Here is a 144,179-nt window from a genome sequence, read left to right as displayed (position 1 = left end):
TTTCTGTGACATTGCGGTGGACAGATCGAACACTTTTGACACTTTTTTTAGGACCAGCGATCAGTGCTATAAAAAATGCACTGATTACTGTATAAATGTCACTGGCAGCGAAGGGGTTAACACCAGGGGGTGATCAAGGGGTTAAGTGTTCCCTAGGGAGGTGTTTCTAACGGTGGGGGGTGGGGACTGACTGGGAGTAGAGAGAGATCGCTGTTCCTGATCACTAGGAACAGACGATCACTCTCTGGTCGGCAAGTGGTTAAAACAACAAGGGGAGAAGATTTAATAGATGGAAAGATGAAAAAACGACTGAAGGTTTAATTATGGGAAGAAAGTTTGGATAAAAGTGTTTAAACTGTGGACGCCTTCTCCAAATCGTTCCGCAGACTTATTAGGGCCCGACGTTTACTGGATATATGGCGCATTAAACATCCTACTCAGAAACACTATACTTTCTACTCCCACCCCCACAAACTCTTCTCTAGGCTGGATCACTTTTTTATCTCCACACCCCTCTTGACAAATGCTGTATCCTCTGAAATTAATCCTGTCCCATGGTCGGATCATTCCTCTGTCCATTTAGAACTTTCCCTGTCTTCAGCCTTCCCCCGCTCCTGTCATTGGCGGCTAAATGAGACCCTCCTACGCAACCCTGAGACTAAAGCTCAACTGACCACATGCCTTAACGAGTATTTTGAACTCAACATTGGCTCCGTCTCTGAGCCCTCGACACTGTGGGAGGCGCATAAACCTGTATTCAGGGGGCACTGTATTGCCATAAGCTCTCGACTTAAAAAAGACGCTACACATTAGAGGGCTTCGGCTCTTCTCCAACTTCGCAAAGCTGAGGACCGCTTGTTCTCCTCTCCCACGGTGTCAGGGCTTCGGACCGTTGTCTACCTACGCAACCTCCTTAGATCACTTGATATGCAGAAGATAGACAAATCCCTCCTATGGTCAAAACAGAAGTTTTACGAGTACTCTAACAAACCCCACCGGATACTGGTAAACAAACTTAAACCTCGACCTTTCCAAGCCTATCCTGACTCCCTTAAGCAACCCGACGGCTCCTCCACCTACTGTCCTCTCACTATGTCAAAGACGTTTGGCAACTTCTACCATAAGCTGTATAATTGTCTACTCGCTGACGATCAATATACTTTCACCCAGGAGAAGTTTAACTCCTTCGTGGAATCACTGCCCCTCCCCCGGCTTTCCCCTGACCACCTCCCGTCTTTAAACTCTCCCATCTCCCCTGAGGAACTAGCTGCGGTAGTGGAGCATCTTCCCACCCAAAAAGCTCCTGGCCCTGATGGCCTACCTTATTCCTACTACAAGACCTTCCTTCCATTGCTGAGTCCACACCTCCTTTCCCTATTCTCCTCCTTATTGAAAGGCACCATTCCTGACCCCCAGTTCCTCCATGCTCATGTATCTGTGATCCCGAAACCAGATAAAGACCCCTCCCTCCCAGACAATTACAGGCCTATCGCGCTGTTGAATTCCGATTACAAAATCTTCACCAAAATATTGGCAATCAGGCTGTCCCGTTTGCTACCGCAACTTATTCATAAAGACCAAGTTGGTTTTGTACTAGCTAGGCATGCGGGAGACAATACTAGACGTACTATAGATTTGATTGACTTACTAAACAAAACAAACCGCCCAGCTCTTATATTGAGCCTTGATGCTCAGAAAGCATTCGATCGACTCAGCTGGCCGTTTATGTTTGCCACGCTCTCTCACTTTGGTATTGCAGGTCCCTTCGTTGCCGCTTTGAGGGCACTATACTCCAGGCCCTCTTCGCAAGTCCAACTCTCCTCCTACCTATCGCCGTCCTTCTCTCTTAGTAATGGCACTAGGCAGGGCTGTCCACTGTCCCCCTTGCTCTTTGTTCTCTGTTTGGAACCCCTGGCAGCGGCTATCCGTAATCACCCTGATATCCGTGGGGTGCAACTACGCCACGCAGAGTACAAATTGTCTCTATATGCTGACGATATTCTATTAACTTTAACCAGACCCCTTACTTCCCTTCCCTCCCTACATGCTCTCCTACACCAATTTAGCTCAATTTCTGGATATAAAATTAACACTACCAAGACAGAAGCTCTACCTATCCTTATTCCCCTGCGGATCTTGCTTTTTTGCAGCGCGATTTCGCTTACCGTTGGTGTACGGACTCCCTCAAATACCTAGGGGTTAACCTTACCTCTTCCTATTCCAGCCTATATCATGCTAATTTCCCACCACTTTTTCGGGACATCGACCGACTCTTGCGACAATGGGACTTGTATCCCATTTCCCTCTTGGGTCGCATCAATGTCCTGAAGATGTCTATTATGCCACGACTTTTATACCTATTCGAAACACTGCCGATCCCTATTCCCATGTCCCAACTCAAAGGGACTCGGAGGTCCTTCCTTAACTTTATCTGGCACTATAAAGCCCACAGGATAGCTAGTTCCGTAGTGTTTACCCCCAGAGCTAGGGGGGGACTGGGGGCCCCAGACCTCCTTAAATATTATTATGCTACTCATCTAAAACCGGTTATAGTATGGTCCCAAAGAATGTCATCCAGTGTATGGTCTGACATTGAAATGAGCATTACCACCCCGGTCCACCCCTGCTCGTTGATTTGGGCGGAACTGGAAACCTCCATTCATCAACTTAAGAACCTCTCTCTTAACCCCATGCTATTTACACTTTCTATTTGGAAGAAATGTGCCCAACGTTTCTCCCTGGCCTCCCCTTGTTCGCCATTGTTGAACGTATTGTTCAACCCTGACATCCCGGACAGCCTGTCCTACACACGCATGCTCCCTTGGACGCGTGCGGGCGTTTTTCAACTTCGTAATTTGGTACATCCACTTACACATTCGCTCCTATCCTTCGCTGACATTCAACGTAAATTCCAGGTCCCCAAGGGTTTGTTCTATTCATATCTTCAAATCAGACATTACTTTAGCTCCAAAAACCCAACCTTAACCTTGAATAACCCTACCCCTTTTGAACTTCTCTGTTCCCAAGGCCCAAACCAAACGGGACTCATTTCTGAGATCTACAAGTATTTACAAGCCTCTCCCTCTCTCTCTGGCCCGGATCACCTTTACATTCGTAAGTGGTCTCGGCTTCTTGGCCAGTCCATCACCACCCCCCAGTGGCTGAAGATTTGGGAGACTGCCTCTAAATCGTCTCGCTGTGTAGAACAGAAAGAGACAATATATAAAATCCTAATGTTTTGGTACAGAACCCCACAGCTTCTCCATAAATATGATCCTCGGGCTTTCGCTTTCCCACTTTGCTGGAGGTGTAGGAAGACTACTGGATCCCTTTTTCACATTTTTTGGGAATGTTCGCTCATCAAACCTTTCTGGTCCTCGGTCCACGTATATTTGCAGGAACTGTCCGACACCATCCTTCCTCTAACCCCAATCCACTTTTTGTTAGGCTTACCCTTTCCCGATCTGTCTGCCAATGTTCAGAAACTCTTAGGCTATATTTTATTGGCAGCGAGACGGGCCATACCAATCAGATGGCTGTCGCAGTCCCCACCGACGCTCCCACAGATATTGCAAACACTGGAACAGATCCGCAGGATGGAGCACCTTACAGCTATTATTCATGATACTTTGCCTAGGTTTTCCCGGGTTTGGGATTTATGGGATCATTCCCACCTTAACCCGGGACTCCCTACGACCCCCCCTTGAAGTTTATTTGATGTCTTTCTTCACCCCCCCCCCCCCCCCTCGCCAGTATATGTTCTTCCCCCAGGGATGCCTCGGTCTGGTATAGGCTTCTCCCGGACGGAGCATACTCCAGATCCAGTGGTTGGCTATGCTTTCTTGCAGATATGTAGCTATCTGGCCTACCCATCCATTGGACTCTCTCTTACGCCCCCCCCCTCCTGACTCTCCCCCCCCCCCTCCCCCGTTCCCACGCTGCTGGATGCATTACTGCTTTGATTGAGCCTGTGACTTGATATTGTCTGACCAATATACCACTGTGTTTATTTTCTGTTCATTATCTGCTTGTTTTTTTTTGTTTCCTTTTTTTTTGCTCTTTGGCCTACGGCCTGTTACATTGCTGACACTGACAATCATTTGTTGTTGTACTTCCCTGTGTAATTTCTCTCTGAAAAATTTCTATAAAAATACAATTGAGAAAAAAAAAAAAAAAGTGTTTAAACTGCATGGGAATTATGACTTCAAAGTACGCTCTACCAAACGCGGTATAGCTGGGGATAGATGCTCAATCTCCTTTCTATTCCGGCAGCTGCGGCTCCTATGGCTGCTTAAGAATGGCTGCATCTGATAGGAGGCAGTCACTAATAGGACGCCACTGATAGTCACCTGATAGGACGCAGTCACTAATAGGAGGCCACTGATAGTCACCTGATAGGACGCAGTCACTAATAGGACGCCACTGATAGTCACCTGATAGGACGCAGTCACTAATAGGACGCCACTGATAGTCACCTGATAGGATGCAGTCACTAATAGGACGCCACTGATAGTCACCTCATAGGACGCAGTCACTAATAGGACGCCACTGATAGTCACCTGATAGGACGCAGTCACTAATAGGACGCCACTGATAGTCACCTGATAGGATGCAGTCACTAATAGGACGCCACTGATAGTCACCTCATAGGACGCAGTCACTAATAGGACGCCACTGATAGTCACCTGATAGGACGCAGTCACTAATAGGACGCCACTGATAGTCACCTGATAGGACGCAGTCACTAATAGGACGCCACTGATAGTCACCTGATAGGATGTAGTCACTAATAGGACGCCACTGATAGTCACCTGATAGGACGCAGTCACTAATAGGACGCCACTGATAGTCACCTGATAGGACGCAGTCACTAATAGGACGCCACTGATAGTCACCTGATAGGACGCAGTCACTAATAGGACGCCACTGATAGTCACCTGATAGGACGCAGTCACTAATAGGATGCCACTGATAGTCACCTGATAGGATGCAGTCACTAATAGGACGCCACTGATAGTCACCTGATAGGACGCAGTCACTAATAGGACGCCACTGATAGTCACCTGATAGGACGCAGTCACTAATAGGACGCCACTGATAGTCACCTGATAGGACGCAGTCACTAATAGGACGCCACTGATAGTCACCTGATAGGACGCAGTCACTAATAGGGCGCCACTGATAGTCACCTGATAGGATGCAGTCACTAATAGGAGGCCACTGATATTCACCTGATAGGACGCAGTCACTAATAGGACGCCACTGATAGTCACCTGATAGGACGCAGTCACTAATAGGATGCCACTGATAGTCACCTGATAGGACGCAGTCACTAATAGGACGCCACTGATAGTCACCTGATAGGACGCAGTCACTAATAGGAGGCCACTGATAGTCACCTGATAGGACGCAGTCACTAATAGGACGCCACTGATAGTCACCTGATAGGACGCAGTCACTAATAGGACGCCACTGATAGTCACCTGATAGGATGCAGTCACTAATAGGACGCCACTGATAGTCACCTCATAGGACGCAGTCACTAATAGGACGCCACTGATAGTCACCTGATAGGACGCAGTCACTAATAGGACGCCACTGATAGTCACCTGATAGGATGCAGTCACTAATAGGACGCCACTGATAGTCACCTCATAGGACGCAGTCACTAATAGGACGCCACTGATAGTCACCTGATAGGACGCAGTCACTAATAGGACGCCACTGATAGTCACCTGATAGGACGCAGTCACTAATAGGACGCCACTGATAGTCACCTGATAGGATGTAGTCACTAATAGGACGCCACTGATAGTCACCTGATAGGACGCAGTCACTAATAGGACGCCACTGATAGTCACCTGATAGGACGCAGTCACTAATAGGACGCCACTGATAGTCACCTGATAGGACGCAGTCACTAATAGGACGCCACTGATAGTCACCTGATAGGACGCAGTCACTAATAGGATGCCACTGATAGTCACCTGATAGGATGCAGTCACTAATAGGACGCCACTGATAGTCACCTGATAGGACGCAGTCACTAATAGGACGCCACTGATAGTCACCTGATAGGACGCAGTCACTAATAGGACGCCACTGATAGTCACCTGATAGGACGCAGTCACTAATAGGACGCCACTGATAGTCACCTGATAGGACGCAGTCACTAATAGGGCGCCACTGATAGTCACCTGATAGGATGCAGTCACTAATAGGAGGCCACTGATATTCACCTGATAGGACGCAGTCACTAATAGGACGCCACTGATAGTCACCTGATAGGACGCAGTCACTAATAGGATGCCACTGATAGTCACCTGATAGGATGCAGTCACTAATAGGACGCCACTGATAGTCACCTGATAGGACGCAGTCACTAATAGGACGCCACTGATAGTCACCTGATAGGACGCAGTCACTAATAGGACGCCACTGATAGTCACCTGATAGGACGCAGTCACTAATAGGACGCCACTGATAGTCACCTGATAGGACGCAGTCACTAATAGGGCGCCACTGATAGTCACCTGATAGGACGCAGTCACTAATAGGGCGCCACTGATAGTCACCTGATAGGATGCAGTCACTAATAGGAGGCCACTGATATTCACCTGATAGGACGCAGTCACTAATAGGACGCCACTGATAGTCACCTGATAGGACGCAGTCACTGTTTGGCCACTCATTTGCTACCTGGCTCAGAAAATGTTCAACCCTTTTATTTGACCCTTATTTTGTATTTAAATTTTTTATTTTTGTTTGCATATTTTTAAAGGGTAACTCCACTTTAGTAGGAAAAAAATGTAATAATATAGCGTATACAATTGTGACACAAGTCATATTGCAATTGAATGTTACTAAAAATGACTTTTCCTATTCAATCTGCAGCCGCTGTGATTTTCTGCAAAATGCAATCCAATATGGCTACCTGGAGGCGTTCTGTACACAGAAATGTCATTTCCTGCTTGTGTGATTGGCTCACTGATTTTCCCAGAAGTGTGCACTAAGACAAAAGTCATATTTTGGGCATCCCCTGCAACAAAAGTGTCATTTTTGAACAGATACTCCCAAAGGAAATGGCCTATGATGAAAGGTCTACCATTCCTACTGTGAAACACAGAGGTAGATCACTGATGTTTTGGGGATGTGTGAGATACAAAGGCACAGGAAATTTGGTAAAAATGAATGGCAAGATGAATGCAGTGTTTTATCAAAAAATACTGGAGGAACATTTGCATTCATCAGCCAGGAAGCTACGCATGGGACGTACTTGGACATTCCAACATGACAATGACCCAAAACACAAGGTCAAGTCCACTTGTCATTGGCTACAGCAGAATAACGTGAAGGTTCTGGAGTGGCCATCTCAGTCTCCTGAGCTCAATATCATTGAACCACTCTGGGGAGATCTCAAATGTGCAGTTCATGCAAGACGGCCCAAGAATTTACAGGAACTGGAGGCTTTACCATCTGAGAAGATGAAGAGCCTCATCCACAAATACCACAAAAGACTTCAAGCTGTCATTGATGTTAAAGGGGGCAATACATGGTATAAAGAACTGGGGTATGAAAACTTTTGATCAGGGTCATTTGGGTAGTTTCTGTTGTCATTATGATATTAAAAAGAGTAAACTCAGTTGATTGATAATAAATGGCTTCAGCCAAACACTAACCATGAGTGAAAGAAAAGTTTTAGTGTTATTCATATTCTCTGAAAAATGGCTATATATATAGGTATCCTATCAGGTTGACGTCAGGACTCTGTGCAGGCCAGTATATATATAGATATATAAAGTTTTGGGGTTCTGAGTAATTTTCTAGAAAAAAAATGATGATTTTTGCATGTAGGATAGTAATGCCAGAAATGGCCCGGTATGGGAGCGGTTAAAGATGCCCCCTCACCAGTATTCCAACAGTACAAACAAATGACCTCTGCCCTCAACCTATAACTGGCCTTCAAGACAAGGAGCACATGTAGGGTTGCCACCTTTTCTTCAAGCCAAACCCAAACACTTTCACGGCACATGGCAATTTTTTTGTACTACACTCTATAGGATTGTAAAATATCTGGGACACCTTTTTGGTTACCCAAAGAGAGTAGCAATAAGGTGTGCTATGGTGAACAGTGGCTGTGGCCAAATTGCATTAATGGGGGGGAGAAGGGGGCAACTTAAAGGGGCATGGTTACACAAAAGCATTTGTGTACCCAAAAAATATGATTTGATTAATAAAAGAAATGTCACTTAAAGCGGAGGTCCACCCTAAAGTGGACCTTCCGCTCATCGGAACCCTCCCCCCCTCCGGCGCCACAATTGGCACCTTTCAGGGGGGAGGGGGGTGCAGGTACCTGTACAGTACAGGTATCTGCACCCACTTCCGGGATAGCTCTCTGCGGAAAGGGGCGTAGATTACGCCCCTTTCCGAAAGTCCCCCGCTGCCTGCTGGGAAACACACAGATCCCAGAGGCAGCGGGTCCATCCTTATTGGGCAACGCGACTCGCGCATGCGCAGTAGGGAACCGGGAAATGGAGCCGAAAGGCTCCACTTCCTGATTCCCATACCCAAGATGGCGGCGGCAGCACCCGAGAGACGATCGAGAGATCGGCTTCGAGTGCCGACATCGCGGGCGCGCTGGACAGGTAAGTGTCACTATTTTAAAAGTCAGCAGCTGCAGTATTTGTAGCTGCTGGCTTTTAAAAAAAAAAACTTGGAGTCCCGGCGGACTCCTGCTTTAAAATATGAAACTAGCCTACCTTAAAAGTGGACACTGTCAGCCAGTAAGGCAGTGGACGGTGTCAGTAGGGCAGTGGGCGGTGTCAGTAGGGCAGTGGGTGGTGTCAGTAGGTCAGTGGACGGTGTCAGTACAGCAGTGGAAGGTGTCAGTAGGGCAGTAGGCGGTGTCAGTAGAGCAGTGGGCGGTGTCAGTAGGGCAGTGGGCGGTGTCAGTAGGGCAGTGGGCGGCGTCAGTAGCACAGTGGACGGTGTCAGTAGAGCAGAGGACGGTGTCAGTAGAGCAGAGGACGATGTCAGTAGGGCAGAGGATGGTGTCAGTAGGGCAGAGGACGGTGTCAGCAGAGCAATGGGCGGTGTCAGTAGAGCAGTGGACGGTGTCAGTAGGGCAGTGGACGGTGTCAGTAGGGCAGTGGATGGTGTCAGTAGAGCAGTGGACGGTGTCAGTAGGGCAGAGGATGGTGTCAGTAGGGCAGTGGACGGTGTCAGTAGGGCAGTGGATGGTGTCAGTAGAGCAGTGGACGGTGTCAGTAGGGCAGTGGATGGTGTCAGTAGGGCACAGGACGGTGTCAGTAGGGCAGTGGATGGTGTCAGTAGGGCAGTGGACGGTGTCAGTAGGGCAGTGGATGGTGTCAGTAGAGCAGTGGACGGTGTCAGTAGGGCAGTGGATGGTGTCAGTAGAGCAGAGGACGATGTCAGTAGGGCAGAGGATGGTGTCAGTAGGGCAGTGGACGGTGTCAGTAGGGCAGTGGATGGTGTCAGTAGAGCAGTGGACGGTGTCAGTAGGGCAGTGGATGGTGTCAGTAGAGCAGTGGACGGTGTCAGTAGGGCAGTGGATGGTGTCAGTAGGGCACAGGACGGTGTCAGTAGAACAGTGGCTGTGGCCAAATTGCATAAACCATTTGTGTACCCAAAAATTTTTGGATTTCCGCAGTAGCGTCCTGTGAAATCCGCCCCCCAGTGCGCATGCGTTGGATTTCCATTTCGCGCATGCGCAGTAGCGTCCTGCGAAATCCGCCCTCCAGTGCGCATGCGTCGGATTTCCGTTTCGCGCATGCGCAGTAGCGTCCTCGGAAATCCGCCCTCCCGTGCGCATTCGTCAGATTTCCACTTCGCGCATGCGCAGTAGCGTCCTGAGAAATCCGCCCTCCAGTGCGCATGATTTCCGTTTCGCGCATGCGCAGTAGCGTACTGCGAAATCCGCCCTCCAGTGCGCATGCGTCGGATTTCCGTTTCGCGCATGCGCAGTAGCGTCCTACGAAATCCGCCCTCCAGTGCGCATGCGTCGGATTTCCGTTTCGCGCATGCGCAGTAGCGTCCTGCGAAATCCGCCCTCCAGTGCGCATGCGTCGGATTTCCGGTCCGCGTATGCGCAGTAGCGTCCTCGGAAATCCGCCCTCCCGTGTGCTTGCGTTGGATTTCCGTTTCGCGCATGCACAGTAGCGTCCTGGGAAATCTGCCCTCCAGTGCGCAGGATTTCCATTTTGCGCATGCGCAGTAGCGTCCTGCGAAATCCGCCCTCCAGTGCGCATGATTTCCGTTTCGCGCATGCGCAGTAACTTCCTGCGAAATCCGCCCTCCAGTGCGCATGCGTCGGATTTCCGGTCCGCGCATGCGCAGTAGCGTCCTCGGAAATCCGCCCTCTAGTGCGCATGCATCGGATTTCCGTTTCGCGCATGCGCAGTAGCGTCCTGCGAAGTCCGCCCTCCAGTGCGCATGCGTCGGATCTCCAGTCCGCGCATGCGCAGTAGCGTCCTCGGAAATCCGCCCTCCAGTGCGCATGCGTCGGATTTACGTTTCTCGCATGTGCAGTAGCGTCCTGGGAAATCGACAGATTTGATGGCCTCCGACTGCGTGTCCTCCTCGGCACCTCCCCCCTGCTCCCGGCCAAAAACTATTCGCTATTGTCACACAAGTCAGTGGGCTCAGGGCACAGTGCTCTGCGCCATGAGCCCACCCTTTTTTTTTAAAGCCAATTAGAGTCTGAGGCTCTAATCATGTGCTTAAAAAAAAAAGAAAAACCCCATTGAAATCCAATGCCTCTGGAGCCCTGCATGTAGATTAGGGGCCGGTCGCATGGAATAGGGGGGTGGCAACACTTTGATGCGACTTGAGGTCCATAGGCCTCAAGAATACACAGGCATTGCTTCAAGTCACGGCAAAAAAATTGCAGCAAAATTGGGGATGCAATAACCTTAATGTAATTTGTGTACAGCATTGCACGACCGCGCAATTGTCAGTTAAAGTAACGCAGTGTCAAAGTAGAGGTTTCCTGTGGGGGATTGTTGTTTTATATTTGCTTTTTGTTGTTTTAAACCTGCGTGATGAACAATTTAGTTTTTATTTTATTTTATACTTTATGCATTACCAATAAAAAGAAATGTACAAAAAAATTAAAAAAAAAGGACTGCAGTGTCAAAAAGCAGAAAATGACCTGGTCATGAAGGGGGGTAAATCTTTCAGAGGACAAGTGGCAGTAGAATCTTTTATTGTATTATTATGTATTGTTTTATTACTATTTTATTTATTATTATGTATTGTATTATTATGTATTGCTGTATTACTATTTTATTTATTATTATGTATTGTATTATTATGTATTTTGTATTACTATTTTATTTATTATTATGTATTTTGTATTATGTATTGTTTTTTATTACCTTTTTACTTATTATTATTATGTATTGTTTTATTACCTTTTTATTTATTATTATGTATTGTTTTATTACTATTTTATTTATTATTATGTATTGTTGTATTACTATTTTATTTATTATTATGTATTTTATTATTATGTATTGTTGTATTACTATTTTATTTATTATTATGTATTGTATTATTATGTATTGTTTTATTACCTTTTTATTTATTATTATGTATTGTTTTATTACTATTTTATTTATTATTATGTATTTTATTATTATGTATTGTTGTATTACTATTTTATTTATTATTATGTATTGTTGTATTACTATTTTATTTATTATTATGTATTTTATTATTATGTATTGTTGTATTACTATTTTATTTATTATTATGTATTGTATTATTATGTATTGTTTTATTACCTTTTTATTTATTATTATGTATTGTTTTATTACCATTTTATTTATTATTATGTATTGTTTTATTAGTATTTTAATTATTATTATGTATTTTATTATTATGTATTGTTGTATTATTATTTTATTTATTATTATGTATTTTATTATTATGTATTATTGTATTACTATTTTATTTATTATTATGTATTGTATTACTATTTTATTTATTATTATGTATTGTATTATTATGTATTGTTTTATTACCTTTTTATTTATTATTATGTATTGTTTTATTACTATTTTATTTATTATTATGTATTTTATTATTATGTATTGTTGTATTACTATTTTATTTATTATTATGTATTGTTGTATTACTATTTTATTTATTATTATGTATTGTATTATTATGTATTGTTTTATTACCTTTTTATTTATTATTATGTATTGTTTTATTACTATTTTATTTATTATTATGTATTTTATTATTATGTATTGTTGTATTACTATTTTATTTATTATTATGTATTGTATTATTATGTATTGTTTTATTACCTTTTTATTTATTATTATGTATTGTTTTATTACTATATATTATTATGTATTGTATTATTATGTATTGTTGTATTACTATTTTATTATTATGTATTGTTTTATTACTATTTTATTTATTATTATGTATTGTATTATTATGTATTGTTGTATTACTATTTTATTTATTGTTATGTATTGTTTTATTACTACTTTATTTATTATTATGTAATGTATTATTATGTATGCATCTACAATAAAATTGTATTCCCATCCTTGTTCTTGTAGTTACATTGTACATTGCTGTATTTTCGGGTTATGCTGGAATCGGTTTCCATTTCTTCTCTAACAGGTGGATTGGAGATTCTTCTATTTCTTGTTGTACTGGAAGCTGTTAATTGTTGTTTTTTTACGTTTTTTTTTTTTTTTTTTTTAGTGTATGGAATTTAAAAAGTTGAAGAACTTCATTCTTCTTTAACATAGAAAACCTTGATGAAAAAAGAAAGGTCTTTTTCTTTTTTTCCTTTTTGCCATCTGTGTCTTATTATGGAAATTTACCTTCATTCCTGTCTTGAAGATTCAACAGAAAGTGAGAGAAGAAGCTCTGCGATGTGAGGGAAATGCCCATTGGTTCACACCTATGCAGGCTTCAGTTTGCACATTGCAGGTACATTTTGCGTTTTTTTTTTTTTTTCAATACACGTTTTTGATCCATTGAAGTCTATGGAACCAAAAAACTACAAAAAAGTCCCTGGCCCTTTACCGTAAAATGCACCGGTGTGAACGTGGCCCGTAGGACACCATGTTAAATGGACTGTAGTGTTTCTGCAAAACTAAAAATGCTCTAAAAAGAATGCATAGGTGTAAACCGGGCCTCAGCGGGATCATACACATTACAATCTGATTGTACAATCTTCTTTTTAAAGCAGACCCTTGCCCTAAAAGGGGTTGTAAACCCTTGAAGTTTTCTTCACTTTTATGCATTAAGGTGAAAACCTTCTGAACCCGGTCTTTCCAGCGAGGAGAACCAGCAGCAGCTCCAGCCGGTGTCTTGGGTCCTGATTGGATAGATTGATAGCAGCGCAGCCATTGTCTCACACTGCTGTCAATCAAATCCAATGATGCGGGAGCCGGGGGCGGGGCCTAGTCCTGCTGTCTTTTGTCAATGGACGCAGCAGCAGGACACGGGAGCACGCCCACATGAGTGCCCCGAGGGAGAGCGTCTTATAGAATGGGGGGGCACCTGAGAAGAGGAGGAGCCAGGAGCGCCACTGAGGGACCCCAGAAGAGGAGGATCGGGGGCCACTCTGTGCAAAACCAACTGCACAGAGCAGGAAACTATGTAGGGTTGCCACATGTCCGGGATTTACCCAGACAGCTCGGGTTTGGAATCATGCGTTTCGGGTTTCAGACTGTATGAAACCCGGACACATTATTCAGACTGGACTATGGCTTCCCAGCAACATTGCTGGCTGCTGTTGTCTAAGCTGAGAGTGTCTGTTACATTCTCTCTCACACTGCCCAAAGCGTAGCGCTAACAATTACCCCTCCCTCCACACAGACGGGAGAGGAGAGAGGGTTTGATGTGCTCCTCTTCCTCCAACCCCTACAACTCTGTGTCTGCCCACACTCCAGCAGCCTCAGCTACATCTGGATGAGAGATGCTGACTGCCAAGGGGTGAATGTTATATTCTTAATATCTAAATTTTAATTGGCTTATTATACTTTATTCAGAATATAATATTTTTCATACTGTGTGAAAGAACTTTGAGACAATAATTTCTATGTTGTGACTTGCGATAATTGAAGAAGTAAATATTTAAAATCTGTCAGGATTTTGAGGAATAGTGTATATTTTATATAAGCTTTTCTTAAGTGTAAATGAAGGTTTGCATAGAATCTGAAATTCCCTTCCCCCCTTACATCCTGTCATTAGAATGTGGAGCTGTGTTATCCTTAGCCCTCCCACCTCTGTAGAGGAGGAGTTGTCTTTTGTGGCGCGAAATTAGAGCTGTTAATATAATGGTAAAGTTGGGAGGAGGGGGCGCTCTTGAATTTTACACTCAGAAGGACACATGTCTTGCACACAGGCTGCCAGCATACAAAGGGCTGCCATTTTAGGTTTGAAATAACCTTATATCTTCTGTAAGAATCATTGTACTATTTTTGTAAGCATTCTTTTGTATTTAAATGTGTACAAATAAATACACATTTTTGAATTACGCTGACTCAGATCTAATTAAGGAAATTCGTCTCACAAGAATTGATTGATTTCAACATAAGACTTTGAAATATCATTATTTCATAATATTTCATATTTTATATATTACAATTGGCGAATTCCAGCCAGTTCAATCATAAGTCGGAAGTTTTTTTTTCCAAACTTCATCCTTTGATCAGAGGGGAATGAATTGATGAACAGAGATTAAACTTCGCAAAGATTGAAAAAGAACCTAGAAGAAAAATCGATCGATTGATTGTGAAAGACCGGAGAATTTCCAGGAAAAAACTGACGGGTTTTTTATTTGGTGAGTAGAAACGTAATTATGGAATTTGTAGCTGTTTTAGCTGATGAAAGTACATTAGAATTTAAAGGTTTATCGAAACAGGTCTCTGATGCTGTTTTATGGAAATTAATGTATGATCAATGCTTTCAGGCAAATGCTGACATTGAGAAGGATAGATTCTCATTAGTTAAAACAAAGAAAAAAGTACGTAATATAATGAAACTTGTTAAAAGTTATAATGATATGGTGTTTGATATGCCAGGAAAACAAAGTCAAAGTGTAACTGAAAATGTACTTTTTGAATCTAGTTGTTCAAATTGTGAGACTTTTTGTACATATATTGAAAATTTAGAGAATGAAATAGAAATTGCAGCAAAACAGGAGAAGAAATATACTGAACAATTATTGACTGAAAAAATTGAATTGGAACATAGAATTGATGCATTATTGCAATCTCTGAAAGAAAATGAAAATCAAATAGGTTTTTTGGAAAGCTGTGTGCATGGAAATATTTTAAATTTGTTTAAGACCCAGTTATTACAAGCTGAGATTCCTGCACATGTTCAGTGCTCAAGGATGGAGGATGATGAACATATGATGAAGGCAGCCGTCAACGTCATATCCTGTAATGAGTCAAATGTTAATATTTCCTCAGACAATGAGAGTGGGAAGTCAGTTGACTTAAATAATACTGATAGTAAGCAGAAATGTAGATTTTCATCGCCATATGCTCAGAGGAAAGTCTATAAAAAGTTGAATAATAATAATACACAAAAGAGGTTGTATTATCCGAAAATTTTGCCCAGGCGTCAAGAGGTTTATTCTGTACGTTGGCACAGTAATCTGAGGTATAGAGGTCATAATAAGCAAATTCATTTTTCTTCTAAGACCCAAAGACAAAGATTACAAACTGAAAATAGTTCATTAAGACAGGAAAGGTTTAATTATGTAGCATATAACACTCTGAAAACAGTCAGCAGTCCTTAAATTAACTGCAGATATGGTAAGAATTTTCTGGTTGACGTTTAATGGCTATGAATAAGGATTGATATGAGTTTAAAAAGATTTGGTTTTGACGTTTGGAATATTATTGAGGATTTTGATATAATTTTAATATTTTTCAAGGATAATCTATTGGATTATTATTTTTTATCAATGTTTCATTGTCATGAGTATTAAGTTTTTATTTTTGTTTTGTTCTGGCTGAACATTGAAAGGACTTGAAAAAATGGTTTTAAGAATAGTTGTGTATTCAGTAACTGAAGACCTTTCAGCATGGTACTCAATTAGCAATTGAATGAATAGACAACAAGGAGAGACAGAGAAAAGTGATGAGCTTGTATTTGTTGAGTTAAACCGCATTGAGTATTGACAAGGAAGAGAAGTAAGGTTCACTACTGATTTAGAGTGATAATTCATATGTTGTATGTTATCTATGTAGAGGTTTTGTGGATTCATCCAATAAGACTCTTGTGCAGATAGAGACATTAGAAGTAGTTTTTGACCTTGCAGAGAGTAATTCTTTTGCATATGTTATTGTAAAAATTCCATCACATAAAAAGATAGTGAGTTATCTGTAGGTAACAGAACAGCAGAATTCATTGGCAAAGGAAGCAGCTTTTGCATGGAGAGTTAGTAATTCAACCTGGAATGGTATCTATTAATGTTGTGAAAAAATGGACACACAGATTCCTTTAATTTCAGAGGGAAAAAAGGTCACAATCTTTTTTATCCTCATAGGGTGCCACAGAGTTATTATTTGGGTCATTAGACCATAAGTTTGTGTCATGACAAAAAAGGATTTTCGTGTTTTTATATAAATCACAACACCTTCAGGTGGGATTCACTAATGATGATGCTTTAACTATTGTTTAGAGGTTGAATAATCATGTTTTTCTAGTTTGGGATATATCAGCAAACTTCAGTTGTGACAGAGGATGTGTAATATCAGGGAATAAAAACAGAGATTTCATGTATGATAACATTCACAGTTTGTAGGTATTATTGTGAGGATGTATCGGATAATTAAATCTAGGATTGATAAATGTTGTTGGACAAAGGAAATATTTGGGTTGATGTTGTTCCAGTTATTTTTAATGGATGTAAGAAGCACAATTTCTGATGCTACAAAGTATTCTCCTTTTGAGTTTAAAAGAAAAAGTAAAATGGCGTTTGTATCGCCTCGTGGAGTCATAATTGGTTGAAGAAGAGATACAAAATGGTTTCTCTAAAAATTTTCAGTTGAGAAAATAAAATGGAGTTTGTGTTGCCTCGTGGAGTAAGAAGGTATACAAAATGGTTCCTCCTCATATTTCTAAGTTTGAAAAAGAAAGTTAATTCATGATAAAAAGTGTCTTTGTTAGTTAAAAATATAAGTTTTTATATTACAATGTTTCTTGATTAAGAGATTAAGAAATAATTTGTATATATATTGATAAGGTAAAAAGGTTTGTGTATGTTTAAAATGATTTTTTACAAAGGGTTATTCATAGCAACCCTTAGGAATTTAGAATGAGACACCCATTGTTTTAGAAAGGTGGGAGGGAAAATACTCATTCTGTGGAACAATATAGCTCAGCGGAACTTTTAAGCTAGTCTTAAAAAGGAAAAAGGTGGGAGTTGGTGTTTAGGAGTAGAATTTTGTAACAAGAGAGGAGACAGTCAATTACTGGAGGGCATACATTCCAGGGAGATTTTTTCTCCAGCACACACAAGACACATATATATCATGAAGGATTGTTATTAAATCCACGCACATATCGGATTTAATCTTAAGAATAATCTATTTTTTGATATTTTACAATTGATATTGTTTTTTGTAACATTGTGTTATTTTGTTGTTAAACCAAAATTATCTTTTGTATAAGATAAGTGGTCTATTAAGTAGACCAGGAACAGAAAGGTTTATTTAAGATAAAATTAGATATTGTTGACACAAGTCTAACACAGAAAAGATAAAAGATGATTAAAGAATTGTTACATGTGAGGCCACACCCAGAGATGGTGACACATCACAGAGTTTCAGGAGTTGAAACATGGAAAAGTAATTGGGAAAGTCTATGGACATTTTGGGATGTTCAAGGGGTACAAATACTTTCTCAGTTCAGTGATACAAGTATGCAGAAAGAAAAATGTGGGTATAACAAATTTTATATTCCAAGATAATGATGCTGCCTTTATTTTTTCAGGAATTAAAAATAAAAATCGAACCTGAAGAAAATGCGTATTCCAAAAGAAAAAGATGTCAGCACAACAAATGAAAAGTTTTAAAGAGAGAAAGTGTATCATCACTACAGGATGCATCTTTTCCCTAGTGACAATTCTATTTGTGATAAGATATATCAAGAACTGCTCAAGTTATATAAAGACTAACAGGAATGAAGAAGTACACAACAAAGATCATATGTTATTTAGAAATAAGAGAGATGTAGACACAGATCTCTTTACAGATGAACAAAAAGATAATAATGCTGAGATCATTACAAAGGACAAAAATGATATTGATATTAGTGCATATGATAAAAATCATAATTTTAGAGATGTTGATATTAATACAGCAGAAGATTTGTATGGATTTTTATGTATTGGTGATGGATATCATTGTTGTTTACAATTGTATTTCATTCACAGCAATGATATTGACATCAAAGTTAAAATAGAATCCAAAACAAAGTTTGTTAAAATGCAGGGATCTTATAGACTAAATAACAAAACCGGAACTTTTGAGTGTAACATATTGTTGAGGAGTTTCTGGTCTATATTTTTAAAGGGTAATGAGTCAACAATTTGGTCTGGAGATGTTACTAATATTATGACAAGATCTGGGAAAATACTTTATTCCTTTGATCAATTTTATTATCTTTTTCAAAGTTTTGTAAAGATATTAAATCCAAAATATTTAAACATCATTGGAGATGAAAAAGGAGACGTTGTAAGAACATGGGATTTTAAAGTTATAAGAAAATTTACTGAAATAAGGGTCAAAATTGATATCTTTATAGTTGATAAGATTGTTCCAGAAATTAATATTTTCCCACAATCTTTGAAAATTATGGAAGATAAAGATAATTTACATTTGATATGTGATACAAAGATATCTTTACCTCAAAATTCATTGTTGACTTGGAAAAGGAATGATGAGTTTTTGGGTAGTTTTCTTTATAGTTCTACTATCATAATTCATAAAGGAATTTTTGGTAGTGTGAATTGGATCAATGATACATTTGTTTATCAACAAATGAGAGTATCTTTGAATGATACTGGTATATATGAATGTTGCATATCAATAGAAAATTATCCGGTGAAATGTGCAAAGGCAAGTGTTATTGTTATGTCTCCAAGGAAAACTCCATGTGTCAATAAGAAAAGTTTCTCTGCAAGTCCTTTTCAGATTAACCATTTCCAATCCAGAACTCTTTTGAGAGAGGGAAAGTTTGTCATTGTTTTGTGGAACTTTAATGTTTCAGAATGGAAAATTTCTACAAGGTTTCCACAATGTCAAGGACATCTGGTTAATATGGAATTGGGTATTGAGAGATGGTTTGGAATTAATAATAGAAATTATAACAGAAATAAGCGTGGTATTGTTGAAGGTATTTTAGGAGGGATTGGCACAATCGGGAGTATAGCAAATAGTATGGATATTAATACTTTAAAGTCTGATCTAGAAACCGCTGGTTTAGTGGGAAGTAATGGTATTAAAATACAAAGACATTTAAATCAGATTTTAGAAAATATGGTAATTAAAACTGCTAATATAATGGGTCCATCTATTTTACATCTTCAAAATATTACTCTTGATCTGATGAGAAGTGAACAACATTCTCATATAGCCAGAGCATGTTTAGAGATTCAAACGGAATATTCCACTAATTTTAAAATAATTGCGCAAGCATTTCAGAGTGGAATAACTCCTCTTGGCATTTTACAGTATTTGCCCAAAGAATATTTATATGCGATAAATCATACAGATTTATGGGTAAATAAATGGATAGGATGCAAGCAGGACATATGTTATAGTTCTTCTATGATTCCAATAGCCGGAAAAGAACAAATTTTGGTTCCAATCACTGTTTTGGGATTACCTGTCAGTAATACACAATTATTATACTATAAATTACAGTATACAGATTTTGTATTTAACAATGAAAATTCTGAATTAGAACAATTAGATTTGTCATCATGTTTACAATTCCAGTCTAAAATTATATGTTTACCTAATCAAGATAAAAGCATATTTCATTCTTGTTATCATAATCATACATTATGTTCAGCAAGAATTGAAAATAAAATTAATTCTGAATTAGTTACTCGTGTAGATAAAAAGAAGGTTTGTTTTCAAATTATGTCAGATACAGAAAGGGTTAAAACTTTTTTCTCTTCTTGTACAAATACAGAAAACCTAAATCAAGGGTTGTATTGTATAGAAGGAGATATTGTTGCAATAAGTATTAATGGATTGAGAACAAATTTAACAAATATGTTTATGAAAAATATTAGCGCTCTTCCTACACAGTATAATATTTCTCAAATAGATGAATTTCCATGGGAAAAATGGGCAAATATAATTCAAAAGGATCAAGGTTTATTAATAGCTTTGGCTAAGGAATTGCAGAATGCAGAAGTATTGTTTAAACATGAACAAGGTAATTTGCAAGAAATATCGCATCAATGGTCAGAATTTTCAGGAAGTAATTGGTGGAAAAGATTTAGTAATAGTGTATCCATGTGGGGAAAAACTTCGATAACTTCAGCAGCAGGAAATATTTTATCACATCCTATTGTAATTATTTTTATTATTATTATGTTATTCCTTATATTCCAGTTATGTTTAATGTTTAGAATGAAAAAATTATATAATCGAATTAGAAGTGATATTAAGAAAGGAGATGATTTGTTACAAAGTAAATTAAAGAGGAAAATCGGGTTTTGAAGGTATGAATCCAATTGTGCAGGACAAGACATTTGGAGTTATTGAATCAAAGTTTGTTTGAATGTGACATGAATGATGATGGATGAATTTTTAATCTGAAAAATATGATTGGTATTCATATTTCAGAGGGGAATGTTATATTCTTAATATCTAAATTTTAATTGGCTTATTATACTTTATTCAGAATATAATATTTTTCATACTGTGTGAAAGAACTTTGAGACAATAATTTCTATGTTGTGACTTGCGATAATTGAAGAAGTAAATATTTAAAATCTGTCAGGATTTTGAGGAATAGTGTATATTTTATATAAGCTTTTCTTAAGTGTAAATGAAGGTTTGCATAGAATCTGAAATTCCCTTCCCCCCTTACATCCTGTCATTAGAATGTGGAGCTGTGTTATCCTTAGCCCTCCCACCTCTGTAGAGGAGGAGTTGTCTTTTGTGGCGCGAAATTAGAGCTGTTAATATAATGGTAAAGTTGGGAGGAGGGGGCGCTCTTGAATTTTACACTCAGAAGGACACATGTCTTGCACACAGGCTGCCAGCATACAAAGGGCTGCCATTTTAGGTTTGAAATAACCTTATATCTTCTGTAAGAATCATTGTACTATTTTTGTAAGCATTCTTTTGTATTTAAATGTGTACAAATAAATACACATTTTTGAATTACGCTGACTCAGATCTAATTAAGGAAATTCGTCTCACAAGAATTGATTGATTTCAACATAAGACTTTGAAATATCATTATTTCATAATATTTCATATTTTATATATTACAGTGAATGAGCTCACCATCCATCCCGGTCTGTGACTCAGGACCTGCTTCCTGATTGGCTGGGAGGCGCATCAGTGTGACAATAGTGAATATTCATTTGCTATGGTCACACAACTGGGTGGGCTTGGGGCGCAGTGCTCTGTACCCCACAAGCCCACTCTTTTTTTAAGCCAATTAGAGCCTCTAACTCTAATCACGTGCTTAAAAAAAAAAAAAAAACCCCGGTTGGAACCCATGGGTCCGGCGCCCTGCATCTAGATCAAGGGGCCAGACGCATGGATGGGGGACGGTCCACCACTGATGGCCAGTAACACACCTCCTGTATTAGAGTGCCCCCCTCTGGATGAAGGATCACAGGGGACACCTTTGGACAGCAACATTATCAGTCTGGGGAAGGGCTCAACTGTGCAGGTGCTACAATAGTGGCACTGGAGGAGGGGGGGGGGGGCAGAGCAAATTGACAGAGGACTGAAGTTCCTCTTTTACCCCTGGCTGGCGCCGCACCCTGGTCCTAAATTCCGAGAGGTGGAGTCGAGCTTTCTGATTGGGAGAACTGCTCTGATCCATTCTCTATGAACACATCTGTGCTGCACGGCTTTGTGTTAAAGAGGAACTGCACTCTGCTCACATAATTTGTAATAAAAACATCTTTGCCATTCTGAAGCTTCCCTCCAACCACTTTGCATATTATTTTATATATACTGCGATTCTGTACTTGCTAAATATGCTGCAGAAATCACCCTCCACTGAGTCTGGCTGCAACCATTTTAACTGTGGGCAGCTGAAGCTGCTGCCTGTTCACTTCCTGGATTTACATAGACACACAGAGGCACACCTCCAGCTCTGCAGCTCTCATTGTCCCTCTTATGACTCATCCCACCTCCCTTTCGGGCAGACTCTCAGGAGAGTGAGAGCTGTGCATGATGTCATAAGCCTAGGCTAATGACCAGACAAGAAACAGGAAGTGGGCTGTATAAGGTACTTACTTGCAGAAAAAAATAATGTTTTACTATCCAAAGTTAAAACAACAACAAGGGCAGAAGATCTAATAGATGGAAAGTTGAAAAAAATGACTGAAGGTCCACTTTAACCACTCTCGGACTGGTGGTCCGCTTCAAGATAAAAGTGGTCTCTGCGGCGAATTCGCTGCGAGATCACTTTTATCGACGGTGGGAGAGGCCCCCCCCCCGCCACGCTTTGGTGCCCTCCGATGCTTATCTGAGCCGTCGGCAGCGATCGGATGCTGTCACTAGCTGGGCATGGAGACGAGTGAGGGGAAGATGGTCACCAGTCTCCATATCATTGCAGGGTGGAAGCCACGTCAAAATGTCACTTCCACCCATAGCTCTTAAAGTGGTTGTAAACCCTTACAAACCACTTTGACCTACAGGTAAGCCTAGATTAAGGCTTACCTGTAGGTCCAAGAAATATCTCCCAAACCTATATGGTTTAGGAGATATTTGCCCGAAAACGGGCACCGCTGTCTACGGCGCACTGAGCGCTGCATTTCCAAGAATGGAGCTGCCGCGCGTGTCGACTCCCGTGCGCATGCGCAGGAGTGACGTCATTGCGGCTTCGCCGAATGACAGCGGCGGAGCTGCGAGACCCACCAACAAGATGGATGCGGCGGACTACAGGGGACAGCGGCGACTTCGCTGGCTCCTGTGTCAGGTAAGTGACACATAATGGGGTAGTATGCGATGCACAGTAGTCCATTATGCTTTGTCTTTGCAGGGAATGAAAGAGGAAGTAAACTCATCAGGGTTTACTTCCTCTTTAAAGGGCAATTTAAAAAAAAAAAAAGAAAAATTGAATTACAATGTATTTATTTTTTATTGCATTTTAGTATAAATATGAGATGTGAGGTCTTTTTGACCCCCCAGATCTCATATTTAAGAGGACCTGTTATGTTATTTTTCTATTACGAGGGATGTTTACATTCCTTGTAATAGGAATAAAAGTGACAACTTTATTTTATTTTTTAACCTCTTAAATACCGGGAACTTCCCCCCCTTCCTGCCCAGGCCAACTTTCAGCACTGTCGCACTTTTAATGACAATTACGCGGTTATACAACACTGTACCCAAACACATTTTTTATCATTTTGCTCCTACAAATAGAGCTTTCTTTTGGTGGTATTTGATCACCTCTGCGAGTTTTATTTTTTGCGCAACAAATAAAAAATTTTTTTGTAAATAAGTACGTTTTCTTCTTCAATGACGGGCACTGATATAGCTGCACTGACGGGCACTGATAAGGCGGCACTGATAGGTGGCACTGGTATACAGCACTGATGGGCACTTATAGGCAGAACTGATGGGCACTAATAGGCGGCACTGATAGGTGGCACTAGTATACGGCACTGATGGGCACTTATAGGCGGCACTGATAGGCACTCATAGGCAGCACTGATGGGTACTCAAAGGAGGCACTGATGGGTACTTATGGGTGGCACGGATGGGCACTGATAGGTTGCACTGGTATGTGGCACTGATGGGCACCTATAGGCGGTACTGATGGGTACTTATGGGTGGCACTGATGGGCACTGATTACACTGGTGGGTGGCATTGCTGGGCATCACTTATTTTTTATTTCTGTAATGGTGCCAGTCAGTGCCCATTCGTGGGCACTGATTGGCATGTATTGGGCATTTTTTTTATATGTGAATGGCCATGCGGCACTGATGGGTGGCACTGATAGGTGGCACGGATGGGCACTGATGGATGGCACTGATTACACTGGTGGGTGGCATTTCTGGGCATCACTTATTTTTTTATTTCTGTAATGGTGCCAGTCAGTGCCCATTCGTGGGCACTGATTGGCATGTATTGGGCATTTTTTTTATATGTGAATGGCCATGGGGTACATACCTGGCCATCCACATGCTCGGGGCTTCCCTGGTGGTCTAGTGTGGGCATCCAAGGGGGGCTGCATTGATAAACAATCAGCACAGACACTCCCCCCCCCCCTGTCAGGAGAGCCGCCGATTGGCTCTCCTCTACTCGGGTCTGTCAGTCGCGAGTTAGGAAAAGCCAATCAACGGCTCTTCCTATTTACATCGTGATCAGCTGTGATTGGACACGGCTGATCACGTGGAGGCTCTTTACCGAGATCCGTGTAGCGGTGTGTCAGACTGACACACCGCACCACCGATCGCCGCGATGCGCTCCCCCACGGGCGTGCGGCTCCTGTTCTCCTGCAGGATGTAATATGTCGCTCCCAGTCAGGATAACAGAACCACCGCCCGGCCTTCATTCTGCTATAGGCCGGGAGGGAAGTGGTTAAAAAACAGTAATAAAAATTAAAGGTAAAATAAGAAAAAAAAGTTTTTTTTAAACTCGCCCCGTCCCGCTGAGCTGGCGCACAGAAGCCAACGCATACGTGAGCAGTGCCTGCATATGAAAACGGTGTTCAAACCACACATGTGAGGTATCGCCACGATCGGTAGAGCGAGAGCAATAATTCTAGAAACCTGTAGAATATTTTAAACATCGCCTATGGAGATTGTTAAGGGTAAAAGTTTGTCGCCATTCCACGAGCGGGCGCAATTTTGAGGCGTGACATGTTGGGTATCAATTTACTCGGCGTAACATTATCTTTCACAATAAAAAAAAAAATGGGATAACTTTACTGCTGTCTTATTTTTCAATTCAAAAATTATTATTTTTTCCCAAAAAAGTGCGCTTGTAAGACCGCTGCGCAAATACGGTGTGACAGAAAGTATTGCAACGACCGCCATTTTATTCTCTAGGGTGTGAGGAAAAAAAAAAGTATGTTTGGGGGTTCTAAGTAATTTGCTAGCCAAAAAAAAAAAGTTTTTTAACTTGTAAACAACAAATCTCAGAAAGAGGCTCGGTCCTTAAGTGGTTAAAGTAACGCAGTGCCATATATCGCAAAAAATGGCCTGGTCATGAAAGTGGGGGGGGGGGTAAATGTTCCGGAGGTGGCATCACAAGCGCAGTGTGCGTTTTGGTATGTTTTTTGTGCGTTTTCGCAACAGCAAGAGGTGAATTGGGGGCGGGGACACACAGTAATATAAAACCTGACAGAGATTCCAACCCCTTCATCCAAATAAGATTTGCCTTTATATAATATATATATATATAGATATCAGTGATTGTGGTTCTGGGATGTCTGCCCAGCTACAGAAGAAAACATCCTCCTCAGTAGGTGACCCCTCCCTTGTGAATAGAGGAAGAGTCACATCCAGTGGTCACATGACCTCTTTGTGTCCCTATACCCCTCCCCCCTCTATGAACACAGCCTGTTGCCCTTCTATAAGCCCCTTGCCGTGCACCAGACACAACAACACCCCCACATGGCCTCTTTTTTTTTTTTTCTTGGACAAGCGCCCCGTCCGCCCTTCCACACCTGGCCCCAGGTAACATGGCGGCCAGGAGGTGACACAGCACGTCACGTGACGCATCCTTCTTCTCCCCCCCGCCCCTCCGGGCGCGCTCCAATAGGCGTGCGGGAGGAGGGGGTGACGTCTGCTGCCTCATGACCGCTCGTCACTTCCGGTGGGCAGAGAAGGGTTAGCAGGGAAGGAAGCGGAGAGCATCGGAGGGCCCGGCGGACACTGACACCGGCCCCGGGGAACACACCGACACCACAGCTCTACACAGCGCCGGTAAGTGACCCGGGGGAGGGACCTCCGCATCTCTCTGTGTGCGGCTCGCCCTGTCACCGGCCTGCCGTGTAGTGTACACACCGGGGCCGTCACCCCCTCATAGAGGATACAACCCTTCCCCCCCCCCCCCTCACCGCGTCCTTCTATACAGAGAATACATCGTATAGGCCAGGCCTGTCCTCCTCGCCCCTGTCACCCCAATACTGGCCCCTGTCACACGCTCTGTATCCTGGTAACCAATCCTCATCCATAGGCCTGTCCCTGGAGGGGACCCCTCAGTGTGTCCCCATCATCCTCATCCATAGGTCTGTCCCTGGAGGGTACCCCCCAGTGTGTCCCCATCATCCTCATCCATAGGTCTGTCCCTGGAGGGGACCCCTCAGTGTGTCCCCATCATCCTCATCCATAGGTCTGTCCCTGGAGGTACCCCCCTTATGTGTCCCCATCATCCTCATCCATAGGTCTGTCCCTGGAGGTACCCCCTTATGTGTCCCCATCATCCTCCTCCATAGCTCTGTCCCTGGAGGGACCCCCCAGTGTGTCCCCATCATCCTCATCCATAGGTCTGTCCCTGGAGGGACCCCTCAGTGTGTCCCCATCATCCTCATCCATAGGCCTGTCCCTGGAGGGACCCCCCAGTGTCCCCATCCTCATCCATAGGCCTGTCCCCAGGGAGACCCCTTTGTGTCCCCATCATCCTCACCCATAGGCCTGTCCCTGGAGGGACCCCCTCAGTGTGTCCCCATAATCCTCATCCATAGGCCTGTCCCTGGAGGGGACCCCTTTGTATCCTCATCATCCTCATCCATAGGCCTGTCCCTGGGGGCAGCCCTTTTGTGTCCCCATCATCCTCAGGCCTGTCCCTGGAGGGACCGCCCTCCCAAATGTGTCCTTTGTTTCCCCATCCCTGGCCCTTGTCATCCTCATCCCCAACACAGCTCTCCTCTCTGTATCCTAGTAACTGCTCATCATGCCTGGGGCCTGACCCTGGAAGGACCCCCATGTGTCCCTGGCCCTCATTCTCTCCAGCCCACATCATCCTCCTCATCTGGTAACCGCTCACCATAGACATCTGATCAGTGTGTGTATACTGTATACATAATATATCATACAGCTCCATGTATTCAGCCTGTCCCTAGAAAGACCTAGAGGGACATGGCAGCAGGTGAGTGGATGCCCGCTAACAGGCGCTGCCATGATGAATCTGAAATGATGGGTGCTGTTTAAATGTAAGGACTTAAAGTGGAGTTCTGCTTAAAAAAGAAGAAAATATTAAGTCAGCAGCTACAAATACTGCAGCTACCAACTTTAAATAATCGGACACTTGCCTGTCCCAGCGATGCGGGGGAATGAAGCCCCGCTCGTCTCCCCACCTTCTCTCTGCCGCCACCAGCATTGTAACTGTGGGCACCCACTGCGTGAGCCGTGACCAGCTGGGCAATCATTTGAGACCTGTGACCTGTCCCAGATTGCTGAGAGGGAAGGGGGAGAGGTGATCTCCCTTCCGGTGCACCGGGAGGAAGTGAGAGCCTCTAAAAAGAGGGTATCACTCCCCCCCCCCCCTCAAAAAACAATTACCTGCCAAATGTGGCATGTCAGGGTGTCACCTCTCTTAAAGCGGAAGTTCCATTTTTTGGGGTGGAATTTCCTCTTTAATCTTGCTGGTAGTTTGACTTTTTTATATTTGCACACAAAATGAAGGTTTCCTACTTAGAATAAGCTTTCAGGTTAGTAAAACAGCGATATCAGAACTGATTCAATCATACAGTTTGTAGTGTACATAGATTGGCACAACAATGGGGTGGAGGACTATCCCCTTGTTATCTCATGGTTACTGTGAAACTGTGTGAATACATCAATGCAGTGCATGTTATCTCAGCATGCAGAGCTTGGATTCATTGAATGAGTTTACCAAAAATGTAACTATTGCAGAATATACAGCCCCGTGCTACACAACTAAGCTAATTTTTACGCTGAATAATCGAAATTATTAATGTATCTTAAGTAGAAAACTATCTTTAGATAGATGTTTTACTCAAAAAAAGTGTTTTATTAAAGTAAAATTTGATAAATAGAATTTAAATAAAAAAAAAAAATTTTAAGTAAAAAAAAAAAAAAAATCATTGGATTTTTTTTGTCCACCCTGCCCCCGCTGCCCCCCCCCCCTCCCCCTGTATATGTAATACATCATATAGCTTCCGCCATCTATCCCAGTATATATATAACTCATCATGTGGCTTCTCCCATCTTTCCCTCTATATATTATTGCTCCATTCATCTGAGTTGTTTCAGGAAGAACCCCTCACTTTATCCCAATATCTGTATATAACACCTCCTTTAGTCTGACCCATCTGGCCTGTCCCTGGAAGGATCCCTCACTGTATCCTCTATATATATCTATCTATATATATATATATATATATATATATATATATATATATATATATATATATATATATATATATACACACATACATACATCCTATGACCACCTCCATCTGCCCTGTCCCTGGAGGGATCCCTTTCTCTATCCTACTCTTGTTCCATGATAGTATATATAATACATTGTAGCGCTCCATTCATCTGACTTTTCCCTGGAGGGACCCCTCTCTGTATCCCAATATCCCTCTTTGTTGTACATTGTATTACTTCATCCTCCCTGCCTTGTCCTGAGATCCCACTAATCCTCAGTCCTCTATATGATCATACATTGTACATATTCATCCATCTATCCCGTCTGATAGAATGTTTAGTGTTCATAATATACATCCTAAATCTCCATCTGGTCTGTCCCTGGAAAGACACCTCGCTGTATCCTAGTAATCTGTTACGTATTATATTACTTCATCCATCCCACATCATGTTGCCTCATGTAGTCTATATAGAGAAGGAAGGACAAAATTCACTATTATGTAACTTCATCCAATCCTGGTAATTCCCCTCCAAAATGTATTCCAGGAACATATTCTATATTACATGCTTTATCTGTCCTCTTCTACCAGGATCTTATTCAGTAAATGAGATGGCTATAGATGTATTGTATAGTGTGATCAATCCTGAGATTCCCCTCGTTGCATCCCAAACACTATTGATGTTGAGCTACATCTCGGTATTGAGATCTTTGCTGTATTCTAATAAATCTCTGTAATTTGTAGCGAGATCCATTTTCTTTGTCCAGGGACTCTGTACCCTGATAAACCTCCCATATTTATATTAGTTGTATCCAGCCCCCGGACACCCTGCTGTGTTCAATGCCGGCTGCATTGTATCCAAACAATCTTCTGTATTAGGCGTTGTATAACTTCATCCTTCCACCCCGTCCCAGGACACTTCCATGTGTCTTCTGATGACCCGCTCTATTCTTTATATCCCTGATTCTCTGTTCTGTCCTGTCATCTGATGGGTTTTCACCATGTTCTGGGATCCCCTTCACGATATCCTCATAATTCATTATATGATTGATATAGCTAGGAAAAAAAACAAAGCTTGTCCCAAAATCCATTTCACTGAGTTCTAATATTTTATTATATAGCAATTTACCAATTCTTAAATGTGATGGCTGCATTTTTGTTTCCCTTTTTTTATTTTATTTTTTCATTTAGGCTTGCTTTCTGTTTTTAAAAGCACAAGCTCTCCTGCAGAATTTATTGGTGTACATGAATGAGACCAACCACTTAACACTGACGGGAGTGCTTAAAATTCTCCGCTTTTACTTTTTCATGCAAAAGGAAAAAAGTTGTCTATGACATAACCGATTTATGAAGTGTGAGCTGGTGTTTGGCTTCAGTTTGTCAGTTCAGTTCAGTTTTGTTAATCCATATAACACTCCACTCCCTCTAGACCAGTGCTTCTCACCTCCAGTCTTATTTGAAGTATTACCTTGGAGAGATGCAGCCTAGAATACGGCAATCACTGAGCAGCACATTATATCACCTGTGATGTATTTCAGTTATCTCGCAAACCTGGCCTGTTGGTCCTGAGGACAGGAGTTGAGAACCACTGCTCTAGACTGACAATGTTGCAGTCCAATGGTGCCCCCTGTGTGTCTTCATCCAGAGTGGGGGGCGCTCTAATACAGGAGATGTGTTACTGGCCAGATCACCAGGTGAAAACAGGGGGAGGGGGGCTTAAAAAACGAATGCAGCCACCACATCTAATGAGGCGTAAGCTGCAATATATTATTTGTTTGGGTTTTATTCCGCTTTAAGAATTCAGAAGGGCAGTGTGTGCCCGACCATGTCAACATAGCCGTACCTGTGTATATAGGTACATTGTTAGGCTGAGAAATTACACAAGTTCAAGGTAAACCAATAGGAACAGTTTAAAAATAAATACGCTGATGACCCCCCAAATACAGAACCCTAGGGCCACAGTTTAAGAGGAAGTAAACACTGGTGAGTTTTACTTCCTCTTTATTTCCCTGCAAAGGTAAAGCATAATGGGCTACTATGCATCGCATAGTAGCCCATTATGGGTCACTTACCTAAAACCAAAGCCCGCGGTGTCTGTTGTCGTCACTAGCAGGTAGCGTCCATCTTCACCCCTCTTCCTTCCGGGACAGTGATCTCCAGCTCTGACTAGCCGGAGTGGCGTCACGTCACTCCTACGCATGCACCCGAGAGCCGCCAGCCACAGCATGACCCATATTAGGAACGGCATGATGGACCCTTTTCTAAAAGGCACATGCGCCGATGACATTGGTGCTCGTCTTTTTAGTAAATATCTCCCAAACTGGAGGTTTGGGAGATATTTTGAGCACCCACAGGTAAGCCTTCATATAGGTAAAAGTGGTTGTACAGGGTGCAACCATTTTAATCTAGTGCCGGTGTCTCCAGACTTTTGAAACAAAGGGCCAGTTTGCTGCCCTTTTAAATTTTAGTTGGGGGGGGGGGGGGGGGTGCAGACCATGGCCATTGAGAGTAGAAAATGCCCTCGAAAGGAGTAAACCATGCCATGGGCTTGGTGGTCAGTGGGAGTAAAACCTGGTTTACACCATTGGTGTCCGTGGGAGGAAGAGTGCCCTATAATTGGTGTCAGTGGGAGCATTGGCTCCCCATTTCTGATATCACTGGGAGGAATAGTGCCTCAAGGGTCGGATAAAGGCAAGCAAAGGGCTACATTGGCCTGCGGGCCAGTGTATGGAGACCCATGATCTACAGCAGGGATATGCAATTAGCGGACCTCCAGCTGTTGCAAAACTACAAGTCCCATCATGCCTATGCCTCTGGGTGTCATGCTTGTGGCTGTCAGTCTAGCTATGCCTCAGGGGACTTGTAGTTCTGCAACAGCTGGAGGTCCACTAATTGCATATCCCTGATCTACAGCATTGGTCTCAAAACTTTCCGAGCAAAGGGACAGTTTACTGACCTTCAGGCAGGCTGGATTGTGACCATTGGGATTGGTTTTAATGGGATAAATAGTGCGCCATTCTCGCTATCGGTGATGAGAATAGTACCCCGTTGATGGTGTCAGTAGGGGGAATGGTGTCCCATCATCGGTGTCAGTTGGTGGAATAGTGCCCCAAGGGCCAAATCTGGCCCCTGGGCCGCAGTTTGGAGACCACTGATCTAGCGGAAGGCAAAGAAAACCCTGAAAGCGTGAAAAAATTCCTTCCCAATTTCTAAGGCAATTGGATATTTCTGGATCTACAATCTCTGATGTTATTAATTATAAATGTTAATATCTAGTAATATTCTGTGCTTCTAGGAATCCATCCAGCTTTCTTTAATCAAATCTGTTCTATTTACGCTCCGTTCTGTGTAATTCTCCTCCTTTCTTTGTGCCCAAAATTTGCTGAGCTGATATTTCTTTATCTTTCAGTTCTTTCCATTGTTCTGTTGCGGTGTAATCATTTATCGATAAACTAGCAACTTCTCTTACATACTGTGTCCTTCTCATTCACCAAACTTGTATTTCCCCCGGACTCGCCCACATATGAAATGTTACTTTCAATTTCTATTCTCTTGTTATGTTGGGGGAGATTTGTTATTTTATTATATTTTTTTTGGTATACATTGTTGCTGTATGATGGGTCTACACTGCAGCACACAATGTTTTTTGTTTTGTTTTGTTTTTCTCCTGGATAATGGTGTGTGAATATTTGTAAATGTGTAGTTGACACAGGGTGGCCTGTCACAGCTAATTGAATTTGTATTACAAGGACAATGCTTCTGTCATGTCTCCCCTCCCCCCATTCAGCACTATGGTCCTTGCTAACCCCCCCTCCTCCCCCCCAATATGTGCTTTTACTGTGTTGCTTTGGTTGCACCTCCCTAACATCTGTGTATTCTGTTCCCAGAGAAAAAAACTTCATCTGCAAGTTACAGTCCTGTTTTTATTTTTATTTTTTTTAAAGATTATACTTTTATAGTGCAACTTTCATTTTCCTTTTTGGGCTGTGTTCTTTTATCAGCTGTAAGGGTGGGGTTCAGCTAAATTCCAGCTGATTAGTAAAGTACACAGATCACACAAGACGTGGAATTATGTTGCATCTGAGAACTCGGTGACGGCGCTCCGTTTAAGAAATGTCTTTCATCTAAAAATTCCTCCGATGGGTCTGCGCATGCTCAGTGCACAACGTCACTCCAGCTGATATGTTGATCGGCTGGCGTGATGTCAACACAGCGCAGATAGTCGGAGGCAGTATCTGATGATCTGCAAAGCGGTGATAAAGATATGAATTGTCAGATTCTGCTCCGCTGTTGCGGGGTGGGTTTTGGCTGCGTATAAGGGTGGTTTAAAACGCACACGCAAAACTCACAACCTGCCCTGACGATCTGTGCATGTGCTGTGTTGATGTCATCACGCCAGCTGATTAAGATCGGATGGAGTGGCGTTGCGTACCGCACATGCGCAGACCCATCAGAAGCATTTTTTGACAGAGGGCAAGTCTCTATAGAACACTGGGACAAGGTCATCTAGAGCCCAGGGCGAACATGCAAAACTGTGCCCCCCCCCAGGATGTATAAGCATTGAGTCCACAAGATTCCCTTTTTCTTTTTGTTTCTGTACTTTTAGGCTTCACAAAAGCGCCTCTCCAAAGTCGCATGATTTCCAGTGTAACTTTGGAGAGCGACTTTGAGCCGACTTTACACTCAATAGCGCTAAGTCTCACCAAAGTAGTGCAGGCACCTTTTTTATTAAGTCGCTGCGACTTGAAGTTTAAGTCAAACCAATAAGAATGGGTGCCATTAAAGAATGGGTTGCGACTTTGATCAGTCGCATGACAAATTGCACAAGTGTGAATGGAGCCTTAAAGTGATTGTAAAGTTTCTTTATTATAATAATAAAAGTACTTGTCTGCTTCGTGCAAATGTTTTGCACAGAGTGCCCCTGATCCTCTTCTGGGGTCCCCTGGCTCCTCCTCTGCATAGAGTGCCCCCACAGAGAGCTGCTTTCCTTGGGGGCACCTGTGTGGAAGCTGAGTCCTGCTACGTCCATTGACAGACAGCAGGACCCGGGTCACTGAATTTGACAGCAGTGGGAGACAAAGTTTCCTGCTGCTATCAATCTATCTAATGAAGACCCGAGACAGCGGCTGGAATGATTGGGTTTAGGTAACTAAAGGGTGGGGATGCACCACAAAAGGTTTATCACCTTAATGCATTAAGATGAATAACCTCGAGACTTTACAACTCCTTTTTAAAGAGGGATTCCACCAAAAAAAAAAATATTAAAAGCCAGCAGCTATAAATACTACAGCTGCTGACTTTTAATAAATGGACACTCACCTGTCCCGGGGTCCAGCGATGCCGAGGCCGATCGATCTCTCGGCTGCTGCAGTCACCATTCTAGGTGAGGGAATCAGGAAGTGAAGCGAATCGGCTTCACTTCCCGGTTCCCTACTGCGCATGCGCGAGCCACGCCGCGCAATAGGAAATCTCTGCGCTGTCACTGGGACCCGTGTGTGTCCCAGCAGACAGCGCGGCAGGACAGGAAATGGCGTAGACTCCCACGGGAGTCTATGCCCGGAAGTGGGTGAAAATGCCTGTCTTTGACGGGTATCTCCACCCCCCTCCCCCCGAAAGGTGTCAATTGTGACACTGGAGGGGGGGAGGGATCCGATCAGCGGAGGTTCCACTTTAGGGTGGAATCCCGCTTTAAGCAAAATAAATGTTTGCATCAAATGTACATATTGCATTCCTGCTCCTTACTACTCTAGAAGCCACCACTGGGTGCATGAAGGAACCAGATCTTTCTGCCTACCCATAATTCAGTGCCGGGTTCTTTGGTAACATGTGATTCTACTTCTGCCTTCCGATAATTCAGTCTCTGGTGCATAAATGGCCTAGAGCTGTATGGAGATGAACGTGCTGAGTTATATGCAGGTTGATGATCAGAAAATCAACTTTTTCTTCATCGTGTCTGAAATTAAGCTTATAAGGCCTCAATCACACAGTTGTAGCTAAGCGTCCGTCCATGTGATGTCCCTGTTTGTCTACATCAGTGACCTGCACATCCTTGTGTGTGTGCGCGCGCACTGTTTCATGTCAATTGGGACACAGGAGTTGCATGGCTCCAGACGTAGGCAATGTTCACCAGACGTAGGCAATGTTCATTAAGGCCATGTACAGTATTTCACAAGTGAGTACATCTCTAAGTGAAAATGTCCAAATTGTGCTCAATTGCCATTTTCCCTCCTTGGTGTCGTGTGACTCGTTAGTGTTACAAGGTCTCAGGTGTGAATGGGGAACAGGTGTGTTAAATTTGGTGTTTATCACTCTCGCTAATACTGGTCACTGGAAGTTCAATATGGCACCTCATGGCAAAGAACTGAGGATCTATAAAAAAAAGTTGCTCTACATCAGTGTTTCTCAATTCCAGTCCTCATGGCCCAGTAACAGGTCATGTTTTCAGGATTTCCCTCAGATGAAACAGCTGGGGTAGTTACTAAGGCAGTGAAACTGATCAAATCACCTGTGCAAAATAATGGAAAGCCTGAAAACATGACCTGTTAGTGGGCCATGAGGACTGGAATTGAGAAACACTGCTCTACATAAAGATGGCTTAGGCCAGTGATGGTGAACCTTGACACCCCAGATGTTTTGGAACTACATTTCCCATGGTGCTCAATTACATTGCAGGGTAGTTGAACATCTTGAGAAATGTAGTTCCAAAACATCTGGGGTGGCGAGGTTCGCCATCACTGGCCTAGGCTATAAGATTGTCAAGACCCTGAAACTGAGCTGCAGCACAGTGGCCAAGACAATAGTGATTTAACGGGATGGGTTCCACTCGGAACAGGCCTCGCCATGGTCCACCAAAGAAGTTGAGTGCACATGTTCAGCGTCCTATCCAGAGGTTGTCTTTGGGAAATAGATGTATGAGTTCTGCCAGCATTGCTGCAGAGGTTGAAGGGGTGGGGGGTCAGCCTGTCGGTGCTCAGACCATATTCCGCACACTGCATCAAATTGGTCTGCATGGCTGTCGTCCCAGAAGGAATCCTCTTCCAAAGATGATGCACAAGAAAGCCTGCAAACAGTTTGCTGAAGACAAGCAGACTAAGGAGTTACGGAGGATTACTGGAACCATGTCCTGTGGTCTGAGACCAAAATAAACTTATTTGGGTCAGATGGTGTGAAGCGTGTGTGGCGGCAACCAGGTGGAGGAGTACAAAGACAAGTGTGTCTTCCTTCAGTCAAGCATGGTGGTGGGAGTGTCATGGTCTGGGGCTGCATGAGTGCTGCCGGCACTGGGGAGCTACAGATCATTGAGGGAACCATGAATGCCAACATGTACTGTGACATACTGAAGCAGAGCATGATCCCCTCCCTTCAGAGACTGGGCCGCAGGGCAGTATTCCAACATAACGACCCCAAACACGCCTCCAAGACGACCACTGCCTTGCTAAAGAAGCCAAGAGTAAAGGTGATGGACTGGCCAAGCATGTCTCCAGACCTAAACCCTATTGAGCCTCTGGGACATCCTCAAGTGGAAGGTGGAGGAGCGCAAGGTCTACAACATCCACCAGCTCCGTGATGTCGTCATGGAGGAGGGGAAGAGGACTCCAGTGGAAACCTGTGAAGCTCTGGTGACCTCCATACCCAAGAGGGTTAAAGCAGTGCTGGAAAATAGTGGCGGCCACACAAAATATTGACACTGTGGGCCCAATTTGGACATTTTTACTTAGGGGTGTACTCACTTTTGTTGCCAGTGGTTTAGACATTAATAGCTGTGTGTTGAGTTATTTTGAGGGGACAGGAAATTTACAGTGTTATACAAGCTGTACACTCACTACTTTACATTGTAGACAAGTGTCATTTCTTCAGTGTTGTCACATGAAAAGATAGAATAAAATATTTACAAAAATGTGAGGGGTGTACTCACTTTTGTGAAAAACTGTACAGCTGTCAAATTGGAAGCTGCAGCTGTGTGTGAATGTGACTGGTTCTGATTGCACAGAATGCCTGTGTCCCTGTGTGGGCAGACACGGCCCTCGCTCAGGTGTAGTGCGGCCTGTGTGAATGACGTCTAATCTGTTTTTATCTCTACATTCTGCATGTTTTCTACCCTTCCTCTTCCATTCTTCCTCTTTCTGGAACTTGTAGCAATGGGATGTAGGGGAAGGGCTGACTTTGCAGAGTTTGCTTAGAATAGGAAACCAAGGCCTGAAATTTCTACCAGTGGCCCCCAGACTCCACCTTCCTCATACTTTGCCGGAAGAATGTTGAACTACAAGACTCATCTCCTGTAATGTTTACTAAACTGCTTTTACTCTGAGGCCGGATTCTCTCCTTTCTGGTAAAATACAAAAAAGCCATACGATTACATTGGCAGCTCATTTTGACTGGGTTGTCTGTGTACTTTAATAGACTAAAAGCATCGTTCACCTATTATCAAGGAACTGTCTATGCAAGTAAAGGGCTGTAACCTGTAGATCAAAACAAGCTGTGCGGCTTTGGCAAAAGTTAAATAATGCCCTTGCTATATATGTAGGTCATTTACTACCTTATGAAGCCTGGCCAGTGGTTCTGAGCACAGCAGAAGAGATGGGGGGGACCATGCATGTTGGGGGTTTGAGAGCTCACTCCTGTGATGGGGCGAGCAGTAATGGCTGGGAGTGTCTTAACAGGGCATGATGGGGTGATGCCATCTCTGGGAGTTCTTCAGCCAGACTTCGGGAGGTACATAAATCTCCTGCACCTATTGCAAGGACATTATCCAACTTTAAAAGCTGCAGTTTGTTTCTATCTACAAGCGCCTCATACCTGCACTGGCAGTTTTTTTTGGTAAAGGTGAACAAAACCTTTTTAAGTGATTGTAAAGGATACATTTATATAAGTAACACATGTTATACTTTTCCTGTTCTGTGTAATGGTTTTTGACAGAGCAGCTCCAGTCCTCCTCTCCTTATGTCCCCCACTGGTTCTCCTGGCCACTCACCACTCTGCATACTTATTTATCTTCTACTTTAATGAACAGTCACTTTGACATTTCAATAAAGTAGAATTTCACTTTCTTAATCAAAATTGACTATTTTTAATCTTTATACTTTTACCCCCCCACGCTACTTTTATTTATTTTTTTCATGACTTCAGTTACTTCCTGGTTTCCAAGACTTATGATGCCATACATCCCTGGAGGGTGGGAGGAGTTTTCTCAACTAAGCACACCCTCCTGCCTGCATGCCTGAGCTGGAGAGGGTAGAAATCAAGTGATTTTACTTTGTCAAATTCTGCCCCACTCTCTTCCGCCAATCGGATTCTCCCTTCACGCTTTGATCGTTGGCTAATGCCTCTGACAATCTGCGCATGTGCAGTGTTTTGACGTCACGGCAGCAGATCGGCTGGTGTGACGTCACCTACAGCACATGCGCAGATCGTCTGAAGCAGTATCCGGCCTGTGTATATATATATATATTTCGACAGGTGTGAGCAGGGAACTGCTCTGCTTTTGTTGCATGAATCGTGTAAATTCTGGATTAAGATCATTTGGGGGGGGGGGGGGGGGGTTGAATTGCGATCACGATTAATTGTGCAGCTCTATTTAAAAAAAAAAAGAAGCAATCCTGCATGTAGTAACTTATTGTTTCAGCGCACAAAGCAGTGGTGTGAATTGACACCATAGGAGATGTGGCAGATGGTGTGAATGGGCCCTAAAGCTGAAATCCAGACCTAATTTTAATACTTTTTAAATTTATTTTTACCAGAATAAGAAAAGAGTACCAGAATGTGCCTTGGTATTTTCTTTCAGTCGCTCTATATATCAACAATTAGGAGCCATCAGATCTCTTCTACAAGCAGCATGATGGTAGGAGGAGAGAGCAGAGCAACAGATCAGCCTGTTGGGGTGTGTGCCCCCCCCCCCCTTTTTTTTTTTTTTTTTTTTTTTTTTTTCCTCTGCCACCTAGTTAGGTGGCAGTGGGGAGGAGACGTGAAAGTGAAACTACAGCAGGGTAAAATCAGCTGACCTCTTCTGCAAGGTAGGGCCATGCTGTGTGGCGAAGCGTATAAATATCAGGACTGAAAGCATAGAAACCCAGTAGGTCATCTGTCATAAGTGTATTTTTTTTATTTTTATTTTTTTATTCAGCCGTGTGCTTGGAAATTCCAAGGAGGTTAGTTTGTGTAACTAAGACCCAAACCACACCTATGAGTTTTGGAGCTACAAAACAATCGGAGAAAAATCAATCATTCTCTATGGAGAAGGTTCACCTCTCCAAATAGCCCAAACGTTTGACGCTACTTTTTTTTTTTTGTATATTTGATTTGGACAGATTGGTGCGGTTTTGTGTGTGTGCGATTGGATTGCGAGCATAGTTTGTTCCAGAAATGTGCTTGTAATCCAAAGCACTCGTATATCAAAGCAAATTTCCCATAAGAAATAATGGAAGCTCAGATGATTCGTTCCACAACCGTTTAGTCATATAAAAGTGATTACGGCAATACAAAATACAGTGTAAAGTGTACTCTTTAAAAAAAATAAAAAAATAAACTTAACCTGCACTTCAAAATGCACTACTGTAGCTCATATCAATGGTAGGAATACTGTATAGTACCTATGTGGTGAAATAAAAAGGTTCACAGTTTTAAAGGAAAAAGACACTTGCATTGTTAAAGTGGTTGTATACCCACATTTTTAACTTTTACCTACAGGAAAGCCTATAATAAGGCTTACCTGTAGGTAAAAAAAATATCTCCTAAACCTGTACGGTTTAGGAGATATTCCCCTCGGTATGCGCCGCTGACTGCAGCGGCGCATGCGCACAAGGGGTTTCTCGCCGTCAAAATCCGGCAGCAGCCGAGTGGCCGGACTGAAATCTCCCACGCGCATGCGCGGGAGTGACGATATCGTGGCGCCGGAGCCGCGATACCCGGAAGAAACGCAGAGGGAGCATGTCAGCTCCCTCGGTGTGGATCGGGCCAGATGTCGGGGCCTCGTTCTAAGGTAAGTATTTCATAATGAGCTAGTATGCGGTGCATACTAGCTCATTATGCCTTTTGCTTTGCAGGTTTAAAAAAAAAAAAAAAAAAAAAATTTGCGGGTTTACTACTGCTTTAAGGAGTCTGGTGTTGATTCATGTAAAGTGTGTATATCTACAGTAAAGCCGCTGGCTACAATTACTGTATGGCCAGAGGTTTGGTGCTGGCGGCTTCCTGGAGAACTGACATCCAAACGGTTGACATTTCTGGCTGCGCCGAATGCACATTGCGCCTGCCCCGCCCAGAGGGAGTGTCTGAGTTCTCCAGGAAGTGCTGGGAGCCACCTCTGGCCACATACAGTACTGCATACCAGCAGCTTTCCTGTACATATACACAGCGACTTTACATGGATTAATACCAGACTCCTTGACATCGATTGTAATTCTTTTTTTTTTTTTTTTTTTTGTTAAAACTGCTTCTTGCATTTAAAGTCCAAAGTATAAAAAAAAAAGTTGCTCGTCTTGCAAAACGCTTATATACCGCATTACTCGCAAACCAAGGTATTCTTGTATTTTCTTGGTGTATGGCCAGAACTTAAGTTCACCCTGATGGATCGCTGTGATCTGGAACCACTACATGTATGTCGTCTTCTGCAGTTGTGGATAAGCTGCTGAAATTCTTTGAGTGCAGAGATTGGCTGACAGTCACCTCCTGAAATAAAAGCAGCAATTTACTAAGAGTAGAAGAATGTACGATCACCCCCGCCTAGTCTAGCTCTTCTTTCTAGGATGACTTCTAAACCCTTCATGGCCAGATGTAGCTCTTCTATCTAACCTGTGGGAAATCCCTACTTTATTCTCTCATACTCTTCTGGAGACTGGCAGAAGATCTTTTTCTTGTAGGCAGAAGTCACACTAGCTGTGGCCACAGTTCACATTGTGGGGTCCGCTGTGTCCCTCTTCTGCATTTTGCCTGCAAATCCAGTCCGAATTTTTACCTGAATTTGAACCTGAAACGGAGACACTTACAGGACCCTTTTCCTGTGTGGATTGCGGCCGCCCCGGAGGTTTGTGAACCGGCTCCATTGAGAGCTGGTCACTCTCCTGTTATGCGAATTGGATGTGAGAAAACCCTCATTCAATTCGCATCAGTGTGATCCCAGCCTAAAAGTTCCTCATCTGACTCGTTGTTACAAAGCAAACCCTTAATGTTTCTCTTCCTTGTATTGATTCCAGTGAACTTGATTGGGTTTGATGTGTATTAACAAGCTGTGGTCTGAGCTAAGCATGGACAACCCAATAGGGCCAGCAAATCCAATCAGGGAACAAGCAGGCACTCCTCGGTCTATAGGTAATCAATAGGCTTTTAAGTTGTCTAGATATAAATGTGACTATGCTTTTATCCAAATAATATAAACTTGCTGAAAGGGGAAAAAAAAAAAAAAAAAAACTTGTTATATGGAGGAATTCGTCATACAGTTTGGAAAAGATTCGTCAAACGTTAGTCATAGTATTTTGGGTACAAAGACAATCTGCCAAGACTTGAAGTAGAACTATATGCAAAACTTTTTTATTTTTTTATTTGGATAGAGTAAGGAAAGTAACACCTGTCCTTTTTTTTTTTTTTTTTTTTTTTTATTTATATTTTTTTTTTCCACCATCTGTGTCCCATTGGGGAGCTTTCCCTTCACTTCCTGTCCCTTTTTCTGACATTTGTTGGTTTCAAGTTAAAATCCTCTTTTTATTTGTATTTTTTTTGCTAGAAAATTACTTAGAACCCCCAAATATATATATATTTTAGTAGACCGTAGAGAATAAAATGGTGGTTGTTGCAATATTTTATGTCACAATGTATTTGCGTGTGTTCTTTCAAATGCAATTTTTTTTTTTTAAGTTACTTTAGTTTAAAAAAAAAAAAATAACCAGTAAAGTTAACCCCCCCCCCCCCCCCTCCACTTTTTTTTTTTTCCTTATAATGTGAAAGATTCTAGGTTGCGAGAACTGTCCTCCCCTTTTTTTTTTTTTTTTTCTAAGCAAAAAAAAAAACGTGATTCTCATTTTGCCCAGTATAGCGCAGCTCTAATATCGGATGAACTGCTGTGATTGGCTCAAAGCTCTGTACTAATGATCAGATTATCATACGGTCGTGTCGAAATCGGTATTTATGGGCTGTAAGGCTTACCCATCACCCCTGCTGGGTGCACCCCAGCTGGAGTAATTTTTATTAAGCAAAGATGCACACAAAATGTTAAGATTCCTTAAATGATAACTTGTACCAAAGCTTTTTTATTTTTATTTTTTTCCCAACCATTTGCCTTATTTTCCATTATCTGTAAGCCAGGAATTTTTCCTTCCTGTTGTAAAATCAGGCTGCTCAATATTGGACAGTGTCGATCATATGAATACATTTAAACAAATTTGTTGAATATTTGTCAGATTTAAAACAAAAAAGAAAAAAAAAAAATCCTACATTGGCCCGATTTTTAAATAGCCAGTGTCCCTAAAGCTGTACCTTCAAATTCCAGAATGCCTATTCACTATTGATACTAATTTATTTCTTTTTTTCTTTTTTAAGCTGCTCATATACTGATTGTAAGCTCTAAAAAGAGGGCCCTCTGAATCGTCCTGTATTGAATTGTAGGGCTGCAACTAACTATTATTTTCATAATCGATTAGTCGGCCGATTAATCGGTTAATAACCTTTAGGGCCGGTTCACACTGGGGGGCGATGCGAGGCGACACGACTTGCCTCGCCGCGACCTCAGCGGCGACTTGCAAATGACTTCTGTATAGAAGTCAATGCAAGTCGCCCAAAAGTAGTACAGGAACCTTTTTTCTAAGAAGGAGCGACTCGAGTCGCTCCTCTTAGAACGGTTCCATTGTACAGAACGGGGGCGACTTGTCAGGTCGCGGCACGGCAAGTCGTGTCGCCTCGTGTCGCCCCCTGTGTGAACCGGCCCTAAAAGTGTATAATTTTAGTTAATATGTAAACAAGGCAATTTATTCTTAAATATCTCTATATGCATTGGTAAATATAAACAACTCTGTGGTTAGGAAGTAAAATCTTTAGTCCACTCTGAGAATAACAGAAGAGATATACTGTGTGTATATATGTATGTGTGTGTGTGTATATATGTATGTGTGTGTGTATATATATATATATATATATATATATATATATATATATATATATATATATATATATATATATATATATATATATATATATATATATATATATATGAGGTTGAATCTGGTAAATATCATCAGACTCAAAGATCACATTTTTATTTAAAAGAAAAAAACTTGCTTTGTTTTGCAGATTTTCAAACAGAACTGTACTATATTATATGCTGTCCATACAAAAACGATGTCTTCCATCAATTTTTTTTTTTTTAATTTTAATAACGTTTGTTCAATTTTCTAATCCGTTAGTGGGGTCAAATCAATTGTTTGTTTTTTAACCACAGTGATGGGAAAATTTAGAAATTATAGAAAACTTCTTGGTCAAAGAAATTTTCAGACAGTGTATATGGTTTTCATTCAGAAATGACATTCATTTTAAAACGGAACGTTAAAAGCAAGTGAAAATTTCAAGATTTTTTTTCGTCTTATATTCTGGACTGAAAATCTGATCTGTGTGGCCAGCATAAGGCTCGGTACATACTTATGCTGTTAGCTTTTGATCTGTTTCTGCGGTGCTTTTTGCTGTGCGGGTTATTTTATTTTTATTAATTTTTTTGGGCAGATAACACTTTTGCAGCAATTTGTGTTTTTTTTTTTTTTTTTTTTTTTTATAATGTGCTTTTCTGCAGCTTCTCCATTGAAATATATTGAACCAAAAAAGCACTGTTTTTGCGTTGGGGAAAAAAAGTCCCTGACCCTTTCCAAATACACAGCAGCTGAAAAAAAAAAAAAAGCATAGATGTGAACGTTAAATGAACTGTAGTGCGTTTCTGCAGAAAGTACCAAAAACACATAGATGTGAACCAGGTCTAAGATGTTTAGTAACAATGGGGTTTAAAAAAATAAAAAAAGATTGGCCCTTTATAGTACAAAAAGAGAAAATAATCGCTACTGTGACTTTTTTTTTTTACTGTACAACAGTGCAAGTAATATTTACACTAGCGATTATTTGCTCTTGAACTCTAAAGGGCTAATTTTTTTTTTTTAACCCCATTTTGTTACTGGCTGATCGATTATGAAAATAGTAATCGATGAATTTAATAATCGATTCGTCGTCTCGGCACTATTGTATTGTAACTGTACTGTCTGCCCTCATGTTGTAAAGAGCTGCACAAACTGTTCTATATAAATCCTGAATAATACTGAGAGATTTTATTTTATTCGGCCTGAACAGACTCTACCATCCATGTTAAACGGCACAGATGGACCAATCTGCAGTTCCGGCTATTGTATTTTGACAGCCAATGCCTGCGGCTGACAGAATACCCAAACGATGGCTGCATCTAATTGGACACAGTTGCTGTTTGGCTGACAATTTTCAGGTTGTCTTATCTCCCCCCCCCCCCCTCTCTCCGAGGGAGGTGCCAACCAAGTCACTCACTTAGCAAATTTCACCCAGTTCATCTGCAACCAAACACAATTCGCAGAATAAGGACAGCCTCAGGGTTTAGCTGCTGATCATAAAATCCATTCTCTGTGGGGAAGCTGTAACCTTCAGTTGAGGCGGTTGGTAAATGTGTATCCTGCAAGGCTGGCATTGTGCAATGTTGTCCTATCACATGCTGATTAGTATGGCTCTTTTTTTGTCCTGGATAGTTGTGTAGTGATTCAGCACCTAATGACCCGGCGGGTGAGTGTTTCTACAATTTGATATGTTAAACAATTTTTTTATCTAGAGTTGCTTTGTGTTACCAACTGCAGAGTTAATGAAGGCACCCATTTACAGTCTGATATCTGCCAGTAGTGTGACCTATGGGCATCGCATGTGACAGCGGAGGAGTTGTCGGAGATGACTGTGATGATGAACATTTGGGAAATGCCATACAAGTGTCTTATTATCACACGGAGAGATTTCCCAACAACTTGTAGAAGGGAATGTAAACCCTAACAATACATTTCTCTTATCTTCTCCATTTTGGTCTGTTAAATATACTATTGCCGTGCCCTCATCTGCTTTTTCCTGGTGCCACAACTTTCAGTCTTGGCATGTTTGGGTCTGATGTGAATGCACAATATACACTATATGTAAATTGACTGTGTGTGTGTGTGTGTGTGTGTGTATATATATATATATATATATATATATATTTCTTTTTTTTTTTTTTGTGCATTAATTTATAAAAAAAATTTCCCCCTTGAAAATTGGCATTTGATTAATGGCTCCACAAATGTGACAAAAAAAATGTGGATTTCAGCTTTCATAAAAAAAAGCCATGTATGTATTTTGTAGGTGGGGTTCGAAGTAATTCAAACTTGTGCATTTTGTCATGCGACTTTAGACATGTGGGGTTTATTTACTAAAGCTTGAGAGTGCAAAATCGGGATCACTAGTGCATAGAAACCAATCCACTTCTAACCTCAGCTTGTTTTAAGGGGTTGTAAAAGTAATTTTTATTTTAATGAATTAAAGCAGAGTTCTGCCTGCAAAATAAAAAGTAAAAGACAAGCAGCTATGAATATTGCAGCTGCTGACTTTTTAAATAAGGACTCTTGACTGTCCAGTGCGCCCACGATGTCCTCACCCGAAGCCGACCCATGCCTCAGTGCCGGCATATTTGGTAAGGAAAACAGGAAGTGAAGCCTTGTGGAAGACAGCAGGGGGAATGGAGGAGGGGCCGGACATGCACTCTTTCGCCGGTAGAGGGAGCAAATACTTGGATTAGACAGCTGTGCTTACCTGAGCGCCCCCCCCCCAGAGATGTCCAGGAGTTCCTCGGCCGTCTAGGACTCTCCTCCTGATTGGACAAGGAGCTGTGACTCGGCTCGGGTGCCCCCATAGCAAGCTGCTTGCTGTGAAGACACTCAACAGGAGGGAGGGGCCAGGTCACACTTGTGAGACCTGAAAGTTGCACAATTTTGCTGTGACTTTTGCCAAGATATTGATGTGACTAAGCAATGCCTGTGTAATGAGGTTTACGGGCCTCAAATCGCATCAGTCAGACCAAAGTAGTGCAGGCACTACTTTGAAGTTGCACAGTTGTGAATGGTATTTATTGGAAATCATAGGGTACGTCTTGCCATGTCACTTTGCAGTCCACATGTGTGAAAGGGGCCTAAGCGTTGGCAATAAAACCTGGAAGCTGATTGGCTTATATCCAGTAGTGAGCCTGATTTTTGCACTCCAGCTTTAGTAAATCCCATAAAGTTGCAGGACAAGGTGCAGCCCATGTATTTCAGACTTTGCAGGGACCTTAAAATTTCGTGTGACTTAAGTGCCATAGACTGCGATGTAATCTCTTAGAAGTTGCATGAAAGTCGCATCTTAGAGTTATTCAAAGGAAGGGACACCAACCTCTGATCCCTATATCTTCTCCTTTCCCTGTCTTTACATAGGCCCTGCTGATTGTTCCTTCTCACTGCATGCAAAGGAAGGGAAGCAAACTATCGGTTTGACCTCTACAGCTCCTCTCCCTGCCTTTACATTGCTCCTGTTCACTGCATGCAATTGGAGGGGCCGATGTAAAGGCAGGGAGCTTGTTTTTCTCTCCCTGTCTTTTTACGTTGGCCCCACCGATTTTTTTTTTTTTTTTTTTTTTTTTTTGTTTCTGTTCACTGTATTCATAGGGGCTAATGTAAAGGCATGGAGAAGAGAGACCTGTAGGGGTCAAATCCACGGTTTTTATTATTCCTGATTTTTATAGCGCCAACAGTTTGCGCAGGGCTTTACAATGTATAGGGGGGACAACACAATTACAGTACAGTTCAATACAAGATATACAGGAGGGCCCGGCTCGTAGAGCTTACATTTTAAAGGGGAGGGGGTGGTGGTACAAAAGGTAATGGTGGCAAAGAATTATTTGATGGGTGTGGGATAGGCTTCCCTGAATAAATGAGTTTTCAGGGATCTCCTAAACGTGGGCAGGGTAGGGGCTGATCGGATATACCGGGGCAGGGAGTTCCAGAGGATGGGAGAGGCTCTGGAGAAGTATCTTGGACACAAACCATGGATTTGACCCTACAGCTTTTTCTCCTCTCTGGCTTTTCCTTTAGCCTTTCTTGATCGTTCTCACTCACTACATGCAAAGGAATGGACTCTATCAAGATGGGCTAATGTAAAGGCAGAGAAAGAAAGGAGCTGTAGCGTAAAATCCATGGTTTGTGTCCATTCCTTTGCATGCAGTGAGTGGGGAGCAAACAAAGGGCCTGATGTAAAGGAAGGGGGGAGAGAAGGAGCTGTAGGAACCGGTCCAAATGCATGTATGATGGACGCAACTCCCCAACATGCCCATCGTGAGAAAGGGGAAGCTGACATTGAGCCATTCTCTGTATGGCTTTGTTGCCCAAATGCTGACGATTGCCTCCTGGGGTTACCCCTGCCCTGCCCTGCCCATGATTAAATACTAGAATTGTTATTTTTGAATCTAACCAAAAATTTTTTTTGTTCACTTTTCTGGTGCAGTCAGAATGAAAGTCAACTTTTCCCTCATTTCCCCGTATTCTGTATTATAAATGGAAGGGGGTTTTAGGTTTGCTCGGTGGCGGGTTAGCATGGTGCAGTCAGAAGTAAAGTGAGTGTTGTCCGTGTTGCAGGGAGATCAAAGCTTTAGATGGCGGAGTGTATTCTCAGGGGTACTTATTTCAGAAGTGCCCAGTACTATATTTGCATATTTTTGTGTAAAGCGAACTACAGTTTTTTTTTTTTAGATCTACATATGAAAAACATCTGCGTATATAAAGTATACCCTGAAGGCAAAACTTTTTTTTTTTTGTTTTTTTCTTCCAGTTTTGGGTTTGAGGGGAGGGGGATTGGAACACTGTGTGGGGTTTTTTTTATTTTATTTTTTATTTTTTTGCTGGTTTACCATTATCAGTGAAAGAGAAAAAAAATCTTGCAATGGGGACACTAGCTCTGATGCCTTGGGGGGGTGGGCCGGGTTGGGCGGCTAGAAATTTGTAATTTGCAGGCATTTTTTTAGCTATAGGACAGGAAGTTAAGGCGAATCTCCCCAATGGGGCAGAGGGCTAAAATAAACCTTTTACAGGAGTTGTAACCCTCCCTTACTCTTACAAAGAGCTTTGGCTGTACTTTCTTTGTATGTCTCCTTTTGGATCTTTGGAGTGCAGATAGTTCTGTGCTCCTGTGACCTGTTTTCAGCAGACAGCGGTCTGACGTCTGTGTCAGTCCAGGAAAGATCGTGACCATATTGTTGTTCACCCACATAAATGGACAGACACCTGGCTCAGCTAGTTTATCAGTGCAGCCCCCCTCAGATGCCCACACTAGACCACCAGGGAAGGGGGCAACATGTGGATGGCCAGATACATCCCTCATGGCCATCCACATGTGAAAATCCATGCCCAACATATGCAAATCGGTGCCCACAAATGGGCACTGACAGACACCACCTATTTGCACAATAAAAATTAGTGATGCCCATCAGTGCCGCCATATCAGTGTCTGTCCATTGAAGAAAACATACTTATTTACAAAAAATGTTAACAGGAACAAACTTTTTTTTCCCATTTATTTATTTTTTTTTTTTTTTATTATTGCTCAAAAAATAAATGAACAAAATGATAAATTTGGGTACAGTGTAGCATGACTGTGCAATTGTCAAAGTGCGACAGAGCTGAAAATTGTCTTTTGCAGGAAGGTGTATAAGTGCCTGGTATTGAAGTCCTTACAATGTACCTCAACTTGAGAACAAAATTGTGTGTGTGTGTGTGTGTGTGTGTGTATTAGGGCTGAAACAACTAATCGATTATGGAATTAATCGATTACTATTTTCATAATCGATTAATCGGCCAGTAACAACATGGGGTTAAAGTTAATGAGTCTGATGATATTTACTAGATTGACCCTTTAATAGTATATCTCTTCTCTAATAGTATATACACTATATCATTCCTCAAATAGTTTATACAGTATATCTCCGCTAATAGTATATACAGTATATAGCCTCTAATAGTATATACAGTATATCTCTTCTAATAGTACCGGTATATACAGTATCTCTCTCCTATAATAGTATATACAGTATATCTCCTCTAATAGTGTGTATGTGTGTGTATACACACACACACACACACACACACACACACACACACACACACACACACACACACACACACACACACACACACACACACACACACACACACACACACACACACACACACACACACACACACACACACACACATACACACACACATACACATACACACACACATACACACACACATACACACACACATACACACACACATACACACACACATACACACACACATACACACACACATATACACACATACATATATACATATATATATATATACACACACATACATACATATATATATATATACACACATACATACATATACATATATATACACACATATATATATATATATACACACACACATATATATATATATACACACACACACACATACAATATATCTTTTCTGTCTGTTCTCAGAGTGGATTCGATATTTTGCTCCCTAACCATATAGTTGGTTATTTATATTTCTGCATAGAGATATTTAAGAATAAATAGCCTTTTTTTTTAAACTTTACATATTAACTAAATTAACACCACGCTTTATTTTATTTTATTTTTTTTTAAGGTTATTAACCGATTCATCGAAAAACAATAATCGGCCAACTAATCGATTATGAAAATAATTGTTAGTTGCAGCCCTAGTGTGTATGTATGCGCACACGCACACACATACACACACACACATACACACATATATACGCACGCATATATGTATGTGTGTGTATCCTCCCGGTAACACACTTCCTGTCCTAGGGAGAATACATTGTACCCATGGAGAAGCATTGTTGTCGCCCAAGACAGGAAGTGTGTTGGGACTACTGAAGTACTCCCCTGTGTTGCCCAGTTTTCTTCTGCGGACAATGCGAACACTGCTTTAAGTGAAGTATTGTCAAGAACCCAACATGTGCGCGTGCAGCTGCGTTAATATCGGCATTTTTGCCCTGGTGCAAATATCAGCGCCAATAATCTGTTGATATCCTACTACTGTTTTTAACACCTATGAGCGGCTAGCTGCAGCTGCAGAGCCTGTACACTTTAATGACAGGTTGCTGGGGGGCCGAAGCTATTTGTGACTGTTTGCACGGTCAGCGATGCTGTGATTGCAGTTGGACACGCAATGCACCCTGCAGATAATTGGTGACTGCACAAACAACCATGATTAGCTGTTCACAGGCATCAAAAACATCAACAAGAATCCGCAGCTTCCTGCCGCTGCCATTCACACCAGAGGCAACATGCCGGTGTGAATGTAGCCCAATACCAAACCTAGATTCACATCAGTGGTGTTGACTTTCTGATGTAAAGTAAACCTGTGGTTTGTCCGTGGTCTGTCCCCCAGTATCACTCGCCTTTTCCCTCACTCCCCACTGTGCTCTGGTACTGGGAACAAAATATACAGTATGCATTAATGCTGAGCATGGAGGCGCATGCGACTGACTCCATACTTGTGATTAGCCCAGCACAGTCACATAGGTGGGGAGACAGTCCTGTGTAAGCCGACTGGGAATCTGACTCGACTTCACACTGTCTTTTCGGGCCCCTGGCAGCTAAATGCTATTATGTTGCAGTTTACCAATCCTTAGATGTGATGGCTGCATTTTTTTTTTTTTTTGTTTTTTTCAAGTGTTACTAAACCCAGGAGCCTGCATTCACTGTATCTGGTCTCCCACAGAACACAGACATGCAATTATTATTATATTAAATATAAATGGCTAAATAACTTTTCTCATCAGCAGTATATACAGTGGATATAAAGTCTACGCACCCCTGTTAAAGCGGGAGTCCCCTGTCTGTTTTTATTTTTTTATTTTTTTTAAAAGCCAGCAGCTACAAATACTGCAGCTGCTGACTTTTAAAATAGTGACACTTACCTGTCCAGCGCGCCCGCGATGTCGGCACCCGAAGCCAATCTCTAGATCGTCACTCGGGTGCTGCGCTATAAGGATGGTCCCCGCTGTCTTTGGGATCCATGTGTTTCCCAGCAGGCAGCGGGGGACTTTCAGAAAGGGGCGTACCTTCTGCAGAATCTATGCTGGAAGTGGGTGCAGATACCTGTACTGTACAGGTACCTGCACCCCCCTCCCCCCTGAAAGGTGCCAATTGTGGCGCCAGAGGGGGGGGGGGGATTCCAATGAGCGGAAGGTCCACTTTAGGGTGGACCTCCGCTTTAAAATGTCAGGTTTCTGTGATGTAAAAAAAGAAAAAAGCTAAATCATTTCAGAACTTCAACTTTTCTTAAAGCGGTTGTATACTTTTTTTTTTTTTTTTTTTCTTTTAAGCCTACAATAACACTTACCTGTAGGTAAAATTAATATCTCCTAAACCTGTGCAGGAGATATTGACTTTGCATGCAGCCACTAACATCAGTGGCAGATGTGCTGTGAAGGCCCGACAGACTCTTCCGGACCTTGCGTGAAAGTATACTCCTGCGCACATGTGTGGTAGTGACCTCGTCGGGGAACATGAGAAAAAAAAAATATTAAATATTATCTTATTATGAAATGCCTTAGAATGAGGTCCCCCGTATCGCATTCCGGTCCACGCCAAGGGAGCTGACCTTTTTGCCCTCTGCTTTTCTTCCGGGTTCGCGGCTCCTGCAATGAGTGGCCAGAGCTGCGAACCCGGAAGAAACGCAGAGGGCAAAATGTCAGCTCCCTCAACGTGGACCGGGATGCGATACGGGGGACCTCATTCTAAGGTATTTCATAATGAGCTAGTATATAAAATAATTTTTTTTTCCGTGTTCCCCATGTGCGGGGATACAACCTCCTTTTTAATGTGACCTATAAACTCCACAACTCAATAAAACAACAAGCGGAAATCTTTTAGGTGGTGGAAAGTAAAAAAAAATAAAAAAATTGTAGTGCTAAAAATGGCACCCGAAAAACGCCCCTCAAGCCACCCCAGTGTAAAAGCTCAAGTGCTATCCCACTGGGCCAGTGAGCTTACAGGATGGGGGGGGCGGGGGGAGTCCTACAAGCAGCATCTTTGGTGCGGTGTATACACCACTCCCAAAACACCCGGCCTATTGAAATGGGCAGCGTTCCCGAAAAATCTGCAAAGTGCTTCACCACAAAACGGGGGCACTTTTAACCCTTTATTCAGCTGCCAGCGGGGGTTAAAAGTGCGACTAAAACTAGCAGTGCTTTAACGCTCGCTCGCTGCTGCCGCCCCAGTGTGAAAGTAGCCCAAGTGTGCACAAAACAAGTAATTTTTATAATTCACCTTCTAGGGCTGCAACGAACAATTATTTTTATAATCGATTAGTTGGCCGATTATTGTTTCGCTGAATCGATTAATAACCTTAAAAAAAATAATAATAATTTTGCTGCGATTTGCATTTTTACATATTTTTTTGGCCAATTTGTTGTTGGGCAGATTAAAAAAAAACACAAACACGCATTATTACATTGCTTTTCTGCAGCTTCTCCATTGAAGTATATTGAACCAAAAAAACTAAATGGCACCGTTTTGTCTTAAAAAAAAAAAAAGAAAAAAAAAGTATTTTCCAAATACGCAGCAGCTGAAAAAAATCATGGATGCGAACGTGTCCCATAGGAAACCATGTAAATGGACTGTAGTGTTTCTGCAAAAAGCACCAAAAAACACAGGTGTGACCCAGGCCTGAGATGTTTAGTAACATAATGGGGTAAAAAAAAAACTAAAATGAGTACAAAAAGAGCAAATCGCTACTGTAAGGCTGCATTCACACCTGAGCGTAGCGTTTTTTGCGGTGTTTTTTTTTTTTTTTTACCGCCATTTGCCACGATTTTGTGCAGGGCAAAAGGTCACTTTTAAAAGAAGAAAAACGCCCAAATCTGCTCAATTCGAGCGACAAAAAAGGGTCCGGAACTTGTTTCGAGCTTCAGGCGTTCGGCTTCAGGTGACATGTAGTGGAGATGTGAACCATCTCCATTGAGAATAATAGAATTTTTTCCCTCTAGCGTTTTGTAGCTTCAAGCTTCAAAACGCTCAGGTGTGAATGGGGTCTAAGGGGTTCATTTTTTACTATGGGACAGTGAACGGAAAATATTTACAGTAGCGATTTGCTCTTTTTGTACTAAAAAGGGCTAATTATTTTTTTTTAACCCCATTATGTTAGTGGCCGATTAATAGATTATGAAAATGGTAATCGATTTAATTTCATAATCGATTAATTGATCGATTAGTTTCGGCCCTACTACCTTCCCGTTCCTACCTTTTTTACTAATGCTAGCAGCGTAAGGATTAAAAGCGGTTAATGTTGATTGAGTGAAGTTCCGCTTTTAAGTTTAGGTGTTTTCCAGGACCTCGTTTTGTTTGAGGGCCATAAAAAAAAAAAAGATTTTGAAAGGTGTAGCCGACTAGCCGTTAGCTGATCTAACGAGGCTTGCACCATTTATTTCTGTTAGGCATGCTTTGATGCTTGCTGGGAAAAAAGGATATAATAGGTGGTGTTGGCTGCCGTCTAGAGAATATGTATTTCTGCATGCTCATTGTTTTTTCTGCAAAGGTTTCCTGATGTTTTGTAGAATACAGGAAGGTAATGGTATATTCTGAGGTGTGGTTAGCTTGCTTGCTGTGCTGCCCTTGAGGCACTACATGGCCCAGCATGTCATTGTCAACCTTTGTGCGTTAGGTTTCATGGGTGGGTCGCACTTTCTGTAGCTTAATGACACTACATGTAACTTTATTGGTACATTGGGGGGGATTGCACGCTGGATACAGTCTTCAGAATGGTGTAATTAGAAATTCAGGTTCATGAGACTGCTGAAATGCTTGAGATGGCAATCTTCCAGTTCAGCAATTTTCAGCCAATTTGAAGCTGCCCCATAATTTAAATAATCCCCCAGACGATCTTTTTGTATCTGGAATAGGAGGTAAGTTGCTATACAGGTTAGATTGCCATTAGCCACTTGACCTCTGGAAGATGTAACCCCCCTTTTATTACCAGGCCATTTTCTGTGATGAGGCACTACATTAACTGACAATTGTGCTATCATGCGACACTCTACCCAAATGAAATGTATGTCCTTTTCCACAAATAGAGCTTTCTTTTGGTATATGTATATGTGTGTATGTAAAATTATTTTTTAGGCCAGTTCACACCACATGCAGTCCAGTGCATTTTTTTCTTTTTTTTTTTTCTGCATCAAAAACGCATAGAAAGTAGATTATATGGTTCTTCAATACCATAGTTCACACCAGTGCTTTGCAGTTCCAGTGCGTTCCAGAAAAAAGTAGAATATGCTGCATCAAAACGCGCATGCAAAAAAAAGCATCCGGACTGTGTTTTTCAATGGCGTCAACCGGCCCTAAAATGCAACCAATGGGGGGAAAAAAATCGAAGTTCTTCATCAATTAAGCCTATATGTATTCTGATCCTTTTATTTTTGGTAAAATCCCAATAAGCGTATATTGATTGGTTTGTGCAAAAGTTATACATGGCGGACACATCGGACATTTTTGGGACCATTGACATTTATACAGCCATCGGTGCTATACAAATGCACTGATTCCTATGTAAATGACACTGGCAGTGAAGGGGTTAGGTCTGCCCTGGGGAGTGTTTCTAATTGTGGGCGGGGCGTGGCTGTGTGACACACATCGCTGATCAGTGTCACTAGGCAGAACGGGGAGATGCTTGTTTACATTAGCATCTCCCTGTTCTTCCTCCCTGTGAGGCGATTGTGGGTATCCCTGCAGCGATCGAGTCCACTGGACACGCGACCCGACTTGCGGAGCTTGCCACAGATGCACGTGCCCGCTGGCCGCCTCTTGAAGGGCCACGTACAGGTACGTTGGTTTGTACGAGCCCTTCTGCTGACGTATTGGCATGAGGCGGTCGGTAAGAGATAAACCTCCCCTGGCGGTATGATTATGTCATATTTTTGAATCACAAAGTGGTACATTGTTTTGCATAGAATTTTGGTGTTTTATATTGTAGGCCTGTAATTCTTAGTAATGCATGTAAATCTGTCCAAACAAGTGTCTAGTAGACATCCCGAGTATGACGTCTGAAACACAAAATCATAAATTATAACTATAAAAAATATAATTCCCCACGATTCACTATCGCTCAATTCTGCAAGTGTTCCTATTTACCATCTGTTTTCTAGCTGGCCTAAAACCACTTTTGAGGTAAAGGGACACTTTTTTTTTTAAATTTTTTTATTTTTTTTTGGTTGCTATTGACAATCAAGTTTCCAGGCAGAAAGAACTATATATATATATATATATATATATATATATATATATATATATATATATATATATATATATATATATATATATATATATATATATATATATATATATATATATATATATATATATATATATATATATATATTATAGAACTGCAGGGCAGTGGAAAAAGCATTAGGGACTAAAGGGTTGTGAAATGATTTGATACAGTAATGTAAGATTACAGTGTACTGTATGTTTTTTGTACTTTGAATTTGCCGCCAGGCTCCGCCCCCATGCGGCGCACCTTTCACGGGGAACGGAGCACGGCATCGGGTGGATGATCTGGGGGAGGACATGGTGGAGGGACATCACAGGATCCTGGTGACAAGGATTCTGCAACGCAACCCCGAGTGTGGCTTGGGGTTACCGCTAATTGTACTGACATTTAACCTCCGAGCCACACTCGCACATACTGCCTGGAGGGTTAAAACCCATCTCATTTGTGTCCCCTGACCTGAGCTAACCCATGTTTCTGCTTCAAGGAGACTAATGAATGTGGTTCTGCTTTTTCCGGTACTGCAAGTCCTGAATGTCCTGGCTGTTCCTATGTAGCTTTCTAAAACTGTCTGTTTCCAGCCTCATGACACAGCTGGAAGTCTATGGGACAAACTGGGACACGCAGAAATCTGTTTACAGAGGGGTGGGTAGAAATCGGCAGCATCAGCCAGGTTTCTTAGGTGTTACAGGGGGCCAAATGACACAGGAAGCCCCCCCCCCCCCCCCCCCCCCAGTTTTACTTACCCTGAGCCCTGGAATTCCCACGGTGGAGACGTGTTCTTCCTCTGCCCGGGGTTCTCACCTCTTGATCGGATAGATTGATAGCAGAGCAGCTATTGGCTCCCCCTGCTGTCAATCAAATGATGGCTCTGCCTGATTACACACTGGGGATTGAGAGGTATGCCTGCCCTCCCCTCTGGTTCCCATTCAGAGAAGCCTTTGTATTTTGTGCAGGAGTTCACATAATACAAAGTTTTCTGTGATTGGCAGGAGGGTAGAGGCAGGCATAGCAGCTGCATGAACTCTAAAGTTGAAAATGCTTAGACCTGAAGCATTAGCGTAGGATTAGAACAGGGGTCTCCAGACTTTCTAAACAAAGGGCCTGTTTACTGTCCTTCAGGCAGACCTGGCGATGGGGGTAGAACATGCGCCATCATCCGTAGAAGTAACCCCATCATTGGTGGTGTGTGTCCCCCCCCCCCCCCCCCCCCTACTTTTTCTATTCATTATTGGTTTTAATAGGAGGAATGGTGCCCCATCGGTGTCAGTGGGAGAAATGATGCCCCAAGGGTCCGATGAGAAGAGAGCTGCAGTTTGGAGGCTACTGGGATAGGGAGTTCAGTACCTGTCAGAGGTAAATAAGCCCAGGAGATGTCATGCAGCTTCTTGGACTTGACTCATAGCACACCTTCCATTTTATTTTTTTCAATTGGAGCTCAATTCCTGGAATTCTGATTTAAAGCAGAATTAAATCTGTTTCTAATAGGTTGGGCTCTTGCTATAATTTGCATTGTATGTACAACATATTTGAACACTGCTCCCAATTTGACAGCTGTGTCCACGCCCCGACAATTGGCCGAGCAGTGGCTGCCTCCTTTTCAGACATAGTCACTGTTAAGCAGCGCAATTGTATTCAGTTGGGGAATAAATTGTTTGAAGCTCAAGCCATGTATGGCTACCTATACTGGTTTCTGTACATTGACTCATTGACCCTTTCCAAGCATTCAGATCAGCATGACCTTCAGACAACCAACAGAATGAGTGTCAGTAATGGCCGCTTCTCGCTCTCGTAATGGGTTTCCATTAAATTCAGATTTCCAAGTCAGATGGTCCTCCAATAGGAATAGTCATTGTTGTCTTTATTGGAATATTACTGGTATGTGTGATTTGCTGGTAGACAACGGGCACAGTGTGCGTCTCCTGCATGCAGATGGTAAGTTGGCAGCTGGTAGAGAATGAGCAGATGGAGCCGAGCCGCTGTTTCTGCAGAGATTTCCCATCTCGCTCACACCGCTGGTTTATTAATAAATCACCGCCGCCGTTCTGCAATTCTATTGACAGGCCGGCTCTTTTCATCCTGCCATAACCTGTTCTGCGAGAGGCGGCACTGCAGGGTTCCCCTACCCGGCTGCTGAGGCTTTTACGCCGCATCTTTCAGGCTCTTTGTTCGCACGTGCCGTCCCTCCCTTGTGACTCGAGCAGCTGATTAACCACATGATTCTTCGTACAATTAAGTCTTGGGGTTTTTTTGGCGGTTGAAGCTTAGCTACATAAAGTTAACCCCTTTTTGATTTTTGGATCATCCACCATTAAACACTGACAAGGACATTTGTGATTCCTTTGTGTGATTGGGCGAGTCTTGGATGAGTTTTGTGGCAACGTGCGCAGAGATCAGCAGATTCATTGGTCTGGTTACCATGTTCAGTCCTTTCTCTTATAATGGTGCTGTAGACTGAACACTTCACTTGTTGTTAGCATGTTGTCTTTAGGTTTTTTATTTTATTCCCCTCTTATGGTCTAGATCAGTGGTCTCCAAATTGTGGCACTTTGCTCACCTTTATTCGACCCTTGGGGTACTTTTTCTTCCACTGACACCAATAGGACGTTCCTGGTGGGACATAAACAATGAGGGACTATTGACATCAATGATGGAGTAACCTTTCGGGGCTGAAGTGGTCAAACGAAATTTTCGCTCATTGAGTTTAATTCAACGCTGAATTAAAACGAATTTCTCATTTAAATCTGCTTCAAACCGGGTGGCTTTGCCATGAGTGTAATATGGATGGTGCTATATGGCAGAGCTCTCCTGTGGAAAAATGCCCAGCTGCCTGGCTGTCTTTCAGATTCATGGATTTCAGTACGTTGAACCCTCCCCCCCCCCCCCAAACAAGTGCAAATAAAGTTTAAAACTTGAATTTACTGCACGCTTTTTCCAGATCTATGGTTTAAAAGCTGGGCAGCCAGGGAACTGGCATTTTCAGGAGACTATCAGTAATGACAACTTCTGTATGTTTCTAAGACCGCTGTGCTTTCAGCTCTGATTATTAGAAATGAGTAATTTCGGTGTGATTGCAGCCTGACCTGGTCGGAAACTGAGGTTTTTTTTTTTTTTTTTTTTTATCGCAGAGCTTTTGGCAGACCAAGACGCTGGCTGTGCGGTGGATTGTCTCCTCAATCAGAGGGAATCCTTTGGTTAAGTCTGGGCTTTTTTTTTTTTTTGTCATGTGATTTCAGTGAGTCAGCTGCACTGTTGGCTCTAAGTGGGGTGACTCAGAGGGGCTGGGCCTCTGCTGGAGTCTCCGCCCACATTCCATTTCCTTTTATGCCAGTCACATGACCACCTGTTTCCTCCTTCGGTACTTTGAAGCACCTTGCTTGTGGGGGTCTGTCTGATCAGGTCATGTTTTGTAAGCAAAGTTGCCATCAGACGCACATCATTGAGGCATTTAGGGCAGATTAGGACATCTTGCAGGCAGCGTGTGCGGTTCTCCCATTATAGACGCAGATATTAGACACATTTCTCCTCCTCCATCTAATTGGTGACCGGCCAATTGTTAGAAAGCCAAGTTTTTATTTTTATTTTGTGTAATCTCCTACAGATTCCAAAATCACTCGTATATTAGGATTCTGGTTATTTTCATGTAATCTCATTTTGCATTCTGTGCATTTCAGGCCGTGTTTCTTCTTCTTGCTGGCTAGACATTTTTCAAATCCATCATCAGGGTTTTATTACAGGTGTTGGTTTACACAGCACTTTATATTATTGGACTTTCACATCAGTCCTGCCCTTGGCTAACAATTTAAAATATTAAAGGCTTGCTCTTTAATTTTGAAAGAAACAAACCTGTTATACTTATGTGCTCTGTGTAATGGTTTTGCACTGAGCAGCCCCGATCCTCTTCTTTTAGTCCCCTGCCTGTTTCTGGCCCGTCTTTCTGCCGATTGCCCCTAGAGCAAGCAGCTTGCTATGGGGGCACCCATGCAGACCCCTTCTTGAGCCGCAGCTCTGTGTCCAATCAGAGCTGTGGCTCGTCTCCCTCTCCTCCCTCTCCCTCCCCTCTTTGGGTTAGTGGTTCTGATTGGCAGGAGCCATTGGCTCCCACTGATGTTTTAGCCAATGGGGAGGGAGAGTCCCTGGAGAGCTGAGGCTCTTGTGCACATAGATGGAGGAAGATCGGGCTCAAGTAAGAAGGGGGGTGGGGGGGGGGGAATTGCTGCACACAGGGTCCCCCCCCCCCCCCCTTTCTGAATAAGAATGCATCAAGGTAAAAAAAACATTGAGCCTTTACAATTACGTTAAGATCCCTGTGGGCCCTGTACGCATGTGCGGCAGGGGCAGCCGCTCCACAATCTGCTTTTTAGAGGTGTTTGACAGGCATTGAGGAGATGTTATGTCGCCACCTCATGATTTTACCCTTTTAAATGCCGCATTAAAACACTGCAGTCACATGCATTGCAGGGTGGCCCTAAAGAACTGCAGTAGTCCCTTTTGGCGGTGGCACCACTGGCTACTTGCTGAAGCACCGCGTCACAGCCATGAACAGCTGGTAATGTGCAGGCAGTTTGAGGTGGTTACACGTTTTTTTTTCCTTGTACGAACCCAATCTCATATGCATATTCTAGGGCTTGATCACACAGGAGCCAGTTATATTAGCATTTTGAAGGAAACCCACGCAAGCACAGGGAGAACATTTGCACACTCAATGCAGGTAGTGTCTGGGTTGGAATTCAAATCGATGAGGCCTTGTGCCCCATACACAATCAGATTTTACGACAACAAATGTTGGATGTGAGCTTGTTGGCGGAAAGTCCGTCCACGTGTACGCTCCATCGAACATTTGCTGTCGGACTTTCCGCCAACAAATGTTGGCTAGCAAGTTCTCAAATTTTTGTCGGACTTTCCGATCGTGTGTACACAAGTCCGTCGCACAAAAGCCCACGCATGCTCGGAATCAAGTACGAGCCGGAAGTGTAAAACTAGCACTCGTAATGGAGATATCACGCACATACGTCACTACGTTCGTAATTGTTGGGGCAACATTTGTGTGACCGTGGGTATGCAAGACAAGTTGGAGCCAACAACCTTCAAACAAAAATGCACGGTTTTGTTGTCGGAATGTCCGATTGTGTACGGGGCATAAATGATGGGCACTTTTGCCTTGAAGCGCTAGGGCCATTGTTCAAACCCCAACCTTAAAGTGGTTGTAAACCCTTACAAACCACTTTGACCTACAGGTAAGCCTAGATTAAGGCTTTACTGTAGGTCCAAGAAATATCTCCTAAACCTATACGGCTTAGGAGATATTTGCCAGAAGACGGGCACCGCTGTCTACGGCGCATGCGCCGTAGACGGGGGCGCGCAGGCGCACTGAGCGCGGCATTCTCAACAACGGAGCTGCCACGCGTGTCGACTCGCATGCGCGGGAGTGAAGTCATTGCGCCTTCGCCGAATGACAGTGGCGGAGCTGCGAGACCCACCAAGAAGATGGATGCGCCGGACTACAGGGGACAGCGGTGACTTCGCTGGCTCCCGTGTCAGGTAAGTGACACATAATGGTCTACTATGCGATGCATTGTAGTCCATTATGCTTTGCCTTTGCAGGGAATGAAAGAGGAAGTAAACTCATCAGGGTTTACTTCCTCTTTAACACGATCTGCCTAGAGTTTGCATGGTTTCCTTTCACGCTCCAAAAGACATGCTAGTACTTTAATTGGCTCCTGTCTGAACCTGTCCGTAGGGCTAGGTTCACACTTCTGTTGAACGTGTGCAAAATGGTGCCGTTTCCCAACACACAGAAACGCGCTGCACTTCAGCAGACCCACAGCACTGCTATTGTTAATGACGTCCCCACCCATCTGCAAATGCGCACTTTATTTTTATTTTTTGCACGCACCAAACCACGTGATATGGAAGCATGTTTTTGGAAAAGAGTCAAGTTATTTTCTGCATTTCTCCCATGTAGGGCGCCCCATTGAAATGGGCTTCCCTGCATGCGATCCCACTTGGTTGCACTTTTTAGAGTAGTTTCTTTTTTTTTTTTTTCTTTTTTTTGCAGGTAAGAAGCACAGATTTTTTTTCTTTCTTTATTTTTTTTGCTGGTAAAAGGCACAGCCAAACCTGTGCGCCTGTAAACTATATTTGAGGCGGAAAGCTGCTGCTGAACCTGCACCAAGTGGTACGAAAGTTTGAGAAGTATGTGTGTCCATGGACAAATGCCCAGAACAGGCGACTTGTGTACAAGTAAAGTGTATGACCGAAAGCACTCGGTTGAGGAAAAGGGTCACATCCTCTAGTGACCTGATCACTGAAAGAGAAGTAAGAGACTTGACTAAATATCTAAGAACCACCGTATAACCCAATTTTGCCGAAAATTTCTATTATGTTCCCTGAGTCATTGAATGGTATTTCTTCTCGCATTTACTGAGAACATGTCAATAAACTTTCCTAAACCTGGACTCCAGGAAACAGATTATAGTTATTGTAGAGTCTTTTAAAAAAAAAAAAAAAAACACATACCTGTTCCACTTACCTCCTCTGTGCACTTGGTTTTGCCCAGAGCAGCCCGGATCCTCCTCTTCTCAGATCTTTGCTGGCCCCTCCCTCCTAACGAGTGTCGGCGTCAGCAGCTTCCTATGGGGGACACTGGAGCTGAGTCACAGCTCAATGTGTCCATTCAGTCAGAGGCCCGCCCCCTCTCCCCTGATTGCCTGACTGACTTTGATTGCCATTCCATTCACAGCCATTGTCGGCTGTCTCCTCTGCAGAACTTCCACTGCTGGAGATCGGGTAGAATTGCCTTAAAAAAAATGGATGCTCAGTGGAACCTTGGATAACGAGTAAAGCGGAAGACGAGCAACTCGGTTTGCAAGTCTTGTCTCGCAAAACGAGCAGAATTCAAGCTAATGGGGAGTGCAGAACCGCATGTGGCCAGAGTTGCGGGGGCTCCGGTGACACTTGGAACGTTTTCAGAAATACTCAATTTCCGAATATCCGAGTTAAAGCGGAGGTCCACCCTAAAGTGGAGCTTCCGCTCATTGGAACCCTCCCCCCACCCCCCCTCCGGTGCCACAATTGGCACCTTTCAGGGGGGAGGGGGGTGCAGGTACCTGTACAGTACAGGTATCTGCACCCACTTCCGGCATAGATACCTGCAGAATATACGCCCCTTTCCGCAGAATCTACGTCCCTTTCCGAAGGTCCCCCGCTGTCTGCTGGGAAACACACGGATCCCAGAGACAGCGGGGACCATCCTTATTTCTCAGCGTGACTCGCGCATGCGCAGTAGGGAACCGGGAAGTGAAGCCACAAGGCTCCACTTCCTGATTCCCATACCCAAGATGGCGGCGGCAGTGACCGAGACTATCAAAAGATCGGCTTCGGGTGCCAACATCGCGGGCGCGCTGGGCGGGTAAGTGTCCTTTATTTTAAAAGTCAGCAGCTGCAGTATTTGTAGCTGCTGGCTTTAAAAAAAAAAAAAAAAAAAAGCGAAACTCCCCACTTTAAACTAAGCTGTCCCGAGTATTTCCGAGGCTCTCCGGTGCCCCTCCCCAACCTCTGGCCACATGCAGTATTGCATGCAATAGAAGTCAATGCAGAACAAATTATCTTTGTTTCCATTGACTTCTATGGGGAATCTCACTTTGATCTACAAGTGCTTTGGATTACAAGCATTCTCCTGGAGCGGCTTATGCTTGTAATCCAAGGTTCCAATGTGTAGTGATTTTTGTTCTTTACAGAACTAGATATGTATGTTATGCCCCACGCACACGGTCAGACATTCCGACAACAAAATCCATGGGATTTTTTCCTGAAGGATTTTGGCTCAAACTTGTCTTGCATACACACGGTCGCACAAAGTTTTCTGAAAATTCGATAGTTCTGTCCGAGGTGACGTAGAACACGTACGATGGGACTATAAACGGGCCAGTAGCCAATGGCTTTCATCCGGTAATTTATTCTGAGCATGCGTGGCACATTGTCCGCCGTAGTTGTCTACACACGATCGGAATTTAAATGTTTGGATTTTGTTGTCGGAAAATTTTAGATCCAGCTCTCAAACTGTGTGGGAGGTTCTGACGGAAAAAGTCAGATGGAGCCCACACACGATCGGTTTTTCCGACAACGTGATCCGGTCGCACATTTGTTTATAAATGCAAGGATTTTAGTTTTTAGCATTGGCTTCCGCTTTAATGACAATGCAGAGTGGCCAACAGCTTTCTGCTTATGGTATTTTGGAGAATTAAAATTCCTGCACCACTTATGATAGGAACACATTTAGTATATTGAGTAATAGTGTTTCATAACATTTATGAGCATTAGTCATAAGCACATTCATCTATTAAACTTTTGTTCTGCCAGAGTAAACATCTGCAGTTGTAGAAGTTCTCCTTTCAGAAAGCGATCTATTTAACAATAAACTACAAGTTTAATCCCATTTGGGAACAAACCGCCTGCTGGTTATGGTGACGCACGTGACGTCACTTCTGTACACTGCAGCTGCTAAACTCAAGTTTGGGATCAGTTGGGGGCGTGTTTTTTTTAATTCTTTTTCCAGCAGCCGCTGAACTCTCCTCCTGTTATCCTAGGTCAGTGATGGTGAACCTTGGCACCCCAGATGTTTTGGAACTACATTTCCCACGATGCTCATGCACTCTGCAGTGTAGTTGAGCATCATGGGAAATGTAGTTCCAAAACATCTGGGGTGTCAAGGTTCTCCATCACTGTCCTAGGTGTACACTCAGCCTTTGCTAGTTTAGAAGCAGTTGAGGTTATAGGGGTTTTTTGTTTTTTTTTTACGCAGAAAAATTGCGTTCAGGATTGTCGATTTTACTGGCATTTCAAATGTAACCGCGTTTTGAGCATCTGCTTTTATAAGCGTTTTTAAATGTAGTAAAAAATTTCTGATGCATTTTGAACAAATAAAAATCTTGCACAAACACAAATTTCACCACCACACTTTTTATAGCAGCTGAAGAGTTGTTGGTCTACCCCAAAAATCACAATAAGGGGAAACGGCGGGATCACCCGGTCATTTGGAATCTCTAAGGCTGGGTTCACACTGGTGCGATGTTGGGCATCGCATGTGATTCACACCGCATTGCTGTTGCGGATCACATGACTGTGCGATGCAAATTCAGCCGTACAGATTGTGTGGCTAAATTGGCATCGCATTTCCCACCAAAATGGCACATTACTTTTTTTTTTTTTTTTTTTCCCCGCACTTGAATCGGAATGCACAGGTTACACCTCTGCAATCTGATTCCTGCACCATTTGGCAGTTCGCACTGCGATATGCAAACCGATCTGGGGGTGTCATTATCTTTTCATTGACACCCACAGCGGTTCGCAGATGTTGGTGTGACATGCGATGCGGGAACACACTGCAATCAAGCAGTATCCCGTATTGTGTGTATGTGTGTGTATATATATGTGTGTGTGTGTGTGTGTGTATATATGTGTATATATATATATATATATATATATATATATATATATATATATATATATATATATATATATATATATATATATATATATATATATATATATTTTTTTTTTTTTTCCGACAGGTGTGTATATGTATATGTGTGTGTGTGTATATATGTATATATATGCATGCATATAATGTGTGTGTGTGTGTGTATATTGAACCAGGACTTAATAGTAGGAAAAATTATAATTTTAGGCATGGACCTGTTGTATTGGAACCATGCATAGGGATTTATTTTATTTTTTACCTAGAGAAATGTTTAGGTCACGCAAGTCTTTTATTAAAGTGGTAGTAAATTCAGTTTTTACAAAACTGACAGGCAGGGTTTTCATAACCCTTGGGGTCTATTCTGTCATAAATCTCCCCCCTGTCAGCTTGTAATGTGACCTGAGCTGCACATGCGCAGCTCAGACCACATTTATGCCCCACTCTGTGTGCCACTGGGACGCTTAGGATTAACTGGGCAAGAATGTGAGCTGCTGCGGACAAGGGAGAGCGGTTAACGTGCAATGCTGGAGCGCTGCGTTTGTAGGGAAGTCTGTCATAATTTACTAGTATGCAGTGCATATTGGTACATTGTGGCTTAAAGCTGCTGGGGAACCCATTTAAAAAAAAAAAAAATTTGACTTTTCTACCACTTTAATATAACCAGTTAAATAGGCTGAAAGAAACTGGTTTACGTTATAATACAGAATAGTGTATTCTTCCTGGAATCTTGGTGGGCTTTGTTTATTTCTTCCAGATCTGTGCAGTAATCCAGTGTGAGACTTTGTGTAATAAAGACCGCTCACTGCTGCTCTCTCTCCTTGAGCTAGCTAGCTGGTCTTGTCTCCGCCCCCTCCTGTAGTTTTCTGGATGGGTGGAGCCTGCTGGGTCCCTCCTACAGCTCTGCTCTCTGCACAGGTTATGTATAGCACAGTGGTGATGCCACTGCTATTTTTACAAGGGTAATATCTGGGATTCTGATGGCATTTGGAGCACACAAGGTGGGTTTATGTTCTTTGTGGTTATTGAGGAAAATATTTCTATTTTCAATGTTTTTAGGGAAAAAAAATTCCAAGAATAAAATCCACAATGTAGGTGGTGCATAGCAAAACATTGAGAACGGGTATTAAAAGGGGAATCGAATATTATACCGCCAGATAAAAGTAGAAATTCAACATAAAGAAAACGGTCTAAGGCTCGGTTCACACAGGGGCAACCCGACTTGCAGAGTGACTTTGGAAGGGGATTTGGAGGCGACTTCAGCGCAACTTACAACACAACTTAAAGTTGCCTCCAGGACAGGTGACTTTGGCTGTGGCCAATCAGAATAATCGGCTCTCTGGGAGGGGTTTTCCTGGGTAAACTAATTTTCTTTTTCCTGTAAAGTCGCTTCAATGTAGATGGAGATCCGACTTAGAGGTGACTCCCCTTGAATTCTATGGGTACAGGTCGCCTAGAAGTCGCCTTGAAGTAGTACAGGAACCTTTTCTGAATTTGGAGAGACTTCAGTAGTGTACAAAGACGGCTCTCATTGACTATAATGTAATTCCCAATGCCAAGCGACTTGGGGTGACTTGATGGCTGACAAGTCGGATCCCAAGTCATTGTAGTGTGAACCAACACTTGGGGAGCAAACAACCTTCCCCCAGGGAAAAATATTAGAACCCAAACTTTACCACCGGCTTGCCGGAATGGGCCGTGAGTAAACATAATGCGCAGCAACAAATGGTAGCAACACAACTAGATTAAAAGGGAAGTGCGAATCCAGGAAGGGTGGGGGGGGGGTGTTTGAGGAATATATTTGAGGGTTTTGTTTTTTTGTACCTGGAGTTCAGCTTTTAAGCAGATCATGTTAAACTGCGTGTAATAGCTGATGCTGCTAATTCTGCCCTGGGTTACATCGTGTTCTATTCCTAAAACAGCCCTCTGTTCCTCAACACTTCCAGGAAATGAGATGATCGGCACCTTCCTTGGGCAATAGTTTAGGGACTGCTAAACAGCCCTACACGAAAACAAAACTCCCTTCACCTTTAGAGTAAGCATGTACTTAACTTTTAAAAGTTTATAAAATGATCGCAGACAGCGCTTACTATGGCTAAAATGGACGTCTGTAAAAAAAAAAAAAGCCGAAATCGTGTCTTATAAAATATCCTAACCGCTAACCAGGATTTGTATACCTGTTGGTTACAGAAGCCATGTACTAATGAACAGTGGCCTAGGCCCCAAGCATACACTGGGTGTTTAGCCCCTGAGCAGGAGGTTCAAGGGATTAAAGTAGGTGGTGAGGAGGCATTGTCATATTCTCCATATGCTCCCTGAAGAGCGATCCGCATTCAGATCACAAGTGAATAAGCCCTTAGCCTAGCCATACACAGCTTGAATTGTGGACAATTTTATTTTCGTGGGGTAAAATGGTTTAGGGCAGGGCTTGAGAAATTTGCTTTAAATTTAGTAGCCAGGTTTTGCACGGCGATATGTAACATGTATTGCAATCAACCTTTCTTATACGTAGGCGCCCCAATGCACACATCTACATTCTTGCGTGTGTATATGGTGGGGTGGGGGGCTGTGTGGTTTCAATTTTTTTTTTTTTTTGGGCTTGGGTGTAACTTTAATTTTTTACAATTGCATTTTTTTCCATCCTAGACAAAAATGTAAACAATATTGTAAAAAAAATTATACCCAAGCACATAAAAAAATGAACCCCCCCCCCCCCCCCCCATATACACACACGCAAGAATGTAGATGTGTGCATTGGGGTGCCTATGTATGAAAACGTTGATTGGCCATAGAGGTTACCAGAGACCAAATAGTCTTTGAATGCCTCTATGGCTGGGATTCAGATTACAATCGTGTGTATGTATGTGCTGGTGTGTTTTTTTTTTTTTTTTTTTTTAACAACCAGTTCTCTTTAATGAGGCATGCATGGTCTAAAAAAAACTCCTGCATGTCTCCCCTGTGCTCAACTTAAAGGGGAGGGCCACCCTGAAAAACAAAAAAAATGTTAAAAATTACAAAAAATCTAAAAAAAAAAAAAAAATGAAAAAACATTTTTTTTTTTTACTTACCAGAAATGCCTGTTGCTAGGCACTTTATCCTAATCTTCCTCTTCCTCTTCCTCCTCCGCGGAGATCTTCTGTCTTCTCTCTTCGTCGCGGCGTCTTCTGGGTAATGAGTCGCGCTGTGTTCTGGGAACTGTGTGTTCCAGAACACAGCGCGTCCCATTCAGAAAGCGCTGCGGGACTCGCGCATGCGCAGTAGCTGCGGGACTCGCGCATGCGCACTAGGAAACGGGCAGTGAAGCTGTAAGGCTCCGCTGCCTGTTTCCCTTACATGGGATGGCGGCGCCGGGACCCGAGAGCCGAGGGACGGGTCGGCCTCGGGCGGCCGACATCGCGGGCGCCCTGGACAGGTGAGTGTGTTAAGTCAGCAGCTGCAGTGTTTGCAGCTGCTGACTTTTTTTTTTTTTTTTTTTTTATAACCGGCCCTCCGCTTTAATGTAATGCAGTGCAGATCACACTGCATTACATTCTTTCATTGCTGGGGAAGCCGTCAACAGGGACCCGAAAGTGAGGTTCTATTTGTCGTGTCCTGGTCAGGGACAAGAGCATATGTGTGTCCGCTCTCTTCCCTCCTCTCTACTCAGTGGCACCCACTATTCTGCTCCTGTGCCTGTAGGTGGGCAAGTGGCGCCCAGGATACATGGTAGAGAGGGGGCACTTTACCTGTGTGTGGGGAAGCAATCTGGTGGCAGCAGAGCCCCCTTCTGAATGCTTCCACCTGATAAGTGAGCCCTGCTGTTTACCCACAGCTGGGCTAAATGTAGGGGAGAAAAATGACTCGGCAATGTATGTTGCGGGCATTGGGTGATACAGATTGTGCATCCCTGCAACAGTGAATGGGCTGACAAAAGCCTAAGCAACCTAACGCCTGGTGTTTGTCGAGCCTCTATTATCAATGATGGAAAGCGAGGTGGCAACGTAAATTTTAGGTTGTCCCCAAACAAAGGAGAGAATCTTTCAATGAGGACAACTGTCCAACAAGGAATTCCCCCTCCCAGTTTGGAAAAATTTTCTCCAACTTCCTGTTGTCTTTTTTAGATGTACTGTACATCTAGGCGGTATGAAGGCCTCCTCAGAACACTTTAGCTGAATAGAATAGAAGACAAGCATTGGCTTGTCTTCTATTCAGACTCGTTAAATGGCAGGCTGATGGGAGAGCGTTAATAATTGATTACACGTAGAGCTGTACACAGCTCATACAGAGACATTCAATCATATGTTCTGTTTTATGGCACCCGAGTGACTTCCAAAGTCTGCTTTTCTCACCCGAGAAGGCTTTGTGTCAGTCTGACCCCCAGATCTGCTTCTTTGTGGCGGTGCTTTGCTGGATATGTACGTTATTACATAATACATTTTAGAATGCGTAGAATCTGTGTGTGCTTTTTTGCTGAGTGCCTGAAATATAACAGGGGAGTGCTCCGTCTCCCAGCAACCATTCACCAGCTGTCACTTTATAGAAATCAATGCAGTGACTTGCTACTCACGCCCTGACATTTACATGACTAGACCTGTGACGTCGGTGAGAATGCAGTTTGTAAACTTGTGACATCGGTAAGAATGCAGCCTGATTTTGTTTATCCACTTGCTGACCAAACTTTTTCTGGCACTTTTACATCCGTATATTTTGCTAGGAAAAAAAAAATATATATATATATAGTGTGTAGATAGATGGTGTATGTGTACGCACAACTTGCGTCTTTACTTTCACCCTAAACTGGAAGTGATGACATTGCACCAGCCATAGAGGCATTCAAAAACTATTTGGTCTCTGGTAACCTCTATGGCCAGCCAAGTGACTTGGTGGGGGGGGTTGTGAGTTGTTGGAGGGGGACGACCCCGCTGCTTCTGAAAGTGGCTGGTGTTCACCTTCTCTTACAGCTTACACTATCCAAAGGTAAGTAGGGGGGCTGAAGGTTTTTGCCTTCAGTTCCACTTTAAGATGAAAGACTGCAAAATTATATCAATGCAGGGGGTGAAATTCCTCTTTAAAATGTTACTAAACCACAACAGTAAAATCAGTCTATGCAGTAAAGCATGCTTGTTATACTCACTATGGAACCTAAAGGGTTAATACTCCACATTCTGTAAAAAAAAAAAAGCTGTTTGATCCTGTCTCCTCTGATTCTCCCCTTCCATGTCCCTCTAATTATTTCCTGATAGAGAAGAGGTGAGGGGATAAGCTGCACATGCTCAGTTTAATGTGTATTACGAGGTGGGAATTTTTCTTTTTCTTGGGAGGGTGCATGCAATCGCCACTATCCAGACAGAGGGTCAGGGGGTCCTGCAGCCTCATAGGACAGTTAGACCCCTTTCACACTGGGGCGTTTTTCAGGCGTTTTTCAAGTGCTTTAGCGTTAAAAAAAGCGCCTGAAATGCGCTTGAAAGAAGCCTCATCTGCAGTCCCAATGTGAAATCCCAAGTGCTTTAAGAGCCCTTTCATAAATGTCAGCGCCCGAAAAACGCTCGTAAAGCGCTGCTTAAACTAGCAGCGCTTTACCAGCGTTTTTCGAGCGTTATTGGGGCGCTTTTAACCCCTGCTAGTGGTCAAATAAAGGGTTAAAAGCGCCCACAAAACGCTGCTACCAATAGTGTTTTTCAGGCGTTTTACAGGCGCTTCCCATTGATTTCAATGGGAAGGGGCGCTTTAGGAGCATTGTATTCACCGCTCCAAAAGCGCTGCAAAGAAGCTGCTTGCGGGACTTTTTTTTGACGCTCTGCCAGCGCAGCGCCTCAGTGTGAAAGCGCTCGGGCTTTTACATTGGGATTGCAGTTGCAGCTTCTTTCAGGCGCTTTTTTTTAACGCTAAAGAGCCTGAAAAACGCCCCAGTGTGAAAGGGATCTCGGTGTGAAAGCACTCGGGCTTTTACATTGGGATGGCAGTTGCGGCTTCTTTCAGGCGCTTTTTTTTAACGCTAAAGCGCATGAAAAACGCCTGAAAAAGCCCCAGTGTGAAAGGGGTCTTATAGAATAAAAACTCCTACGAGCTTTAACCAGACAGTCTAAAGCCTGCTATATACTGCTGATGATTAAAGGTATTTAGCAGTTTATTTACTAAAACAATTGCATTTCCATGTTCTGTGTACTGTGGGAGGACCAGATATAGTGAATGCAGGGTCCTGGGTTTAGTAACACTTTAAATAGACCACATCTGTTGGGTTGCGGTAATTCGTCCTCCATCCGTACTGCGAAGCTGATGCAGAGAATTGCTCAACAGCAGTCCTGGGCTGGACATTACACACTGCTGACACTTGGATTGATTCTTGCTCCACAGCTGACTTGTGTCCCACTGGCTTACAGAACCCTCACTGCCTTTTCTCAATGTGGTCAGTTTCACATATCAGTGATGCAAGTGTGACATCTTGAAGAGCTCTCCTTCAAGTGCTGTTGACTCCGCAGTCACTAAACAAGTGGTTCTCAACCTCTCTAGTGCCGTGAGCACTTGATAAAATTTCCCAAGTTGTGGGGACCCCTAACAGGAAAATGATTTTCATAGCCTGGGTTGTCGGCACCCAAGGCAAGACAAGTAATTTGCACCTTTTAACCCACGTACATTTTAGTACTCATTGTATCCCTTCCCCTCGTACAGTATTAAAACCCCTTATGATACATTTTAGGATGTACCAGTTTCTTCTCCTTTCTTTCCCTTTTTACATAGTTGCATAGCTGGTCAGGTTGAAAAAAGACACAAGTCCAATCCAGTTCAATCATAAAAAAAGAAAAATATCATACAATCAAGTATACCCAATTCTATACCCACAGTTGATCCAGAGGAAGGAAAAATAAACCCCAGCAGAGCATGATCCGATTTGCTACAGCAGGGGGAAAAAAAATCCTTCCTGATGCCCCAAGAGGCAATCGGATTTTCCCCGGATCAACATTACCTATAAATGTCAGTACTCAGTTATATTATGAACATTTAAGAAATGCCTGGATACTTTTCTAAAGCAATCTACTGAGCTGGCCAGAACCACCTCTGCAGGGAGTCTATTCCACATGTTCACAGCTCTTACTGTGAAGAAACCTTTCTGTATTTGGAGATAAAATCTTTTCCTCTAGACATAGAGAGTGCCCCCTTGTCCTCTGATGACCGTAAAGTGAATAACTCAACACCAAAAGTTCACTATATGGACCCCTTATATATTTTTACATGTTGATCATATCCCCCTTTAATCTCCTCTTCTCAAGAATAATAAATTCAGTTCCTTTAATCTTTCCTCATAGCTGAGCTCCTCCATGCCTCTTATCAGTTTGGTTGCCCTTCTCTGCACTTTCTCCAGTTCCTTGATATCCTTTTTGAGAACTGGTGCCCAAAACTGAACTGCATATTCCAGGTGAGGTCTTACTAGTGATTTGTACAGGGGGGCAAAATATCTCCCTGGAGTCCATAGCTCTCCTAATACAAGAAAGGACTCTATCTTCATTTCTTGTTTTTCTTCCCCCATCCCTCTCTAGCCATCTTTCTTCTTTCTCGTACTCTTTCTTTCCCTTTTTTTTTTTTTTTTTGTCCCCCCTCCTCTCCCTTCCATGAATTCTCTTTTTATTCCTCCTCTTACTCCTTGGCAGGTGGGGTGGGAGGGAATCAGTGGCAATGCTAGGGGGGAGTTCTGATCAGCCAACTTAGGTGCTCTTGATAAAGGTCATCTGCTGATCTGAGAACTTTAGTGGGCACTTTTAAGGGCAACTGTAATCACATTTAGGCTGGGTTCACACTGCTGCGGGTGGGAGATCCGGATGTGATTCGCACTGCAGGGCAAATCACATCCGATCTCTGTAGCGATGCGAGTTCAGCCATACAGATAGTATGGCTGAATTCGCATCGCTCCCGCCGCAAACTCGCACGGGACCCATTTTTTGGTCCGCAGCAGAATCGGATCGCATGGGTGTTCACACCATGCGATCCGATTCCTGTGCGAGTCGGCAGATCGCACTGCGATATGCGGACGGATCTGGGGGTGTCATTAACATTTCATTGACACTCACAGCAGTCCGCATAGGGCAGTGTGAACTGCCGGCGGGAGGCATGCGATGCGGGAAAACGCAGCGGATTTGTGGCGTTCCCGCATCGCTATGGTGTGAACCCAGCCTTAGTGTTACTTCTGTCTCTGGCTTCACTGTGTCTCTGACTTTGTAGTGTCTCATAACAGTGACAACCAATTGGGAGCTAGGGTCTCCAGCCCCTCCCACTTGGCATTCCTCACAAGTCAGCTGACCTCTAGTCTCCGCCCCCACCAGCCATGCTGTGAACTGATTGGGTGGCTGCGGGCTCCAGGAAAACAGCTGAGCTGGGCGGCCACAAAAAGGCTGGGAGAACAGTGCGGGCTTCAGGAACAACCCAGGATTCGGTGACCCCTGGCAAATCATCATTGTTCATGGTAAAAAGATGGGTTCAGTCAGCGCAAAACCAAAACAATCCAATTGTAAGCAGCTGAACACTCAAGGTCAATATATAGCAATCCTTGGATAAGTACATGAAATAGAAAATAGTGAAGCGCTAAAAACAAACAAAAAAATACATTGGGGTAATATCTGGCAAATCAAAGCCATATAAATAGTCCCAGTTCATATAGTATGAGAGCCTAGGACAGTGATGGCACACCTTGGCACCCCAGATGTTTTGGAACTCCATTTCCCATGATTCTCATGCACTCTGCAGTGCAGTGGAGCATCATGGGAAATGTAGTTTCAAAACATCTGGGGTGCCAAGGTTCACCATCACTGGCCTAGGCCCTAGGCTGACTTAAAAGATGAGTCTCCTCAGTAGTGATTGGGGTGCTCAAAAAATATTGCAATTTACGTGCTTCCACCACCGTCTGTAGACCTCTGAATTAACAGGTCATTCAAGCATTCCCCACAAGGGTAATCAAAGGTGAAAGTTTGCCTCTAAACAGTCAAAAATGCAGCCTCTTTAGTACAGCAGCGGGATGACTCATATACAGTTGATGGGAACGTAGTAGTCATGTAAAATCAATAAAACGTTACATAGTGCTCTCCGTTTTTAACTAAAAGCATCTTTTATTAAGGTAGAAAAATGTTACTCACAAAGCTCTGTATCCCCAGTGCTAGGCATGTATAGCATGTGTCAAAGGTAGGTGGGTGTAATGACGTCATGGAGTCCTCCCGCACGCGTATCGTCCCTGTGGGCGGGACTTCCTCAGCGAGAGCCTGCAAATTTGTATTTGGGATATGCTCATAATATAGGACAGCATGTGTGTAAAATGCAGAAGTTGCAGCAGATTACATTTTTATTTTTATAAAAAGCTTGAAGCTTACCTGACATTTTGTTTGGATTCCAAAGTATTTAAATTTTGCTTGTCCTGGAGTTCAGTTGTAACACGGGGATAAGGATCTTTAGTCATGCGGCTGTAATTTTCAGATCTTTGGGGCTGAAAATCTTTTTTTTTTTTTTTTTTTTTTTTTTTTTTTTTTTTTTTCCCTTTTGAAAATCCAGATTCTTATCCTGTTAGTCATAGTTGTTGAACAGGCGATTCAATTTAATTTACAAGGATAAGGCCCTTGCGAGCTGAAACACGTCAGCAGATTGCCCTGCGTGTGGTTTTTATGCTTATTTTAATAAAATATGATTTGTGCCCTTTTAGTGCCGGATGCTTTTTTTATCTCGCTCTGTTTAATGTTTCATGTCTCTTAAAGTTATAACAAGTTGCAGTTATATCATTTTTATTTTATTGATATATTTGTCTGTTTGCCTTTCGGTAGAATGAATTTGTTGCCAACACGTTTTGTCTCTGGCAGAGTTGCACAGCATATTTAGGCCAGTCTTGCACCGGTGCGCTGCAGATTGGATCGCACACAAAACCATGTGTAAGACATAGATGCTATTGCACTGCACTCAGTTGACTTCTATTGGACTGTGCATTTTTGGAAAGCGCTTCAAAGAAGTTGCGTTCAGGATCATCCCAGTGTGGTCAGTTTTCTGGCTCTGCTGGGAGAACAGCCTGCCATCCAGTGATCAAACATGTACTGGTATACCTCCCTGCACAGCCATTTACTGGGGAGATCTGTGTGCTGCTGTTTCTCCACTCCCAGCTCTCCAAGCCACTTATGCAGCTGAGAGAGAACAGAATATGAACACACACACACACACACACACACACACACACACACACACACACACACACACACATATATATTTTTACTCCCTGGTCATTTCTCGCCTCCTGCAACTCTGTACGCTTGGGCTGCTGCTAGACCCATCCACCTTACCAATCACTCTGTCTACTTGTCTCAGTCCCTCCACTGTCTTCTGTTCACCCAACAAATTTAATTCAAAATACTAACTACTTAAAAGGCCATCCACATTTTAGCCCCCAGCTACATCGCTAGCCTAGTCTCCATATACCAACCAAGCTGCTCTGCGTTTCTCTCAATACTTCCTGTCCTCTAGCTTCCTTGTCACCTCCTCTAGGACTTTTCCAGAGTCTCACCAATCCTATGGAAGGCCTTACCCCGATCTGTCCAATTACCCCCTACTCTAATAGCTTTTAGACGATCCCTGAAAACCCTCCACCTCCGAGAAGCCTACCCTACCACACCTAACCACTGTACTGTAGTTTCATTTTTTCCATTGGTCCATCTCCAACAGTTATCGCCTTTTTATTTAATTTTTTTTTTTTCTTGTCCTTCCCTCTTGATTGTAAGCTCTAATAATAATTTTTTTCATATGGAGGCCTATACAGCCTATCTGACATTATTCCCCTGCCGGAAGTGACTGAGCACATCGATTTATCGTCTTTTTTTTTTTTTTTTTTTTCTCCTATGCAGCCTCAGCTACACAGATGAATATATTGGTGCTTTTTGAAGCCATTTGATCATCATTCACAAACTGAATCCTAGTAAACAGTTTTACTATTCTTCAGTGATGAATGGACACATGAGTTATTGGTACTGATCTCTCACGGTGTTCATTCAGGAAAGAAGCCATTCAATTTTATATAGTTTTTTTTATTTTTTTTGTGAAGGGGCACATGTGCTAGAACTGCTCCCCTACAAAGCAGCTAGAGGAAGAAAGAGGAGCGGCACTGCAGGAGGAGGCAGAAGAGGATTGGTGTATGCAATAAGAGTGCAGCCAAACCTCCTGTTTAGTAGGTGCCTGGGCCCCGCTTTGGAACTGATGGGGCCCAGTACAGGAGGGCTGGCTGTATGTACTACCTTTATCAGTGGCCCTGTGCGTGTTTTTTTTGCCTTTCATTTCTATTTTATACTGTAAAATGAATTTACGAGGCGAGTGCTCATAATTTTAAGGAAGTGATTTAAATGTTATATTCCTTTTTACCTTGAACACCTAAGTCTCATAATGTGTGACTGCCTGAAGCAAGGCCTTCTCAAATATGACATCTGTCAGTTTTTGTTAGAAAAACTTCTCCCATAGGTTACAAGGCCTCCAATTTTTAATGTTCCATCCATAAAGTTTGAGTTTTGTTTTGGATTACGACCCTGTGGCACCTTATTCACTTCTCATCCCGGCCCCACAATCTGTTTATTTGACAATTGCTCTTTTTTTTTTTTTTACGTCATTTTAATAACTTGTTTTCGTTTTCCTCCTCGCAGTTTTGTTTTTTGAAACATGACGTCCAGAAAGAAAGTGCTTCTGAAGGTCATCATCCTGGGGGATTCTGGGTAAGCAAAGCACCTTTCATAACAATTTACACATTCTCCTTATGATGTTTAAAAAAAAGGGGGGGGGCTCTATCATTCTTGGCACTGGTTGGGATTGGCTTGTGCATTCTCTGACAATCCATGATTGGATGATTGTGGGCAGAAAGTGGCTTTTAAGAAAATCATAAACTTTCCTTTTTGGCATCAAGCTAACCCTTGGCTGGACACCCACTTTTGTTTTCTGTCTAAAATGCAAAAAATCATTTGGCTGCAAATTCCATGCTTTTTTATAGGTATATTGTATAGAGCTTTATAGATTACAGCAATACCTTGGATTATGAGCATAATAACTTCCCAAAGCATGCTTGTAATCCAAAGCACTTGTATATCAAAGCAAATTTGCCCATAAGAAATAATTGAAACTCGGATGATTCATTCCACAGCCACTGCTGGTGTATGCAGTACTGTATGTGGCCAGAGGTGCGGGGGGCGCTGGTGAAGCTCTCGGGAACTGTTGACACTTTTTTGGGTGTTCTGACACACGTTACGGCTGCCCCACACAGCTGGAAGTGTCTCAGAGTTCTCCAGCACCCCTGGACCTCTGGCCACATATGCTGAAACATACACCAGAGGCTTGAGTCCTGCTTGTTGAGACAGCGCTCGCAAATCACGTCAGGTATTTTTTTTTTAACTATAGCTCGTCTTGCGAAACGCTCGTATACCACGTTACTCGCAAACCGAGGTGTCGCTGTACTGGAAGTATTGATGAACCCCCCCAGACCAGAAGCTTACAATATAATATCTAGCCCTTCTAAAGCTGGTCATGGACTGATCGAAAATTCATCCAGTTCGTTAGGAGTAAGCTTGATTCGATCCATCTGTGGACAGGCTGGTTGTACTGAAATCTGCCAATCGACTACAGTACAACCAGTCTGGTCTATTTTCGTGCGTTCACTACCAGTGGCTGTAGCTTCAGCATTGATTATTGTGTTCTGATGGTGAGGAAACCTCCCGCTGTCAGAATACAGAGACGCATCGGGAGGCATTCCCCATTGACAATGACTGTTGATGGGGAAATCAAGCAATTTTCTTTCCTTCAACGCATGGTTTAAGAAAGTAAAATGGCATAATCTATTGCTAGCAGAGTTCATTCATACTTGTTGAACACACCCTCTCAACAATGGAATGTAAGAGCCCCAGCAGGGGGGTCCCCCTTGATTAGCTGCGCAAGCAATGGGAGGCTGCTGGCTCCTGCAGCTAATCGCCACCACTTGCATGTATTTGCTCATGTATTGCTTTCAGTGGGGGGGCTGCCTCTCGTAGCTCGGTGCAGGAACTCTCGCTGGGGTTCGCTCATCTAATTGCTGAACTGGTATATTCAGGAGTTTGGCTGCACCCTAAAACGAGACCTTGACGGCACCACCACCTTACCACTTGCAGGAAATGCGATCCCAAACTGAGATTGTAATCCTCCTTTTTTTTTTTTGCTCCTAGGGCGGTCATCTGATCTTGGCCTCACTGCAGACACGCATACAGCCACTGATTGTCATTAAAGTCTAATTTTCCCATCCTGCATACTTGCTAGGTAGCGCAGCCAGTGACTGCCACCAAAACTACACCTCTGAAATGCCCACGCCTATATTTTTTTTATATTTTTTTTTTTTTTTTTTGTTTCCTTTCATAGCAGCCAGTCTTATTAGTGATGGGACAGCTGGGAGATTGGCAGCTGCTGTTTAAAATACTTTGGAAGTCTCTCTATACTTTTCAGTTCAGTTTTTTTATTAACCACTTGCCGACCGGCTCCTGTACATACATGCCGGCTCTTTGAAGATAGCTTGGTAATGGCAAATAAGAAAAAAAATTATTTTTTTAAAAGTGTCCCGTCCCGCTGAGCTTGCGCCCAGAAGCGAACGCATACGTGAGTAGCGCCCACATATGAAAATGGTGGTCAAACCACACATGTGAGGTATCGCCGTGATCGTTGGAGTGACAGCAATAATTTTAGCCCTATAAATCGTCTGTAACTAAAAACATGCAACCTGTAGAATTTTTAAACTTCGCCTATGGAGATTTTTAAGGGTAAAAGTTTATCGCCGTTCCACGAGCAGGCGCAATTTTGAAGTGTGACATGTTGGGTATCAATTTGCTCGGCGTAACATTATCTTTCATAATATAAAAAAAACTGTTGTCTTATTTTATTTTTTTTATTCAAAAACGTGACTTTTTTCCAAAAAAGTGCGCTTGCAAGACCGCTGCGCAAATACGGTGTGACAAAATATTGCAATGACCATCATTCTACTCTAGGGTGTTCAAAAAAAAAAGTGTAATGTTTCGGGCTTCTAAGTAATTTTCTAGCAAAAAAAAACTTGTTTTTTAACTTGTAAACAGTCTGAAAAAGAGGCTTGGTCTTTAAGTGGTTAATATCCAGAGTGTTTACCATTGTCGAAGTACCAACTCAAGCCAGTAGGTGGTGCTGCTGATCTCTTCATCCAGCATAACGGAAGCAGCTGCCGTTGACGGGACCCCTACCTTGTTAGATCATTGGTGATTGGGATGAAATGTGGTGATCTATTATTTTGACTTGGAAACGGTGTCCTTCACTTAAAAATGTGTATATTTTTTGGTTTTGTCCTGCTGCAGGGTTGGGAAGACTTCTCTTATGAACCAGTATGTTAATAAGAAATTTACTAACCAGTACAAGGCCACAATCGGAGCTGACTTTCTGACCAAGGAGGTGATGGTGGATGACCGGCTGGTCACAATGCAGGTATAGTACCACTATAGGGTTAACAGCCAGCAGCTGGCAGGATCACCAGATAATTAGGAAACAAGAATAATGAACAAGCGTGGTCAAATGAGTATTGGTAAATATCGTGAAATTAAATAATGTATGCAAGCTTTGAGGTGTACTGACATTTTGTTTTTTAAAGACTCGTGCCAGGGACCATTCAATGTAAAACGTTGGGCGTATTTTCCCCCCAAGTTTTGGAGCATACAGCTGCCTATAGACCTCGATGTCTCTACATGGGTATATGCAGATACAGGCGTAAACATGCATACGTATGGAAAACCCTTAATGCAGAACGTCGGTTTTGGAGGTTTTATTTTTCTATGTATGTGTAAAGCCATTTGTCTCTGGTCGGTTGTACGTGGCTCCTGGCCACGTTTTTGTGTGTTTGGGTTTTTGTGTGTTTGGGTTTTTGTGTGTTTGGGTTTTTGTGTGTTTGGGTTTTTGTGTGTTTGGGTTTTTGTGTGTTTGGGTTTTTGTGTGTTTGGGTTTTTGTGTGTTTGGGTTTTTGTGTGTTTGGGTTTTTGTGTGTTTGGGTTTTTGTGTGTTTGGGTTTTTGTGTGTTTGGGTTTTTGTGTGTTTGGGTTTTTGTGTGTTTGGGTTTTTGTGTGTTTGGGTTTTTGTGTGTTTGTTTTTTTTTTTTTTTTTAAACCTTGTGCTGGCCATGTGCAGGAGCTTTAAAGAGGAAGTAAACCCTGATGAGTTTACTTCCTCTTTCATTCCCTGCAAAGGCAAAGCATAATGGACTACTATGCATCGCATAGTAGCCCATTATGTGTCACTTACCTGACACAGGAGCCAGCGAAGTCGCCGCTGTCCCCTGTAGTCCGCCGCATCCATCTTGCTGGTGGCGTCTCGCAGCTCCGCCGCTGTCATTCGGCGAAGCCGCGATGACATCACTCCCGCGCATGCTCACGGGAGTCGACATGCGCGGCAGCTCCATTCTTGGAAATGCGGCGCTCAGTGCGCCTGCGCGCCGCTGTCTACGGCGCATGCGCCGTAGACAGTGGTGCCTGTTTTCGGGCAAATATCTCCTAAACCATATAGGTTTAGGAGATATTGCTTGGACCTACAGGTAAGCCTTAATCTAGGCTTACCTGTAGGTCAAAGTGGTTTGTAAGGGTTTACAACCACTTTAAAGCCATTTTCGTTCTTCAGATTGTACCAGTGCTCTTTTTCGTAGTTCAGAACTTGAATATTGCAGGATGTGCCCAAGCTTACTGTGACATCTCTTCACCACAATGCTTGCACCTCCTGGCTGTCTGTCTCTAGAAGGCAGTATTGTGCTGGTATCTATGACAACCACACTTCCTATACACAGGAGTGAATCACATGACGGGGAGTGTGATTGCTGCGTGCCATGAGACCGGCTCACGTCATAAAGTCAGTATTTGTCCTGAGCAGAAATGTGGTCACTCCAGTAAAATTATGTAAATGGAGCTTCTGATCTGTGTCTTGAAGAACAGAAGTCGCCTGCTAGTTTCACCATAGCAATTATGTTTAAATCAGTGTTGTGCTGCTTTTAATCACTAATTGCACAATTAAAGTAGTAATGACAAATTCCATATAGTAATCAAAGTGCCACAAATCAATAGTAATGTAAATAAACCTGAATATAAAAAATCCCAATAATCCAGTTGAGTTGGTGTAAATAACTGACTAATGCTGCTTGCATTCCACCCAGAACATCCAAACAGATTGTGCTCCACCACCGAAGTCACCGCTCACCTTAAGTAGACACCCATAGAAATGATCGGTCGTATGCACTCAAAAATCCTCCAAGCTTCCTTTTCATCCATGTATAAGGTCATGGCCCCTGCAGTAGTCTCCCTTTTTTTAAAAGGCCGAATTGGGGTTGAGGGCACAAAGCAGAACTTCCTCCTTCTCTTCCTCCAGGGAACTGCAATTGGGGCTTTGGTTTTTGTTTTGTTTTGTTTTTTCCTTGCTCTTCAGCACTTGAGGGTCCCTCAAGTGCTGCAACCTGTCCCTGGCAGCCTCCTGTCCAGGCTGCTGTGGTTACACCTTCATCCGCACCGCGTACAATGTAGGGTCTCTACTTTCTACGTGATGCCTATTGACCTAATATAGACCAGAGCTTTAGGGAGTAGAGAGGGCATCAGATCAGAGAGTTGGGGTAAATAATGCAGCTTGTTGATGCACCCCAAGCTTTGAACATTTAACCCTTGCAGTGCTGGGATACTTCTGCAGGCGTTTTTGTTGTGCTTTTGGAGCTTATTATACGATGCACATGTATCGGCAGCACACTCTGACCCCAGAACTTGCTGTTGAAGCGGTAGTAAATCGTAGGTGGTTAAAGAAATATTTTACCTCAAGGCAATGTCATAATGTGCTAGTATTCATCACATACTAGCACATGAGAAATTTACCTTAGAACAGGGGCAGGCAACCTCAGCCCTCCAGCTGTGGTGAAACTACAAGTCCCATGAGACATTGCAAGACCTTGACAATCACAGGCATGACTCCAAGAGGCAGAGGCATGATGGGATTTGTAGTTTTACCACAGCTGGAGTGCTGAGGTTGCCTACCCCTGCCTTAGAACAATGCCCTCCAGCGCTCCGATGATATTGATGAGGGGCTGACATCTTCCCCGGTCTTCCTTCTGGGGAGCCACCGTTTACGGCATGGGCTCTGAAAGTCTGGCACTGTAAGCCGGACCTTCAGTGCTCGTACGCCGATTATATCATTGGCTACATGCACTCTGAATATCTGTCCGAGATATTCACAGTACCTACAGGTAAGCCTTACTATAGGCTTACCTGTAGGTACTAGGACTTTATTACCACTTTAAAAGAAACCGGCTTGTTGTAGGTTGTCTTTGCTCACTTCTCTATCACTTCGACCTTCTGGCTTCGGTACTGTTTGAGTCACTGACAAGCATGCAGCAAGTGAAATTGGAGCACCCAGCCTAATAGGCCACTACAGATTCAGGTTTCCTCTATGCAATCCAACACCTCTTAGATTAGACCTCATCACTGCCCACTCCAACCCTTCTCTGTGAAGTGATGGGAGAAGGTAAGACACGGGTATCTCTATTAATGGGTGGCTGTGGGATTTTTGTTTATCTGGGATGTACTCTTTAAGTAATTTAGAGTTTGAATTAAAGTACCGTATATACTCGAGTATAAGCCGAGATTTTCAGCCTCTTTTTTGAGGCTGAAAGTGCCCCCCTCGGCTTATACTCGAGTCATCGCTGTCTGCCCGCTCGATCAGCGTGTCGAGCAGACAGACAGCGGCCATTCTATAATTCAAAAGCCGCGCCTCCGGCTCCGCCTTCGCCTGTGATAGGCGGAACACTGAATTTCCCAGCAGCCTGTGTTCCGCCTATCACGGACATCGTATCATCTTCGTACTACGGACGAGGATGATACGATGTCCGTGATAGGCGGAACACAGGCTGCTGGGAAATTCGGTGTTCCGCCTATCACAGGCGAAGGCGGCGGCGCAGCTTTTGAATTTTACAATGGCCGCCGAGGCGCCGACGAAGAGGGCACGGGACGGAGGCAAGGCAAGGCACGGGACGGAGGCAAGGCACGGCGGCAAGGCACGGCACGGGACAAAGGCTCGGGACACAGGTAGGCTGGACACACACACACACACACACACACACACACACACACACACACACACACACACACACACACACACACACACACACACACACACACACACACACACGGATGGAGACACGCACACACACAGGGATGGATGGATACACACACACACACAGGGATGGATGGATGGATGGAGACACACACACAGGGATGGATGGATGGAGACACACACACACAGGGATGGATGGATGGATGGAGACACACACACACAGGGATGGATGGATGGATGGACACACACACACACAGGGATGGATGGACGGACACACAGGGATGGATGGACGGACACACAGGGATGGACGGACACACAGGGATGGACGGACACACAGGGATGGACGGACACACAGGGATGGACGGACACACAGGGATGGACGGACACACAGGGATGGACGGACACACACACAGGGATGGACAGGCATGTCTCACCCTCGGCTTATACACGAGTCAATAAGTTTGCCAGTTTTTTTGGGGGTAAATTGGGGGCCTCGGCTTATATTCGGGTCGGCCTATACTCGAGTATATACGGTAATTATACCTCTGTAGATGAGAAAGGAGGGCGCCCTCTAGTGACTTTTAGTAAGCATAGTAAAGATGGTAATTTTTTAGTCCTTTAGATAGTGATAAATTGTTCAGTGAATGCATAGTATTGTAACACATTTTATTTATTAAAGGCAAAAATCTGACTTTACCCTACCGATAAGACTATAAAACGTCGTCTTCCCTGTAGGCGCTTTTTTTAAAACGTCTTGAACTTGCGCTGTTTAGTAGATAATATACTGGCATTGGCTTAAGCCATTGACTTGGTGCATGTGTTACGCTCTGCACGGAACATTGAATGTGCCACTATGGTGACTCCATGCACAGGAGTGATGTCGTCATGTGCTGGCCATTCAGACAGCCAGAGCATGCGAACTCAGTAAGGATCTCTTGGCGAAGATGGAATGCGCATTCAGCAGTGACAGCGTGGTGCTAGAGGGCTATATTTGTAAGGTATGTTTGTTATACTGTGTTTAGTATGCGGTGCATCCTAGCACATTATGGCATTAACCTGCAGAAGCACGTGTGTTTGTTTTTTTTGTTTGTTTTTTTTTTTTTTTTGTTTGTTTTTTTTGTTCCCCCCCCTTACAGATAAATTTATAATAAAGCTTACTTATAGGTTAAATGAAGATCTAACCGTGCACCATTGAGGAAATATCCTGGTGAGCAGCAGACGGTGATATCACCAGAGCAAGGAACGGCATACCTGTGCAATTCCTTCAGAGCTCTGTGCTGTGACTCCGTGCACATGTGCAGGAGTGACAACATCACGGCTCGGTCATTTAAGCGGAAGCCTCAGCAGCGGTGACAGTGCGCTGGTGGAGGGCTGTTTTTCCAAGGTGTTTTTTTTTCATGTGCTAGTATGTGATGCTTACTAGCACATTATGCCTTTACCCTGCAGGGGGACTTTTTTTTTTTATTTTTTTTTTACCCGCCCAAGGATTTTTCTGTCCATCCGTGTAGATCTGGCACACAGCAAAATACTGTCTGGCGGGACAGGGTACCATTTCTATGTTGGCAAGTTTTAGTAACATTTATCATGGTCATGTACTGATCTGGTTTCTGTGGGTTGCTAAAGAAGCGGAAGAAACTTAGATGGCCACCTTCTAACTGGGATTCCTCAATCGAAAAATCAGTCAGGCAGATTGTTGACCAAAAAGCAGCTGCTAAGATTTTCAGGTATTTTTGACAGCCAACTGTCAAATACAGTAGCCACAGCAAGTCAACCTCCATCTTGGATTGGATAAGAACTCTGCAAAGCTAAGCAACATCTTCCAGGCTTTTCTCGGCTTTATCCAATGGCTTCCCTGCCCCACTCTGCTGATGCCAGCGGGACTTTAATGATGTGCCTTATCCCTGTTTAGCCATCTGAGTGTATTATTGCTTTTTAACTTTTGCTATTTTAATAAACATTTGGGCTGGATTCACACCTATGCAAAAAACACTAAAAATGCATAGGTGTGAATCCAGCCTTAGGGCCAGTAGCGGGAGGTGGGCCGGAGGGACACTTGCCCTGGGTGGTGTCTTAATGCACTGGGAGCTGATTGCTGCTTCTGTATCTACTGATTCCCTGACTCCTCTGTTCATCCAAGTCTGCCTTATCTATGTACTGCAGCTACTAATCGCTCTCCTCCCATACTCACTCCTTCCTTCACCTTGCTCTCCTTCCCGAGACACCTCACTGTCTCCTTGTCATACTCTCATTTGTCCAGCTCATCTCCGCCTAGCCTACACCTCTCTACCTTGTCTGCACAATCACAGTAAATCAGCACTGATCCTCCTTGCTTCTCTGCCGTTTTTTTTTTTTTTTTTTTTCCCCCTTCCATAAATCTACTCTGGCCTCAACTCCACATTCCACACGATTTTACACCCTTTCCATCCCAGTTTGCTTTTAACTCTAACTGTCCTGTCCCCTTACAGCCTAGCACATTCTCTGCACTCCATTGCTTTTCATTGGCACATACTCTTTCCACCACAACCTCCTCACCGATTCACTCCTTTCTTATCCCTAATAGCGGGTTCACACTGGTGCTCTGTGGTTTGGCCACAGCTCGATTGTATGTGCGGCTTACCCACAGTTCTATTTGCACTTCCATTAAATTCTATGACACTGTTTTCATGAAAGCAAATCAGTCTTAAATGCTGCATCTTTGCATGTTTAGGAAATGCAGTCCTTGAGAATTCATTGGGAGCACGCCTAAAACTGCGGGTAAACTGCACATACAATCGCTCTGCGGACAAACCGCAGCACACCAGTGTGAACCCTCGAAGGCTAGGTTCACATGTTTGCATGTCAGGATTGTGCACAAAATTTGTGGCTTTCCTGAAGAGCACAGAAGCGCAGTCTTTTAGTAAACACACAGCAGTGTCATTGGTTAAGGGCATTCCCAAACGTCTGCTAACGCACACGTTTTTTCTCACACACACCAAACCACATGCTGCCACAGCACTGTGTAGTTTGGTGTGGCACATAAGTGTTATGGACTTATTTTCTAAATGGGCAGCCTATTGAGCAAAACCTTTTGAGATGCATAGCATCACATGCATTTCCCCATACCGGCTGCCTTTGGAGCCTAAAGGGGTGGAGACGGCAAAACTGCGCAGTTTGTCATCTTTGCGCTGGTTGACCTTGTCCCAGCATTGTAAGCACCCACACTTAGATGGTGGCAACCCCCCTTTATTTTATTCTTTTACAGAATACTCTCCTCCATCCATGCTATGCAGCATAGATATAATCTGCAGGCTGAACAAAAAATTATCAGTGCACGAGACCATTCACTATGGCATAAAGTTTGTTCGTATTTGTTAGGACGCCTCTTACCAGAGGATTAGGTTAGATGCATTCAGCTTGCATTTAAACCAACACTGAATGCACTGAGCAGACTGCAAACGCAAAGTTTTTTTTTATTGATTTTTGTAATCGGCTCTAAATATTTAATTTGCATTCTAAACATCGAGTGGCAAATGTATGTAGGAAACCACCGACTGTGTTCAGAACCATTTGCATTATGGACCTGAATGCTCGTGTGTTTGTTTTTGTTTTTTTCCTAGTGTGCAGGGGCCCTTGCGTTCCCCTTCCCCAGCCTGTGACTGGACTGTGAAAGAAGCAGCACAGCAATGAGCTTATTTCCCTGCCACTTGGCAGTCTCCTCCTTTCAGCAGACTGTTGGCAGGGTATTGCATTCAAAAACACATTTAATGATTTAATGATGTAATAATGAATACAGAGCTGCATTAATTTTTGTCATTTATTTACCTGTAGTTTAGTTCAGCTTTCAGTAAGGTGTCCCCAGATTTGCACTCAGGCTGTTTGACTGCATACAAAAGTAATCTTTTTTTTTTTCTTTCTTTCTTTCCTGTAGATATGGGACACAGCTGGGCAGGAGCGATTCCAGTCACTTGGAGTGGCCTTCTACCGAGGGGCGGACTGCTGCGTTTTGGTGTTCGATGTTACTGCGCCCAACACCTTCAAAACCTTGGACAGCTGGAGAGATGAATTCCTTATTCAGGCCAGTCCACGGGACCCTGAAAACTTCCCCTTTGTTGTCCTGGGGAACAAGATAGACCTTGAAAACAGACAAGTAAGATTATTTTTTTTTTCTCCACACAGCCCAGGAGCTATGAAAATGAGTGGGGTGAGCTGAGATGCTGAGTCACTGCAGGGAGTGGGGTGTGCTAAGATACAGGGCCATTGCAAGGAGTGTGGTGAGCTTGAGATGCGGGGGTCACTAGAGGGAGTGTGGGGAGCTTGAGATGCGCGGGGGTCACTGCAGGGAGTGTGGGGAGCTTGAGATGCGCGGGGGTCACTGCAGGGAGTGTGGTGAGCTTGAGATGCGCGGGGATCACTGCAGGGAGTGTGGTGAGCTTGAGATGCGCGGGGGTCACTGCAGGGAGTGTGGTGAGCTTGAGATGCGCGGGGGTCACTGCAGGGAGCGGGGTGAGATGAGATGCAAGACCTATTTAGCAGGAAAATGGGGTTATCTGAGACAAGTAATAAGTCGCTGATGGGAGGGGGTAGCTGAGCTGCTGAGTTATTGCTTGGAGGGTAACCCTGTGGATGTGTTGCTGCACAGTTCCTGCAACAGAGGCCAGGGGCTTATTTTTTATCTCCTATTGTCAAAGGAGAATTTCAGGAATGTGACATACCAGATTTACTGAGGGCCTTAATTGGTCAAGGTTGAGAGGGGCAGATGGCGTCATTATGTCCACCTTGGCCAATCAAAGCCTGCCTAGTATTCATTGAGAAACTAAACAAAACATCTCATTGAGAGGTGTGCAGATTATTTCATATGTCTATAAAGTATCTTTTCATTGTTGTGCCTTCTCCACACAGGTCACCACAAAGCGATCACAGGTCTGGTGTCATAGCAAAAATAACATCCCGTATTTTGAAACCAGTGCTAAAGAGGCAATTAACGTGGAGCAGGCTTTCCAGACCATTGCACGGAATGCACTTAAACAGGTAAGCGTGTGCTGGCCTAAGGGTTTTTCACTTGGCTGAGAATCGACTCCACTCTTCAAATTGTTCTGATATTTTTAAAAACCTTCCCCCTATAATAACACGAGCGATGGGGGTGCAGATAGTTTCATTCAGAGGTGGCTAAATGCTGCATATGGACACCAACACTCTTTGCTATGGCTGCATACAAACTGGCCAGTTATCTGCAGCCTGTGTGTCCAAAACTCTGCAAAAACGCCGACCCTGGACCCATACTGGCTGCATCCAGGATCGGTCAGAGGTTCTAGTCGCATGTAACCGAGCAGATGAATGGTTTTATATGTGAGCTTGGATGTCGCCGGCCATAGACTTGTACGGAGTACAAATCTGACAGTTTCAACTGTTCACACAGTGGCAGCAATCTGATTCTTGCCTGCGGGCTACCCCTGGTCACTGCTATTCAGCTGTCTCTTTCCTTATGTATACTTTGTAATTATCAGCGTATTAACTTTTGCCCACTTAGCAAAAGCCTGTCTTTCTTCTTTCCACCATGGCCAATCAGAACTATACTCTCCTTCAGTCCAGCAACACAACATTTCAGAACTCTCCGTCCGCTGCTGACATCTTTTGGGCGGCTGACTTCTGGGTGTATATTGCTGGCCACTTTCGTTGAATGGGCTAAGAGGATGAGGCACACGCGCGCACACACACACATGCTGTAGTTCAGTCAACACAAAATTTACAAATTTGTGCATTGAGCTGCACAGCTCACTATACAGGGGCGGACAAGCAGGCTTAGTACCTTGTACCTTAATATTTTGCAGCTTACCAGACCTTGGATATGGTGGCCGCATTAATCTTCGTCAGTCACCAATTATGGAAAATACCCGTTCTTGCCAGAAGCGTAGTTTCCTTGTCGCTTCCGGTGAGCTGAAAAAGCACAGACCATCTATTTGTGGAAATGACTAGTCCCATCACTCCGCTGTGTAATATAAATTTACCAAGCCAATTGTTAAAAAACCTGCCTAGGTGACAACCATGGCTTCCCCATATACAGTGGAGAAATCGGCATAGACACAGGAAGTGTTGGCCACAATACAGGGTGGAAAATAAAGGGGAAAAGCCTGAAAATGAATGCAGCCACCACATCTAAAGCATGGTAAGCTGCAACATATTGCATCTTTTTGGGGCTTGGATACTCAATTCTTTGGGGTGACTTGCACAGTATTGAAGTACACTTCTACTCTTCCCATTTGATGGGTTTGGAATTCTTTAGCAAGCTACACCAACTTGTTGCATCAGCTAGATATCGATTGCAAATTCTGATGCACTTAAACCTATTACAATACAATATTTTATATCCATTAAGGGCCAGGCAGCTGATGTCTAGAAATCAGCTGAGGCCATAATGAATTAAGACTGTTATCAGGATATTTTGTATCCTCTGATTCGGTCATTCTAGACGGCTGGAGTTTTGCAGCAAAATTAAAATTGCATTTTATGGAGAATGAACCAAGGTATTAACTGCACCATTCTAAAGTGCAGCAATTCCTTTGTGGGAAGGGGTGCCTCTCCTGAATTTGGTTTCTCACACTGTAGCCTGCAAGCTCCTAGATTTGATTTCATGTGCTCTGTTCTTGAACTGGACATGCAGCATACCAAGCCCAAAAAATCAAATGTCATTATATTGTAGCTCACCCGTCCTTGAAGTGGTTAAGTCAATAGTTTTTACCTTCATGCATTCTATGCATGAAGGTAAAATAAACCTGTTTGCAACAGCCTTCCCTACTACTTACCTGAGCTCTCTGATTTCAGCAATGTACATGAGAGCAGCAGCTCTCCCAGTTCTCTCTTCCTCCTCATTGGCTTAGACAGCAGCAGGAGCCATTGGCTTTTGCTACTGTCCTTGGCAGCCAGTTGAGCCAGTGAATAGTGGGAGGGATGTCATCTTGATTGATGATCTGCCTGCCATAACAGCATGAGGACGCAGGCTGTAGTGGAAAACTCCCTCCTCCGGCAGTTTATTGCATGTCCATGGTATTCAGATCAGCCAAAAAGGTATATAGTGACAGTATTTTACGGTTAAAAGTTGATTTCTAAGCTGTGGGTACTGCAGGGGATGGATGAACCATTTTCAGGTTACTGGATTTAGTAACACTTTAATGTAGTGGCTGCATAATTTTTTCTTTTTTTTTTTTTTTTTCTCAAACCAAGAACATTTTCAGCAACTACAGAAAATACTTATTGTTCCTGCCAGAAATACAGCGTCCTTGTAACCTTTTTTCGGGTGTAATCTCATCGCTCTACCAGCCTGGCTTCTGCTTGCTACACTCCACTGAAACTGCTCAACTGAAACTCACTAATGACCTACTAACTGCTAAAACTAATGGCCACTACTCCATACTCATACTACTCGAGCTCTATGCAGCCTTTGATACTGTTGACCACCCGCTCCTCCTCAACAACTCCACTCTCTTGGCCTTCAAGACTCTGCTCTCATGGTTCTCCTCCTACCTATCACAGCGCTCCTTCAGTGTGACCTATAACTTTTTCCTCCTCTCCACTTCCCCTTTCTGTAGGGGTACCTCAAGGTTCTGTCCTCGGACCCCTTCTCTTCTCCATATACATCTGCTCCCTCAGTCTGTTAATAAACTCTCATGACTTCCAGTACCACCTCTATGCTGACGACACATAAATCCTATCTCCACTGTTCACCTCACTCCTTCAGTCTCCTCTCGTATTACTAACTTGCATATTAACATGGATGTCACACCACTTCCACAAACTCAATCTTTCTAAAACCGAGCTCGTAATTTTTCCTCCAGTCCATGCCCCTCCCCCTGACATCTCCATCAAGATCAATAATACAACCATCAGTCCCTCCCCTCATGCCAAGGTACGAGGTGTAATCCTAATCTGACCTGTCCTTTCAGCCCCTAATCCAATCACTGTCCAAATCGTCCAGACTTCACCTCCGAAACATCTCCAAAATACGCCCCTTTCGAACAGTCGAGAACACTAAGCAACTTATTCACTCTCTCGTTATCTCTCGCCTTGACTATTGTATCTCCCTCCTCCATTGGCCTACTTCTCTGCAATCTATCCCCTCTTCAGTCTATCCTGAATGCCGCTGCCAGACTCATCCTCCTTACCACTCTGTGTCCGCCACTCCTCTGTTGATCCATTCACTTGCTTCCCATTGCCCAACTAATTAAATTCAAAGCAAACAATAACATACAAAGCCATTCACAATTCTGCCCGAGCTAAATCACCAATCTTATCTCCAAATATCGCCCAAACCGTTCTCTCTGCTCCTCCCAAGACCTGCTCTCTAGCTCCCTTGTCTCCTCCTCCCATGCTCGTCTCCAGGACATCTCCAGAGCCTCCCATCTTCTGGAACTCGCTCCACCACTCTTATCTGGCTATCTCCTACTCTATAAACTTTTAGGCGATCCCTGAAAACTCAGCTGGAGGAAGGATAGGCCACTCAGAAGAGATAACCAAATCTTCTACTCATCAGTTCTTCCCTCACAGTCCCTACCTTTTTGATTCACCAGCCCCTCCCTCTTGGATTGTAAGCTCGCAGGAGCAGGGCTCCTCTAACCCTCTTGTTTTGACTTGTACTGTTGGTGTAGTGTCTTCCTTCATTGTAAAGCGATGCGCAAACTGATGCTATATAAATCCTGTGTAATAATAATGGCGATGAAGGCAGGCATATTAAAAGTCCAGCCGGTTTGACAACCACAGATGCAGCGGATAAGTTAGTGTAGCCACAAGCGTGTGTTTTGAACGATCACCAGTTGAAAATGAAGGGAAGAAGGCAGCAAAAAAAACAAATGCAGCCACCACATTGATGGACTGGTAAGCTGGAATATTGCATTTGTTGGAGTAAGCGTTGTTCCTCCTTCACACGGCAAACCAATCCGTATGCACATGCAAAGGGTTGTCTTCAGCCACCCAGGATGCACATGTGTTCCATGCAGGTATTGAAAGAAATGGCAGGTTGCCAGCTGTACGGACCACTGCACACATCCTGGACTGCACTTCTTTATAGATCCCATGCACGGGTCAGGACACAGACTGAGTGCCTTCTGATTTGTGCATCGGATTTCAACTGACGTATACTCTGGATGTGCATGGAGGTCCATGCAGCTGGCCACCTGTCATTGGTTTTAAGAGGATGCATACACGCCCCTGCATTGAACGCCTGGACAGCTAAAGATGGCCCTTTTATTGGTACACTCCTGTGAATGAGCCATGCTCCATGTGTGAACAGCCCCCCCCCCCCCCCCCCCAAGCAAGCTGCTTGCTCTGGTGTCACTCAGCGGGAGGGACCTGAAAAGAGGGGCGATCAAGGCTGCTCTGTGAAAAACCACTGCACAGAGCAGCTAAATATAATGTGTTTTATTTTCAATCTGCATTTAATCTCTCATCTGCCCGACACTGCGACTCACAGCAAGAGGGTTTCAGACCCAGAGGCAGTGCTGCCAATCCAGAAAGCCATGGGCAGGGCAAGATGTTGCAAGCTGCTGATTGACCAGCTACAGGCTTGGGAACCAGCAGTGACAGGAGCAGGCCTCTCCCCACTTCCATGTGACAGGGCCGATCACTGTCACATAAGTGAAGGGGGGTGTAAGTCGCATGATCCCCAAACCCTGAAGTATTGAGGGTTCACTTCCAGCAACTAAATGTAGCAAGCGGGGAGGCCAAGGAAAAAAACATGCAGAAGAGGATTGGATGTTAAAGTAGACCGACTGTATTGCCATGAATGTGCACAGGGTTATAGGGAAATCTGTGTGGCCTTGGTGTTCTCACTTAATTTCTTGCTTTTTCTTTCTCCTAGGAAACAGAGGTGGAGCTCTACAATGAATTCCCAGAGCCCATTAAACTGGACAAGAATGACCGGGCAAAGGGCTCGGCGGAGACCTGCAGCTGCTGAGAGGGAGAGGAAGGCGACGGCAGAGCCCTTCACTAACAGATATCACACTTAGGCCTTCGAACACGAAACCCTCTCTCTTCCCTGCCCAGAGTGTCAAGGAATAAATATTAATCTCCTGCACCCTCTCCAGCTCCCAGGCACCGGTCCAAAAAAAAAAAAAATTAATAAAAAAAATAAAAACACTTGTATTATAAGCAGAACAGCCATTTTTCTCACCCCACTTTCCCTGTGGACTACTCGACCATGTCGGGTTAACCATTGTGTAGCCAAGAGGCCTACAAGCTTTGGCTTTGCTGGCCCTGTTGGTAACACAGAGCGGTTAACATTACATACCGTTTGAACATGACTTACTTTTTTGTGTCTTGCGGAGAGACAGGTTTTCTTTGTGACTTTTTTTTTTGTTTTGTTTTTTCTTTTTACAGTTTTGTGTATAATTAACCTATTTCATGAAGTTAAAAAAAATCCTTTTTAATTGTTCTGTGTCCCATTGAAGGCTCTAATTAGGCTGCATATCCTACGATAGGTGGAGGCAGGTAACCTGTGACCACTTCGCTGCTGACGAGCTGCTGGTGTGCAGTATGCAAAGATTTTCTAGGCCTTGTCCACACAAGAAATGGTTTGTATAGCAGTTTTGTGCAGCAAGTGATTGCAATGCTTTCGGTAAGCTCCGAGAACTTTTTGTTAAAGCCTTTAAAAGAAGAAAAACCTTGGCTCCAATTTGAGGAGGTTAACCCAAATCTAATTGGTAGTCCTGTCGCTTTAAACTAGCTGCTAGGCTTTAGTGCCACTTAAAGCTTGAGAACCTGTTTAAGTCTCATTCACACGGGCATACTGATCTGTACACCCGTGCCAAGAGCCGTCTTCACCCACGCAGGATGTACATGTGTTGTTGCATCCCTTTAAGCGCAATCCCTTTTTATGTCTTTTGGGACTCTGGAGCTTTATAGACACAGCCACTAGTCCCATTTTGATAGCTGTGCGGGTGCGTGATCCCCGAATGCACACTGACTTCAGAGACATGCACCCTCATAGCTGTCTAATTGGGACCGGGGGCTATGTCCATACAGCTGCTGCGTTCCAATAGTGAATGAGACTGCCTGCATGCAGATGCTCAGACACCTGTGCTGTGCCCCAATAGAAATGAATGTGTCTGCCTGCATGCAGATGCTGGGGAAACATCTGTGCCATGTTCTAATAGAAATGAATGGGATTGCCTGCATGCAGATGCTTGATGCAGCCTATTTGAATGAGGTCTTAAAGTGAGTCGGGAATTCCATTCACATCTGTGTTCAACGTTCCTCTACTTTATTATCATTATTTTATTTTTATTTTTTTAAAGGCTTTAACAAAGCTGCTGGAAACTTGCTGAAATTTACAAAAAAATGCTTTGCTAAAGCTTGCTGTACCCACTGCTCTTACACATACCGAAGCCCATGTGTACAAGGCCTTCCATCGGTAGCGAAGGAGTCCCAAGTCGCCCACATCGGCCATTCTCCTTTGCAAGCTCAGCACCCAGTCTCAACTAGGTTTTTGAGTTTTGTATGTATCTGTTATTGCTTGTTTACTTTTAAACTAATCATTACTTTTACAGACTCCATTTATTATGTAATGCTTCTTTAGGACAGAAAAAAAGTGAAAAATCATATAGTACATGTTAATATATGCAACCAATTAAAATGTATAAATTAGTGTAAGAATATTATTATTATTTTTTTTTTTTGATTTAAGTATTGAAGCACAGGTATTTAGACAATAAAGGACGTGTTATGTTTTGCGTGCTTGGCCTGCAAATGTTCAGCCTGAAAAGAAAAACCTGCAGCTTTTAAGAGAAGTAGAAGGTTTTGGCGACCCGCTAAATCGCACCAGTCTCCTCGACTCATTGGCGGTAGCTGCTTTCAGGCGCGATGGTGGTCCAAGTTCAAATTGGTTGCCTGGACTGTAGGAAGGGGACCGCTATGTAAAGAGCCGGATAAAAATGTTCCTTTTTTCATTTCACTAGATGAGCTGTCTTTGGCTCCTTTGTGACTACAGTTTGGTCTGTGGTGTGCATTACTGGACTCTAATATGTTTCAGTAGGCGTATTAAGTCATTGTGGGCCCAGTTGAGAAAAAAAAAAGGCTTTCCTGGAAAGAGTTTAACCTTTTCCCAGTTACTTAGAGGAATGGCTCTTTGGTGACTATCAGCCCCGGACTCCCTAACGGAAACCTGTAGTGAGAGGGGATGTGTAGACTACCTCTGTTGACCTCCTCCTGTTAGTAATGCTAGTTGGCTGGCTGTCATTTGGGTCCCCTTGCATCCATGCTTTGAGTCTGACGTGGAATGGGTATGCATTGAGTAAATTCAGAATGCCCAATCCTGTCTACGTGCAGCAAATGAGGGCCTCGGGGGGGCCAGTGTAACAGTTACATGACTAGTTTATTTTTATTTTTTTATTTTTTTTTTCCTCTAAGGCTGGATTCACATCTATGCATCTTTAGTGCATTTTTCAGATTGCACTACAGAACGTGTTCCATAGGAAACCATGTTAAATGGACTGCAGTGCAAATCTGCAAAAAGCACTAAAACTGCATAGGTGTGAATCCAGCCTAAAGGGCTGACATGGCAGCCTGCAGGTTTTTCGCATGACTCACTTCTTTTAAATCCCAATTCAGTCAATCTGCTAAATGCATTCCTGGTGCATCAAAACAAAAGGGGTTCAAAATCTGTTTTCCTTAAACAAAAATCAGCCACAGCCTGAGCTGCAAAGGCTTTCCCCTGCCAGCATGCTGCAAATAAGGACCCTTGCTCTCTGTGTAGTAGCAGTGGTAACCCCGCAGAGGTCTGACATGCCCCCTACTGAGTTAAATCCAGAGCTCTCCAAACAGCAGGGAGCATGAGCTTTGTACGGGTAAGTCAGTCCTCTGCAGGGTGGCTACCACTTCCACACAGCAAGTGTCCTGATAACGGCCTTCGTTGTATATCCTGTCCCTGGCCATCATGCTGCCAAGAAGGACCATTGCTTTTTGCGTGGAAGCAGTGGTAACCCTGCAGAGGTCGGACATGCCTCCTACTGGGTTAAATCCAGAGCTCTCCAAACAGCAGGGAGCATGAGCTTTGCTGATTATTATTAAATCAGATGCATTTCTTTACAAAGAGGGACTCTGCAGAGAGACCACTGTTTCCACACACAGAGCAAGGTTCCTGGCACCAGCCTCAGTTATGTTGATGTCCCTTGCCAGCATAGTGCAGAGAAGGGTAGATCAAAGCAAAAAGTGTTCAAAATCTTTTGTTATCTTTAAATAATCGGCCGCAACCTGAGCTGCAATGGCTTTCCTCTGCCGGCATGCTGCAGAGAAGGACCCTTGCTCTGTGTGAAAGCAGTGGTACCCCTGCAAAGCTTTACATCTGAATAGAGGGTGTCAGGATTCTGCAGCGACTCTGCTGCTTCTACACAGTATAAGGATCCTAGCAACAGCCTTGGTTATATATAGCCTGTCCCCTGCCAGCATTCTGCAGAGAAGGACCCTTGCTCTCTTTGTGGAAGCAGTGGTAACTCTGCCGAGGTCTGACATGCCCCTTACTGGGTTTAATCCAGAGCTCTCCAAAGTGGAGAGCATGAGCTTTGCTTATTGCAGAGCATTACATCTGTCTTAAAGCGGAGTTCCACCCAAAAGTGTAACTTCCGCTCATTTGTCTCCTCCCTCTCCGGTGCCACATTTTGGCACCTTTCGGTGGGGAGCGGATACCTGTCTTTGGCTCCTCGCTTTTGGGAGGACGGGCTGCAGTGCATTAAGTCAGCAGCTCAGCTCCCCCCTCCTGTTTCCCTCGCTGCCGGGCCAGTAGGAGAGCACAGCGGTGCCTCGCGCATGTGCTGTAGGGAACCAGCGTGAAGCCGTAATGCTTCGCTACCGGGTTCCCTTACCAGCAATGGCGGCGGCAGCACCCGACAGCTCATGGCAACATCAGCTGATGGTGCCGACATTTCTAGACTCCAAGACATGTAAGTGTCCCGTTATTAAAAGTCAGCAGCTGCAATATGTGATGAAAAAATACTCAGATCTGCAATATGTGCAGCTGCTGGCTTTTAATTTTTGCAGGGATGGGGCGGACCTCCGCTTTAATAAAGGGTGTATTGGGGCTCTGCAGAGAGGCCGCTGCTTCCACAGAGCAAGGGTCCTGGAAACAGGCTCAGATATATAGCCTGGCCCCTGCCAGCATGCTGCAGAGGAGGACTATTGCTTTCTGTGTGTATGCAGTGGTAAAGACATATATCCCCCTACTGGGTTAGATTCAGAAATCTGCATAGAGACCGCTGCTTTCACGCTCTGAGCAAGGGTTTGACTCAACATCATGCTGGCAGGGAATAGGCTTTTCCATCCAGGCTGTGGTTGCTTTAAAAATAAACTTTTAGACTTTCAAGAAAAAAGGTACAAAAATCCAAAAGAAAAATAAAATCAACTAAAACTATAAAGTGCCGGTTCACACGGGCGACCTGTCAGGCGACTTAGCCGCCTGGCAAGTCACGCTCCATGCATTGCAATGGAACAGTTATAATGGGAGCAACTCAGGACTACTTTGGGGTGACCTCTGAGCGGCTTGCATTGACTTTTTTTGTTTATTCAGAAGTCGTTTTGCAAGCCGTGCTGAAGTCGCACTGTATGGGGTGAGTTCAGAGTTGGGCGGCTTTGAAGCCGCCCCGGTGTGAACCGGCACTTAACCTGTTTTGTTGCCCCCCTAGAATGTCTTTTGGTTCTGTAACCCGAGGGTTCGTTTTGGGCTTTAAGCTTTAGGGGAGAGGTGAGGGCCGTGTGAAATCCTGAGGCCTTATCTTACATCGGTTGTACTGACGGGAGATTTTACACACACACTTTTTTTTTTTTTTTTTTTTTTAATGAGCTTCTCCCAAAAACCAAGCTAGCATGACTGACCTCAGATTAGGACCCTGACGCAGCCCAGGAGGAACTCGGTGAGCCGAGGCCTTTTATACCTCCAAGCTGTTCTTCTCTGCAATTGGGAAGAGTTTTTCACTCTGTTGGACAGCCTCTTAAGAGCATCTGAAATAATTGTACCCGCAGCTCCAGATATCGTTTTCTTCCAATTCTGGTTGATAATGAGAAGATGCGTCTGGCTGAAATGTGTCGGTTCTTTCAGATGTCGTATGGTGGTATCCTTTTTCCCCTTTTATAATCTTGCCTTGTCTGCAGGGGATGTTTTTGCTAAGCTCTCTTTGGGGGAGGGTGGGGGGGTAGGTTTCCCCAGGTATTCTGTAGAATGAGTGCTCTTCCCAGTCTGGGGTGTATATTATTATTATTATTTTTTCTCTCCACTAGCAGGTAATGTAGTATTAGCCCCCCATCTTCCTTCTCACCCTCTACTGCAGATCAGACTATTGGTATGAAACCCCCTCTCTGACATTTCAGCTCCCCCGATGTCTCTGTTCTCGCATTTGTGGCTTGCTTTCATATAGCACTTCTGCCTTTTTTTCAGTTTTTTTTTTTGTTTGTTTTTTTATTCTTTTTTTTTTTTTTTTTCTCCCAGGCAGTCTACATAATACTGCGTAGGCTGGACTCTTCTGTAAAGATGACAATGATGCCAATAAACTTAACAAGAAAAGATCTGCATGGCTGTCTTTGTGTGTTGGATGCTAATTTTACTTTTAAAGCTGCATTACAGTCAGACTTGAACTATTCACATTTCTGCAGGGGGGGACAAAGTGTCCATTCTCAATAACATTTAAAGTGGTTATAAAGGCTGAAGGTGTTTATTTTTATTTTATTTATTTACTGCATTCAATGCATGAAGGTAAAAACTGTGCTGCTTCCCCCTCAGCCCTCCTTATACTCACATGAGTCCCCTCTCAGTGATGTGCACAAGAGCCTTGGCTATCCCAGGACACCCCCCTCCTGATTGGCTAAGACGGCAGTGGGAGCCATTTTCTCCCACTGCTGTTAATCGCAGCCAATGAGGAGAGCAGGGCCTTGCTGCGGCTCTTATGGATGCATAGAGCAGGGCTCGGGAGTGAGCACCCACCAGTGCCCCCATAGAAAGTGTTTTGCTATTGGGGGCTCTGGTCTTAAGGGGAGGAGCCAGAAGCGCTAGCAGAGGACCTAGGAGGAGGATCAGGGTTGCTCTCGTGGATCCGAATCTAGAGGAGAGCGGGGGGGGGGGGTGTTCTGACATGCAAGTCTGCTATAATGGGCTAATATGTGGAGAGTTCAAAGTTGCATGGCAAGTTGCACACCATTAATGGCACTGGAACCATTCTAATTGATTTAGAAACCACTTTGGGGCAACCTCAACACGACTTGCATTGTCTTCTGTCAAAGAAGTCGTATGCAAGCTGCGATAAGGATATCTGATTCAAACTCATGGCAGTGTGACCCAGGGCTAAGGCTGCGTTCACACCTGGGTGTTTGAATCATGGGCATGTTTGTCTGCTCGCCGTTTCAAAACGCCCAAGTGTGACAACGCACCTTTCAGATGCCATTCAGTCGCTGCTTTTGGGAAGTTTGCATGTCTTGCAGAAATGTACTGAACATTTTGTCTTGACGTCCACTTTAAGGCTAGCAAAACACAAGTGATTAGGAAGGTTAAATTCACAATTGTTTTCCCAATCCACCCTCCGTTGTGTTTTTGTCACTGAAATCAATGGAAATGCATCAATAGAATATGATCTGTTTCCATTGATTCAGTGAAAAATGCATCAGGCAAAAGGTGCCAATCCACCCTCAAGGCTGATTCACACCTATGCATTTTTAGTGCTTTTTTTTTTTATTTTTTTTTTATTTTTTGCAAGTGGCACTACAGTCCATTAACGTGGTTTCCTATGGAATGTGTTCTGTAGTGCAAATCTACAAGCAGCACTAAAAATGCAGATGTGAATCAGGCCTAAACCTCAGTGAAATTGTTAGGTGTCCACTTCACTTGCAGCATGCTAAAATCACGGTGATGCTAATATAACATTTAGTTAAATCAATAGGGTGTTGAGGGATTTGCCAGTGTACCTCTATACCAGGAGTGACAATTCAATTTATTATAAATTGCCCTACCTAACCGTTTCTTGTTCATTCTTTGGTAACACCGCTTCATTCTAGCTGGATCAAGATGCATCAGATGAAGGGAGCATCGCGGACCTTCTGAATTTAAAGAAACCCCGTCATGGGAAATTGACCGATGTGGACATGTAGAAGAGGCACTGGTTCCAAAATGTGGTGTGGGAATATAAAAAATAAAATAAAATAAAAACTATATATAAAATATATATAGCAAAGATTTTTGCACAAAGCTGAATACATACGATACAATTTTCTGTAGATTTTATTTTTTTTCCTTTACATTTACCAAAACCATATAATATGAGGTAAAACCTAAAGCGTTTCTTGCACTACATGGTTTTGGTAAATCTAAGGCTGCATTCACACCTAAGCAAATAGGATGTAGATTTCACCACATCCAATTCACATACCAGGAGAATGTGACTGGCTCCCTATGGAGCTGGTTCACATATCTGTTGTGGCTGCGGAGCGCACTGCACAGAAATGCTCAGCGTCTTTGGTTCTGTTTCAGGGCCAAATTCAGGCATAGATTCGGCCCTGATTCGTACCGGGAACAGGGACGCACAGTGCTCCTGTGTGATTCGCAGCCGATTCCAGTGTGAACCAAGCCTAAAGGAAATCGGACAACCAAAGTTGTATGGGGTCTAAAGGAAGGGTTATAAATTCCATACAATGTATATTCCCTTAATTAAGGAAGGCTGGGATCCATCCGGATACAATTCTATTTCTCCACTGGGGAAGGGACTTTAAATGTGCCAAAAGCAAGTGAGAAACAAAATATATGCAAAAAAACCCTCATGTCATAAAAAAAAAAAAAAAATCTTTATTGTATCTTGTTAAAAGATGCCATCGAGATTAAAATCGACCGTACAAAACAATCGGACAAATGCACAGAGGTATAGTAAGTGTGTGACGTTGACGTGTTTCCAACATACGCTTCTTCAGGGTACGTGCTCTAAAGATGGCAACTACAAAAGTAAAAAAAAAATATATATATTTATATTTATTAAAAGTCAGCAGCTACAACTACTGCAGCTGCTGACTTTTAATAATTAAACACCTGTCGCAGGGTCCAGTGATGTGGTGGATCAAAGCCTTGCTCATCTCGCCCGCGCCCCCCCACCACTCCTCGGCGGTGCCGGGATTTTAACTGGGTGCCCAGCTGTGGCTTCACAGACGGGCACCCACTGCGCATGCTTTAGCTGTGCACCATGACTGCCTAGAGCAGTGATGGCGAACCTTGGCACCCCAGATGTTTTGGAACTACATTTCCCATGATGCTTCTGCTCTTTGCAGTATAGTTGAGCATCATGGGAAATGTAGTTCCGAAACATCTGGGGTGCCAAGGTTCGCCATCACTGCACTAGAGGCAGGGGAGAGAGGTGATCTCCCTTCCTGCGCTGAGGAAAGTGACGTCAGGAGCCCAGGCACTGAAAGAGGCAGATTTTGAGGGACCACATAGCAACAGGCATTATAAGGTAAGTGTAAAAAAAAAAAAAAAATTGTAAATTTTTTTTTTTTTTTTTTGTAACTCCACTTTAATAAAATTTCCAAAAACATGCAAAATAAATACTAAGCCAGATATGAAGAAACACAACACATATATAAATGATACATAAACTATATTAGCGGGGGGGGGGGGGGGAGGGTGTTTAAGGGAAAAAAAGGGGGGAAGGAGGGAGAAAAAAAAAGAGATGGGAGAGGGAGAGAAGAAGAGGCAAGGGAGAGGAAAAACAAAAGGAATAAGAAAATGGAAGGCAGGGGTAGGGAAAGTATTTAAGAGGTGGAAATCAAATAAATAAAGGGCTAATGAACATGCATATCTCACACTTACCCAAGTCAAGTGTCTTAAACAATAAAAAAAAAAAGTAAAGTTGCCCAGAAGCCACACACTTGGGCCAAGAAGGTGGGATTACATATATATATATATATATATATATATATATAATTATGTAAATACAATAAACAAATACTAGAAATAATAATTAAAAAATAAATAAAATGTATGCAACCCAAAACTACAAGGGAGGGTTATAACCCTTTTCAGTTTTTTTTTTTTTTTTTTTGTTAAACCATCATCTGTCCCATTGGAGAGATTTCCTGTCCCATAGCGAAGACAGGAAGTGAGAGGAAATCTCTCCAAACCAAGAAAATCCCTGGTTGTCACCTGAACTTTCGTCCCCATTGGACGATGTCCCTAATTTGGTTCTGGTGACAACCCAATAGTTGGGATTTTCTTTTGCTTTCAATGATAACAGTAAACGAGATAAACAGAGAGGGTCCTTAATGGGGACACAGACCGCAATAAAAACCTGACAGTTGCTCTAATCCCTCTCCACAGAATTGCCTTTAGTTATACAGTACTTTAATGAAGGAAGTCTATGCCCTTATGTTGTAAATCGCTGCGTAAACTGTTGGCGCTATATAAATATCATTTTGCTGTTAAGGAAGCTCCAAATACATGAAAGGGTTACACTGGGGAGCTTCATGTTAAGTCCAGATAGTAGAAGAATTTAGTATCATATCATTTCTTCTGAGTCAAAAAACAAAATATTGATTTTCTCATATAATATACAATGCATTTTGATGGACTTCAAATGCCCCATCAGGGTTTGAATAGTTAATGAAGGCAAAAAAATACCATAAGAGGACCTGGAAGGATCAATATTCCATAAAGGAGAACTATATAATAGGCCAGGCTATGGCAGATGGTCTTGGGAGTTTAAGGTGAAACTCCACCCAAAAGGAGAAGTTCCAATTTAATGCCCCCCCCCCCCCTTTGGCATTTGGCAATCTTTTTTTTTTTTTGGTGGGGGGCGGGGGGGGCAGCTGGTACCTTCCAAGTGGAACTTCTCCTTCCTCTCTCCCTTCTTCCAGTTTTCTGGGGCACATCATCACAGGTCCCAGAAGACTGCAGGACCATTTCCAATGTGCAGCACGGCTGGAAACTGGGACAGGCGAGTGTCTGTTTATTAAAAGTCGGCAGCTAAATATTTTGTAGTTTCTGACTTTTAATTTTCACAAAAATGACCGGAGCTCTTCTTTAAATATGGTGTTTGTTGTAATAAGGAACCTCGTCATACATTAATAGTTCAGTCACTGACCCAGAACAAATATGCAGTTCAAGAAGGTCAGACAAAAGTCACTCCTTATGGAACCGTGACTAAGATAATGCAGAAAGATCACATTACCAGCAGGCAACCACCATTTGTTGGAGGCCACTATGAGCACCTGACACACACCATTTGTTGGAGGCCACTATGAGCACCTGACAACTACCATTTGTTGGGGGCCACTATGAGCACCTGACAACCACCATTTGTTGGAGGCCACTATAAGCACCTGACACACACCATTTGTTGGAGGCCATTATGAGCACCTGACAACCACCGTTTCTTGGAGGCCACTATAAGCACCTGACAACCACCGTTTGTTGGAGGCCACTATGAGCACCTGACAACCACCGTTTGTTGGAGGCCACTATGAGCACCTGACAACCACCGTTTGTTGGAGGCCACTATGAGCACCTGACAACCACCGTTTGTTGGAGGCCACTATGAGCACCTGACAACCACCGTTTGTTGGAGGCCACTATGAGCACCTGACAACCACCGTTTGTTGGAGGCAACTATAAGCACCTGACAACCACCGTTTGTTGGAGGCCACTATGAGCACCTGACAACCACCGTTTGTTGGAGGCCACTATGAGCACCTGACAACCACCGTTTGTTGGAGGCCACTATGAGCACCTGACAACCACCGTTTGTTGGAGGCCACTATGAGCACCTGACAACCACTGTTTGTTGGAGGCCACTATGAGCACCTGACAACCACCATTTGTTGGAGGCCACTATGAGCAGCTGACAACCCCCTTTTCTTGCCAGTCACATGACAATTGGGCATGGACAAAAGCACAAAAGTACCATGTGATCCAGTATTGGCAGGTGCAGGCAAATGAAATGCGCTTGCAACCTGCATTTGGAGTGTCGTTAACTTGAAGTTAACTTTAAATGCCCGCAGAAGATCGCAAGGGCATTGCTATTGGAACGTGGTTCGAGAAGCCGCGCAGGAACGCAGCTATCCTTACCTGGAATTCCAGCTTTAACCAATAAAATTATGTCTATGCCATACTCGAAGGATCCCTCTAGAACAGGGGTCTCCAGGCTTTCTAAACAAAGGGCCAGTTTACTGTCCATCAGACTTTAGGGGGGCTGGGCTGTGGCAGGTAGAAGTAGAAAATGTCCTGGCATCAGTAGGAGTAACACAATACCCCATCATTTGTATTGGGGTGGAATAGTGCCTCATCATTGGTATCAGCGCGAGGAATAGTGCCTCATCATTGGTGTCAGAGGGAGGAATAGTGCTCCATCACTGGTGTCAGTGGAAGGAATTGTGCCCCATTATTGGTATCAGTGGGTGAAATAGTGCCCCATCATTGGTGGCAGTGGGAGGAATAGTGCCCTATCATTAGTGCACCAATAATGGTGCACTAATCTTCCCGCTTACATCAAATGTGTATTTGTTGATCAACGATGGGGCACTATTCCACCCACTGCCACCAATGATGGGCCACTATTCATCCCACTGCCACCAATGATGGGGCAATATTCCTCCCACTGCCACCAATGATGGGGCACTATTCCTCCCACTGCCACCAATGATGGGGCACTATTCCTCCCACTGACAGCAATGATGGGGCACAATTCCCCCTACTGACACTAATGATGGGGTACAATTCCTCCCACTGTCACCAATGATGGGGCACTATTCCACCCACTGATACCAATGATGGGGCACTATTCCTCCCACTGACACCAATGATGAGGCACTATTCCACCCCAGCAAATAAACATCCCCCCCCTCTGTGGCGTGGCACGGGACTAAAATGTCGTTGTCGCCCCCCCCCCCCCCGCGGGTGGTCCGGCACTTACCCGCTCGTGTGGCCGGGTTGTGGTGTCCTCTCCCGAAGTGCATGCAGTGGCCACGGTGGCTCCGGTGTCCACTCCTCCAGCTTCCTCCACCGTGTGTCTCCTCTTCCGCCAAAGTGTTAGGCATCCAATAGGATCGCTGATGCTTTGGCCAATCGGGAAACAGGTCTCACAGATCTGCCTCCTGATTGGCGGGGAGGAGCTCTAGTGTGATAATAGCGAAAATGAATTAATTATGGTCACACAAACTGTGGGCTTGGAGTGCAATGCTCTGTGCCCTGAGCCCACCCTTTTTTGAAGCCTATTAGAGCCTTTGGCTCTAATCATGTGCTTCAAAAAATAGACACCCCTTCCACTGGAATCCATAGTCTGGTGCCACTAATATGTAGATCAGAGGGCCGGACACATAGATAGGGGAGGCGGTGTCGGTTCGCCCTCCATGGACAAGCTGCCACTGGGTATAAGGGCCCATTCACACTGGAATGCTGGCTTCTCGATCCGCAATCCAATCGCAATGCCCTTGCGATCTGCTGCGGGGGTGGGGGGTGGGGTCAATTCAAGTTAACGACAGTCCAAACGCAGGTTGCAGACGCATTTCATTTTGCCCACACTGGATCACATTGGTACAAAAGTACCACATATTTCAAAAAGAAGATGATAGGCTCAGCAATGGCATGCAATGCCAAGCTGCTGGTAACAAAGCAAACAGAATATTGGCATTAAAAAGGGGATCAACTGCAGAGATAAAACGATAATTCTCCCGCTCTACAAGACTCTGGTCCGGCCGCACCTGGAGTATGCTGTCCAGTTCTGGGCACCAGTCCTCAGGAAGGATGTACTGGAAATGGAGCGACTACAAAGAAGGGCAACAAAGCTAATAAAGGGTCTGGAGGATATTAGTTATGAGGAAAGGTTGGGAGCACTGAACTTGACGCTTGAGAGGGGATATGATTTCAATATACAAATACCGTACTGGTGACCCCACAATAGGGAGAAAACTTTTTTGTGGAAGGGAGTTTAACAAGACACGTGGCCACTCATTAAAATTAGAAGAAAAGAGGTTTAACCTTAAACTACGTAGCGGGCACTTTACTGTAATGCCCCATACATACAGTCGGACAAATCTGATTGTGTGTGGGCTCCATCTGACTTTTTCCTTTGGAATTTCCGACACACAAAGTTTGAGAACTGGATCTAAAATTTTCCGACAACAAAATCCGATCGTTTAAATTCCGACGGACAAAGTGCCACGCATGCTCAGAATAAATTACAAGACGAAAGCTATTGGCTACTGGCCCATTTATAGTCCCGTCGTACGTGTTCTACGTCACCGTGTTCTGAGCGATCAGATTTTCCAACAACTTTGTGCGACCGTGTGTATGCAAGACAAGTTTGGGGCCAAATCTGTCGGAAAAAATCTGACGGATTTTATTGTCGGACTGTCCGACCGTGTGTTCAAGGCATAAGAGCGGCAAGGATGTGGAATTCCCTTCCACAGGTGGTGGTCTCAGCGGGGGGCATCAATAGTTTCAAGAAACTATTAAATAAGCACCTGAACGACCACAACATACAGGGATATAGAATGTAATACTGACATATAATCACACACATAGGTTGGACTTGATGGACTTGTGTCTTTTTTCGACCTCACCTACTATGTAACGAAGTGCATGCACTACTTTTGGGTGCTGTGCGATTTCAGCCCATTCATAGCGAATTTCCTTGAAATCGCACAGTGCCCGAGCTGCACGTGAAGCGCACAAAAAACGCACAGCGTACACCTGTGCGATTTACATATAGTTCTTGTGTGAATGGACCCTAATGCCGCGTACACGGTCGGACATTCCGACAACAAAATCCGTCTGATTTTTTCCCACTGATTTTGTCCTAAACTTGTGTTGCATTCACACGGTCGGATAAAGTTGTTGGAAAATCCAATCATTCGGAACGAAGTGACGTTCATTTGTTACGACGGGACTACATTGAGGCTAGCAGCCAATAGCTTTGGTCTCGTAATTTGATCTTGTCTTGCGTGGCACTTTGTTCCGATCGGAATTCTCTACAAACGGTCGGAAAAAGTCAGATTGGACTTTTTTTATCGGAAAATTTGAGATCCTGCTCTCAAATTTTTTTCCCGTCGGAATTTCCGACGGAAAAAGTCCGATAGAGCCCACACACAATTGGATTTTCCGACAATATAATCCGATCGGACCTTTTCCGTCGGAATTTCGGACCGTGTGTACAGGGCATAATACTAGCCATACCTGGGATTCTTTTTTTGTAGGCAAATTTCTTGTGACTGGTGTTCTGGCATATAGTGTCCTGCCATCGGATACTGTCCGCCCCGTACTGCGCATGCACAGCGCTTGCGCAGTACGGAGCAGAAGAAGTTTCGGAAAATCTCAGAAGATGAACGGCGCCTGCACCGTGAGTCGAGGTGGTAGCCCCGCCATCCAAGCGGACATAGGGCTGGCGATATTAGAGGGCCCCTTGCTGGCTCGCTTTGCTCGCCACGCTTCGGGCTCGGCCTCGCTGCGCTCTGCTCTTTTTATTCCAAATCTATGTCCACTTGGATGGTGGGGCTAGAACCTGGACTCATGGCGCAGGCGCCGTTCATCTTCGGATATTTTCGGAATCTGTGTGTGCTGTGTACTGCACAGTGGACACTATCCGATGGGGGACTCTATATGATAGGACACCGGTTCTCTTTATATTTTCCAGCACCTCCATTATTTATGGGAGACAGGTACTCTTCACTCATATAAATAAAAAATAAAAAAATTACCCATCAAAAGTTGCTGACATTTTTTCTCCCTTCTGGGTGCATTTTATGACTTAGACGGACCCCAGCAGCCCCCTCCCCCCCCCCCCCCCCCCATGCTTTGTTCGCTGTATAAAAAACAATGTATCATCTTTCCGGATATAGGTGTGCCACTATTTTGATACACTGAGATTCCTGCTGATGTGTCATAGCGCGATGCGGCCACCAGAGGGCGCGCCCTGTGTTAGTTACAACAAATTAACCCGATTAATTTAAATGCCCCCGCACGTGCAGCCCTCGTCCATGGTGGCCAGCCTCATCCTTAACCTCTTCTCCTCCAGCCCCCGCCTTCTAATCCCGCAGAGCCAACGTGGGAGGGAGATAGGAGCCTGCAAACAACAGCCCCCCACCCCCAGCTGCCAGACATTTGCAGGGTGCTGCTTTTAAATTGCACCTGGAGGGGGCATCGGGGGTGCCAGTGGGGCAGATCTGCCCTGGGCTGCATTGGAAAACGTCTGGAGGGGTGGGCTGGAGGGGTGGGGAGGCTGGGGGGGTCGCAGATGGAGGGCTAGAGGGGGGAGAAAGGGGAGGAAGAAACACAAGTTGCTGCAAAGAGCTGCTGAGGCTGGCGGTGTTCTCAATTCGGTCCGCTCAGCCAGTACAAGAGCAGCAGAGCACCGACTGGCGGTTCAAACAAGGCTGCAGCTTCTGATCAGTACCAGCATCATCATGTCCTTACAGCTGGAAGAGAATGTCCCCACCACTGAGGAGGAAGATGAGGAGGAGGAGGAGGATGAAGAAGATGGGGAGGAAACTGGGGAGGAATCTGATACCAAGTCCTCAAAGAAGAGAAGCAAAGCAGCAGCCTCTTCCTCTGGGTCCAAAAAGAAGAACAAGAAGAAAAACCAACCAGGCAGGTACAGCCAGCTGGTGGTGGACACCATCCGCAAGCTGGGCGAGCGCAACGGCTCGTCCCTGGCCAAGATCTACAGCGAGGCCAAGAAGGTGTCCTGGTTCGACCAGCAGAACGGCCGCACCTACCTCAAGTACTCGGTGAAGGCGCTGGTCCAGAACGACACCCTGGTACAGGTGAAGGGGGTCGGCGCCAACGGCTCCTTCCGACTCAACAAGAAGAAGCTGGAGGGGGGGGTCCCAGAGAAGAAGGCAGCCCCTGCCCCCAAGCCCGCCGCCACCAAGAAAGCACCCCCGAAAAAGAGCCCCAAAAAGGCCAAGGGGAAACCCAAGCCTGCGAAGACGGAGAAACCCAAGAAAAGTAGCCCTAAGCCGGCGGCAGCGGCGGCACCACCGGCCAAGAGCACCAAGAAGAAGGCGGCCGGCGGTGGGGGCAAGAAGGTGAAGAAGGCGGGCAAGCCTAGCAGGGCCAAGGTGCACAAGACTAGGAAGGCATGAGGGGGGGGGGGCTCTGGAGAGGACTGAGATCTTTGGGCACAATGAGACTTGTAGTTCCGCAAAACGCCTTTTTTCTTTCTTTTTTTCTGTTTGTGCAATGATGGACTATCTCCGGGGGCTGAATTAATGATCTCTAATACCCCCCCCTTCCCCCCAGACAGAAGGGCGAGGAGGTCGTAACGTTTTCCTGCTTCGTGCAATAGGGGTTTCCGATATCGAGACTGAGCCACTTTCTTCAAAGCACATAATTGTCGCCCCCTTCGAATCGCAGGCTCACTTCACAAAGCTTCCCAGGACGATAAGTATCTTTATTTCCAGTCCTGACTGTAATGTTCAAACCTCATTGGACTCACATGAAAATAACTGTCACTTTTTTTTATTTATTTTTTTTTGTTCTTTTTGAAAATAAGCATCCTTACCTTTGTGTGTTAGCTTTGTGAATCGAGCCTATTGCATCGGTCGGTTCTCCTCTTTAGAATTTTGTAAAAAGCAACCTGCTGATTTCCTATTGGCTGCCAATGCTGCCGAGCAGGCGTCTCCGTAGCAACGGCGTTGGGAGGGTGGGGCTGATGTGACAGCTTGCCTTACTGGACTGCAGGAGGGAGGGGGTGGAGGGGATTGTGAATTTTATATTGTTTTTTTTTGTTTTGTTTTTATTGTTTTATATATATATATATATATATATATATATATATATATATATATATATATATATATATATATATATATATATTATTTTTTGTGACTGTTTTGGAAACTAAATATCTTTGCTGGGACCACAAGATCTTCATTTTCTTTTTTTTCTTTTTTTTTTATGTTGTGTTGATCGCAATTTATGAGCTTTTTTTTTTTTTATTTTGCACATGGGGTTTTATTTTTATGTGACAACATGCTCTTTAATTATATATTATTGTTTTTAGTTACTTTTTATGCTGAATAATAAAAAAAAAAACATTGCTACATGGTTGTGGTTATTAAGCAGAAAGAAAGAAATAGCAAAACTTATACATTTGTACCAAATTATGACCTTTTGCAACAATAAAAATCGTTTGTAAACAAAAAAATTAAAAATAAAGCAGTGAATCTGACATTCACCAAACATTCAACTGCAGGTGAATCTTCCAGGTCTATGTGTTTTCCCTTGCCAATTCTAACATTTTTCTCCTATATGTAAAAATCTGTGTTTTATTTTGCTAGAAATTTTACTTAGAACCCCTAAACATTATATAGATTTTTTTTTTCTTTAGCGGAGACCCTAGGCCAGTAATGGTGAACCTTGGCACCCCAGATGTTTTAGAACTACATTTCCCATGATGCTCCACTACACTGCAGAGTGCATGAGCATCATGGGAAATATAGTTCCAAAACATCTGGGGTGCCAAGGTTCACCATCACTGCTCTAGGGTATAAAATTTGCGCTCGTTGCATTTTTTTTATGTCACAGTATTTGTGGAGCGATTTTTCAAACGCGTAAAAAAAAAAAAAAAAAAAAAAAAAAACACTTTTACCCCAATTTTTTTCTATAATGTGATGTGATTGTAGCCGTATTAGTGCAATTGTGACAGTACTCAATTTTATCTTTCTATAATGTGAAAGATAATGTTATGCAGAGTAAATAGATACCTAACATGTCATGCTTTAAATTTGCGCATGCGTAACGGCGACAAACTACGATATTTAAAAATCTTTAAATGACGCTTTAAACATTTTTACAGGTTACCAGTTTAGTATTTAGTCTTTTGGGCAGAATTATTGCTCTTGCTTTAACGTTCGCGGTGATACCTCACGTGTGGTTTGAACTACGTATGCGTTCGCTTCTGCGTGCAAACACGTGGGGATGGGGGCGCTTTTAAAAATTGTTATTGTTTATTTTTTTTATTGTTTATTTATTTGTATTTTTTTCTACACTTTTCCTTTATTTTTTGATCGCTTTTATTCCTATTACAGGGAATGATGTAAACATCCCTTGTAATAGGAATAGTGCATGACAGGTTCTCTTTATAGAGAGATGTGGGGTCTAGGGGACTTCTAGACCCCACATCTCTCTATAAAGAGAACATCTCTCCTCTATGCTGTGTTGGAAAGCCTGAGATTAAAAAAAAAAAAAAAAAAAATTGATCGTAGGCTTTCCAGCAAAAAAATAAAAAACCCAGCGGTTTTTACATCTGCTGGTGCTGGAAATTACATCATGACATCACTTCCGGCCTCCGAGGGTCATAGAGATGGCATCACAGGTCCCAGCAGAATACGGGACCATGTGCAGCAGGAAACCGCAAGGCTTCACTTCCTGTTTTTCTTGAGATGCGGGTGTAACGACATATTCGGCGACCCATCGCAGTTTGCTACGGAAGTGACATTCCGTCGTCGCCATCTTGCTACACCCCGCACTCGTCCACAGTAAGGATACACTAAGAAGGGGAAAGCGGACATCTTGCTACACCCACCGGAGTTTTGCATTTTACAATAACAGTAAAGTCAGTTTATATAGTGAAATACAGGACTAACAACTCCGTCTGACTACTTAGATCTTGAATTTTAAAAGCAGCGGCATCCCTGCTCATCTCACAGGTTTGCTAATCTGACAGAAGTTCACTGCTTTTAAAATTCAACATCTAAGCAGTCAGACGGAGTTCTAAGTCCTGCATTTCACTATAGAAACTCACTTTACTGTTGTAAATACGTGTAAAATGCAAAACTCCAGTGGGTGTAACAACATGTCCGCTTTCCCCCTTCTTAGTGTATTAATGTGGATGAGTGTGGGGTGTAGCAAGATGGTGGCGACGGAACGTCACTTCCACAGAAAACTGCGATGTGTCGCCGAATATGTCGTTACACTGGCGCCTCCACCCAAAGGTGATTAAAGGATTGAGTCGGGTGAGGACAGTGCTGGATCCCTGGAGAGGTAAGTGCCCTTATATTAAATTAAAGGTCAGCAACTATAGTATTTGTAGCTGCTGACTTTTTTTTGGGGGGGGGGGGGCTGGAGTGCCTCTTTAAATTACAATGAGCCCCCCGGGTTCACACTGATGGGATGCAGGAAGCTCCCAGGAAAAAAGAATGTTCTTGCAATCTGCTGCGGGTGTCAATTTAATGCTAATGACACCCCAAAAACAGGTCACAAAACGCAGTGCGTTTGCCGGAATTGGATCGCATTAGTATGAACATCCAATGAGATCCAATTTCAGTAGGGCAAAAAAATAAAAGATGCTTGCACGTTTTTCGGGTGGATGTGGTGCGAAATGAGCCATATAAAATGATGGTCTCAAATCGCACCGCACAGAATTGCATGTGATTTGCACAGGAATGTGATGTGATTTGAGCCATACAAAAGGATGGGCTCAATTTGCACTGCAAGAATCGCATGTTATTTGCACAGAAATGTGCGATTTGAAGCATACAAAAGGATGGCTTCAATTCGCACTGCAAGAATCGCATGTGATTTGCACAGAAATGCAGTGTGATTTGAGCCATAAAAAATGATGGGCTCAATTCGCACCGTACAGAATCACATGTGATTTGCACAGAAATGTGATGCGATTTGAGCCATACAAAAGGATGGGCTCAATTCGCACTGCAAGAACCGCATGTGATTTGCACAGAAATTTGCGATTTGAGCCATACAAAATAATGAGCTCAATTCGCACTGCAAGAAGCGCATGTGATTTACACAGAAATGCAGTGCGATTTGAGCCAGACAAAATGATGGGTTCAAATCGCACCACACAGGATAGCTTGTGATTTGCACAAAAATGTGATGCAATTTGAGCCATACAAAATTATGGGCTCAATTCGCACCGCACAGAATAGCATGTGATTTGCACAGAAATGTGATGCGATTTGAGCCATACAAAAGGATAAGTTCAATTCGCACTGCACAGAATCGCATTTGATTTGCACAGAAATTTGCGATTTGAGCCATACAAAATAATGGGCTCAATTCGCACTGCAAGAATCGCATGTGATTTGCACAGAAATGCAGTGCGATTTGAGCCAGACAAAATGATGGGTTCAGATCGCACCACACAGGATAGCTTGTGATTTGCACAGAAATGTGATGCGATTTGAGCCATACAAAATGATGGGCTCAATTCGCACCGTACAGAATCACATGTGATTTGCACAGAAATGTGATGCGATTTGAGCCATACAAAAGGATGGGCTCAATTCGCACTGCAAGAACCGCATGTGATTTGCACAGAAATTTGCGATTTGAGCCATACAAAATAATGAGCTCAATTCGCACTGCAAGAAGCGTATGTGATTTACACAGAAATGCAGTGCGATTTGAGCCAGACAAAATGATGGGTTCAAATCGCACCACACAGGATAGCTTGTGATTTGCACAGAAATGTGATGCGATTTGAGCCATACAAAATTATGGGCTCAATTCGCACCGCACAGAATAGCATGTGATTTGCACAGAAATGTGATGCGATTTGAGCCATACAAAAGGATAAGTTCAATTCGCACTGCACAGAATCGCATGTGATTTGCACAGAAATTTGCGATTTGAGCCATACAAAATAATGGGCTCAATTCGCACTGCAAGAATCGCATGTGATTTGCACAGAAATGCAGTGCGATTTGAGCCAGACAAAATGATGGGTTCAGATCGCACCACACAGGATAGCTTGTGATTTGCACAGAAATGTGATGCGATTTGAGCCATACAAAATGATGGGCTCAGATCGCAACACACAGAATCGCATGTGATTTGCACAGGAATGTGGTATGATTTGAGCCACACAATATGATGTTTTTAAATCGCACCGCACAGGATCGCATGTGATTTGCACAGGAATGCGGTGCGATTCCAGTGAAAATTCACATGCGGTGTAACAGTGTGAACTCTAGGTCATGGATTTGCCACCAGTGAATGTTTGGTGAAAGTCACATTCAGGCCCCATGCACACTGGACGTTTGCCCAGAACTCCCCCTGGCACCAACGTTTGTGCAGAAAAAAAAAACAACAACGCTTGATGCGTTTTAAATGTGTTTAGGTGCATCAAGCGATTCGGTGTTAATTCATTGGATTAGCCAAAATAATCATTTATTCTGGCCGCGGAGATGAATTGGGGTTGATTTTCTAATACTGGAGAGTGCAAAATCTGGTGCAGCTCTGCATGATAGCCAATCAGCTTCTAACTTCAGCTTGTTCAATTAAGCTTTGGCAATAAAAACCTGGAAGCTGATTGGTTACTAGCCACAGCTGCACCAGATTTTGCACTCTCCAGTTTTAGTAAATCAACCCCCATAGGCTACCATGGAGGGGCGTTTACAGGTAAAAAAAATAAATAAATACCAGACACCCCTAAAAGAAGGGTTTTTAATGCTCAGCCTAGGGTGCCGCTATTGTGGTGCAGGAAACCGCATGTGATTTAACCACTTAAAGACCAGGCCTCTTTTTCAGACTCAGTGTTTACAACTTCAAAACTGTTTTTTTTGTTAGAAAATTACTTAGAGCCCCCAAACATCATAATTTTTTTTTCTAATACCCTCAAGTGATACACAGAGATAAAACAAATCCTCCTGTGTAAGCTATACTTGTTTATCTGCAGTCTTCTCTTCTCTATATCCATTTAAAGTGCTGAATTTATACAGCTTGTCTGAGCTTTCAGAAGGCAGGGGGCGGGGAGCTAAAGCTACACTCTGCAGAGCTCAGTGGGGAGAGCTCTGAGAGCTGATTGGAGGAAAGGGACACCCCCCCCCCCCCTCCACACCGCACACAGGAACAGAGCTGAGGCTGTCAATCAACTGAAGCTCGATCCCCTGTCACCATTTTCCTCTTGGTGTCAGGAAAACTTGTCAGAAGTGACTCATGCAGATAGCAGAAGAAGGAGGCAGCAGACAGAAATGACACATGACTGGACTTTCTGGCAGACTAGGTCTGATGGAATCAGTCTGCCGGACAATCCGATCGTGTTTGGGCTAATCCGATCGTTTTTCGTAAAAAAAAAATCAGATGGACCTAGAAATAGAACATGTTTCAAATCTGACCGACGGACTCAATTCCTATCGGGAAAACCGTTCGTCTGTGTGCTGGTCCGACGGACCAAATAGGACGCAAGGGCAGCTATTGGCTACTGAACTTCCTCGTTTAGTCCCGTCTTACGTCATCTGTCGTCTTTCGAATGGACTTATGCCTTGTACACATGGTCGGACATTCCGACAACAAAATCCATTGGGACTATAAACAGGCCAGTAGCCAATAGCTGTAGTCTCTTAATTCATTCTGAGCATGCGTGGCACTTTGTAGGAATTGCCTTCACACGATCGGAATTTAAACGTAATGCTTTGACGCCCACACATAGGATTACCACTCTTTCTTCCAGCCAAACCCGAACACTTTAGTTGCGCACAGCACCATACACTATAGGATTGTAATAGTCCTGGGCGTTCCAAAGAGAATAGTAATATGGCGTGCATAGTGCCCCCTCGCCCACCTATCAGGCCCTGTTCTGAGCCACATTCCTCTCTGAATATTGTGTCCGGGTTTCAGGAGGACTAAAACCCGGACTGTCCGGTTGAATTCCGGACAGGTGGCAAACCTACACACACACCACACATATGTGTCCGTGAGCGGCCAAGGTTTCTGTGCTGAGACAAAGGCAACTCCCAGACCAGCTCCTAATCATGTGACCCTTGTAACAGCCAAATACAGTGGTCATGTGATTGGGCAGTCCTTCTCAAACCCAGGGATAATAACCCAGTTAAAGGTGACGCTGGGGCTGGGTGGGAAAGAGAAAAAAGAAGTTCCCCAAAAGCTTCCTAAATCCATGGTCACATGATCTGCTGGGTCACAAGTCTTCTCCTCTACTTATGGTGGAAGGGTCCTTCTTTACATGTTCATGTCAGTGCTTGGGTGACATGAACACTCAACACAGCAGTGGGGTCCTCTCAGGCTCCAGAAGATTGCACGACAATAATGTCATTGGTTGGCATGAGCACAGACTACAACGCTATGGTGACTGCTCTGTGCATTGGTAGGACCTGGTGCCCTTCATTTTGACCCAAAAGACACCCAGACTGTCAATGAATGTGCTCTACAGCGCAATGTGTGACAAAGCACAGGCACTAACTATGACATCACAGTGCAATGCTTCCATTGCAAAATGTAGCCACAGACATCCCAAACAGTGGGAGACAGAAAAAGACTGGGGCTCATCGAATGATAGTAAACACTAGTGGAATAATATAAAAAAAAAAAAAATTATTAGTATAGTATAAAACATGGATGCAAATAGTAAAGACTAGTACTAGACTCGCCCGGGCTCAGATTAGTGGCTAGCCACGTTGGACTGGCCAAACATAACCACAGACAAGTGCGACAGGACAACATATAACAAATAACCCAAAACAAAATTTTTCTATTGCAAAATGCATCGAGGTGCCACTCAGAATGAATAGCACAACGCACCAATCCACTTATGCCACGTACACACAATCGGAATTCTCGTCGGAAAAAGCTCTGATGGTTTTCCCGTCGGAATTCCACTCAAGTTGTCTTGCATACACACGGTCACACCAAATTCCGACCGCCAAGAACGCGGTGACGTACAACACGTACGACGGGACTAGAAAAAGGAAGTTCAATACCCAGTAGCCAATAGTTTCCATCTCCTAGTTGAATCTGAGCATGCGTTAGTTTTTGCACGTCGGAATTGCATACACACGATCGGAATTTTCGATAGAAAGTTTTTCCATCTGGAAAATTGAGAACATGCTATCAAATTTTTGCTGGCGGGAATTTGGCCAGCTAAATCTCCTCCCTCCTCCTCGATGGCCAATTGGAACGCTTCTACTTTTGGCCAATCAGGAAACGGGTCTCAGACCCACTTCCTGATTGGCCAGGAGGAGGATCAGTGTGCGAGAATAGTGAATATTCATTCGCTAGTCTTACACAACTGGGTGGGCTTGGAGCACAGTGCTCTGCGCCCAAAGCCCACCCTTTTATGAAGCCAATTAGAGCCTCTTGCTCTAATCACGTGCTTAAAAAAAACACATGCAGCGATTGAGCGTCAGGGGGGAAGGGGGGCGAGCGAGCGAGTGAGCACTGTGTGGGGGGTGGTTGGTTGGCTGGCTGGGGGAGGTCGCAGGCTGCCCCCCCCAAGAAAATAGAGCTCCAGCCATCATTGGTCAAAGACCAACCGAACTTAAATCAGCTTAATACATTTCAAGTGCAGCAAAACAAAAGTTGTACAAACTGATACAATTTGTTTTCTTTAGAATAAAAAAGCCTTTCCCCCGATGCAGCTACAGAGAAGGACCCTTTCTCCCTATGTGGAAGCAGCCGTCTCTCTGCCGAGATCCAACACTCCCCCTTGCTGAGTCCGACCTGCAGCTCTGTAACCATCAAAGCTCATGATCCCTTCTGATCAGGGACGGACTGACAACTCATGGGGCCCCCGGGCAATAGGAGATTATGGGGCCCCCAGGCAATCAGAGATTATGGGGCCACACAGTATACAAAAACACACACACACAGTATACAATCACACAGTATACACATACATGTATACATAGTATACACAATCATGTTTCTATTGGCTGAGAAGGTACTGGAGAGGATTTTTACGTACTGTCCCTGGTTTTACTGAGGCTGGCAACCCTGATGGGGCCCCCTAGTGGCCTGGGGCCCTCGGGCAGTGCCTGAGTGGCTGAATGGTCAGTCCGCCCCTGCTTCTGATCAAAGATTTCTAGCTCTGACTCAGCAAGGGACATGTCAGACCTCTGCCGAGAGATCACTACTTCCACACATAGTCCTTCTCTGCAGCATGCTGGCTGGCAACTGGCTTTTCTACTCAGGCTGTGGCTGCTTTCTGGAATAAAGTAAGTAAAGTACACCTTTTGTTTTGATACACCTGGAAAGTATTTTTTAATTTGTGCTAAAAGTTCTGTTGGGCTTTAGGGCCGGTCCACACTGCTGCGATGTGGGAACCCTGCGAATCTACTGCGGGTTCCCTCGTGTCTCCCGGCGACAGTTCACACTGCCCTATGGGAACTGCTGGGAGCGTCAGTTAAAAGATAATGATACCCCCAAATCCAGGGCTCAAGTCCTGCGGGAACGCATGGGAACGGAGTTCCTGTACTTTTTCCACAACAGGAACTCAGTTCCCGTTAGCAGCCGTGTCCTGCAAGATTTTGAAGTATGTGAGCTGTGTGGCAGGTGATACACCAGCAGCCGCCGACACAGCTTGCAATAGTAAGTGCCGCACACCTGACCAATCAGGCATTGCCAGTAGGGGGCCCCATGACAGCTTCCGCTTCGATCTACCTGTCAATCACAGCTAGCTGATAGGTAGATCAGGTCCCTGCTGCTAAGAGATTGTATTTAGTCAGACCTCTCGTGATGCTCCTCCCCGCCGCCCCTCCTGATTTTCTGCCCCCCCCCTGTCTCCTGCATACTTGCTCTGTATGTCCCGCTGAATCCCCCCCTCCTCTATCTTCAGTGCCATATGATGAGAGAACCCAGAGGAGGAGCACAGCTATTCTGCTCACAGAACATGCAGGGAGAGAGGTGAGCTGAGGGAGGAACATCAGTTTGGGGTGGTAAGCTGAGCACAATACCCGGCAAAGTTTAATGCCAGGAGGAGGGAAGATTATGTGGAAATATGTGAAGGGTTGGAATAGCAGCGAGTGTGTGTTGGAGCCCCTGCAGAGTTTGCAGCCCCCCCAAACTAACATACATCTCCTAAGCAGGAACACATCACTATCTCCCCAAGCATTCTGTCCAGATAATGTGCAGTTCATTTATGACCTTTCCATTTAACCCTGTGTTATCCAAACTCTGTTCAATGAAAAGTGTAATCTCACCACATAAACACTCTATATACAAAATTACATTCCCCAATAAAGATCAGAACATGATGTTCACATTTGCATGGAAGCACAATTGAATGGATGCTGATTATTCAGAGAATTACCGTATTTATGTTTATTGAGGATTGTTTTTTTTTTTATGTACTAACAGTTAAGCTTCATACGCACAAAACGAAAATTTAATGAAAAATACCACATTTGAAGCGTTTGTGCATATGAGCGTATCATTTATTTTTATTTTTTGTTGGGCGAGTGGATCTTGGGTGGGAGTTCCCACACTTTTTTCCCCAGGACTTGACCCCTGCCCAAATCAGTTCGCATATCGCAGTGCGATCTGCAAACTCCAACAGGAATCGGATCGCATGGGTGTGAACAGCCATGCGATCCGATTCTGCTGCGGACCAAAAAAAGGGTCCTCTGCGAGTTTGGTCTATCTGGTCTAATTCTATCTGTATGGCTGAAATCGCATCGCACAGACATCGCATGTGATTTGCACTGCAGTGCGGTGCGAATCACATCCTATCTCAGACATCGCAGCAGTGGAAACCGGCCCTTAAAGCGGAACTAAACCCATTTATTTAACAGTTTAAAAAAAGTTAATCCGTCCATAGACAACCCGAAAAACCAAACAAAATTTGTGTAGATCGGCAAATCATTAGTTTTTCGCATCATTAGTCCCCATTCACACCTGAATGTTTAGGGATAGCGGCAGAATTACTGTAATTCTACTCACGATGCCCAAACGCACTACACACAGGTTCAGGTGCCATTATTTTCAATGGCACCTAAAACGCTGTGCATTTTTGCTGCCATTGTCCTACGATTTATCGCATCCCGTGAAACTTGTTGCCCTAAAATGAGTAGGAGCTTCTTTTGGGCAACAAGCTTCATGCGATGCGATTGCCACAGGATAAACTGCTAGACAATCGTGGCGAAGCCACACCGCGTTTTAGGTGCCATTGAACATAATGGCACCGTAACCTGCGGCCGCAGCTCTTTAACCACTACAATACCGGGCACTTTCACCCCCTTCCTTCCCAGCCCAATTTTCAGCTTTCATCGCTCTCGCGCTTTCAGTGACAATTGCGCGGTCATGCTACGCTGTACCCAAATGAAATTTTTATAATTTTGTTCGCACAAATAGAGCTTTATTTTGGTGGTATTTATTCACGACTCCGTTTTTTATTTTTTGCGATATAAGCGCCAAAAAGGCGGAAATTTGGAAAAAAAACAATATTTTCTTTTTTCTATTTTAAAAGAAATCCAATAAAATCAAATTTTGTCATAAATTTAAGCCAAAATGTATTCTGCTACATGTTTTTGGTAAAAAAAAAATCAGTTAAGTGTATAATAATTGGTTTGTGTGATCAGGGACATATGTACGCAAATGATATGTGTGCAGGTGATCATTGGGACATGTGATTTTAGTGGGACATGTGTTTTTTTATTTGGGGACATGTCTTTTTATTATTTGGGGACATGTGTGTTTACACTGTGTGGTGACACTAGACTGGTGATCAGTGAGTAAAAAGCTGTAAAAACAGCTCATACTCACTGATCACCAGCCGGCTGCAAAGATCTGCTCTCCTCTCCTCAGCGACGACTTCCATGTGAGGAGACGAGAGCCGATTGCCTAGCAACCGGCTGTTTGTTTTGATCACATGATGGCTGTGATTGGACACGGCCGTCATGTGATCAGGAGGGCCAATCACAGAGCCCTCCTGCCGATCCGAGATGCGCCATGTCCGGGTGACACGAGCGCATCCGGATCGCGCCGCTGCGCGGGCACGCGCGATCCCCCTCCTTCTGAAGGACGTTCCTGAACGTCCAGTCAGAAGGAGGCGGCTCCCACCCGGCCGTATATGTACATTGGCTGGGTGGGAAGTGGTTAACCATGTGATCGGCTGTGTCCAATCACAGCCGGTCACATGTAAACACGGAGATGCTGGTAATCGGCGCTCCTCGCCTCACACTGACAGAGTGTGAGGAGAGGAGAGCCGATCAGTGACATCTCCTCACAGGGGATAGCTAGGTATGTAATCAGGGCACTGATCATCAGTGCCCTGTTTACAATTAAGTGCCCACCACTGCCATCAATCAGTGCCCACAATTGCCAGCAATCTGTGCACACAAGTGCCAGCAATCAGTAGCCATTAGTGATGCCAGTCAGTGCTGGCTATCAGTGCTGCCCATCAATGCCACCCATCAATGCCCATCAGTTCCACCTATCTGTGCTGCCTATCTGTGCCCACCAGTGCTGCCTATCTGTGCCCAGTGCCCACCAGTTCCACCTATCTGTGCCCACCAGTGCTGCCTATCTGTGCCCAGTGCTCACCAGTGCTGCCTATCTGTGCCCAGTGCCCACCAGTGCAACCTATCAGTACTCATCAGTGCCACATATTAGTGCCACCTATCAGTGTCCATAAGTTCTGCCTCATCAGTGAAGGAGAAAAATTACTTATTTACAAAATTTACTGACAGAAACTAAGAAAAACCTTTAGTTTTTTTCAAAAGTTTTGGTCTTTTTTTTAAAGAAAAAATAAAAAACCCAGCAGTGATTAAATGCCACCAAAAGAAAGCTCTATTGGTGTGAAGAAAATTATACAAATGTCACATGTTTAACCACTTGCTTACTGGGCACTTAAACCCCCCTCAGTCCCAGACCAATTTTCAGCTTTCAGCGCTGATGCACTTTGAATGACAATTGCGCGGTCATACAACACTGTACCCAAATGAAATTTTTATCATTTTTTTCCCACAAATAGAGCTTTCTTTTGGTGGTATTTAATTACAGCTGGGAGTTTTATTTTTTGCTAAACAAACAAAAAAAGATGCAAAAAAAAAAATAAAAAATCATGTTTAATAGTTTGTTATAAAATTTTGCAAACGGGTCATTTTTCTCCTTCATTGAAGTGCGCTGATGAGGCGGCACTGATAGGCTGCACTGGTGGGCACTGATGGGCTGCATTGGTGGGCACTGATAAGCTGCACTGGTGGGCACTGATAGGCTGCACTGGTGGGCCCTGATAGGCATAGTTAAGGCGGCACTAATAGGCACAGATAAGGCGGCACCGATGGGCACAGATAAGGCGGCACTGATGGGCAAAGATGGGCACAGATAAGGTGGCACGGATGGGTGGCACGGATGGGCACTGATAGGTACCACTGATAGATGGGACTGATGGGCACTGATAGGTGGCACTGATAGGTGGCTCTGATAGGTGGCACTGCTGGGCACTGATGGGCGGCACTGCTGGGCACTGGTAGATGACACTGATGGGCACGGATATGTGGCACTGGGGTGCAGCACCTTTGTTGAGGCAGATTGTGGGCACTGCTGGGTGGCACTGTGGGCACTGCTGGGTGGCACTGTGGGCACTGTGGGTGGCACTTACTTTTTATTAATGTGGCACTGGCAGGGGGCAGGTGGGCACTAGCAGGGCTGGCCATGATCGGGACTGATGTCCCGATCACGGCTGCCGGTGATCGGCTTTTTTTTTTTCTCCTCGCGCTGACTGGCACTGATGGGCGGCACTGGGGTGCAGCACCTTTGAGGCACATTGTGGGCACTGTGGGTGGCACTGTTGGTGGCACTGCTGGATGGCACTGTGGGTGGCACTGTGGGCACTATGGGCACTGCTGGGTGGCACTGATGGGGGGCACTTACTTTTATTCAGGATGGCACTGCGGTGGGCACTGGCAGGGGGCAGGTGGTCAGCTGTATTGCTGGCCGTGATCGGGACTGATGTCCCGATCACGGCCGCCGGTGATCGGCTTTTTTTTTCTCTCCTCGCGCTGTCAGCGCGAGGAGGAATAATAGCCGATTACCGGCTCTGTTATATCACATGATCAGCTGTCATTGGCTGACAGCTGATCACGTGATAAGGGGTCGGGATCGACCCCTTGCACGGATCGGTGATCAGGCGAGTCTCATAGACTCGCCGATCACAGAGCGCGCCACCGTATTGAGGTGGTTAAAGATAAAAAGTGCATTTTATATACATCTATAGAGATCAGACCAAAGTGAGGGACAAATGAGGAGGAATGAGGGACAGAGGGACATTGCTCCAAATCAGGGACAGTCCCTTGAAATCAGGGACAGTTGGGAGCTATGCAATAAGTATCATTGGAATGTTCGCAGCTAGGTATTGTGGAAACTTCAGGACCCGGTGCAAGATTCACTGTCCAGCCAGAACAGTTTTCCTAGTTTTGAATAGGGATGAGCGGAACACCAGAGTTCGCACCAGAACTTTCGAACGGACCCCGCGTTCGTAACGAACGTTAGAACCCCATTGAAGTCTATGGGACTCGAACGTTCGAAATGGAAAGTGCTAATTTTAACGGCTGATATGCAAGATACTGTCCTAAAAAGGGTTTGGGGACCTGACTCCTGCCTCAGGGGACATGGGTCACTGCAAAAAAAAGTTTTAAAAGCGGCCGTTTTGGCGGGAACACTGATTTTAATGACGATTAAAGTGAAAAAAAAAAATGAAATATTCCTTTAAATATGGTGCCTGGGGGGTGTCTGTAGTATGCCTGTGAAGTGCCACGTGTTTCCCGTGTTTAGAACAGTCCCTGCACAAAATGACATTAAACGGAAATAACACCATTTAAAACTGCTTGCGGTTTTAATGTTATATCTGGTTCCTGCAATATGGTTGAAAATCATTCAGAAAAATGGCATGGGTAGCCCTCCCTGCCCATTACCAGCCTATTTGGGTCTTGTACGCATATTAAGGGGAACCCCGTACCCATATTAAAAAAAGGAAATGCGTGTGGCCCCCAGGCCCTATATACTCAGAACAGCAGTATACAGGCGGTGCAAACAAGACAGGGACTGTGTAGGTTTGTTGTGTTAAGTTGAATCTGTTTGTAATTTTCAACTGGTACATTTTTAAAGTGTAGCTCCAGTCAAAAAAACTATTTTTAAGCTTTTTGGAAAACATAGGGAAGGGTTTTTTACAGGGATACCCCTGTATAATTTGTTTTGTAGTCTATCTTTTTTCATCTCACTTGCTGTTGTCTCCTTCCGTTTGCAAGTAGGAGATGTTTGTAAATTGGATGTTTGAAAGTAGGGGCCTGCCCTATATGCTCTGCAGAAATGGCGGAACAAGGTGTTGGTTTTGCCACAACATTGTAAGCCCTCAAAGTGACTCTTGGTGGGCGCTGGAGCACCATGCTGTGAACGATTATATCAAGAATTGTAATTACATGTCATTGTTGAACAGTGGTAGAAAAATTGACCTTTGGTGGTTGTGGTGCTGGTGCCACAACACTATAAGTCCTCACCGTTACTCTGGGTGGGCACAGGAAGGGGCCCTCCTGTGAAATATTATATCAAGAATTGTAATTACATGTCCCTGTTAAACAGGGGCAGAAAAATTGGGCCTTAGGCACTGGTGCCATCACACTGCAACCTCTGCCATATACTGTAGTTTTATTGCAGGAATTAGCCCTGCTGCAAAGCATTGCATCAAAAATTGTACTTAAACGCCCCTGTTAAACAGGGGCAGAAAAATTGGGCCTTAGGCACTGGTGCCATCACACTGCAACCTCTGCCATACACTCTAGTTTTTTTTGCAGGAATTAGCCCTGCTGCAAAGCATTGCATCAAAAATTGTACTTAAACGCCCCTGTTAAACAGGGGCAGAAAAATTGGGCCTTAGGCACTGGTGCCATCACACTGCAACCTCTGCCATATACTCTAGTTTTATTGCAGGAATTAGCCCTGCTGCAAAGCATTGCATCAAAAATTGTACTTAAACGCCCCTGTTAAACAGGGGCAGAAAAATTGGGCCTTAGGCACTGGTGCCATCACACTGCAACCTCTGCCATATACTGTAGTTTTATTGCAGGAATTAGCCCTGCTGCAAAGCATTGCATCAAATATTGTACTTAAACGCCCCTGTTAAACAGGGGCAGAAAAATTGGGCCTTAGGCACTGGTGCCATCACACTGCAACCTCTGCCATATACTGTAGTTTTATTGCAGGAATTAGCCCTGCTGCAAAGCATTGCATCAAAAATTGTACTTAAACGCCCCTGTTAAACAGGGGCAGAAAAATTGGGCTGCTGGCATCACCCAGAACCAAAAATGTTCTTCCAACATATCAGCGGAGGAGGAAGAGGATAGACAATCAACATAACAGGACAGTCACTCAGCATCAGCATAGGCAGTCTTGAAGGGATGTGGTATTTCAAAAAAAATTATTCGGTTACATCAGCTTCAGGTGCTTGGTAGCTGTGGGTGATCCAAGACTGATTCATCTTGATGAAGGTCAGTCGATCAACTGATTCGGTGGACAGGCGCACCCTGTGATCGGTAACAAAGCCACCAGCAGCACTGAAGGTGCGTTCCGAAAGAACGCTGGATGCAGGACAGGCCAGTAGCTCAATTGCATACTGTGCAAGCTCTGGCCAGTGATCCATCCTCAAGACCCAGTAAGCCAGAGGATTTTCAGTGGGAAAGGTGTCCAAGTCTGACCTTGCCCCTAGGTATTCCTGCACCATGTAAATTAGACGCTGGCGATGGGTGCTGGAACCAATCATACCTTGGGGCTGCGGACTAAAAAATTGTCTGAAAGCATCAGTCAGACAGACACCTTCTCCACCGCTCCTTCTGACTGATGCCTCAGCAACACGTTGTCCAGGACCAGGAGTTTGTGACCTCCCAGTCTCTGGGAACGCGTTGCACAGAGCTTTCTGCAAGGCCTCCCGGAGATGTCTCATCCTCTGCTCCCTCTGCGATGGCAAGATAAGGTCGGCAACCTTACCCTTGTACCGTGGATCAAGGAGAGTGGCCAGCCAGTAATGGTCCCTCTCCTTGATCTGAAGAATACGAGGATCCTTCCGCAGGCTTTGCAGGATCAGGGAGGCCATGCAGCGTAGGTTAGCTGAGGCATTCGGTCCGGAGTCCTCTGGGTCACTAAGGACAACATGATCCGCAGCTACCTCCTCCCAGCCACGTACAAGTCCACGTGTTTCTTGGGACTGTAAATCATCCCTATAAGACTGCTGCTGCTGCTGCTGATGCTGAGTGCCAGCCTCCACCTCCATGCTGACACAATCATCCTCCTCCTCCTCTTCCTCCTCCTCACCCTCTTCCTGTGTGATGGGTGGCACAGCAGGAACACTGTCTGGATAAAGGGGGCCTTGAGAGGCAAGGAAGTCCTCCTCTTCCTGCCTCTGTTCTGCCTCAAGTGCCCTGTCCATTATTCCACGCAGCGTATGCTCCAAGAGGTGGACAAGAGGTACAGTGTCACTGATGCATGCACTGTCACTGCTCACCATCCTTGTGGCCTCCTCAAATGGTGACAGGACAGTGCATGCATCCCTGATCATGCCCCACTGGCGTGGTGAGAAAAAACCAAGCTCCCCTGACCCTGTCCTGGTGCCGTAGTCGCACAGGTACTCATTGATGGCCCTCTGCTGCGTGTGCAGCCGCTGCAGCATGGCCAATGTTGAGTTCCATCTGGTGGGCATGTCAGATATAAGGCGGTTCTTGGGCAGGTTCAACTCCTTTTGGAGCTCAGCCAGCCGAGCACAGGCATTAAATGATCGGCGGAAATGCACACAGACTCTCCTGGCCTGTTTCAGGACATCCTGTAAGCCGGGGTACCTGCCCAAGAACCGCTGCACCACCAGGTTAAGGACGTGAGCTACACAGGGCACATGGGTCAGTTGTCCCTGTCGGAGGGCGGAGAGGAGGTTGGTGCCATTGTCGCAAACCACCATTCCTGGCTTAAGCTGGCGTGGCGTCAACCACCTCTCGGCCTGCCCCTGCAGAGCTGACAAAACATCCGCCCCAGTGTGGCTCCTGTCCCCCAAACAAACCAGCGCAAGCACGGCATGGCATCGTTTTGCCTGCGTACTTGCGTAGCCCCTGCAACGCCTACGGAGCACCGCTGGTTCTGAGGACAGAGCACTGGAAGAGGCCATGGAGGAAGAAGAAGAGGAGGGGGTGGAGGAGAGAGGTGTGTCACAACCAATAGTAGCATTTTGGAGGCGTGGTGGCGGAACAACCTCCAACACTACTGCACCTTGTCCTGCATCCTTCCCAGCAGCCAGGAGAGTGACCCAATGGGCCGTGAAAGACAGGTAACGTCCCTGTCCATGCCTGCTGGACCATGAGTCAGCGGTAATATGCACCTTACCGCTGACCGCCCTGTCCAGCGAGGCAAGGACATTGCCTTCCACATGCCGGTAGAGAGCCGGAATCGCCTTCCGTGAGAAAAAGTGGCGTTTGGGGACCTGCCACTGAGGAACCGCACATTGTACAAACTCACGGAAGGGGGCCGAGTCTACCAACTGAAAAGGCAGCAGTTGAAGTGCTAGCAATTTAGCCAAGCTAGCATTCAACCGCTGGGCATGTGGATGGCTGGGAGTAAATTTCTTCCGCCGGTCCAGCAGCTGGGGCAGGGACATTTGCCTGCTATAATCGGACGTGGATGTACCACTAGCAGAGTTCCCGGAAGCACTTGGCTGTGACACACCTAATTCTACACCTTCATTCCTCTCAGAGCAGGTTTCAGAGAGGACTGAAGGTCTAGTGGGGTTGGAGATGCCAGCTGATGAGGAGCAAGGAGAGGTCCGCTTTGTTCTTTGGTGTGGGTCTTTGAGGTATGCTTGCCAACGAGCTGCATGGCAGGTCAACATATGTCTGGTCAAGCATGTGGTGCCCAAGCGGCTGATGTTTTGGCCACGTGAGATACGCTTGAGACATATGTTGCAAATAGCAGCGGTGCGATCTGATGCACTCGTCTCAAAAAAGGCCCACACCAAAGAACTTTTAGAATAACGCGCAGAGGAAGCGCTCTGCGCAGGCGGAGCTCTGCGGTGTGATTCAGTCGGTGTGCTGCCCCTAAGCTGGCCCCCGGAGGGCATCCTGCCTCGTTGGACATGTGCCTCCTCCTCCTCCTCCTCCCTCCTTCCAGGCACCCACGTGGAGTCAGTGCCCTCATCATCCCCTCCCTTTTCATCGCTGTAGCAAACCTGGCAGTATGCTGCAGCTTGTGGAACATGACTGCCAGATTGCTGTCCTTCTTGAGCATCCCCTCTCTCTGTGCTCACGCTACTGCCTTCCTCTAGCTGAGTGTCATCATCAGAGCCCACCAAACACTGGGCATCCTCCTGGAGCATGTACCCAACACTGTGCTCAAAGAGTTCAGGAGACTCCTCAGGAGGACGTGGTGGGTCTAGGGAAGGAGTCACTGATGATGACATTGAGAGGAGGGACGACGATGTGTTGGCAGCTGCTTTTCTACTACCCTGAGACTGGGTGAGAGAGGATGAGGAGGATGAAGAGGGCTTGGTCATCCACTCTACCAAGTCGTTGGCATGTTGCGGTTCAACATGCCCAGCTGCAGAAAAGAAGGACAAGCATGTCCCATGGCCACGTGCTGATGACAATGCACCGCGTCCCCGACCAGCACTGTTGTCTCTAGACACAGAGCCTGCTTGCCCTCTTTTATCGGCTCGCGCCTGTCTGCCTCTCCTTGCTGGCCTTCCAGACATGGTAATGGCCTGAAGGGAGTTGGGTAAAACAGTAGTTGGGTAGTTTATATTATGCTGGAGGCACACAACACCCACTAACTCCTGCAGATGCCTTTTTTATAGAACAGCAGAGTTAAAGGGGTATATACAGATGTATACTGTGCTGTGCTGGAGGCACACACAACTTCTAATAACTCCAGCAGATGTCAATCGGGCCCAAATAGAGAACAGCTATGTAGGTGGATAATAGCGGTATGTACTGGGTACAGAGCAGGCACACAGCACGCACTATCTCCTGAGTGACACTACTGACTGCAAGCTCTATTGTTAAAGATGGACCACTAGCTATATAGGTGAGGTGAATATCACGGTGTATACTGCGGTCAGGGCACTCAGACAATAACCAGAAAACAGCAGAGTTAAAGGGGTATATACAGATGTATACTGTGCTGTGCTGGAGGCACACACAACTTCCAATAACTCCTGCAGATGACAATCGGGCTCAAATAGAGAACAGCTATGTAGGTGGATATAGTGGTATGTACTGGGTACAGAGCACGCAGACAGCACGCACTAACACTACTGACTGCAAGCTCTATTATTAAAGCTAGATCACTAGCTATATAGGTGAGGTGAATATAGTGGTGTATACTGCGGTCAGGGCACAGACAGTAACCACTACACAAGAGCAAGATAGTAAATCAGCCAAAAACGATTGGTGTGTAACTGTGTTGAAGGTACACAGAACACCCACTGCTTCAGACGCCAACACACTGCACGAGGCCGCCTTAATGGCGGCCTTATATAGTGTGGGGCGTGCACTACACAGCCTGAGCTATGATTGGCCACAGGCAGGATGCCTGTGGCCAACCATGGCTCTCCTCGCTGCTGGCGCTGCGATTGGCCAAGCATGCGGGGTCACAGTGCATGCTTGGCCAATCGTGAGACAGCAATGCATTGCGCCATCGCAGTGCATTGTGGGCCACACGAATTTTGCCGCGAACGGCCCAAACGTTCGGAATTCGGCGAACGCACGAACGACCGATGTTCGAGTCGAACATGCGTTCGACTCGAACACGAAGCTCATCCCTAGTTTTGAATAGTGTGGGGACGGGTTAGAACCCCTGTCAGGTTTTTACTGCTATCTGGGGCTCCATCAGAGAGGCTTCCTCTTCTCTCCTGTCCTTCTGTTTTAGCAGACAGGAGGTGAGGGCAACCTGACAACAGCAAAACAGAGAGAAATAACTTTTCTTTTTTGTAGTGTGGGGTTACTCTAGAACCCCTGTCATATTTTTATTCATCTGTGTCCCTTTGGCATTGTCATCATAAGTGTGCGCAGGGTGTGCATCCCCCAAGGCTCAAACACACACGCCTTTCTCTGCATCCTCAGCTGTACTGATCAGTGAATGAATTGGGAGGTGATAAATGTGATGAGGGACGCCCCTCATCACATTCAGTCTAGATTTTCTGTCTAGCATGAGGGTCAGCAGCTGTAATTATTAATTTTTGTTCACTTTATAGGTAATAATATTATTACTCTATTGTATCATACATTTTTATTATTATTTTTTTTTGGCGCAAGGTTTTAAATAATTTTTCAATGAATGGGAAGTGCTCTGTGCTGTTTCCTGTTCATTCACAAATTAAAGCATAGTAAACACGTTCTACTATGCTTCAGTTATGAATGGACACAGTGAGTGAATGGGGGTTCACTGTGTTCTTTTAGAAATGGAAGGGGCCAGTGAATGACATATTGACTAGCCCTTTCCTCCGCTCTCCATTCTGAAAACATCCCCTGGAGCAGTCAAGGGAAGAGGAGGGAAGCCAGCAACACTGCAGGGGGGGGGGGGACATGGGGGGGAAGCCCAGGCAGAAGTGGCGCCCTGTATATAAGGGGCGCTGCCCCCCTTAATACATGCACCCAGTCCCTAATCTACATGCAAGGTGCCGGATGCATGGATTTTAATGGCTTTTTTGTTTTGGAAGCCTGAGGCTCCGATTGGCTTAAAAAAAGGGTGGATTTGGGGCGCAGAGCACCTTGATGGGGTAATTGCGGGGCTGATGGGCCGACGGGTGAGTGAACTAGGGGGGGTTTTCCTGCCCACCCCCCCTAAAAAAATGGAGCATCAGCTGCCACTGCCGGCAGTAGGGGGAGCCAGCACTGCACAGAGTGATTAGGCTGTGCTCAGGCACACCTGACACCCCCCGTCCACGCCAATGATTGTCACAAGTAGAGGAAGTCAGGGTAAATCTCTCTAAGGGAGCCCCAGATAGCAGTAGAATTCTTTACCTTTCTATTAAATCTGTTCTATGGCTAAACCCATATTCTTGGTGCGAGTTCCATCATCCATATTACAGGTTTGAATCTATTTTCTAAAACAAACAATGGGACGATCTCGGGACTCTCAGATCTCAGTCTATGCATCACATCTTTTTATAAAAAGAATAAAATTTTAGTAGATATAATTAAAGTGGTTGAAAACCCTCACATATACCCAGTGAAGTGACTGGCCTCAGGTGATACACAGAGATGAAATAAATCCTCCTACATAAGCTGCACCTGTTTATCTGCAGTCTTCTCTTCTCTACAGCCTCCTAAAGCACACATTTTACACAGCTTCTCCAAACTCCATAATGCAGAGGGCAAGGATTTGATGCCACACACGGCAGAGCTCAGAGCAGGAGGCTGAGTGTAATCTGAGACCTGAGTGGAGAGAAAGGAACCCCCCCCCCCCCACACACACACACACACACACACACACAGTCTTATAAGGAAACATGCACAGCTGAGGCTGTCAATCACTCTTTGTGTTGTGGAAGGGAGGGGGTGCTGGTATTCTGTGGCATTTGCACAAGTATTAGTACTTGTGCCAATGTTCCGATAGCTGAAACTGATACTTTCAGGCTCAGTTCTTTTAGCTGTCAGCGTGATTCCCCCACTGACAGCTGAAATATATATATTTTTTAAACTGCAATTATCGGTTGTTAAGGAGCGGGGCCACCACGTCCACGTCCACAACAACCGATTACTCATTTAGCTCTCAGTGGAGTTTCCCAGTTGACAGCTAAAGTGTAAAGGAAGTCCCACAAGCTGTCAAAATAAAAAAGTAGCCAGGCAATGTTTATCAACAACATTGCTCAGCCACTAAAACAGAAAGATAAAAAGAAACATTGTTTATTTTGGTTTATTCATCTACAGATCAAAAGGGATGAACTCAGTTTAAACTGTCAAGTAAAGTTAGATCTCACTCCCTATGATTATAGATCTTACTCCCTATGATTACAGATCTCATTCCCTATGATTACGGATCTCACGCGCTACGATTCCTGATTTCACTTCTTGATTGCAGCTCTCACTCGCTATAGCTCCTGATCTCACTCCCTACGATTACAGATCTCATTCCCTATGGATGCAGATCTCACTCCCTATGATTCCTGATCTCACTCCCTATGATTACAGAGCTCACTCCCTATGATTACAGATCTCACTCCCTATGATTACAGATCTCACTCCCTATGATTACAGAGCTCACTCCCTATGATTACAGAGCTCACTCCCTATGATTACAGATCTCACTCCCTATGATTACAGAGCTCACTCCCTATGATTACAGAGCTCACTCCCTATGATTCCTGATCTCACTCCCTATGATTACAGAGCTCACTCCCTATGATTACAGATCTCACTCCCTATCATTGCAAATCTCACTCCCTATGATTACAGATCTCACTCCCTATGATTCCTGATCTCACTCCCTATGATTCCTGATCTCACTCCCTATGATTACAGATCTCACTCCCTATGATTACAGATCTCACTCCCTATGATTCCTGATCTCACTCCCTATGATTACAGATCTCACTCCCTATGATTACAGATCTCACTCCCTATGATTCCTGATCTCACTCCCTATGATTACAGAGCTCACTCCCTATGATTACAGATCTCACTCCCTATCATTGCAGATCTCACTCCCTATGATTCCTGATCTCACTCCCTATGATTACAGATCTCACTCCCTATGATTCCTGATCTCACTCCCTATGATTGCAGATCTCACACAGGATCCATGTAATACAAAGTATCTTCTCCTCAGTATTGGATACAATGACATCTTTGAACCCAATAAACAATTTCCAGCTGTAGAATTCATATTGCTGATTGTCAGCTCTTCTGGCGACAGAGGTCCTATAGAACCCCGATGCAGTGCCAGGTGTACCCCCATCCCCTCCCCCCTCAGTCACCATCTCCCCTCCAGTCTCCAGGATCACGTGAGGGGCGCTCTGTGTTATTTCCTCCAAATTAAACCCCCCATATCTCCCCTCCACCCCCACCTAGAGACCCCAAATAAAATTTACCCCCTCCGTCAGAACCCCCTCTACCGCTTCCGACACCCCCCGCCCCCGTCCCCGGACCCCTTCCCGGCCAAAACCGGCCCCGAACAGACCGCCTCCCCGCCGCTAGGGCTACGGCGGCCAGGGGTGCGCCTAGGAATCCGCCGATTTCGGGCTGAATCCCGCCGGGGAGGGCCGGGTTTTCGAGGGGGGTCGGCGGAGGGGGGTCGGGGGGTGGTTGGGGGTCGGTGGTTCCGGTGTCGGGGGGTGCGGGGGGCGGAAAACAAGGGGGGGAAGGCGCGGGAGAAAACACAAGTCGGCGGCGCACGGGGCTGGGAGCTGTTGTTGTTCTCAACGTGGTCCGCACAGCGAGTATTAAAAGAGGGCGGAGCGTCGGCGCCGAGGATCAGTCTGCCGCAGACAGCCGGAGAGAGAAGCCGCAGCCGAGCCGGAGAAAAGCCGCCCCATAGATCGCCATGGCACAGACCGAGGTCGCCCCCGCCGCCGCCAGCAAACAGGCCAAGTCCGCCGCTTCGGCCGCCAAGAAGTCCGGCAAGAAGAAGAAGAACCAGCCGGGCAAGTACAGCCAGCTGGTGGTGGACTCCATCCGCAAACTGGGCGAGCGCAACGGCTCATCCCTGGCCAAGATCTACGGCGAGGCCAAGAAGGTGTCCTGGTTCGACCAGCAGAACGGCCGCACCTACCTCAAGTACTCGGTGAAGGCGCTGGTCCAGAACGACACCCTGCTGCAGGTGAAGGGGGTCGGCGCCAACGGCTCCTTCCGCCTCAACAAGAAGAAGCTGGAGGGGCTGGCGGTGCCCAAGAAGGCCGCCAAGCCCGTGGCCAAGAAGCCGGCCAGCACCCCCAAGAAGACCGTCAAGAAGGCTAAGCCCGCCGCCAAGAAAGCCGCGGCCAAGCCCGCCGCCAAGAGCGCCAAGAAGTCCCCCAGCAAGGCGGCTAAGAAGTCCCCGAAGAAGGCGGCCAAGCCCAAAGCGCTGAAGGCGAAGAAGACCAAATAGATGAGCTTCACCCCTATGGGACTAAAGACTTTGTGTTGTGTCTTTGATGAGAACTTTGCCGTCCACTTCCCTTTTTTTTTTTTTGTTTTGTCGTTATTTTTTCCTCTTCTAAATAAGGTTGAAGATACTTTAGCACTTAGTGCAGCACGTGAGAGTGCAATCCCTGCGGAAAGGGTTAACGTGCTGCCGCTTCTCATCTTTACTTTGTGTTCCAATTCGGTTACAATGTAACATTCCATGGAAGCCACCAGGACTGGTCCTTATGATTTCATTTTTATTTCCATGGAAACCACCAGGACTGGTCCTTATTTCATTTCCATGGAAACCACCAGGACTGGTTGTTTTGTTTTTTTTTTTTTTTGTTTTTTTTCTCCATGGAAGTTGCCAGGACTGGTCCTTATATTTTTTTTCTTTTATATTTCCATGGAAACTGGCAGGACTGCTCCTTTTAATTTTTTTTTTTTTTTTAACTTTCTTTTGAACTTGCATGGCTTGTCTTTGCAGTGTATATAACCCGTGTTTGGTAGAGTTCGTATTTTTTATTTTGTACCGAGATTTGTTTTTGTATAAATAAAAGATTTTTGTTTTTCTACAAAGGTTGTGGTATATGTTTGAGTACTGGGGGAGGGGGAGGGAGAAGCGTAGACTGGCACCTGATCAGGTTTAGAATTGGAGTTCTGCAGAATCCCAAAGAATTTTTTAAGTATGACATGGAAGGGTTGCATTTTTAAGGCCCCTTTCACACGGGATGCATCAGTAATGATCCGCTCGCTCATCGGGGATCACTCCGTTGTCCCCGCTGAGCCGGCGGATAACAGGGCGGTCTCCGCACACTGTGCAGGGACCGCCCTGTCAGCTCTCCTCTATGGGGATCGGATGCGCACGGACCGTCTGTCCGTGTTCATCCGATCCGCTCTGCAGACGGATAAAAAAATAGGATTTTCCTCCGTCTGCAGAATCGGACAGTAGCGGAGGCGAACGATGGCGGGTGTCTGCAGATGTTCATCCGCACCCACCCGCTATCCCATAGGGATGCATGTATGTCTATTTCATCCGCAAACGGATGGATGAAATACCGACATGCTGTCCGCATGTGTGAAAGGGGGCTTTAGGGTTTACGTTCAGCACAGTAAATGAAAAGTTCCAAACTGTGGGAGTCAAGGGGGTGCTACACTTGTTTACTAATGTCAATTTTTTTATATATATAAACCAAAAACCTGAAGATCTAAAAAAAATGAACATTAGTAAACAAGTATAGCACGACATGGGCATGTCGATGTTTGTTTGAGTTTTGCGTGTGTTTTTTTGTTTTTTTTTAATATGAACCAAAACCCTGATATTAAGATCTATAAAAGTAAATTAGTGCTACATCCTGTCACCCCCGTGTTCAGAAGATTCTTGTTGGGATGTATTGCATAGCAACAAGAACCCAGAGGTTGTGGGTTGCTGTACTCCTTTTATTGCAAGGCCCCTTTCATACTAGGGCGGGGTCAGTGGTAAAGCAGCGCTATTTTTAGCGGCGCTTTACCGTCGGTTTTTGTGGCACTATTCAGCTGTTGGCAGGGTGGTTTTTACCCCCCTGCTAGTGGCTGAGAAAGGGTTAAAAACTGCCACTGCAGAGGCGCTTTGCCGGCGGTATAGCCGTGCCCCATTGATTTCAATGGGCAGAAGCGGTATGTATACACCGCTCCAAAGATGCGCTAGCAGGACAGTAAAAAAAAAAGTCCTGCAGCAGCACCGCTCCAGTGTGAAAGCCCAGCAGCGGCTCTTTCAGGTCAGTTTGAAGGCGTTATTTTTAGCACCTGCAAAACGACCCAGTGTGAACGGGGTCTAAACTGTAATAGTTTTGATGGTAAACCCTCTTATTTATAAACCAACCCCCCCCCCCCCCCCACTTATCAAAATCCAGTGTATTACAATTTACATAAACACACTGGGGTGGTTTTCAGGCGCTTTAGTGCTGGACATACCCTCTGCTAAGCACCTGGAAACCCCCTCCCATTCATTCCAGTGTGACTTCCCACTGGGGCGGTGCGCTTGCATGATATTCTGAAAAAATCCTGCAAGCAGCACTCTTAGACCCCTTTCACACCACACCGCCCATTGCGTCGGTGGTAAAACGCTGCTATTTTTAGCAGCGTTTTACCGCCAGATTTGCGGCGCATTTTGGGAGCTAGCGGGTCGCTTTTATCCCCGCTAGCGGCCGCAAAAGGGTTAAAACCGCCGGCAATACGCCGTAATAGCACCTGCAAAATGCCCTGGTGTGAAAGGGGTCTTGGGGGCCAGTTGGGAGCGATGTGTTTAGCGCTCCCTAAATGCCCCGCCCATTGGATTGAACGCTGCAACACTGGAGTTTTTAACCCCTTCTTTGGGGTTAAAAACAAACAAAGTTGCGCTCTTGCACTGCTGTGGCCCCAGTGTTAAAGGGGTCCAAAGTGAAATTCCGTGCCCCCCCCAAGCAAAAAAAATTAAGTCAGCCGCTACACTTACTGTAGCGGCTGACTTTTAATATTGGGACACTTACCTGTCCCGGGGTCCTGTGACGTCAGCACTTCAGACAATGTTTCCATCGGCTCTCGGGTGCTGCTGCCACCGCCATTCGTACTAAGGCCCCTTTCACACTGGGGTGAGAGGTGCTTCGGTCGTAAAACCCCCCACCATTTTTAGCAGCGCTTCACCGTCCTTTTAGCGGCGCTATTCAGCCGCTAGTGGGGCAGTTTTAACCCCCGCTAGTGGCCGAAAAAGGGTTAAAACCGCCCGCAAAGCCGGGCTGCCCCATTGATTTCAATGGGCAGGAGCGGGGAATACACCGCTCCAAAGATGCCGCTTGCGGGTGTTTTTTTTTTCCCATCCTGCAAGCGCACCTCTCCAGTGTGAAAGCCCCCGGCTGCTTCAGAGCGCTCTACATGCGACATTTTTAGCGATGTAGCACCTGTAAAGCGCCCAGTGTCAAAGGGGCCCGGCAGTGAAGCTGTCATAGGGTCATTTACTAGTGTAAGCTGTAATAGATTGGATGTTAGTAAGATGGGGGGGGGGGTCTTTCTAAGAACTGCTGCACCCCCAAATCTTCCAAAATCTTACAGCTTACGTTCTGGCAACACCCAAAGACGACCACATTTGAGCTTCTTGTTGCTTTGATGTGCTACACCCCCTTCCAGAAGGAGTTCACACACATTGTTGTCATGGGCTCTGCAGACATTTCTAGATGTAAAGGTTGATATTTTAGATCTTAGTAAGATATTGGGGGGGGGGGTCTTGCTATGAGATGCTGCAGCCCATTACCAACCACCCCCACACCTAACCAAGAACCAAAGTATTACCTCTGTGCCGCTCCCGGCGGCTCCTGCGCATGTGCGGGAGTGACATAATCGCGGCTCCGGCCAATCACAGCGCCGGGCGGCCGCGATACCCAGAAGTAACCTCCAGGATAGATGTCGCCGGCGGGAGGTGGAGATGAGGACTGCTGCGGGGGCTTTGTTCTCACATAAGTGCAATAGACATCTGTACACGAACCCACAGAGATTTCTTCCAAGTGGCCCTCCCCCCGAAGTCGCACTGAAATGCGGCTTTGAAATCATGCAATTTTAAAGCCGTGTTCAGTGTGAATGAGGGTTTCAATTAGGTGGGCCACAAGTGCCCCTACAAGTCTTTCACCCTGGGGATCGGGGGGGGTGAGGGAGGGAGGGACAGGGTCCTTATTTCTTAGGAGGAGGGTCACCCTGTGCATGTTTTGTGTGCTCACTTGTTTTTGCCCCCGGTGTTATTCATGAGTGCGCTCGCTGCACAGCAGAGCTTAAAAAACAAGAGATTGTACAACATTTGCCGCAGTGTCAGGATTTGAATTCCTGATCTGTAGCTTTGAGCGCCAAGACCACTTTGGACCGTTATTTGGTGCTGAAATCTGTTGTTTGCAGACCATGCTGGGCCTGTAGGGGGCGCTGTTCCCTGCTTGTCGGTGCAGGCTTTAACCCATGTGGTGCACATCTCATCTCAACACAGCCTGTACACTGTGTAGAAGCTCATACCACCAGAACCTACCCCTACACAGGTAGGTGGGCAGATGTGGCTTTGCCAGCTGTTCTTCAGATCTGCGACTTCCAGCTCTGCACCCCACAATCCCACGCAGTGTAATGATGAAGCAGAGATTACATCTGTGTGGGAGGGAAGGGGTTAACCAAGCTTGGAGGGTGGAGATTTACACGACTCATCTGGATTGGGCGACTAGAGGCGGTATTATAATAAACTAGGCGGGGCCCGAGCAGTGATTATGTAACAAGCTGCGCAGATTGGGAAGAATAATAAAAAATAAATAAAAGCGGTGACACGGTGTCACTTATATCAGCCAATCAGGTTCCAGCTGTCACTGTGTCAGGCACAGATTAGGAAATCCCAAAAACATGTAGGAAGGAAAAGAATATTTCTTGTGTGTGGATGGAGGAGGAAGGGATACCGAGCTGTGCAGTGTAAGTGATGGAGTAAGGCCCACAGTCGCCTGTGCGATTATCCGCTCAAAAACGCTGGAGGAGAAATAATCGATGATTCTCTAATGGAGACGGTTCACGTCCCCGCTCCGAGTCGCCTGAAGCCAAATAAATTCTGGAAATTTTTTTGTCACTCGAATGGGGTAGATTTAGGTGTTTTTGGCGCATTTGTATTCCCATAGAAATTAATGGAAACGCGCCATTTGAGCGTTTCCACGTGCGTGTTTTTGCGCCATTTTTTGCTCAAATGAAAAAAAAGTAAAAAAATAAAATAGTAAAAATATATGAATAAATACATTTAAAATAAATACATACATAACTAAAAAGCATCATAAATAAGTAAAGTAAATTAATAATATGTAATAATACATAAATGATAATTAACCTCTAACCTACATTATTATTATTATTATTATTATTATTATTATTATTATTAATAATAATAAAATAAAAACACAAAAACTTGAATAAAATTGATTATTATTATTATTATTATTAATAATAATAATAAAATAAAAACACCAAAACTTGAATAAAATTGATTATTATTATTAATAATAATAATAATACAATTTTGTGTTTACGTTAGGGTGTTTAGTTATTTATTATTATTTTATTTTTTAAGGGTTAAAGTTAGAGGTAAATCATTTATTTATTGTTACTTAGTATTAAATAAAAATTGTTAATAAAAAATAAATAAATTCTATACATTAATACTAAGTAACAACAAATAAATGATTTACCTCTAACTTTAGCCCTTAAAAAAAAAAAAAAAAAAAAAAAAATAAACACCCTAACCTAGACACAAAATTGTATTATTATTATTATTATTATTATTATTATTATTATTAATAATAATAATAATAATAATCAATTTTATTGTTCAAGTTTTGGTGTTTTTTATTTTATTATTATTATTATTATTATTATTATTAATAATAATAATAATGTAGGTTAGGTTAGAGGTTAATTATTATTTATGTATTATTACATATTATTAATTTACTTTACTTATTTATGATGCTTTTTAGTTATGTATGTATTCATTTTACAGTCATTATTATTCATATAATAATAATAAATAAAAATAATAATAAATAACCCTAACCCCAACTCCTAATCCTAACCCTAACCTAAACTGAACTCAAACCCCTTACTCTAACGGAAAAACGTTATAACAAGTGAATAATAATAAAAGAAGAAATAAAAGCTAATGAAAAAGCTGAAATACCCAGCAACAAATAATGGAACAGATAACAGTTTTCTCTATTGGCTAAAAAAAAATAAAATAAAAAAAAAATAAACGCCAAAGCCCAAAAGCACTGCATACAAACACGCAAAAATGTGTCAAAAGCGCTCAAAGACGCTACGCTCAGGTGTGAATGCAGCCTAAAGTGTATTAGTATTCATTTATAGAATTTATTTATGATTTTTATTTATGTGTGTATTTATTTTACATTTATTTATTAATTTTTTTTATTATTCGTATAATAATAATGATAATAATAAATAAAATAACATTTTAAAAAAATCAATAAAAATAATAATAAATAACCCTAACCTCCAACTCCTAACCCTAACCTGAACTCTAAGCCCTTACCCTAACAAAAAAACTTTATAATAAATGAATAATAGTAAAAAAAGAAATAAAAGCTAAAAAAACTGAAATACCCAGCAACAAATAATGCAACAGATAACAGTTTTCTCTACTGGCTAATAAGAAAAATGCCAAAGCCCAAAAAAGCTGCATACCAAAAGATGCTCAAAGACGCTACGCTCGGGTGTGAATGCAGCCTAAGTCTCTTCTGCTTCTGTTCAGACATTCAGGAAGTGAAGGGAAATCTCTGTCCCGGGGACACAGACAATAATAGACAAAAGTTTACTATAGAATGTGTTTTTGTTGCTTTATTTGTTGGATTTGCCCCTACACTTTATGTTCTGACCGTCACATAGGAAATGTCAGGAAGCTTCCAGAACTCAGAAAAAAAAAAAAAAGCTAATCATAAGCTCTCTTCTCCACTCTGTCCAAAGAAGGAAAAAAAAAGGAGCTGAAGATTGGCTTTCGGTCTCATTCACATCACTGCTCTGTCCCCCGTACAAAGGGCTGGCTTCACCTGCGCAGGATGTACAGGCGTTCCGTGCAGACAGGCTGCTGAAATGAATGACAGGTGGCCGGACATGGGCGGAGCTCCAAGCACGTCCCGGAGTGCACATCTATGGGGGTCCAGCGCATGGATTGGAATGCAGAACAGACTGTGTTCCGATCCGTGTACCGGACCCAATCCAGGATGTGCTTGCTGATCCGTGCAGGTCTGTGCAGCCGGCCACCTGTCATTGATTTGGCTGCCTTCATGGAGTAGGGGGTAGTAGATGGCATCAACATGCTGGAGTTCTGCTTTAATACAGCAACAGGATTTCATTGATTCAGACTTGGGGGGAGGGGGGCTGTGGCCAGTGTGAGTAGAAAATGCCCCATGTTTGGTATCAGTGGGAGGAATAGTGCCTCGTCATTGGCATCAGTGGGAGAAATAGTGCCCCATTGTTGGTGTCAGTGGGAGGAATGGTGCCCCATTGTTGGTGTCAGTGGGAGAAATGTTGCCCCATTGTTGGGGTCAGTGGGAGGAATGGTGTCCCATTGTTGGGGTCAGTGGGAGGAATGGTGCCCCATTGTTGGTTTCGGTGGGAGGAATAGTGTCCCATTGTTGGTGTCGGTGGGAGGAATAGTGCCCCTTTGTCGGGGTCAGTGGGAGGAATGTTGTCCCATTGTTGGGGTCAGTGTGAGGAATGGTGTCCCATTGTTGGTGTCAGTGGGAGGAATAGTGCCCCATTGTTGGGGTCAGTGTGAGGAATGGTGTCCCATTGTTGGTGTCAGTGGGAGGAATAGTGCCCCATTGTTGGTGTCAGTGGGAGGAATGGTGCTCCATTGTTGATGTCAGTGGGAGGAATAGTGCCCCATTGTTGGTGTCGTGGGAGGAATGGTGCCCCTTTGTTGGGGTCAGTGGGAGGAATGTTGCCCCATTGTTGGGGTCAGTGTGAGGAATGGTGTCCCATTGTTGGTGTCAGTGGGAGGAATAGTGCCCCATTGTTGGTGTCAGTGGGAGGAATGGTGCCCCATTGTTGGACTGTTCCTGAGGACTGGTGCCCAGAACTGGACAGCATACTCCAGGTGCGGCCGGACCAGAGTCTTGTAGACTTGTTAACCACTTCCGGACCGCCCACCGCCGTTATACATCGGTACTTTGAAGAGAAATATCGTTGTTATGGCAGACGAGTGAGGAGAAGATGGCCCCCCCACCCGTCTCCATATCATTGCAGGGCGGAAGCGACGTCAAAACATCACTTCCGCCCATAGCTCTTAAAGGGCCATTTAGAAAAAATTAATTAAATGACAAAAATTTTTATTGCATTTTAGTGTAATTATGAGATCTGAGGTCTTTTTGACTCGTTTTCATATTTAAGAGGACCTGTCAGGCTTTTTTTCTATTACATGCGATGTTTACATTCCTTGTAATAGGAATAAAAGTGACACAATTTTTATTTTTTTTAAAACAGTGTAAAAATAAAAAATAAAAGGTAAAATAAATAAGAAAAACTTTTTTTTTTTAAACACACCCTGTTGAGCTTGCGTGCAGAAGCGGACGCATACGTGAGTAGCGCCTACATATGAAAACAATGTGAGGTATCGCCGCGATCGGTAGAGTGAGAGCAATAAATAATTCTAGCCCTAGACCTCCTCTCAAAACATGCAACCTGTAGAATTTTTTAAACGTCGCCTATGGAAATTTTTAAGGGTAAAATTTCTCACCATTCCACAAGTGGGCGCAATTTTGAAGCGTGACATCTTGGGTATCAATTTACTCATCGTAACATTATCTTTCACAATTTAAAACAAAAATTGGGCTAACTTTACTGCTGTCTTATTTTTTAATTAAAAAAGTGTATTTTTTCCAAAAAAAAGTGGGCTTGTAAGACCGCTGCGCAAATACGGTGTGACAGAAAGTATTGCAACATTTTATCTTCTGGGGTGTTAGAAAAAAAAAAAATATATATATATGTGTGTGTATATATATATATATATATATATATATATATATATATTTATTTATTTATTATATATATATATATATATATATATATATATATATATATATAATGTTTGGGGGTTCTAAGTAATTTTCTAGCAAAAAAAAAAACTGTTTTTAACTTGTAAATAACAAATCTCAGAAAGAGGCTCGGCTCGGTCCTCAAGTGTCTATTTACTCGGAGCAACATCATCTTTCACACACAAACAAATTCGACTAATTTTACAAATGTAAAGTGACATAAAATATTGCAAGGACCGCCATTTTATTCTCTAGGGTCTCTGCTAAAAAAAAAAAAAAAATTATGTTTGGAGGTTCGAAGTAATTGTCTTAAAAAAAAAATTGTTTTTAACTTGTAAACAACAAATCTCAGAAAGAGGTTCAGTCCTTAACCACTTGGGATCCGCGCTATTGCCAAATGACGGCATTAGCGCGGATCTACTTTTCCGGGACTACGTCTATTGACGTCGTCCCGGGTACGAGCGGCCTGCGCGCTCTGTGATCGGCGAGTCCGTGAGACTCGCCTGATCACCGACCCCTTATCCCGTGATCAGCTGTCAGCCAATGACAGCTGATCATGTGATAGAACGGAGCCGGTAATCGGCTATTATTCCTCCTCGCGCTGACAGCGCGAGGAGAGAAAAAAAAAGCCGATCACCGGCGGCCGTGATCGGGACATCAGTCCCGATCACGGCCAGCAATACAGCTGACCACCTGCCCCCTGCCAGTGCCCACCGCAGTGCCATCCTGAATAAAAGTAAGTGCCCCCCATCAGTGCCACCCAGCAGTGCCCATAGTGCCCACAGTGCCACCCACAGTGCCATCCAGCAGTGCCACCAACAGTGCCACCCACAGTGCCCACAATGTGCCTCAAAGGTGCTGCACCCCAGTGCCGCCCATCAGTGCCCAGCAGTGCCACCTATCAGAGCCACCTATCAGTGCCACCTATCAGTGCCCATCAGTCCCATCTATCAGTGGTACCTATCAGTGCCCATCCGTGCCACCCATCCGTGCCACCCATCCATGCCATCTTATCTGTGCCCATCTTTGCCCATCAGTGCCGCCTTATCTGTGCCTATTAGTGCCGCCTTAACTATGCCTATCAGTGCCCACCAGTGCAGCCTATCAGTGCCCACCAATGCAGCCTATCAGTGCCCACCAATGCAGCCATCAGTGCCGCCTAATCAGCGCACTTCAATGAAGGAGAAAAATGACCCGTTTGCAAAATTTTATAACAAACTATTAAAACATGATTTTTTTTTTTTTTGCATCTTTTTTTGTTTGTTTAGCAAAAAATAAAACTCCGAGCTGTAACTAAATACCACCAAAAGAAAGCTCTATTTGTGGGAAAAAAATGATAAAAATTTCATTTGGGTACAGTGTTGTATGACCGCGCAATTGTCATTCAAAGTGCATCAGCGCTGAAAGCTGAAAATTGGTCTGGGACTGAGGGGGGTTTAAGTGCCCAGTAAGCAAGTGGTTAAAGCGGAGCTCCACCCTAAGACCTCTTTCACACTGGGGCGTTTTTCAGGCGTTTTTCAAGCGCTTTAGCGTTAAAAAAAGCGCCTGTAAAGCGCTTGAAAGAAGCCTCATCTGCAGTCCCAATGTGAAATGTCAGCGCCCGAAAAACGCTCGTAAAGCGCCGCTTAAACTAGCAGCGTTTTTTTCGAGCGTTAATGGGGCGCTTTTAACCCCTGCTAGTGGCCAAATAAAGGGTTAAAAGCGCCCACAAAACGCTGCTGCCAATAGCGTTTTTCTGGCGTTTTACAAGCGCTTCCCATTGATTGCAATGGGAAGGGGCGTTTTAGGAGCGTTGTATTCACCGCTCCAAAAGCGCTGCAAAGAAGCTGCTTGCAGGACTTTTTTTGACGCTCTTCCAGCGCAGCGCCTCAGTGTGAAAGCACTCGGGCTTTTACATTGGGATTGCAGTTGCAGCTTCTTTTAGGCGCTTTTTTTAACGCTAAAGCGCATGAAAAACGCCTGAAAAACGCCCCAGTGTGAAAGGGGTCTTAAATGGACCTTCCGCTCATTGGAATCCTCCCCCCCCCTCCGGCGCCACAATTGGCACCTTTCAGGGGGGAGGGGGGGTGCAGGTACCTGTACAGTACAGGTATTCTGCACCCACTTCTGGCGTAGATTCTGCAGAATCTACGCCCCTTTCCGAAGGTCCCCCGCTGCCTGCTGGGAAACACACGGATCCCAGAGACAGCGGGGACCATCCTTTTTGTGCAGCGCGACTAGCGCATGCGCAGTAGGGAACCGGGAAATGAAGCCGCAAGGCTCCACTTCCTGATTCCCATACCCAAGATGGCGGCGGCAGCACCCGAGAGACGATCGAGAGATCGGCTTCGGGTGCCAACATCGCGGGCACGCTGGGCGGGTAAGTGTCACTATTT

The 144,179-nt window shown here is 44.3% G+C and overlaps 3 protein-coding genes across 3 annotated transcripts; all 3 read left to right on the top strand.

The window, feature by feature from the left end:
- The first annotated feature begins 26,010 nt into the window (after positions 1 to 26,010).
- Positions 26,011 to 98,017, top strand: RAB7A (RAB7A, member RAS oncogene family). Its single transcript, XM_077451709.1, has 6 exons — positions 26,011 to 26,159; positions 76,045 to 76,113; positions 78,733 to 78,859; positions 86,409 to 86,627; positions 87,380 to 87,508; positions 92,328 to 98,017. The coding sequence occupies exons 2-6, from the start codon at positions 76,061 to 76,063 to the stop codon at positions 92,421 to 92,423; spliced, it is 624 nt and encodes a 207-aa protein (XP_077307835.1). The 5' UTR covers positions 26,011 to 26,159; positions 76,045 to 76,060; the 3' UTR covers positions 92,424 to 98,017.
- A 9,795-nt stretch (positions 98,018 to 107,812) lies between these two features.
- LOC143927571 (uncharacterized) lies at positions 107,813 to 109,662 on the top strand. Its single transcript, XM_077451708.1, has one exon. It carries the CDS (start codon positions 107,876 to 107,878, stop codon positions 108,554 to 108,556), a length of 681 nt encoding a protein of 226 aa, XP_077307834.1. The 5' UTR covers positions 107,813 to 107,875; the 3' UTR covers positions 108,557 to 109,662.
- A 22,929-nt stretch (positions 109,663 to 132,591) lies between these two features.
- On the top strand, positions 132,592 to 133,816 carry LOC143927570 (histone H1-like). The gene has a single exon (XM_077451707.1). The coding sequence runs from the start codon at positions 132,678 to 132,680 to the stop codon at positions 133,218 to 133,220; it is 543 nt and encodes a 180-aa protein (XP_077307833.1). The 5' UTR covers positions 132,592 to 132,677; the 3' UTR covers positions 133,221 to 133,816.
- Positions 133,817 to 144,179: the final 10,363 nt, after the last annotated feature.

Source organism: Lithobates pipiens, unplaced genomic scaffold (genome assembly GCF_037356315.1).
Source record: "Lithobates pipiens isolate NorthernLeopardFrog02 unplaced genomic scaffold, aLitPip1_a1.2 Scaffold_23, whole genome shotgun sequence".
Lineage (NCBI taxonomy): Eukaryota > Metazoa > Chordata > Amphibia > Anura > Ranidae > Lithobates > Lithobates pipiens.
The sequence above is the reverse complement of the archived record's forward strand: the minus strand, read 5'-3'. Positions and strand labels throughout refer to the sequence as shown.

Coding starts and splice junctions, on each gene's coding strand:
- LOC143927571 (XM_077451708.1), top strand. CDS start 107,876: ATGTCCTTACAGCTGGAAGAGAATGTCCCCACCACTGAGGAGGAAGAT.
- RAB7A (XM_077451709.1), top strand. CDS start 76,061: ATGACGTCCAGAAAGAAAGTGCTTCTGAAGGTCATCATCCTGGGGGAT. Junction 78,860..86,408: donor ACCGGCTGGTCACAATGCAG/GTATAGTACCAC, acceptor TCTTTCCTGTAG/ATATGGGACACAGCTGGGCA. Junction 87,509..92,327: donor CACGGAATGCACTTAAACAG/GTAAGCGTGTGC, acceptor TCTTTCTCCTAG/GAAACAGAGGTGGAGCTCTA.
- LOC143927570 (XM_077451707.1), top strand. CDS start 132,678: ATGGCACAGACCGAGGTCGCCCCCGCCGCCGCCAGCAAACAGGCCAAG.